At 36.4% G+C, this 144,179-nt stretch overlaps 2 protein-coding genes across 15 annotated transcripts; both read left to right on the top strand.

The window, feature by feature from the left end:
* The first annotated feature begins 49,833 nt into the window (after window positions 1-49,833).
* Window positions 49,834-99,301, top strand: SGPP1 (sphingosine-1-phosphate phosphatase 1). Its single transcript, XM_074235978.1, has 3 exons — window positions 49,834-50,692; window positions 85,381-85,470; window positions 92,276-99,301. Exons 1-3 carry the CDS (start codon window positions 50,012-50,014, stop codon window positions 92,825-92,827), a joined length of 1,323 nt encoding a protein of 440 aa, XP_074092079.1. The 5' UTR covers window positions 49,834-50,011; the 3' UTR covers window positions 92,828-99,301.
* A 13,952-nt stretch (window positions 99,302-113,253) lies between these two features.
* WDR89 (WD repeat domain 89) lies at window positions 113,254-136,530 on the top strand. Of its 14 annotated transcripts, none has more exons than XR_012478225.1 (4): window positions 114,833-115,173; window positions 115,615-115,708; window positions 116,063-116,131; window positions 130,646-130,665. XR_012478225.1 is itself a non-coding variant. In XM_074235972.1 (4 exons), the coding sequence occupies exon 4, from the start codon at window positions 130,677-130,679 to the stop codon at window positions 131,844-131,846; it is 1,170 nt and encodes a 389-aa protein (XP_074092073.1). In that variant the 5' UTR covers window positions 115,204-115,532; window positions 115,615-115,708; window positions 116,063-116,131; window positions 130,646-130,676; the 3' UTR covers window positions 131,847-136,530. The 14 variants fall into 14 exon arrangements, 11 of the variants coding, with proteins under 11 accessions (XP_074092074.1, XP_074092077.1, XP_074092078.1 ...); XR_012478223.1 differs by lacking the exon at window positions 130,646-130,665 and adding an exon at window positions 117,067-126,266; XR_012478224.1 differs by lacking the exon at window positions 130,646-130,665 and adding an exon at window positions 121,760-126,266 and having other exon boundaries at window positions 114,834-115,173.
* The last annotated feature ends 7,649 nt before the right edge of the window (window positions 136,531-144,179 follow it).

Genomic DNA, 144,179 nt, shown 5'->3' with positions numbered 1-144,179 from the left:
CGAAAAACTGAGAGTATATTTCAGAGATGTGGCTTAAGAATATGATTGATCCATGATTATCCCAATCAACACTAAAAAAAAAAAGCTATAACATGATACATCAGTGAGAACTTCTTTGCTATTATCATCATGTTAACATTTTCTACCAAATCACATGATGGCATATTCCAAATAGTTAACTTTAGGTTTTACTGACAGCAACAAGCTTCTGTGATACAATATCAGCAAAGTTGATCAAATACTGACCAGTTAACAATCTGGATAATTGGGGGGGGGGGGGGAATGACAAGGAGCAAAATTACTGGTTTATTTGTTTGTATTTATTTTGGACTTTTTTCTATTTTTTAAGAAATAAAAACTTGGGGCAGCTAGGTGGTGCAGTGGATAAAGCACTGGCCCTGGAGTCAGGAGTACCTGGGTTCAAATCTGGTCTCAGACACTTAATCATTACCTAGCTGTGTGGCCTCCGGCAAGCCACTTAACCCCATTTGCCTTGCAAAAACCTAAAAAAAAATAAAAATAAAATAAAAAAATAAAAACTCAAGTGCACATGAGAAAACACAGCAAACAAACTCCTTTCTTGTCTTCTTTTGTATGCTGTCTCCCCCTTTAGAATGTAAGTTCCTTAAGGACTTTCTTTTTATTAATTGTATAACACAGTGTCTGGCACTTAGTTGACATTTATTAATTATTGATTGGATTGAATTGGATTGGATTGAAACATCAACTCAGTTTTTCAGTTTTGTTTTGTTTTGTTTTGTTTTGTTTTTGCTCCTCAGTCGGGAGTTCCCTTTGTTTCTTACCTCTTTCTTCCTCTTCTCTGAAGTGTTTATTTTTTGGTTCCTTAGTCTTGTACCCAGTCTTTTCTCTAAATATTTTGAACAACTCCTTCCACAGCACCACTTCTTCCTCTTTCAAATGTCCTACACTAGGGCTTTCTGCCATTAGGTGATTGATTACTTGTTACCTTGGTGTGCTAAGTAAAATCCTTTTACCTTTATTTTCCTGAGTTTGTCTTATTGACCAACATGAGGTCTGAACCAGGATTTTCTCTTAATGGCACCTAGATTAGTTAGGTCCACGGCTGACCTTAAGGTCAGCCGTGGACCTAACTAGCCAAGACGATCATCTATTCAATTTAACAATGAAACATTTATTAAATACATTAATATGCATTAGATTATTTGCTGGGGATAGATACAAAGGAAGATAGTCCCTGTCATCTAGAGACTTTTTCTGGATGCACAAAACCCTGACCTCTATGAATTTACAATAGTTGCTATCATTTAATATTGAACCTTGAAAGAGGTTGATAAAAAGGAGAGCACTGTGTTAGTGAGAGTTCTATTTTATCTTAGGATTCTCCTAGGCAATTTCTCTTCTTAAGATTTTTCCTATTTGACTGTATCGAGTTTCACAAAGTTGGATGGTGCCCAACAAAGAAGGTTCTGTCAAACCAGGAAAAGAGCCATAAAGAATTAAAGAAGAAACTAAGCCAACAAAGTCAACAAGAATAGAAACAAGAAAATCTGAAGAAGGATATATAGAACAAAGAAGTGCTGTCTATTCATACCCACAGAAAGCCACATCAAACAGAATAAGCTGCTTTAGCCTTTAAAAAATTACAAAAGAGTAAACAATGAAAATCCTCAAGAAATAAAATCCTTCCTCAGTTCACCTTCTTTACACTGATTTTCTTTTTCTTCAGTCATTGGCCTTAAATTAACAAACCAAGTCTTTGATAAGAGTTAATCCCTCTGATTACCATGAGAAGGAAATGAAGCTAACATGTATATGTATAAACACATTTACACAGGTATATGTGTATCAATATATTTCATTATTAGTGTTTATAAGTTACATATCTATATATATGTTTTAATATACAAGTGTTTACTTTTGTGTAGATTTATCTGTATATTTGTAAGTATTTATATGTTGTTGTTCAATCATATGTGATTCTTTAAGACTCTGCTTGGGGTTTTCTTGGAAAAGATACTGGAGTGGTTTACCACTCTGTCTCCATTTCATGAGGAACTGAGGTAAACAGGTTTTATGACATGCTCAGAGTCACACAGTAAGTGTCTAAGCTCAGTTTTGAACTCAGAAAGATGAGTCTTCTTGACTTTAGGTCCAACACTCTATACTACACCATCATATATGTGTGCATGTATGTATATGGATATATGGATATGTATGTGTATATACATATATAATATATACACATTGAAAAGTCTAGCCCTTGACTTCAGTCTATATACTTAGGTCCAATTATTTTGGGATAATTTTCTGCTCTTCTATGTTATAACAAATTGTCTATTTTGAAGAAGAATAGACCATAAAACCCAAGCAGTTTCTCAATGTTGAGAGCCATTTAAATGGCAAATTCATCTAGCTAGGACATGATTGAGATTTATGTTCTTCCCAGTACTTCACTAATGTTTAATAAATGTTAAGTGCTAATAGGAACATTTCTGATTTATGAAAGTTTCTATGATCAAATTGCATTGCTGTGGGGCGGCTAGGTGGCACAGTGGATAAAGCACCAGCCCTGGAGTCAGGAGTACCTGGGTTCAAATCCTATCTCAGACACTTAATAATTACCTAGCTGTGTAGCCTTGGGCAAGCCACTTAACCCCATTGCCTTGCAAAAACCTAAAAACAAAAAGTTATTTCAAATTGCATTGCTGTGATATAGTAGAAAGCATACTTGAGTGTTAGGAGTCTAGGATTTGAATCCAGACTGTAACAATTAGTAATCCTCCTGTCTGAACCTCACTCTCTTCACACATAAAACAAAAGGTAAAATACCTGTATTACTTGTGTCATAGGGTTATTGTAAGGAAATTGTTTGCCAACTGTTAAGAACTTTAGTCACTTGTTAACAATGACAACAGCAAACCATGGTCTGAGTTAGCATTTTAGGCCCAAACCAATTCCAAGGTTCAAATCCCATCTCTGACAACAGATTTGTGACCCAGGGTCAGTCACTTAGGTACCCCAAGCCTCTATAATGCTCTGATTCATTATTAAATTCATTTTAAAAATTAACTAAGTTAATTTAACTAAAGTACCTAGTATGACCAAAGCTGGGAATACAAATTCAAAAATAAAGGAATCATTAACCTCAAAATATTCACATTCTATTGATTAGAGATAATATGTAGATAAGAAGTAAATACAAAAAGAAAGAAAAGCAGTTGGAGAGATAAGGAAAAATTTTACATAGAAGGTGGCACTTGTATAAAGTTATTTTGTCTTACTTTACTGTTTTACATGTAATAAATAAGATCTACACTTCCATTTTGAATTGAATTTTGAAGGAAACAAAGCATAAGTGAGGAAGGAGGATGCTTCAGGCATGGGCCACTGCCAGGTTCAGTTGAGAGATGGAGTGCCATGTCTGAAAGTACCATAGACAGGCAGAGAATGTACCAAGTGCTTTCTATGTTCCAGGTACTATGTAACACAAATACAAGAAAACAAGCTACAACTCTCAAGGAGCTTACATTCTAATAGGGGAACAATAAAGAAAAAAGGGAGCAAAGCAACACCTGGTATGTGAGTAAAGAAGGAAAATATTGTGGAAGGAGGTGAAAACAACAAGGTTGAACAGTTCATAAGATACATAGAGGGAGTGAGAGTGTGGAATTGAAGTTAATACAAAGGTTGCAAACTTTAATGATTGGGGAGGTGGTGCACTTGACAAAAAATAGGTAAGCTTGAATCTAAGGGTAAAGATAATGGATTTTGTATTTGATATGCTGAGTTTGGGATAGATATTGGACATATATTTTGAAATGTTCAGTAGGCAGTTGGAGATGCATGACAAGTTCAAGAGAAAGACTCCAACTGGATGTATAAACCTAGTTGTCATGTGCATAGAGATGATAATTAAACTCTATGGGAGATGAAGCAGTCATCAAGTGAGAATGCATAGAGAGAAGAAAGGGTCCAAGAAATAGCTTTGGAGTATGCCCAAATTTAGGGAGTGTGAGTTGATTGATGAGCCAACAGAGAAGACTGAGAAAGTTTGGTCAAACAGAAAGACAATCAAGGGAAAATATACAGTAGATGTTCATTCAGTCATATCTGACTCATTGTGACTCCATGAACCATACTGTTCATGAGAAATTCTTGGCAAAGGTACTGGAGTGGTTTGCCATTTTCAGGCCCAGTAGATTAAGATTAAAGAATAAATTATTTACCCAAGATCACATGGCTAGTACAAGTGACTAAGATTGGATCTGAACTCAAGTCTTCCTGATTCCAGGTCCAGTGAACCACTATACAGAAATAATATGAGTTAAATAATTTTAGCACCCTTAAAAAATCATCATCATGTAATGCATTGGACATAGGACTTTAAATTAGGAAATCCTGAGCTCCCTTCCCATCTCAGACTTAACTAAGGGAATCACCCATGACAAATCACTTAATGAGGCCCCAATTTTCTCATCTTTAAAATAAAGAATGACCTGAAAGATCTCTTATAGATCTAATTATATGATTTTAGAATAAACGAAATAAAATGGCTCAGAGAATTGTCAGAGAGGATATTAATATTCGGTTTAGAAAGAGTAGTTTCAATGATGGAGTGATGTCAGAAACCAAAAGATTATACAAAGGATTGAGAAATGGGCAGGTGAAACGAAGGCAACAAGTAGACATATTTTTCTGGGCATGACAGATTGCCATCTGTGTTGGTGGAATAATTTTACAATGAAAAAATCTTTCTGAGTTTGTATAAAATACCAAAAAGTGAGGGAGGAATTTAATTAGTTTGAGATTCTGACAAATTCCCTTTTCATACATTAAATTAAAAAGGTTTTGCACAGATAAAACCAATGTAACCAAGATCAAAAGAAATGTAAATTGGGAAACAATCTTTACAACTAATGATTCTGACAAAGGACTCATTTCTAAAATAGAGAACTGAGTCATATTTTTAAAACAAAAAGCCACTCCCCAATTGACAAATGGTCAAAGGATATGCAAAGGCAATTTACAGATGAGTAGTTCAAAGTAATCTATAGCCATATGAAAAAAATGCTCTAAATCATTAATTATTAGAGAAATGCAAATTAAAGCTTCTCTGAGGTACTACCTCACACCTCTCAGATTGGCCAGTATGACCAGGAAGGATAATAATCATTGTTGGAAGGGATGTGGGAAATCTGGGACACTATTACACTGTTGGTGGAGCTGTGAACTCATCCAACCCTTCTAGAGAGCTATTTGGAACTATGCCCAAAGGGCAACAAAAATGTGTGTACCCTTTGACCCAGCAAAACCACTACTGGGTCTATAACCTGAAGAGATGATGAAAAAGGGTAAAAACATTGCTTGTACAAAAATATTTATAGCAGCCCTGTTTGTGGTGGCAAAGAATTGGAAATCCAGTAAATGTCCTTCAATTGGGGAATGGCTTAGCAAACTGTGGTATATGTATGTCATGGAACACTATTGTTCTATTAGAAACCAGGAGGGATGGGATTTCAGGGAAACCTGGAGGGATTTGCATGAACTGATGCTGAGTGAGATGAGCAGAACCAGAAAAACACTGTACACCCTAACAGCAACATGGGAGTGATGTTAACCTTGAAGGACTTACTCATTCCATCAGTGCAACAATCAGGAACAATTTTGGGCTGTCTGCAAAGGAGAGTACCATCTGTATCCAGATAAGGAGCTGTGGAGTTTGAACAAAGTGCAAGGACTATTCCCTTTAATTTAGGAAAAAAAAACCAGATAGCTTATTGTCTGATCTTGTTACCTCTGAGACTTCTCTTCTCTTTAAGGATATGATTTCTCTCTCATCACACCCAATTTGGATCAAGGTACAACATGGAAACAAAGTAAAGACTGACAGAGTGCTCTCTGTGGGGGGGAGGGGGGAGGGAAGCAAGATTGGGGGAAAATGTAAAACTCAAATATCTTTAATAAAAATAAATTTAAATTAAAAAAAACAAATTCCCATTTCAAATGGTCTTTAAAATTTCAGATGACTCTCCTAATAATAGTTTCAGCACCTTGAGGATGTAACTATAATAGTAGGTTCCCACTGCTACTTATGTTTACTGGTGGAATATATTCAATCTTAATACAATGCTAAATTAGAGCACTATTTCAAAACCACATGATATATGCAGCCAGCCCATTTCTGAATCTTTATATCATGTATCACTTCCTTTCATATCCCAGTTACAAATAATATGTATTCTCCTATAGATAAAACACCTGTCTTTTTCATGGTGCCTCCCTTAGCAAATTATCCTCTTTCTCAAAAATATTATAGAAAACTCTACTAAAGAGAATAGCACACATAATTATGGGATCGAATTAGATCCTTTCTTTTTTTCCTAGTAGAAACATACCACGATTTTATCCTCAATACAAATTCATCACTACAGTCATAGAGATAATTCAGTACTCTCCTTAATATGAATTTTATTGCCACCTTCATTCAATACTGACATTTTGAAGCTACTTTTGTATGACATAGACCTCATACAATAATTTCCATTCCTTCAAAGATTCATTTTCCAAGCTGAAAACTGCTATGGCTTCAACTCTGTCTCTTGGAATCACTTTCTTCAAAGACCAGTTCATGTCTTACCTCCCACAAAAAGACATGTTCTCACTACTGTCATCACCACCACCATCACCACCTCCTCAAGTGGTTGATATCCTCTTGAAGTTTATTATTTTGTATTTATTTGTATAATATTCTCCCACCTGACCCCATCCTCACCTTTAGAATGTAAGGCAGCTAGGTATTAGAGTACTAAAGATGATTTTTGACTAGGCAGTTAGGTGGTGCAGTGGATAGAGCAAAAGCCTTGGAGTCAGGAGGACCTGAGTCCAAATCCCACCTCAGACATTTAATAATTACCTAACTGTATGACCTTGGGCAAGTCACTTAACCCCACTGCCTTGCAAAAAGTAAAAAAAAAAATTATTTTGAATCCTGACATGGGCATTTATATTCTGAGTGACCCTGGGCAAGTCACTAAAATGTCGTTATGTTTATTTAAGTTTCTTCTTCTCTAAAATGGGGATAATAACATCTACCTTATAGGGTTGTTGAGAGTACTAAATGAGTTAGTATCTATAAAGTGTTTTAAAAATCTTAAAGCATTATATAAATGTTAGCTATTATCATTGTAGACCCACTGACTGGTTCATAGTCAGTAATTAAGAAATGTTGATTGAATTTAATGAACTTCAATAACTAATTTCCTTACTAGAAAAAAATCAAGGGGTGGCTAGGTGGCCCAGTGGATAGAGCACCAGCCCTGGAGTCAGGAGTACCTGAGTTCAAATCTGACCTCAGACACTTAATAATTACCTTACTTTGTGACCGTGGGCAAGCCACTTAACCCCATTGCCTTGCAAAAATGTAAAAAAAAAAAAAATCAGGAACCAAGAAATAATACAGGTAGGTCTATTATCTATAAATTCAATATTTACAAATATGCAAGCAAATTATCATTAGAGTCTATCATTAAGGCTGTCTTATTTGATGCAATTTATTTACAAAAATAATTTTAAAAGGAATGAAGTAGGGAGGAAACAAGCATTTAATTATTATCAACAATGTGCCAAGTACTGTGCTAGTGTGTCTGTGTGTGTGTGTGTGTGTGTGTGTGTGTGTGTGTGTGTAAAGGAAGTTGAAGGACCTAGTAATGAACATTGGATTGGAGACTATTACCTGATTCTCTTCTTGGTTTTATTGATAATTGGTTTCTGAACAAGTTGCTTTAAACCACTTCATCTCAATTTTTCTATCTGTGTTAGGAAGAACATTTATTTTACATGACCTAGAAGACTTCCCTTTAGGGAGGCAAAAAGTTTAGTTTCAAAATTTGGTTGGTCCAGAGGACTAGGGGTATAAAAAGTCTAATATATATATAATAGTTCCTGAAGTCTGTCAAATTCCCACTTCCCTGTGGGTATTAATCCAGTCTGGTCAACCATAGCATCTATTTTTTAGTAATTGCATTTTATATCTTTTTCAATCCTATAATAACTTAAATAATTTTCATTGCATTTTTATTATCCATGTATCTTTCATTGAATTTTAATTCTGAACCTTAATTACCAGACTGGTCCCAAATATTTGCTGTTATTCAACAGAATTGTGCCTCAATTTTTTGTGGTTAAAGTTCGGAAATGGCCATGCAAAAGAAAGGAAGATCCTTGGGTGGATTGAAATTCTGTTGCTAGTCCTTTGTTCTCCAAGAGGACCAAAGACATTATGAGAGTGATATCTTGATTGGTGGGTAATTTTGATTTAAGTGAGTCAGAGCTTGTGTAAAGTCATTAACTTCACTCCCTCTTCCAGTATCGAAGTCCAATGGCAAAATAAAGATCAAGATGACTGTGATGGCCTAGGATGCAGTGGTTGACTTGGCCTTTCTAAATTAAGGTCTTTCCTCCATCTCTGTTGGATTGGGGCTGTTATTGGCCATTAAATGAGATAAAGGAAAACTAGAGGAAGAAGTACTGGGCAGGAGCAGGAGATAGAAGAGACTGATAATCTGCCTGTTTACCAGTGAGTGACCTCTCAATGAGGTATTGAGAGAGCTGTAGAGATTACACCACTAGCCATATAGGTGTTTAAGGGGCTTAACAAAACCAAAAATATTACATAAACCATGCCCACCCAGTCTGTTACTAAGAATTTTATAAAGGCTAAATTACCATCACACAGACAATTAAAGTTTATTGTCTTTGAGCATTTAGCAGTTAGAGACAGAGAGAAATGCATTCTTGTTTCACTTAAGAATCATACCTTGAAGGAAGGGGGTGGGGCAGTTTAACGGGATTAGTGAAATGCACCCCTATAAAGGGTAATTCTGATGGGAACTGGCTGCAGATATAAGGAAAAGGACTATAGATGGTCTCAATTCATTCTCTCAGGAAGGAACTCACCAACGGAAGAATGGAATTGACTTGGAGAAAGAGATATTTCTGGCTGAAAAAGCAAAATCAAGAAAATAGGAGATATAGCCAGAAGGGGAAACACCACTTGTTGGTGACTAGACACCTGAAAGGAACCATACTTCTGAAGCTATTGACATTCAGCACTGTTGTTCAATCATGTCCAGTTGTTGCTGTTCAATCCTGTCTGACTCTTTGAGAGGTTTTGGCTGATGTGTCTGGGAACAGTGAATAGGTTCCAGTATGGAACAAGTCTTTGTAACAACTCAGATCTCAAGACATATTGTATGCAATTGGCTTATGACTTTATAGCTACCTTTCTTACCTGTGGTGATTATTGATTGGTCAGAGGTTATTATTATTGGTACTGTGAGCTTGATGTCCTTGATGCTAATTTTATTACTGTTGCTACTTATGATACTTATTATGAATTTCCCTTGATACTATATTCCTATTTTTTTTTAGTTTGGTTTTTTTTTTTTTGCAAGACAAATGGGGTTAAGTGGCTTGCCCAAGGCCACACAGCTAGGTAATTATTAAGTGTCTGAGACCGGATTTGAACCCAGGTACTCCTGACTCCAGGGCCGGTGCTTTATCCACTGCGCCACCTAGCCGCCCCCTATGTTCCTATTTTTAAACTAATTTTATACTATATATATATATATATATATATATATATATATATATATATATTCAACTTTCATTTCTTTCTAGGTGGAAGGTACTCTGGAGGATCTTCATGCCTTTGCCAGAAAGGGGTGGGATGAAGTAGAAAGAGTATTTCTTTTATGTACAAATAGATGCTTTCATTTTAGAGAAACAAGGAAACTAGCCTCAGAATTTGGTTGAAAGGTGTAAAAGACTCATCCTAGGGAAGCTAATGTTTCTAAGATATGTTGAAACTCTCACTGACCTGTGAAACCTCTTTTTTATACTAATGAATTTGGAGCAGAGGGAAACATCTATTTTTAGTAATTTTAGCATATCTTTTTTAATTCATTAAGGGATTTGTATTATATTTTATTGTTCATGAGTCTTTCACTCCATTTTAATTCTGATTCTGAATCACTAGACTGGCTTTAGTTAGGTCTGGTCCAGGTCAGTGTCTATAAATAGTCATTTTGATATTTGTCATCTCTCTACTTCCTAGAAGCATCTTAAACATTAACTTGCTGATATTACTTTTTTCTTAAGTATTATTTAAGAGATATAGAACCATGTATAGAATTGCAGAAAATTTATATTACTATTTGGAACTGTGGACAATGAATATATACATAAATCAGTTACTATATGACAAAATAAAGTGTTTTTGATATAGAATTTTGTAAACAAAATTAAAGGACTGAAATTCTTTTATCTGATCATGATCTTTTGTCATTTTATCTTCCCTTTCCATGACTTTTAGCTCTGTTCATCATCCCCAACATGACCTCTAGCCACTCTAACCCTCAGTTCTTTCTAAAATTATCATTCTTGTATTAAATAAACTCTCTCTCTATTCTATATTGATCTCTTAATGAATCAGTTCAACTTTATAATCATATAGCTTGACCATTTGTTGTGTCTCTGAACAAGCATTGCCAGATCCAACCTCCTATCATTCATCTCCTTCACTCCTATTTGTGTACTGTTTAATAAAGTTGGAGAAGATCAGGTAACCATGCTGACTGGGTTCAAAACAAATTTATATAATATGATCCTAACTGGGCCTTGATAGCAGCAAGAAAATCATTTTACACTTAATCTACGTCATGCTCATTCACCATGTGTGTGCCCCAAGATTCCGCCCTGGATCCTTTTCTCTACTCCCTCAATTCTTGTGATTTCATTAACTCTCATTGGTTTGCAAATTATTCTCAGCTTTATTTATCTGATCATAATCTCTTTCCTGAGATTCAATCTAGCATCACTGTCTTTTGGATGCCACCAAATGGATATCCTAAAGGCATCAGAAACTCATCATGTCCAAAACAGAGCTTATTTTCCCTCCTAAATCTTTCCTTTTTATTGTTAAAGGTACTATCATCCTCCCAATCACTCAAGCTCAAAACCTTGGTGTTATTATCCTCCCCTCCTCATTCACCTTCCTCCCACATATCCAATCTGTTGTCAAGTTCAGTCATTTCTACCTTCACAATGTCTCTCATTTAAGATCCTTTCTCTCTCTACCCTCTCCACCCCACTACCTGATACAGATCCTTATCATCTCAATCTAGTCCTGCCTCAAATTTCTTTCCATTCCAGACTATACTCCATTCAATTGCCAAAATGATCTTCCTAAAGCATATTTTTAACTATTCCTCTACTTCATAAACTCTAGTGGCTACCAATTACTTTTGAAATCAAATATATAATCCCCTGTCTGAAATTTAAAGTCCTTCACAATCTGGCCCCTTCTCACCTTTCTAGTTTGCTTCCATTTTGTTCTCAGCAACATATTCTACAATCCATGGAGTTTGGCTTTCATCCTTGCATCCAATCTGACATTTTCTGACTTTGTGCCTATGTTGGTTCTTCCCATAACCAAAATGCTATATACTTCTTCACCATCATTTCTTGGCTTCCTCCAAGTCTCAACTCAAATTCCATTTTCTCCAGGAGGTCTTTCCCCAATGCCTCTGCTACTTATACCTTCTTTCTTCAATTATCTATCTTTTACACTGTATATATCTTTAATAGTTTGCATTAGAGCATGGGTGGTCAATCCTTTAACTCTTCTGGGCCACGTTGTTCAAGAAAAACTTGTCAAGGACCACGAATAGAATTAAGCATTTATTTATGACTATAATGTAACTCATATTGCCAATGAATATGATAACACAATGTAATATAAAGTATAATAATAAAAATAACAAATATATAATAAAACATTTACTTTTAAACAAAAATAAAACATGCTATTTTTAATGTGAACATTAAGCCTGCTTTTTCAATACTAGTACTTCTATATCTGGTTTGATAAAGGATATTGTGATGCAAAGAATATTTTCAAGATCTGAAATTTCTCAAGTCTGCAATTTTTGTTCTTTTTTTCATTTTTGTATGGGAAAAATTTTGCTCAAAAATATATATACTCCCCAAAAGAGATGTCATGAACAGGGCATGTTTATGAAATGCTGGATATTTGAATAAATTGATAAAATATTGAATAAATTTTTCTTTAAGTTGCATATCTGATTGCAACTCTATACATTATATTTACAAGTTTGCAGGAAACATGTGATGTCAACTGAGAATGGAGTAGCAAAAATACTGAAAAAAAAAATCTTAAAATCTGGTTTCAAAGTCCTGCATTCAATAAAGCCATAAGTTGCAATTATGAGTCATATAATATTTTAAAATAAAAACCCTAATTCATTTATGCACATCTTTTGTTTAAAAAAAACAAACTTGAGACTATACAATGTTAGTTATGTAAAAGAGTTGAACCATCTTAGTTAAGGGTTAAGCTAGTCTGTAATGTTGCAGTGTTGGCACATGCACTCACCTGCTATCACATGGGCTGCATGAATAGAATTTGAGGGTCACATGTAGCCTGAAGACTACAGATTAGACACAGCTGCATTAGAGTGGAAGCTCTTTAAGGTCAGGAACCATGTTTTTGTTTTTCTTATTTTTAGCTTTGTATTTTGTTTTTGATGCCTGGCACATAAAAACTTTAAAAAATGTTCATCAACTGACTGATTTTAAGCTCCGAAATATTTCTGCTCTGCTCATTTATGACAAACTTCGGGGAGATTTGAAGCAATGCAGCTTGAACTCCAGACTTTTCTTATCCTTCCTTCTTTTCTTCAAACATGCTGACTTGTAATACAAAGGTAGGATCTATCCCTTCATTTTACCTTTTATTTCCTCTAATCCTAAGACCACAGCTTTCATACTTAATAATTTTTAGTTGGGTGATTCCATTTTTTCTTAGGATTTATATTGAAATATCTGTCAAATTTTCATTACATTTAGTCCAATACTAAAGGAAGATTGCTGGTCCCTATTAAAATTTGAACTCCTTGAGAGTGGAGATTATGCTTTCTCAGAATTTAGGACAATACCCAGCACATAATAAATGATTAATAAATACTCATTGGCAACAACAACAGCAACAAATTGTTAATGATTTGTAACCCTACTACTCCCTTTTTCCCAGCTCCCCAAAGGTAAATTCCTTGAGTACAAAGTCTGGTGGTGCTTCTTTTCTTCTTTTTTTTGTTAAAGTTTGTGTTTGAATCTTTAGTCCAGTATTGAATTATATTAAAATGATATTTCAAGAAATATTTTAATGAATATGCTTAAACTATTTGATAAGAATTCATATATGGAGTTGATAATTTTATCAACATCCCTTCACCAAATTCATACTGAAGTTAAAGTGACAAAGACCATCTTGTAGTACATAACTACTCTTTCAATTGCTTAAATTGACTAGCTCAGTCTACCCTCTAGAATAACTTTTCTTTAATGGGACATCACAATCTTTTATGATCATCTATAGTTTGTGCAAAGGTCCAAAAAGCTAGCAAAGTATGGATAAGATAATAGGGTGAAATGACTGTAAATTCCTTGAGAGTAGGGCTATGCTTTATGTATTTCTGTGTTTAGCATGGTATTTGAACAAAATGGGTGCTTGATAAATGCAATACTCTTGGCTTTGCCACTAGCCTTCCCCTATTTAGAAAGACTCCTCAGGGCTTTAAGTTGGGGGCTGAAAGAGAGGAATTTATGTTATATTATAGTCAATGTTATGATGTTATGATCAAGGTCAGTATAAAAAAGATGGATTAACTTATCATGGCATAGCTTCTTCCTTGAGTTATCTGCTAAATCTATTCATTCTATGATGATTTATTTTTAGCTAGACAAGGTCAGAGATCCCTAATAATGAATAGACAGTTGAAACAAGGAAGTTCCAACATCTCTGAACTTTAATTTAACAATGGATCATGCATTTCAACTTGTCATGAGTGAACAAGATCCTGATTCCAGAGGTCCTATACATAAAACTGATTGCCAATCCTAAGGGAAATGTGAAGCATCACCTGGCAACTGTTCTATTGAATTCTTTTTGCCTTCTTAAGAGTATACACTCATGTTGGTTAGATTTCTTGAATTACTGGATTTGGGTTATGTCTAGGAAATTTTCAGGTTTATAAAAGCAAAAGGCTTATAGAACCTCAGTAGATATTTATTATTATTCATTGTGTTCTTGTTATTAAAAGCTATTTACTTATATAGTCTACACTATGTCAAATGCTTCCTGCAGAGTGGGAAAGCAACTATGGTGTGCTTGGATAGGTGATGGGACCTGGAATCAAGAAGATCTGAATTCAAATCTGGATCATATATTTATTAGCTGTAAGATCCTGACCAAATCACTAACCTTGTTTGCCTCATTTTCCTCACCTGGAAAATGAACTGGAAAAGGAAGTGGCAAATCACTCCAGTAACTTGCATAGAAAACCCTCAATGGGGCCATGAAGAATTGGACATGACTTAAAAAATGACTGAATATGTGGATCAGTGGAATAGAATAGGTGCTATAGCAAAAAATGATTATAGTAATCTGTTGTTTGATAAATCCAAAGAGTCCAGCTATTGGGATAAAAACTATTGGGAAAATTGGAAATTAGTATGGAAGAAAGATTAGACCAACAATTCACACCCAATACAAAGGTAAGATCCAAATGAACACAGGATGTAGACATAAAAAACAATATTATAAGCAAACTAGAAGATCAAGGAGTAGTTTACCTGTCAGATCTATGAAAAGGGAAACAGTTTATGACCAAGGAAGAGATAGAGATAGAGAACATCATTCAAAACAAACTAGATAATTTTATTAGACTACAAAACCACTGTAACCAAGATCAAAAGAAATGTAATAAAGTGGGAAACAATTTTTGCAACTAATATTTCTGACAAAGGACTCATTTCTAAAATATACAGAGAACTGAGTCGAATTTTCAAAAAAAAAACAAGATATTCCTCAATTGACAAATGGTCAAAGGATATGCAAAGGCAATTTACCACTGAGGAAATCAAAGCAATCCATAGTCATATGAAAAATTGCTCCAAGTCATTATTTATTAGAGAAATGCAAATTAAATCATCTCTGAGATACCACTTCATACCTCTCAGACTGGCCAATATGATCAGAAAGGAACAATGATCAATGTTGGAAGGGATGTTGGAAATCTGGGACACTAATACATTGTTGGTGGAGCTGTGAACTCTCCAACCTTTCTGGAGAGCAGTTTGGAACTATGCCCAAAGGGCAACAAAAATGTGCATATCCTTTGATTCAGAAATACCACTATTGGGTCTATACCCTGAAGAGATTATGAAAAAGGGTAAAACATTACTTGTACAAAATATTTACAGCAGTCCTGTTTGTGGTGGAAAACAATTGGAAATCAAGTGAATGTCCTTCAATTGGGAAATGTCTTAACAAACTGTAGTATATGTATGTCACGGAACACTATTGTTCTATTAGAAACCAGGAGGGATGGGGATTCAGGGAAGCCTGGAAAGATTTGCATGAACTGAGGCTGAATGAGATGAGCAGAACCAGAAAAACATTGTACATCCTAACAGCAAAATGGGGGGTGATGATCAACCTTGATGGACTTGCTCATCCCTTCAGTACAACAACCAGGGACAATTTTGGGCTATCTGCAATGAAGAATACCATCTGTATCCAAAGAAAGAATTATGGACTTTGAACAAAGACCAAAGACTATTACCATCAAATTAGAAAAAAAAGTTATATTATTATGTGATTTTACTATCTCATACTTTATTTTTCTTCTTTAAGGATATGATTTCTCTGTCGTCACATTCAACTGAGATCAATGTATAACATGGAACCAATATAAAAACTAAAAGAATGCCTTCTGTGGTGGGGGGAGGGAAGCAAGAATGGAGGAAAAATTGTAAAACTGAAAATAAATATTTCTTAAAAAATAACAATAATTAAAAAATCTATCAAATATAAATATATAAAAAATGTTCAGAAGGAGACAGGGTTGGTCAGTAAGTGGGGTCTCCCCATTCAGTATCAACAATTAGTGTGGCTTAGTGATGAAACATCTTTTGTATTGAAATATTGGACAGAAAGGAGCAAGAATTATAGTCCATTGAGAAAAGCAGAGGAAAATTTTGTCAACATGCAATGAAAGCTTAAATTCTGAGGAGGAGGAGATTTGAAATAAAAAAATTTAAAAATAAGGAGTGAATCAAAGAAAATAATTCCAAGCAGATTCTAAAATGCCAATGATGTATCTTTGGCACTTGCTAAGTTCCTTAGGTAGGGGACCTCTGATGTAGGCTAACAAGAAATGATTAGGTTGGGAGCAAGCAAAATCAAGAGAAATATTTCTTCATTGAATTGAAGTTATTTAATCATTCATCAGAAAAATTTATGATTCATTTTGGACAAATTATAAATTCTCGAATTAATTACTGCTGTAGAAGAATTTCCACTGGAGGAAGTTCTCTTAGCAGGGAAGATTCTTGGACTGTCAAAAAGCTGAGGTACCTGTTAAATCTATAAAAAGAAATGTTTTCCACATTAAGACAAATAAGTAGATTTGAAAACCATCAGCAAAAAAATGATCATTGAAATCATGAAACTAATTCCTTGGAAAACAAATGACTACAAGGTTGAACCATCTAAGGAAAGACAGTAAATTAGAACATGAGTTTAATTTTATAAAAAGCAAGTACAAAGCGTGGCTAGGTGGCACAGTGGATAGAGCACTGGCCCTGGAGTCAGTAGTACCTGAGTTCAAATCCGGCTTCAGACACTTAATAATTACCTAGCTGTGTGGCCTCGGGCAAGCCACTTAACCCCACTGCCTTGCAAAAAAAAAAAAGTAAAAAAAAAGCAAGTACAACATGTAGATTGCTACTAGTTCAATCAAATCTAATGAATGAGAACAACATTTTATTCTGTAATAATAATAAAACTACACTATCAAATATACACCAAAATTATCCAGCTATTTTAAAACCATAATCATGAATCATTTTCCTAAGCTACAGTCACACATCTCTGTCCTCTAGGCATCTCTACTTAAATATATTGGATACCTTTCATTGAACATTGAATGATTTTGATGTATGGATAAGAGAAACTTTTTGGACAAAGAACTTTTCAAAGTGGATTGCTTTGCCAAATCAAATACTCTATTATGATCAACAAACAATCAACGCTGTGGCAAATGAAATAATTCTCCATTTTTTTTCAGTTAATTCATTTGCAAAAATCTACTGATTCTGTAATAATAACCTCAGGATTGATGCTATACAGGATTGATGTAGATCAAGAGCTCCTGATAGCTCTCTGCTATCAGGAAGACAAATTTAAATTCCCCACAGACACTAGATGTGTGACTCTGGGCAAGTCATTAACCTCGTGTTTCCACCTTTAAAATAGTGATAACAGAATCACTGTGAAGATAAAAATGTTTATTCCTTTCATCTCTTTCCTCTTATTAAGGATGTCCTTGCTCTTGTTTAAGTGATTCTCATAAAAATTTTGCATAGATGAAAGATTAGGCATTGGTCAGTAGGTATTGATGTTTTCTCAGTTGTCTTTTGTTTGTTTTTTGTATGAATAAAGAATGATAAATTTCCCATGCCTTTAATATATTCTTTCTTTTGATACCTTGTTTATTAGTCCCTCAACACTCTCACACTTGGTTTGCCTCCAGCATAGATGTTCCATTGGTCCCATCTGGCTGCTTTTACTATGTTGATTCACTTTAGTGCTATGTCCCCTATAAGTACATTTGGGACTCTGATTTTAAGGTCTAAGTATGTGTCCTATTTATTGACTCTGATGGACAAAAATAGCTACACATCTTTTCTATTTTTCTTTAAGTCAGTAAGTCAATAAACATTTACTGAGTGTCCTAAAAATTGTCTTCTTACCCAACCCTGGCCTGATTTCAGTGGCTGGTTGGGATCCCACCTTACAGTCAAAACACAAGACTAGGTGACTAGAGGATGGTGGTATCCAATTTAGGTAGTTAGGAAGAGGGGAAGGTTTGGGGCTGGGGAGAAATCATGAGTTCAGTTTCAGATATGTAAAAATTCTGCTATTCAAAAGTCTATTATTGTGTTCAAGATGTCTAATATAGGCAGTTGGAGATGTAAGATTGGAGGTCATGAGAGATTAAGACAAAGAGATTTGAAAATTATCAGCAAAGAAATGATTACTGAAATCATGAAATCTGATGAGATCACCAAATGAAGCAGTAGAGAGGAAGAAGAGATCAGAGCCCTGTAGAATGCCCACAGTAGCAAATGTGACCTGGATAAAGATCCAACAAAGGAGACTAGGAAGGACCAGTTGGACAAGAGAAAAATCAGGAGAGAATAGTGTCACAAAACATTAAGGAGAGGGTTATCAACATTGTCAAAGGCTACAGAGAGGTCAAGAAGGATGAAGGCTGATTAGATTTAAAGACAGAAGTTTCAGTTGAATGATAAGGTTGGAAGTCAGATCTGAGAGTTAAGAATGGAGTAAATGGAAAGAAATTAAAAGCATTTGTGCAGATAGTCTTTTTCAAGGAGTTTAGACACAAAAAGGAGAGATACAGGATGATCTCTAGGGGAGAATGACTGGTCCAAATGAGGATATTTAAGATAGGGAAGTTGTAGGCAAGTTTGTAGGGAGTAGGGTAATAGCCAGTAGATTAAAAAAAAAAGAATGATGATAAATAAGAGAGTGGGAGTGATGAGAGGGACAATCTCTTGGAGAAAATGAAATGGAATAGGATCACTTGTGCATGTATTTAAGTTTTCCTTGAGAAGGAAAAGAGCTACTTTACTGTAAGAGGCACTGAAGAAAGATGAAATAGTAGCAGAAAGCAGCTGGGTGATGTGAGTTAAGTAGAAGATTAAATGGGATGTTCTCAGTAAATTACCTCACTGTAAAAAAATAATATATGATTTAAAGTTCTCAAGTAAGAGGTTGTGGGGAGAGAGATTCATGGAAAGTTAAAGAATGAAAAGTGAGTGGGATAGAGTTGATTAGGGAAGTTTAAAAGAATTCTTTTGAATCAGTAAGGACTCAGTTGAGGATATGTAATAGAAATTTGTAATCAACCCAGTCAACATAGTTTCATGATTATCTCCTGCTTCATTTATAATAAATGATTAATGATTAATTGGTTAATGTTTGTAGGAACAAAGACAGTGGATGAATGATTCAAGAGTGAAGCTTTGAAGGTCATGATAATTGGCACTATAAGAGAAGGTAAAGTAAAACTGGTTCCCCAAAGAGGTCAATATGATGAAAGGAGGAGAGTGTATCCAGTCAATGTCGATGGCCAGTGAGGTTGAAGACCTACAAAGGAATTGAGAGGTAGGAGAATTGAAGGTCAGAGTTGTGAACAATGAACAACAGGGTTTGGGGTTGAAAGGTAGAGGGAGAGGTAAAATGACAGAAGATTATGAGTAGATGAGGGAAATTTTTGGTGGTGGGGGAGGTTGTTGTCCTTCTTTTTCAACCTTAAATATCCTTGGGATGGATTTGCTTATTTCTGAAGCCTGACCAAGTAGTCATTTAATTTAAAAATGATTATACACTCCTTTCTCTAATTTATGAAGCAATATTACTCATTAACAACCATCATCCTTCTTTGTAAGATTTTTCAAATGAGTTTAGAGGATAGAATACTGGATTTGAAATAGAAAGATCAGGAATTTGGATTCTGTCTCAAATGCTTATTTGTTGTGTGACTTGACAAATCATTTAATTTGTAGACATTCTCAGTTTCAGTTTTAACTGAAAAATGGGTATAATAACAGTAACATCACAGGAGTGCTGTAAGAGTCAAATGAGCTAATGTGAAAAACAATTTGTAAACCTTAAAGCACTATATGCAGATAACTAATAGATTTGTAGGGGGAGAGAAAACAGGGGGGAGAGAGAGAGAGAGAGAGAGAGAGAGAGAGAGAGACCGACCATGAATGAATGAAATGGGGCCTATGCACCACAGAGAAAAATCTTATTTCCAGAGATATATAAAGCTAGAGATCTAGATGTGTCATAATTTTTCTCCTGAACATAAGTCCAACTTCATATTCCAAATTGAAAGTCCAGTTTGATGTACAGTTTAGCAAGAAATATTTTAAACTCTGTCTCCAAAACTGAAAAAAAAATTTATTTTCCTCCTAAACCTCTTTTAAAATTCTGAACATTTAGCCAGAGTTTGAACTCTCTGACTTAATTTACAGTCCTGCCCTATTTGCATTTGAGACAAAATCAACAAATCAACTTCCCCCTCTCCCTATCATTTCTGTTTATCCACAGATCTTTTCCTGGAATTTTCCTCAATCCTTGACTATGTGGGTAAACTGGCATGTACACTGATGTAACCAAGTACATCCAAGTCCTTTGTTTCAAGATGCCTTTAGGGATAATAGTTCTCTTAGGGATCTTTCTTCTCAGTATAGTTAAGTCCTACCTTTTCATTCTCTTCACTACTCACCCTTGAACTTCCCCTTGAGTCTCCTTTTTTTGTGGTTTTCAGTACCTGGTTCTAAGATAGCTCTTCATTTTTATACAAATCCCTTAGGGTGTGATCTGATCTCTCACACAACATTGGATTGATTTAAAGAAGTGCATAGGCTCCATTAACTCCCAGTTCTGATCTTACCTAATAATAATAATCAGTTTTAAGTGGGGGGGGTAATGAATAGATCAGAAGGTTGTTCACTAATAGTACCTCAGTTCAGTTCTATTCAGGGTTACTGTGAATGAAAATAGATTATCATTGCTCTATGGACTCAGGAACAAAAAAGGAAGAGTTTTACCTGGCAGAAGATCCATGAGAATCAGAAAGGGAAGAGTTCAACATAGTGTATTGTTCCTGAAGGGAGAAAGGACTTCAAGGACAACAGTTCAGAGTTATAAGTTGCCCCAGGTACATGATTTCCCTACTCAGGTGTCTTCCTGCTAGAAGTTTGTAATATTATGCCCAATTTCCTTTAAAGACACTGTGTGCTTTGGTAGGTGAATATGATCCAGGTTTATAGGTGTGCTGTATCATTACTTTAAGGATGAGGTCAAAACCATCCTATTCCATTCTAGCCTTGTTAGGTAAGAAATTGTCTCAATCAGGTACTCATGATCTTAGACTAAGTATTAAAGGATCTTTAAACTGTGATGATTATCTCATTCAGATAGGCCAAAAAATGTGCTCTTGTCCCAGGGAGCCTTTATATATAATCAACAAAATTGAGGTGATGTGGTTAAAGAGATGGCTGGCAAGATCAGGAAAGAAATGTGGGGATAACGATGGCGACATGAAGGGATCGAGTCTTAGGAGCTCTCTGATAAAAACTCATAAACTAAGGAATCTAAACTTTCGAGAGACAGAACCCACAAAGGGAACCAGTGAGGCAGTTCTACTCAAGGTAACCTGGAAAACAGCAGAAAGGCTCTGGTCCCCAGGATCAGAGGGGCGGCCCTCCAGAGAGGTGGCCCGCCAGAGCGAAAGAACTTCAGCCTCCCAGAGGCAGCCCCAGGGTGCTGGGAGCCGTGACTCACAGCAGTGGGGGAGTCTCCTGAGCTGCACCCTGGGGAGCACCGGCACAAAGTGGGGGAACAGCTGGGGACCTTTGCCAGAGTGAGCACGTGGAGCCCAGCACACAGCCAGCAGCTTGGTCTTTAGGCAGCCCAGACCAGGAAACAGAAGCAGGCGGAGCAGGTACTCAGGAGCCCCCAGGGCATGAGCCCATTGAGCTGAGGGAGGGGAGTGAAGAGAGAGAGACTGCCCAGCTCTGTCCTCTGCCCCTGGAACAGGACTCTGGGGCTCTGACCACATTCAGATCCTGATCCCAGTCTAGGCCCTAGGCCCACCCATAGAACAACAGGGCCCCCCCCACCTCAGCCCCGTGGCAGAGGGGGGCGCTTATGGTCATTCACAGACCAGGAGGGAGGACAGAACCTCACACACTGAGACCCTTGTGGGAGTGTCCCAAAAGCTCAGGAAGCACCCCCAAAAAACAGGCTTAGGCTGGGAAAATGAACAAAGAAACAAGAGGAAGACCATTGAGAAATATTTTGCAAATGAGCCCAAGAAGGATCAAAATACTCAGTCTGAAGATGAGGAAGCACAAGCTCCTGCATCTAAAGACTCCAAGAAAAACAGAAATTGGGTTCAGGCTCAAAAAAGACTTTGAAAGTCAAATGAGGGAGTTGGAAGAAAAACTGGGAAAAGAAAGGAGAGAGATGAAGGAAAAACATGAAAATGAAGTCAGCAGCTTAGTCAAGGAAATCCAAAAAAAGGCTGAAGAAAATAGCATGCTAAAAAACAGCTTAGGTCAAATGGATAAAACAGTTCAAAAAAGTTATTGAGGAGAAGACTGCTTTAAAAAGCAAAATTGGCCAGATGGAAAAAGAGATAAGAAAACTCTCTGAGGAGAATAAATCCTTCAGACAAAGAATAGAATTCAGAGAGATTGATGAATTTACCAGAAATCAGGAATCAATACTTCAAAACCAAAAAAATGAAAAATTAGAAGAAAATGTGAAATATCTCATTGAAAAAACAACTGATATGGAAAACAGACTTAGGAAAGATAATTTGAAAATTATTGGAATACCTGAAAGTCATGATCAGGAAAAGAGCCTTGACATCATTTTCAAAGAATTACTACAGGAAAATTGCCCTGATATTCTAGAAGCAGAGGGCAAAATAGAAATAGAGAGAATCCACTGATCCCGAGAAAGAGATCCCAAAAAACCAACCCCCAGGAATATTATAGCCAAGTTACAGAACTCCCAAGTCAAAGAGAAAATATTACAAGCAGCTAGAAGGACACAGTTCAAATATCATGGAGCTGCAGTCAGGATCACACAGGACTTAGCAGCAGCTACATTGGAAGCTCATAGGGCTTGGAATACAATATACCGGAAGGCAAAAGAGCTTAGAATGCAGCCAAGAATGAACTACCCAGCAAGGCTGAATGTCCTCTTCCAGGGAAAAAGATGGACTTTCAATGAACCAGGGGAATTTCAAAGGTTCCTTTTGGAATGGCCAGAGCTGAACAGAAGGTTTGATCTTCAGATACAGGACTCAGGTGAAGCATGGAGATTGGAGGAGAGGGGGGAAATAGGAGGGACTTAATGAGGATGAACTGCATGTATAGAAAAATGATACTGATAATATTCATATGAACCATCTCAGTTAATAGAGCAAGTAGAGGGAGCTTTTATAGTTGAAGCACAGGAGAAAGCTGAATTTGAAGATAAAATATGGTGTAAAAATGGAGTCAATAGGAAAAAAAGGGAAATGGAAAGGGAAAAAGAAAAAGGAGAGAGGGAATAGTCCAAGATATTTCACATAAGAAGATTTTTTTTTTATTACAATGAGCTATTGCAATGATATGGAAGGGGGGAGGCAAGGGGGAATGAGGGATCCTTTGCTCTCATCAGAGATGGCTAGGAGAGGAAACAGCAAATATACTCAATGGGGTATAGACAACTGGAGTAAGAAGGAGGGGGGAGCAGGGGGAAGGGGTGGGGATGTGAATAAAGGAGAGGATGGACCATGGGGGGACAGTGTTCAGATATAACACATTTTCTTTTTTACTTCTTGCAAGGGGCTGGGATTGGATGGCCTGCCCAGGACCATAGGGCCAGGTGGATGCTGGGCCTAAGGGGTGGTATGGGGGCTCAGGGCTTCTTGGTCCCAGGACCAGGGATCTGTCTGCTGAGCCACTCAGCGACCCTACAGCAGAGTCAGAGTGAAAGGAGAGAGAAAATATAGTACATGGTAGTGGAGAAATAAGAAAGGAGGGAGTTGCGATCAGCAATGGCAACGTTGGAAAAATATGGAAGTAACTTTTGTGATGGACTTATCATAAAGAATGTGATCCACTCACGACAGAGTTGATGGTGTTGGAACACAGACTGAAGCACATTTTTTGTTGTTATTATTTGGGGGAGGGTGCAGGGCAAGTGGGGCTGGGTGGCCTGCCTGGGGCCACATAGCAGGGTGATCTTTGGGTGTCTGGGGCCGGATTCGGACCCAGGTGCTCCTGGCTCAAGGGCCAATGCTCTGTCTGCCACCCAGCCACCCCTACTATTACTATTTTATTTTATTTTGGGTCTTTTTTTCCTTTCTTCTTTTTGGTTTTTGCAGGGCAGTGGGGATCGGGTGGCTTGCATATCACATGACTGGGTGATTATTGGGCTTACGAGGCTGGATATCGACTGGGGTGCTCGTGGCTCCAGAGCTGGTGCTTCGTCCATTGTGCCACCTGGCCATACCTACAATTATTACTATTATTTTTTTATTTTAATTTTTTTTCTCTCCCCTTTACTTTTTCACCCAAGCAAGTCTATCTATATTCATGGGGGGAGGGGTATTTTGTTCACTTGTAAACAAGTATATTTTATTAATGTAAAAAAAACATTTGTACAAAATGAGAATAAAAAATAAATTAAAAAAAAAACAAGAAATGTGGGGATAACAACAAGCCAGCATGGCTTCAAGACCCAGATTCACTTCCTTTTTTGCGAGGGTATTAACCTAATATATGAGGACAATACTATGGATATTGTGGATACTCAACCTTGTTGAGCTGTTTCAGTTGTGTCCCATTCTATGTGGTCCAATTTGGGATTTCCTTGACAAAGATACTTGAAGTGGTTTGCCATTTCCTTCTCTGGCTCATTTTATAGAAGAGGAATCTGAGGCAGATGGGGAAGTGTCTGAGGTAGATTTTGAACTCAGATCTTCCTGACTACAGGCCCAGTGCTCTCTCCACTGCACCAGCTAGTTGCCCAAGAAGAAATTACATTCCAGATATTGGAGCAAATATGACTCTCCAAGACATTCCAGAGGAGGAAGCATCTGTGGGGTGGGGATAGGGAAGTTGCTTCAGTTTTGGTCTTAGCTAGGATTTCTTCCTTTCTCCTTTTGGCTAAAGGAGGATCTCCCAGACTCTAGGGGGTCTAGAGGATGTTGGAAGACAAGGACAAATTGAACTATCAGCCCAAAAAAAGCTCAGCAGAGGAACTATGCCTAAGGGAGACTTTCTGAGTACCACATGAATGAGAGAAAAGGATTTCCACCCAGCAGGAGCTGTGTCACCCCTTTGTCACCTGAGATCTCTGACCTTATGCCTACTTTCCCTTGTACTCAGTATGTATTTGTGGAAGAGGATGTCACAGATATTTGGGGTAGCATTCTTATTTTACCTTCTTAGTACATCTTAAAGCTCACTGCCTAAATAATTTTTAACTGATAATCTTGGGAGAGGCTAGACAAAGAACCAAGCACTGAGGGGTAACCATAGTAGTGAGGGGTACAGCAACAATGAGGTAAGTTTTGCTTAGTGACAAAAAGTCTCTTCATAGCAGGGCTTCAAGACTAGAATGTGGTTCCTGCAGGTGCTTGTTTCTGCTCAGGTACCACCTGGGGCTAGTATAGACCTGTTCTGTGATTTAGCTGCAGGAGAGTTAATTCATAGGATGAATGCAAAAGATTGTTTTTATGACAAGCTCAGGGCACAGAACACTTGATGGGTCTTAGCTCTGGAAAAGTGTCTCCTCATAATGAAAAGAGAGGGGTGGTGTGCATTCTCCCAGCTGTGATGCTATGATTGTGGTTCCTTTCTAGGGATGTCAGACTGTCAGACTGGGCAAGCAAGCTAGCCCAAAAAATGAAAGATAGGGTTTGTGCCATACTAATACTGGGCCACATACTAAAACTGAGTTTAGCTCAAAGAGTTAATATAGACTATCACAGATAGCTTGTTCAGAAACAACTCCTATAGACCCACTAGTCCCAGAAATTCACAAGGACAAAAATCTAAGAAAGGAATCAATAGTAAAACCCATGGTCTCAAATAACTCAAAGAAGTAAATTTTAGGCAATCAAAAAAAAAAAGACATCCTGACAAAAGGGGAAAATTTAATCTCATTAAGTTATCACTGAGCACTGAGATATAACCACAATAGTGGTGGGATGAAATTCAGGAGGCTTAGTAAAGAGGGTGAGAGGGAGGATTATATACTAAGAAGGTATATGCTTGCAAGGAAATCTAGGAATCAGAGAAGGGAAGCACAAAATAAGGTATTTTGGTGAAGGTCAAATGAAGGGGGAAAAAAAGTAATTTTGCCATTGGAGTAGATTTCAGATGACCTGGATAGAAAAAGGAAATAGATATGGAGTTGGGTGAAAATATCACAAACCAGGCATAGAATCATGATATAATAGTGTTGGAATAGTTCAATAATCTAAACAATGTCTGGAACTATCTCTGGCAAAAGCAGAACAGCTAATAATTTCCTGACTTGAATAATTTCATTCTCTCCACAAAGGCAGAGCAATCAACAAGGGGAAATTTTATTTAAGACCTGATTTTCATTATCAGACAAGAATTCAAGAATTTGAGAACTGAAAGAGATCTTTTTAAGCCATTTAATTCACCCTATATATGAAGGGATCCCCATGTATTGGATGCAACACAAGATTATCCTGACTCTTTTTGAAAGTTTCCCAGGAGAGGGAACCTCCCATCTCTCCTGGCAAGTCAATCCACTTTTGGTCTAGTTGTTACAAATTTTTTCCTGACATCAAACCCACTTTTGCTTCTTTGTTACTTCCATCCTATAGCTCTGTAAGTCTGAATGAACCCTTCTCCAAATTACAATCCTTCAAATACTTGAATGCAGTTATCATGTCCCCCAGCCCCCAGTCTCTTTTCCTCTGTGTTGAACATTCTTAGTTCCTTCAATCCTCAACCAGTTACTGGGGTGAAAAGTCTAGGTTAGAGAAGGAGGAAATCTGGGCAAAATCTGACGTATATCCTAGACTGTGGAAAATAGATTTCAAAGGATTCAATGGAAAGATAGTAGGAAAGCACCAGCCTTGAAGTCAGGAATACCTGGGTTCAAATCCGACCTCAGACACTTAATAATTACCTAGCCGTGTGGCCTTGGGCAAACCACTTAACCCCATTGCCTTGAAAAATATTAAAAAAAAAAGAAGAAAGATAGTAGGATCTCATGGAGTACAATATTTCAGAGGAAGATGGTCCAAAAATCTGCAATTCACAAGAATAAAATTTTGAAGAAAGGAAAGCAAAAAGAAACATTTCCACTGAGAAGAAAAGGTGCAATTTATTTGAAGAGACTGATATGGATGCACAACTATCCAATCAAATTATTTTTATTGGAATACAGAAAATGGAAAGAAGGTCAAGTATCAGGAGATGAATTAGAGGATTTTTTTGGTTATATTTAGAGAAAGGGAAGATAAGGAGTAAGACCTTTATGGAAGATGGAATAATAATAATAACTGATAATAGAGAAGGCAAAGCTGTTCATTTTTTACTGTGTTTTTGTTTTCTCTGCACAGGAAAAGTAAGCTATTAACAGAATAAAACAACTTACAGGGAGTGGTTACTAAAATCACTAAGGAGATAGCAAGCTGCCCTTGATGAATACAAGTGACCTAATTCACATGAATGAAATCTTTGAGTCAGGTATGATTTGGCAAGCTGCTGTTAATGATATCTGAAGGATCACTAAAAATTTTCATAAAAAGAAAGAGAACAGAACCTGCAAACTCCTGGCTAGTCAACTTGATTTGAATGCTTGGAAAAAGTCTATAGCATCATTAAAGAGATGATTGGCAAGCAGCAGGGAAAAGATATGATGATTACAATAAAGCAGCATGATTTCAAGATCTGAGTTCATTTCTTTATTGAGAGATTATTAATCTAATATATGAAGGCAGTGCTGTAGTAGATTATTGTTTACTTTTTGTAGAGTTGTTTCAGTTGTGTCTCAGTCTTTGTGACCCCATTTGGGATTGGCATTATTATTAACATTTTTCTCCATCACTTTCTTAATTCTATAAATCAATAAAATAATACATTAAGCCCTGATTTGTAGCATTTCTTAATTTCTGAGATGTACATACTCAGTGAAAACAGAACAGTGAGTTCTCTTCTAGATGGAGCTGGTCCCTTATTTGATTATCAACAGGGCAAGAAGTCTCCAGAAAGGTACTTTAGGGATCATGCTGAGCTCCATGCTCTCAAAAAATGTAACCTTTCTTGTAGAGTAGACATGGTTTAAGGGTGATATAAAAGAAGAATAAAACATTGAAATTATTTTTTTTTAGATTTCTCAAGGCAATGGGGTTAAGTGGTTTGCCCAAGGCCACACGGCTAGGTAATTATTAAGTGTCTGAGGCCGGATTTGAACCCAGGTACTCCTGACTCCAAAGCCAGTGCTCTATTCACTGTGCCACCTAGCTGCACCCTAAACATTGAAATTATTTCCATTATTCTTCCCAGGAAATCACTTTGATCCATTTTGAAGGATGCTTGATTTCCTCACAGGGCAGCTAGGTAGCACAGTGGATGGAGCACTGATTCATAACTGGTCACTGGACCCAGATGACTCTGGGGGAGAAAGTGAGACTGAGCAAAGCCCCCTCACTCAAATCCAGTTCATGTGCTTGCCATGGCATCACTTCCCTGAAGTCATGTGGTCTTTGAAAATGAAGAACAACAGGGGCAGCTAGGTGGAGCAGTGGATAAAGCACCAGCCCTGGAGTCAGGAGTACCTGGGTTCAAATCCGGTCTCAGACACTTACTAATTACCTAGCTGTGTGGCCTTGGGCAAGCCATTTAACCCCGTTTGCCTTGCAAAAAAAAAGAACTAAAAAAAAAGAAAATGAAGGACAAACATTGATTTCCTCAGGGTGGATGATAGTCTTGGTAGTGCAGATCAAAATTCTTCTTTATAGTTTCTCATCCTGTGTAATTTTTGTCCTTTTAAAAATTCTTCATAGAGTATCTGTTCAACACATTGGAAGCCTCCTTTGGAGTTTTTAGTATTTCATTCATACTACTGCAAGATTCAAGCACACAAGATATCTGTTATACCTTCCACTAATTCAATGACCAGCTTACCTACTTTTTTTGGTCCTCTTTATTTTTGATGGTGTTTTGAGGAGGAGGGTTGATGGGAAGAAGAAATATTTTGTAATGAAAGTCATTGCTGCTAGTATACTGCAGCCAGTTTTTCCTCCTCACAAAAGATCTTGCACGGCCTTTTAAGTTGCCTGCAATTTCCATTCTTCTGAGATTGAAGTAGTCCATGACTCCATCTACATAGTATTATTAAACATATATAAATCTTTTGAAAAAGTCAGATTGAGTCACATGCAATGATCAGTATTGGAAGGGATATGGGAAATCTGGGAAACTAATGCTTTGTTGATGGAGCTGTGAACTGATCCAAACTTTTCAGAGAGCAATTTGGAATTATACCCAAAGGGCAATAAAAATGTGCATACCTTTTGACCCAGCAATACCACTACTGGTATATACCCTGAAGAGATGATGAAAATGGGTAAAACCATCACTGTACAAAAAATATTCATAGCAGCCATGTTTGTGGTAGTGAAGAATTGGAAATTGAGGGGTTGTCCATCAAGTGAAGAATGGCTGAATAAATTGTGGTATATGTATGTGATCGAACACTACTATTCTATTAGAAACCAGTAGGAATGGGAATTCAGAGAAGCCTGGAAGGATTTGCATGAACTGATGCTGAACAAGATGAGCAGAAGCAGAAGAACATTGTATACTGTAACAGCAACATGGGAGTGATGATCAACCTTAATGGACTTGCTCAGGGTTTCTGTGAGGGAGAATACCATCTGTATCCAAAGAAAGAACTGTGGAGTTTAAAAAAAGACTAAAGACTATTACCTTCAATGAAAAAAACTGTCTTATGTACTATATAATTTTGCTATCTCTAATATTTTATTTTTCCTCAATATATTTTTTCTCTCAGCACATTAAATTTTGATCAATGTATAGCATGGAAACAATGTAAAGATTATCACATTGCTTTCTGGGAGGGATGGGGAGGGAAAGGAGGATGCAAGAAAATTGTAAAATTCAAAACATTACCAAAAAAGTAGGTAGAAATTGCTATTATATATAACTGCAAAACAAATAAAATATTTATTTTAAAAAAGAAAAAAGAAGTAACCATATCAATGAATCACAGATATATCAAACTACTAATATTTATCAGAACTATTGAACTTGTAAAATCCTCTAGCAACTATGAAAATAAAGATTGAGTCACATGACAATAACAGCAAGAAGTCATTGTGTTTACTATCACTAGGCATCATTACATGAACTTTTAGAAATAGCCCTCATGTAAAAATCAGCATTCCATGACTTTGGCTCAAGCCAGTCAGTATTAGCATGATTAACTAATGGAATGACAGTACATCTTTGAAGTTTAATTCCATTAAAACATACGTCTCTGCCACTTGCATTCTTTTTTTTTTTTGCAAGGCAATGGGGTTAAGTGGCTTGTCCAAGGCTACACAGCTAGGTAATTATTACGTGTCTAAGGTTGGATTTGAACTCAGGTACTCCTGACTCCAGGGCTGGTGTTCTATCCACTGCACCACCTAGCCACCCCTTTGCCATTTGCATTCTTGTATAGCCTATATGATGCAGAGCTTTTCCCCCCCAGGGATTTCTGTTTATTACTCCCAAGAGTAGGAGATTTGGGCTGATCTGGAATCATCCTAGTAATCTATTCCAGATTCACCTCAGGATTCTAATTCACTTCAGAGGATCCTAGGAAATTAGGTATGCTGAAGGACAAGACCAGAGTCATACTAATGAGATGACTAACAATGGTCTAGATTCTTCCTTTAACCTGTTAATTATGAAACTTTTTAAGCACTGAAGCAGATGCTCTGAGTCCATCTCAGGCTAGTCAGAATTCCTCTATAATGTTCTGGAACACATTAATGCAGTTTCCAAGTGAAATGAAACCTCAGAATTTCAAAGGACTCCAGGACTCTAAGAAATATTAATTTTTACTTATGTATACAGAGAAAACATTGCATTCTGAATGCCTAGCATTTACATCACAGATACATGTCAAGTCATAGTTTGCCAAAGGAAAAAAACTAAAGAAATAGTTTCCAATCAACAAAAATTAGAAAAGGTTTTTGGGAAGAAAACCATTTTCTTGTAATTTTTTCTGTATGCTCACGCTAATTTTAAAATAATGTCAACATGATATATAATGACATCTGTATCCAAAGAAAGAACTGTGGAGTTTAAACAAAGACTAAAGACTATTACCTTCAATAAAAAAAATTTGTCTTATGTACTACATAATTTTCCTCAAGGATATGATTTTTCTCTCAACACATTCAATTTTGATCAATGTATAGCATGGAAACAATGTAAAGATTATCAGATTGCCTTCTGGGAGGGACGGGGAGGGAAAGGAGGATTCCTTAAATATATTTTATTCAGTCAAACACAATGTATATTTAACTACAAAATAATACTATTGTGTTTGTGTTTGTGTGTGTGTGTGTGTGTGTGTGTGTGTGTGTGTGTGTGTATGTGTATGAAGAGAGACATAAGCAGAGAGAGACTGTTCAGTAATGATCTGTTCTTTCTTGGCTTACTTTTCTGAATTAATTTTACCAACTCCCTGGATAATCAGACAATTACTACGAATGGTATAAATGATGAAATTTTACCCTAAAATCCCTCAGGGGTCATAGAAAGACATTAAGTGTTATATCTATAATAATAATAATCATAGTTTTCTATAAGAAATTAAAAGCTTTAGATTTTTAAGTTTAAGATCTATGTTTAAAGATATATATATATATATATATATGTCCCCATAATAAGGTGTATATATGTGTGTGTGTGTGTGTGTGTGTGTGTGTGTGTGTGTGTGTGAGACAATCTAACAGGGTAGATTACATTGCTCCACATAATCAATACCTAGCCCACACAGTTATCTATGCAAGTGAAATAATCAGAGTTAAGAAATTCTGGGAATCCCTGCATCATCATTAGTCACAAATATTCTGTATTATTTCACACCTTTAGTGGGCACAATTTCACATTTAATCATAGAAGGCTAGATTTCTATATTTTTTCTAGGAAATATTCTTATTGATATATCAATCCAATAAAACTAAAGCTGCAAAATCTCTATGGTCAGATTATTGTTAGATTTCTCAATTTTGAAAGACTGAAGAGAGATAGAGCCAATGTTGTCCTTAGATATTGATCTAGATTATAAACTTTTTGATTACAGGGACTATTTGTGAGGCTGATAACTTTGCACAACACCCCCCCCCATTTAAATCTGATTCAATTGCATGTCAAGAATGAAGCCCAAATATCATCTTGCATTTCCACAAGGATATTTTCTTAAAATTTTCTTAAAATTCTATACTATAAGCCTATTTCAATTAAAGCCTTTTAGAAAACTATCATTGCAACAAACTTAATCATTTTTTGTTAGGTTTTTGCAAGGCAAATGGGGTTAAGTGGCTTGCCCAAGGCCACACAGCTAGGTAATTATTAAGTGTCTGAGACCAGATTTGAACCCAGGTACTCCTGACTTCAGGGCCGGTGCTTTATCCACTGCACCACCTAGCCGCCCTTAAATAATCATTATTAAATTTTAAAATAAAAGTCTCAAATTTATATAAAACTTTACAATATTCAAAGTAATTTCTACATTTTCTTTTTTTTTCTCACAATAACCTTGTGAGGTAGAGAGTATATGGATAGTATAGCTGTGTGTGTGTGTGTGTGTGTGTGTGTGTGTGTGTGTGTGTGTGTGTGTGTGTTTAACAGATGAGGAAACTGAGGTTTAAAGAGAGAAAGTTACTTCCACATAGTCACACAGCAGTCAGAACTACAATGTAAACCTCAGCACTCCTTCCACTACCCCATATCAAAAGAATTTAAAGATTTTTGTCTGAACCTTACTTCTGTACTTATTCGCTTTGTAAATGTGGACAAGTCTCCATGCCACAGTTTAAGCATCTGAAAAATGAGAATAGAACTTATATTATCTACTTCATATGGACATGAAGAAAGCATTTTATAGACTTTGAAGTGCTCCATAAAAATAAATCATTATTTCATCACAGATGCCCTCCTTAAAAAGACATTAAAAGTGAAAAATGTGAAGTCAGTTTCATGGGTATATTAAGATACAAGAATATCGAATGATACATATCAAAGTAGAATTGAGGAATAATGGATAGAGTGCTAGACTTAGAACAAGGCTCAAATCTTGATTTTGGCAATTATCAGACAAAATATTCCTTTCTCCTTTTAGAGAATAAATTGTTAAAAATAAATATTTATTCCAAATCAACTATATACCGATCTATTAATTTTCAACATCTGAATACTTACATCAATGTCTTGTTGCTATTGCTGTTATATCTGTTTCTTAACTTCATAGTTATCATAATAGCTTCTTTCTCTATCTAATATAAGAAAATCTAATATTACTTCTCACCAATTACCTCACCCTGCTACTGAGTTAGGAACATTAACACAACAATATTTTAAATGACAGGTTGGAAGTACTCACATTTGGCATGATAATTCTAAGGACAGTTTACCTTTCAAGGACAACTTAAAAATATCCTGGAAGTCATTCAGTCATCATTTCTATCATATGATCAGACCTGGGCAATGAACTGCCATGAAAATGGTTTAAATGTCAATGGAATGATTATATTCTAAATAAATTTTAAAATTGTCACTTTGTATAGAAAGCCTCTTTGTGGATAAGATTAACATCCGAAGAACTTTTAGGCTACATACCATTACTGTTTGCTAGGAATCTCATATGGTCTAAAAGTATAAGTTTCTTTATTGTATTGTGCATCTAAACAAAAAATTTTTGAAGTTGTTTACACTTTTTGTTCTAAATGAAGAGCTCAGAAAAGAATATTTTCTTTTTATCTTCCCATAGTAACACTTGCAATGGATATCCTTTAATGTTCTTGACTTTCTAAGTAAATCTTGATGGACTAAAATATAAAAAATCCAGAATTAAGGTAAGATATTTATAAGAAGTCAAATGAATGTTTTGTACCATAAGACAGAAACGTCTCCAAGATATTTGATGAAGCAGGGAACAGGTAATGGTTGAGATATCATGACATAGTGGATAGAAAGCTGACCTCAGAACCAAGATCTAAGTTCAAGTTATGCCTCTAAAATATTCTAACTATGTAACCTTAGGCAGTTAAATGATACATAGGGAAATAGAACATTAGATCTGGAGTTGGAAAGATCTGAATTCAAATTTGACTTCAGCACTGACTATATGTGTGATCTTGGGAATGTCATTTAACTCTGCTTGCCTCAGTTTCCTTATCTGTAAAATGAGCTGGAGAAGAAAATATTAAACAACTCCAGTATCTTTGCCAAGAAAACCCTAAATGGGGTCACAAAGAGTTAGACACAACTGAAACAACCAAACAACCAAAACCCTCATATTCTAGGATTCTAGCAATTCTCTAAGTCTATAAGTTGCTGAGAGGGTGCCAACTAATATTGGTATTGGGAGTTTTGTAATCAGGAGCCCGTGATGAAACCATGGGTTCAGTCCCTGTTTCTTTCATTTACTGTTACCAATAATGATAATTCCCTCAAAAAGCAATCCATAGTCATAGGTCATAAAAATGAAGGTGGAGAGAGGAGGGAATTGAAAAGTTAGAGCTTGCCAGTCAGGGTAATTTACCACATAGAGACATTAGAGTATTTGTGAAGTCTGGCAGGAACCATGAGATACTGGTCCTTTGGGCTCTCACAGTATTTCTGATGGGAACAGTACTAAATAAGTGGTATGGCATAAGGCCATGGTCTAGCTTTTTTTCAGAACTGTCACCATGAAAAAGATGACATGGAAGAAAGAAGAACAAATGGCATTCCTTTTTGAGTCAGGACCACAAGAAAGCCAGACAGAGTAGAACAAATCAAAGATACCAATATTTCACTTACTGGAAATGCTTTGGTGAAATGTTCACTAAACCTGGGAAACCATGAGGGCCCATTAGGTGTACTGAAGATATAAATGCTTTTATAATGTTCCATAATAAATTAGAATCACTTTCCAAGCATCTCCAAGACATGATGCCAGCAATCCATCCTCTCTTTCTCAATAAAACTGAAGGTCCCAATCCTGGGATCCAAAAATTTAATATTTTACAAATATTTTTTAAAAAGATTTGTTATGAACACTTTTAAAATCAGTTGAAGTTTTGTTATAAAGCTGCTTTGTTCCTAACATTGTGCAGGACCAAATGGAAGATACAAAACAAACAAACAAGATCCAGTCCCTGGCTCCAAGAAACTTAAAATCTAGTTGGAGAAAGAGAAAAAAAATTGTGAAAGCAGATGACAATTTAGTTAATGAGTTAGTGCCTTAAATACTATGGGCATTCAAAGAAGAGAGATTAACTGGGGTAGTAGGAGAATATTTCTATGGAGGATTTTTGTGGGACTTGACCTGAATCTTGAGAGATGGCAAAATTTAGATAGAGGACAAAAAATAGAATATTTCATGCAAAGGGATGATGAAAGAGTTGCCTAAGCAAAGGCACTGAGTATGATGGGTATGGGTTATAAAGTTCATTGGACAAGAAGTCAGGAGACCTCTCCCATTTATTTATTTATTTTGTAAGGCAAACGGGGTTAAGTGGCTTGCCTAAGGCCACACGGCTAGGTAGTTATTGTCTGAGCCCGGATTTGAACCCAGGTACTCCTGACTCCAAGGCCGGTGCTTTATCTACTACACCACCTAGCCGCCCCTTCTCCCATTTATTAATGATGTAATCTGGGACATATTGTTGAACATCTCTGGGTCTCAGTGTCTGTAGAATATAGGGATTTGATTAGATAAACTTCTAAGTTTCTTTTAATGACACAATTCTATTATCTGTGATCTAGACCAGTCTGGTTGGATAAAGGATACGTGTTAGGTAATGGTTTGAAATAAGTTTAGATAGGGTGGGACTAAATTGTAGAGAGCCTTGAAAACCAGTTAGAGGAGTTTGCATTCTATGTAAGGAAAAGCAAGCTCTAGTCAATTTTTGTGTAGGAGGGTGAAATAATTAAAGATGATGCCAAGTCATTTAACCTAGGTTACAAAAAAAATAGTATTGTTATAACATTACATGATAGAATTATTATAACATTACAGAATACTTTGTAGTTATCACTGAAATATGATTTTTGGATTGACTGAAATGATTTCTAAGATTCCTTCAAGTTCCAAAATTCTGAGATGTTTTGTTCCCATTGCTGACACCGAGGAACTGAAAAGTTCTCAATTACAAAAGAAGGAATTCAGTTAGGTTTACCATGCAGTACTTAGTAACTAGAAAAGTTCACCAATGCACTTTAGAATTTTTTTCAACAAAAAGTATCATTTAGGAATTATATGTAGGTGTGAAAAGAATTAAGAATAATCTCTCAGAAATGTGAGAATGCTCAGAGTCCTTTAGTAAAATGTGTGGGTCATTTGTGGAAGATTATAAAGAGAAAACTGGGAGACATCCTGGGTAGAACTAAGATGGTGGTGAGAAGCTAGGAAGATTTCCCCAAAACAACTTTAAATGAAATCTGTGAACAGATTCCAAAGTAACAGTACTCACAAGAAAAACAGAGTGAAAAAACTTTTCAGCCTAAGATATCTTGGAGGAACTTCTGGAAAGGTCTGTCTTACATGGGTAGAAGGGAGGTACATCCCTGAGTGGTGGAGGAGCTGGGCAACCAGAGGGAGGCTCTTGGCCACAGCACAGCAAAATAACTAAAATATCTGAATCTCAGCTCAAACTCCCAGTGAAACAGCAGATCAGAAGTAAGACCCAACTGGAAGACAAATGTCGAGCCCCAGAATGCTGGTGCAACTGGGGAGGCTGGGCCATGCTATCCTAATGCAGGGAATAAGCCATGAGCAGCTAAGAGACCAGTTCAGAAAGTCAGGGACCAGATCCCCATCTCCCAAAATAAAAAACTTGGAACTGTAGCTCTTGTGCCCAGGAACAGGGCTCAACTTTCAAAATGAGCAAAAAACAAAAACAAAAACAAAAAACAAACCAAAAAGAATTCTTAACTATAGAAAGTTATTATGCTGACAAGGAAGAGCAAAACATTATTTCAGAAGAGAAAAAGTGACAAAATGCTTCCATGTGAAGTCTCAAAGAGGATTATGAATTGGTTTCAAATCCAATTTTAGCTCTTGGGAGAGCTGAAAAAAAAGAAAAATTGAGTAAAGAAATGAAAGTCATGCAGAACTATGAAAAATTGGGACAAAATTGACTAAAGAAAGCAATACCTTTAAAAGTGGTCAAACGGAAAAAGAAAACTCCTTCAAAAGTAAAATTAACTAACTGGAAAAGGAAAGACAAAAGCTAACTGAAGAAAAGAACCCTAAAAATTAGAATTGGGCAAATGGAAACTAATGACTCTGAGACATCAAGATCCTATCAAACAAAATCAAAAGATTGAAAAAAATTGAAGAAAATATAAAGTTGGTCTTTGGAAAAACAATAAACATGGAAAACAGATCCAGGAGAGAGAATTTATAAAATATGGGTCTACCACTACTGGGTCTATGCCCTGAAGAGATGATGGAAAGAGTAAAAACATCACTTGTGCAAAAATATTCATAGCAGCCCTGTTTGTGGTGGCAAAGACCTGGAAATCAAGTGAATGTCCTTCAGTTGGGGAATGGCTTAACAAACTGTGGTATATGTATATCATGGAACACTATTGCTCTATTAGAAACCAGGAGGGATGGGAATTCAGGGAAGCCTGGAGGGATTTGCATGAACTGATGCTGAGTGAGATGAGCAGAACCAGAAAAACATTGTACACACTAAAAAGCAACATGGGGGTGATGATCAACCTTGATGGACTTGCTCATTCCATCAGTGCAATAATCAGGGACAATTTGGGGCTGTCTGCAATGGAGAATACCATATGCATCCAGAGAAAGAATTGTGGAGTTTGAACAAAGACCAAGGACTATTACCTTTAATTTAGAAAAAAAAATTGATATCTTATTATGTAATCTTACTATCTCTTATACTTTATTTTTCTTCCTTAACAATATGATTTCTCTCCCATCACATTCAATTTGGAGCAATGTATACCATGGAAACTAGCAAATTGCCTTCTGGGGGGGGGGAGGGAAGTAAGATTAGGGAAAAAATTTTAAAACTCAAAATAAATAAAATCTTTAAAAGGGGAAAGAAAAAAGAAATTTGGGCCTAACTGAAAGCCACATTAAAAAAAAAAGCCAGGACAATATCTTTCAGGAAATTATCAAAGAAAACTGCCCTAATAACCTAGAACAGGAAGATTAAAATAGTCATTGAAAGAATCTACAGATCACCACCAAAAAGAGATCCCAAAATAAAAACTCCAAGGAGCTTATATTTATCTTATAGCCAATTTATATTATAACCAATTTTCAAAATTATCAGCTAAAGGAGAAAATGCTACACACAATCAAAAAAAGAAACAATTTAAATACCAGAGAGCCATAGTCAAAATAATACAGTACTATCAACAGGATTATCAACATTAAAAGATTGGAGAGCCTGGAATATGAGATTCTGGAGGTAAAGTAGCTTGGATTATGACCAAGAATCCACTACTCTGCAAAATTCAGCATAATCTTTCAGGAGAAAAGATGGATTTTCTTTTCTTTTTTTTCCCCCCAAATGACAAGTCTTTAATATAGCTCAAATCCCAATCAACAGAAATAGTGGTGTTACTATTAAATTATCTACTACTAAATAAAATTATCTTTAAAGAAATTATTTTTTTCTATTCAGATTTCAAGTGAATATTTACAAATGAAAAAATGAATTTTCAATGAAATGGAGGACTTTCAAACTTAACTTGATAAAAAGATCATACCTGATTAGAAAATTTGATCTTTAAATACAAGACTCAAGAGATGCATGAAAAGGTAATCAAAAAGAAAAAAACGTTAGTCAATGAGATTAAACTGTTTAAGCCTCTATATGGGAAGATAATATTTGTAACTCTTGAGAATTCTATTTCTATTGACTCAGTTGAAAGAAATATATATAGACAGAGTATGTGGGTATAAGATATTATTATATTATGATGCTTATAACCCTTGACAACTATATTTCTATTAGGACAATTGAAAGTATACTTAGGAGGCAGCTAGTGGTACAGTGGATAGAGCACCAACCCTGGAGTTAGGAGGACCTGAGTTCAAATCACTTAACCCCATTTCCCCCTAAATAAAAATTCTAAAAAAAGTGTACTTAGAGGGTATGGGTATAAGACAGGTATATAACAATTATGACATCAAAGAAGTAGTATACTGGGTGAAAAAGGTGGAGGCAGAAGAGTAAATAACAAAGGATCTATTATAATAGTGGGAAAGAAGGGAGGGTGTAAACATAGAGTAAATCTTACTCTCAACAGATATAACTCAAAGAGGAAATAACATACATTCCCAATTGGCTTAGAAATTTATCCTATCCTATAGAGGAATAAAAGGGGAAAGGGGAAAGAAACAGGAAACAAGGGTTTATGGAAGGGAGGGAGAAGGAATGGGAAAAGTAAGAGGGAAGAAAAGGAGGAATGATAGAAGAGAGGGTAAATTATAGGAGGCAACAGTCAGAAGTAAAACCCTGGTAAGGAGGAATAAGGTGAAAAGAGAGAGAAAAATACAAATGAAGGAAAGACAGGATACTAACATAGTTAGTAATCATAACAGTGAATGTGAATGGTTATGAATGCTCCCATAAAACAGAAGTAGATAGCAAACTGGATTAAAAACAAAAATTCTTCAATATGTTATTTATTAAGAAGCACATCTGAAGCAGACATATACACATAGGGTAAAGGCAAAAACCTAGAGCAGAATATATTTTGCTTCAGAAAAAAAAAAAGTAGTAATCCTGATCTTAGACAAAGCAAAAACAAAAGAGATCTAATTAAAAGGGATAAGGAGGGGCAGCTAGGTGGTGCAGTAGATAGAGCACCAGTCAGGAAGACCTGAGTTCAAATCCAAAATCAGATAATTACCTAGCTGTGTGATCTTGGGCAAGTCACTTAACCCCATTGCCTAGCAAAAAAAAAAAGGGGGGGGAACAAGGAAGGAAATTACATCCCCCTGAGAGGGACCAATAGACATTGAAGCAATATCATTATTAAACATATGTGCACCAAGTGATATAGCATCCAGATTCTTAGAGGAAAAACTAAATGAGCTACAGGAAAGACATAGACAACAACAAACCTCCCCCTCTCAGAATTAGCTGAAATCTAACCATAAAATAAACAAGAGGGAATTTAAGAAAGTGAACAGAAATTTAGAAAAATTAGATATGATAGATGTCTGAAGAAAATTGAATGGGGCTAGAAAAGAATACATATTTTTTCTGCAGTACATGGCAATTACATAAAAATTGACGATGTATTAATGCATTAAAAACCTCAAAATCAAATGTAGAAAGGTATAAATATTAAATGAGTCCTTTTCAAATCATGATGAATAAAAATTACATGGAATAAAGAGACATGGAATAATAGAATAAAAATTAATTGGAAACTAAATAACCTAATTTTTTTAAAAGACCAACAGTTTTATTGTTTTTTGAATTTTTACAATTTCCCCCCCAATTCCACTTCCCTCCCCCCCACAGAAGACAGTCTGATATTCTTTACATTGTTACCATGTATATACATTGATCTAAGTTGAATGTGATGAGAGAGAAATCCTATCCTTAAGGAAAAAATAAAATATAAGAGATTGTAAAATTACATAGTAAGTTACCTTTTTTTAAAAAAAAATTAAAGGTAATAGTCTTTAGTCTTTGCTTAAACTCCACAATTCTTTCTTTGGATACAGATGGAATTCTCCATTGCAGATACCCTAAAATTGTCCCTGATTGTTGCACTGATGAAATGAGCAAGTCTATTAAGGTTGATCATCACCCCCATGTTGCTGTTAGGGTGTACAATGTTTTGCTCATCTTGCTCAGCATCAGTTCATGAAAATCCTTCCAGGTTTCTCTGAATTCTCATACCTCCTGGTTTCTAATAGAACAATAGTGTTCCATAACATACATATACCACAATTTGTTCAGCCATTCCCCAACTAATGAACAATCACTCAAATTTCAAATCATTTCCACCACAAACAGAGCAGCTAATGAATAGTTTTGTACAAGTGATTTTTTTACCCTTTTTCATGATCTCTTCAGGGTATAGACCCTGTAGTGTAAATAATCTAATTTTAAAGAATGAGTGGATCAAACATCAAATCATAGAAATAATCATTAATTTTATCTGTGATAATGACAGTGATAAGACATCATATCAAAACTTGTGGGATACAGTCAAAAAAGTTAGTAGGGGAATTTTTAACTTTCTAAATGTTTATTTAAATAAAATCGAGTAGGAAGAGATCAATGAATTGGACATGTAACTAAAAAAGCTAGAAAAAGAACAAATTCAAAATCCTTAATTAAACACCAAATTAGAAATTCTAAAAATCAAAGGTGAATTAATAAAATTGAAAGTAAGAAAATTAGTGAACTAATAAATAAGACTAAAAGTTACTTTAACAGAAACTCTATCCGAACAATAAAATAGATAAACCTTTCCTTAATTTGATTAAAAGAAAGAAGAAAAACAATTTACCAGTATCAAAAAATGAAACAGGCAAACTCATCGTCAATGAGGAGGAAATTAAAGTAATAATTCAGAGCTATTTTGCCCAATTGTAGGACAATAAACCTGACAATATAAGTGAAATGGATGAATATTTACAAAAACATAAATTGCCCAGATTAACAGAAGAGGAAATAAAATACTTAACCCCATTTCAGAAAAAGGCAATTGAACAAGCCATCAATGAACTTCCTAAGAAAACATCTCCAAGGCAGATGGATGTACAAATGAATTCTACCAAATATTTAATGAAAAATTAATTCCAATTCTATTTAATCTATTTGAAAAAAAACAGATGAAGAAGTAGTAACATGGTGCTGATACCTAAATCAGGAAGCACCAAAAGAAATTAAGACCAATTTCCATAATGAATATGATGCAAAATTTTTAAATAAAATATTAGTAAAGCTATTACAGCAAATTATCACTAGGACTAGCTATAATCTCTTTACTAATATTTTATTTAAAATATGAGCACAAATACAAAAGAGGTTACACAAATAAAATCAAATCTAAACAATTGGAAAAATGTCAATTGCTAATGGGTAGGCCAAGCAACTATAAAAAAAATTGATAATTCTACCTAAATTAAATTAAGAAACAGGGCTGTGGATCAATGGAACAGATTAGGTACAAAAGAAACATTGTTAAATGAATATTTACTGTTTGATAAACCCAAAGACATAAACTTCTAAAATAAGAACTCAATTTGATAAAAACTTCAGGGAAAATTATAGAAAATAGAATAGCAGAAATTAGGTAGAGACCAACATTTCACATTCTATATCAAGATAAGATAAAACTGGGTACAAGATTTAGACAAGAAAAGATGATGCAATAAGCCAATTAGGAGAACAAGGAATAGTTTATCTCAACAAATCTAGGGAGGGAGGAGTTTGTGATGTAATTAGAGATAGAGAGCATTATTAATTGCAAAATCAATAATTTTGATTATATCAAATTAAAAAAGAGTTTTGCATGAATAAAGCAATGCAACCAAGATTAGAAGAAAACAGAAAGCTGGGAAACAGTATTCACAGTATTTCTGATAAAGGACACATTTCTAAAATATATATACAGAACTAAATCAAATTTATGAGTACAAGTCTTTCTACAACTGATAAGTGGTCAAAGAATATGAACAGTTTTCAGATGGAGAATTTAAAGCTATCTATAGTCATATAAAATGCTCTAAATAATTATTGATTAGAGAAATAAATTAGAGAAACAACTCTGAGGTACCCTCTCAGACCTATCAGATTGGCTAAAATGACAAAAAAAAGAAAAGAAAAATGATTCAAGTTGGAGAGTATGTGGGAAAATTAGTTTACTAATGCATTGCTGGTAGTGTTGTGAATTGATCTAACCATGTTTGAGACAATTTGGAACTACGCCCAAAGGGCGATTAAAATGTGTTTACCCTTTGTTCCAGTAATACTATTAGAGATCATAATAATAATGTTTGTCCCTCATTTTTGAAGACAACCAGGACATCAGGGAGGTGATTCCATGACAAGTACATGAATTGGATTTGAGTGAGGAGACTGTGCTAAGTCACTAGCCTCACTTTCTCCTCTACAGTCATCTGGGTCCAGTGGCCTGATATGAATCAGGATGAATGGAGACAGCATTGGATGTGGAGCAATCAAGGTTAAGTGACTTGCCCAAGGTCACATAGCTAGAAAGTAGCAATTGTCTGAAGCTGGATTTGAACTCCTGTCCTCCTGACTCCAAAGGCCAGTGCTCTATCCACTGGACCACCTAGCTGCCCACTAGAGATCATAAATACCAAAGAGATCATAAAAAGGGAAAATGACACACATGTACAAAAATATTCATACCATGTTTTCTAGTAAAAACCAAAAATTGAAGGAATACTTATTAGCTGAGGAATGACTGAACAAATTACGATATATGAATGTGATGGGGGTACTGGTATGCCATATGAAATCATGAACAGCTGGATTTCAGAAAAGCTTGGAAAGACTTGCATGAACTGATGCTGAGTGATGTGAGCAGAATCAGGGAAACATTGTACACACTAACAGTAACATTGTGTGATGATCAACTATGATGGACTTAGCTCCTCTCAGTAGCTCAGTGATCAAGGGCAATTCTAAAAAACTTGGGACAGAAAATGTCATCCACATCCAGAGAAAAAACTATGTACTCTGAATGCAGACCACTTTTAAAACTTCTTTAATGTTTTCTCATTATTTCTCATGGTATTCCCCTCTCCCCTCCTTTAGTTCTAATTCTTTTTCACAACATGATTACAACAGAAATATAGTAAACACTATTGCACATGTACAACCTATGTCAGATTGCTTGCTCCCATGGGGAGTGGGGGAGGGAAGGATGGTAGAAAATGTGGAACTCAAAAACTTACAAAAAGATGCTTATTGAAAACTATCTTTGCATGTAATTAAAAAAATAAAATAATTTTTTAAAGATAAAATTGAAGAGAATGGATAGAATGGGGAGCCCCTCAAGTTTCTCTTCAAATCTCTCTAGAAATTTGAAGTGTCCCAGAGTGCAGTACCTGGGTAGACTGTAATCTGTGCAGGTGCAGCGAATGCTACTTTGACAACAAAAACTTTAAGTATAGAAATATTTTAACAAGATTTAAAACTTTAAAAAAATGAATATTCCATTGTTGAGGGATTTCAGTTAATTCAAATTTTAGTGAACCATCATCATAAACCAAAGATTGGCAATAATTTGATTCCTAACCAGAATGAATAAATTAGATAAAAAAAATCAGAAAAATTATAATTATATATTTATATTATATATACTATATATTATAAAATAATAAATTGGAAAAATAAATTTAGCTCCATCAATTTATTATATATTGTGGATTTACCAAGCATTTACAGTGTACCAGACCACTGTGCTAGGCTCCCAAGACAGAGACCAAAAAAAATGAAAGTTCCTTCCCTCAAGGAATTTACATTCTATTGAGGGAAATAGCATGCACATATATAAATATACATAATACTTATACCAAATAAATAATCATTTGTGAAGGAAACATAAACAGATGAAGGGATCAGAAAAGGCCTCAAGTAGGTGGTGGGACTTGAGCTCAACTTTGCAGGAAGAGAGTTTATAAACAAAGGATGCTGCAGGTTTGGTTAACCATGGGTTCAAGTTTAAAGCATCATCTTGATAAGAAAAGCACTGCCTATGACTCTTCAAGTCTCTCTTCAAATCTCTCTAGAAATTTGAAATTTTAAGCAAACAAATGCACCAGAACTTAGGACACTTTAATATGCTCATTTTTTTTTAGGTTTCTGCAAGGCAAATGGGGTTAAGTGGCTTGCTCAAGGCCACACAGCTAGGTAATTATTAAGTGTCTGAGGCTGGATTTGAACTCAGGCACTCCTGACTCCAGGGCCAGTGCTCTATCTACTGCGCCACCTAGGATACTTTAATATGAAGGTTTGACAAGGATACATGGCTTTAAATCTATACAGTAATATACTAAATAAAATTTAAAGCAAAATAAGCATGTTTGTTTACTTTTTTTTATGAAGAATATTGCATGGCCAGAGTTTTAAAAGAGGAACAGTAATAAAAGATGATTTAAATAGTATTAGGCAATGAAGCAGATCCTTGGTTGTTTCTGTGTGGCACAGGATTGAGTCTTAAGTGAGGGGAACAGCTCATCAGTCAGTACATAGGTTTGACTATTTTCTTTATAGCATCTACCTCTGGAAGAAAACTGTTATAAGGATGGGGTTTAAGTAAGAAAACTGTATACTGAAAGGACAGAAATTTTATGAGGAAAATAAAACTTTGGGCTAAAGTTCATGAGCTTTAACATTTAGTCCCTTCCAATTAATTCTAAACTTATTAGCAAATTTCTTCTAATTTCATCTGTTTTGCATTAAGACAATTTAAAAATAACAGAAAATTAAAGGGTGAGCCTAAATCTTGACAAATAATATAAAAACATCATCAAAGGACTGGGATCAAAATGTTAAATTTTACTCACTAGATTTGTCGATATAATTAAGGTTCTCACACAATAAACTGATAAGGTATACAGAATAACTTTTTTGTCATGTGTTATGTAAATGCAATCTATTGTCTTTTAAAAAATTTTTTTCATGGAAATTTAATTCTCACAATACTTTAGGCATCGATAACTACCTTTTTTTTTAATCCTGGAAATAGAAGTGAATACTTTTCAAAGCAGGAAGTTCATGGACAGCTAGATGGAACAGTGGATAGAGTAGAGTGTTGGCTCAGGACTCAGGGAACCCTTAATTCTAATGGGACTTCAGATACTTTCTAGATGAGTGACCCTGAGCAGTTTCCTCATCTGTAAAATGAGAAGGAAATGGCAAATTACTCCAGTATCTTTGTCAAGAAAACCATAAATGGGGTCACAAAGAGTCGAACATGACTGAAAATGACAAAAGAAATGACAAAAGAAAGTTCATAGTTCAACTACCAGAGGATAGGTTTCCCTGTTGGGCAACAAGTAAGAGATTAATGCTAAACTTCACTTTCTGTTTAAAATGCCTAGGTATTTTTTTCTTTAGAATAATGTCTTTTTAAATTTCCTATGAATTTTCTTTAAAGGTAGTTTTCTAAATTTACTCCTTTAGCTCATTTTGCAAAAGTAGTTGTACCATAATAGTACAGATAGTGATCTTCAGAGGTCAAAAGAGATAAGTTGACATTTTAGTTTTTTAAAGTTTGTTCTTAAGAAAATGTTGGGGGCAGCTAGGTGGCGCAGTGGATGGAGCACCAGCTCTAGAGTCAGGAGGAACTGAGTTCAAGCTTGAACTCAGACACTTAAATTGCCTAGCTGTGTAACACTGGACAAGTCACTGAACCTCACTGCCTTAAATAAAATTTAAATTTAAAAAAATGTTCAAAGGAAAAAAGTGTTGCATTTTTTACACTTGTCTGTTGCTTTCAAATAATATCTAAGGAGAATTCAAAGTAATAACAACAAAAATGTTATTTTCTTGGTCTTTAGATTTCCCTTCAAGGGAATCAAAGTTCTATGGTTCAAAATCCCAAGCATCCTTTCAATATTCCAATTTTAAACTACAGCTTTCATTAGAACACAGCCCTTCTGATCAATATTCTTAAATCCATTAGGGTCTTTCACAAAGGATCTCTCCAAATCAAACATTGATTACTTAGAAAAAATTGCTTTAAAAAATTTCTCCTAGCAAAAAAAAAAAAATGCCTATTACAGAACCATATGTATTTGAATCCAATAATATATTTCAATTTCATTTAACTTTAAAATAAATTTGTAATGACAGGTCAATGTGAAAAATGTAAAATAGTCCTTGTTTCCCCAGGCTTCCTGCTATTTGTAGTTAAAAGTTTGTCATTATTTACAAATAGTACCAAAAGGACAATACAGGGCACTTCAAGCTTTATCAAGCAAATCAAAAGTACAGAGTTTGTAATTTTTCCTCTTCAATAAACTCATAGGTCTAGATACTGATTTCCCCTCATTTTCTGCTCCCATTAACTTTAAAGAGAACATTACATTCTGGAAAAAAAAAATCTGCTGACGCAAAAGAACTAGAATTTAGCCCTAAGAGACAGGTCAGCCTATTATGAATTAAGTCCTTCCCCATTTCTCTATCATCTTTGGTCTTTAAAAGTGCATGTGATGCAGAATTCCTTAGGCAAAATTTGAAAAGAAGGGCCTTGCCTAAGAATCCTTCCTTTGCTTACGACCAAATTAATTTTCTTTTCTTCTTGAAGTTGGTCCACAAGTTAATCTGCTTCTGGAAATCAGCCATAATTTGTCATGTCCAACTCTACATGATCCCATGCAGGGGATAATACTGGAGTGGTTATTTCCTTCTTCAGTTCATTTCACAGCTGAGGAAACTGAGGCACAGTAAATCATTCTCAAAGACCAAAGCATCAGGAGAGGTGATAGGGATGAGCACATGAACTGGATTGGGCAAGGGGGTGCTGTGCTAAGTCACCAGCCTCACCTTCTCCATCAGTGCCCTCTGGGTCCAGTGGCCGGATATGAATCAGGATGCCTGAAGATGGCCCTGTATGTGAGGCAGTCAGGGTTGAGTGACTTGCCTAAGATCACACAGCTAGTATGCGTGTGTCTGAGGCTGCATTTGAACTTTGATTCTCCTGACTCCAAGGCCAGAGCCTAACATAGTCTGTATCTGAAGTCACATTTTAATTCATTAAGTCTTCACTCCAGGCCCAGAACTCTATCCAAGTTTCCACCTAGCTGGCAGGCTACTTCCATTCATACATAGAGATCCTATTCTCTAACTGCATCATTTACAATTCCATAGCTTTTCCACCCATCTTTGTTTCTAGCTTTTATGTGTTTTCATATCTTTATCCTACCTTTTGTTAATTCCACTAAATCACAAAGACAATATTTTTTCACTGGAATCAGACTGTTCCTGTCTTTGTTGGGTGAGTTGAGAGTGGGAGAAGATAGTATCAGATTTTTATTTTTTTGGAATCTGTCCAAATGACCTATTAGAGCAGGGTCAAGAACCTCAGAGATCAGTTCCAATCTTTTTGTTTAGCAAGGCACTGGGGTTCAGTGACTTGCCCAAGGTCACATAGCAAGGTAATTATTAAATGTCCCAAATTTGAACCCAGGTCCTCCTGACTCCAGGGTTGGTGCTCTGTCCGCTGGACCACCTAGCTGCCCCCCCCCCCAACCTTTTTAAATTTTTAACAGACATGCTTTTTATATTTCTTCACCAAATAAAGTTTTTTCTCTGTGTGCTTCTTAGGCTGTTCACTCAAGTTTCCTCACAGTGATGAAACAGAGTCAGACTGTCTCTCCTTGTAACTTAAAATATTATTTTAATTTTGAATTTTCCATATTTTACAAATGATAAAACTGAGGCTCAGAAATGTTCAGTAACTTGTCAAGATAACATACATAGCCAGTTAAGAGCAAAGCTTGGACTAAAGACTGATTCTTCTTTCCAGGTAAACATTTTTCCCACTACTGGACTTTTAAAGCCAGAGAACTAATATTCTGGTATTTTTAGAAGATAGGGATTTTCAAGTAAAAATATATATATATATATATATATATATATATATATATATATATATATGTATTGTCTTTGAAAGAGGTTTAGCAAAACACAAAAATCAATTCAAAGGTTTCAGTCACACATTACATATCTTCATTGCAACTAGGTGGTCCAAAGGACAGGGTGGGGGAGCTTTAGATTCAAATACTGCCTCAGGTGTTTGACCTGAACAACCGTCCTAACCTCCCAGCCTCAGTTTCCTCATTTATAAAGCTTCAACTTCACAAGGCTGTTGGATCAAATGAGATCAAACGTGCCAGATAGGCTATTTCTATCACGGCTGAGCCTTTAACTATATGAATTTTTTGAATGGGAAATTGTACATTAAATATATATATATGTATATATATATATATATATATGTATATAGTTGGGGCTAATTGGCCATTTCCGGGGGAGGGGGAAATGCCTTGAATTTGTGGAATCAAAACCTCATCTGGTTAAAGGTAGTTAGCTATCTTTTTTTTGAAATGAACTTTTGTGAAACTGGGGGGGTCATTTCCCCCTCCCCCTCCCCGCCTGCAGCCCCGGCCCGGGAAGTCCGAGCTGCAGCCCCGGGCGGCCCATCCCGGTCCCGCTCTCCGTCTCCGGCCCTCCGCCGCCTGGTCTGGGAGGCCCGCGGGGCGCCGGGAGCAGGTGCACCTCGGCCGTCCTTAGCTCCGCGCAGCCTCGGGGGCTTCGTCGACGCCGGCCGGGAGGGCCCGGGAGGGCCGCTCCCCTCTTCTGCCGGCCTCCGGGTGCCTCCCACAGAGCGAAGCCGGGGAAGCCGCGGAGCCTGGGGAGGAGGGCCCGCGGAGGGGGCCGGGAGGGGCACCGGGGAGACAAGTTATTTTTCGAAACCCATGACCCCAGAACAATAGGGTCGGTTCCATGGCCGCCGGCCCCGCGTGGCCTTGTGGGCCTGGAAGGAAAACACAACACCCAAAGCCGGGCCGGCGGCCGCGGCGCCGCGAGCCTGTGCGCCCGGTGCTCCCCGCACCACGCAGCGCGGCGGGCCCTGCCCCCACTCGCGGCGGCGCGGAACGCCCTCCTCCCCCACCCCGCGCGCCGCTCTTCACCCGGGCCTTCCGCGCCCCCGCCCTTTGTGTGGGGGCGAGAAGCGGCGGGCGGCGCGCGAGCGCGTGCTGGCTTAGCCGCCCCGGCGCCGGCCCAATCGACGCGGGAAGGGAGGGGGGAAGGGGAGGCCGAGCAGGAGAGAAAAAAGGAGAGGGCGGGCGCGCGGGGCGGCCGCCGTTGGGGCCTGGGGTGCCGGAGCCAGCCGGCGGAACCGACCGGACGGAGGGAGGCACCGCGCTCGCTCGGGCTCGCGCCGCCGCCGCCGCTGCCTCCGCGGCGCCCGGACAGAGCCCCCCTCCGCGCCCCTGGGCAGGGCGGCCGCGGAGCCCGTTATCATGTCGCTGACGCGGCGCCTGGCCGCGCTGCTGCTCTCCCTGCGGGACCCGCGGAAAGTGGCCGGCTTCCAGCGGCTGTGCGGGGTGGAGGCGGCGCGGCCGGCCGGGGCGGACGCTCCGCCGCCGGGGGAGCCCGGCGCGGCCCCGGACGCCAGAGCGGACGGGCCGGGCCTCCCGCAGGGCAAGCTCGGGAGCTGCGGCGCCCGCAACGGCGTGAGCAACGGGCTGCCGGAGGCCGGCGGGGAGGCGGCCGCGGCCCGGGCGGCGCGGAGCCAGAGCCGGGCGAGCCTGCCGGGCCGGGCCGGCCGGGCGCAGAGGCTGCGGCGCAACTCCCTCACCGGGGAGGAAGGGGAAGTGTGCGGCGTGCGCAACTGGCCCCTCTTCTACTTGTTCTGCTTGGGCACCGAGCTGGGCAACGAGCTCTTCTACATCACCTTCTTCCCCTTCTGGATCTGGAACCTGGACGCCTGGGTGGGCCGGAGGCTCGTGATCATGTGGGTCCTGGTCATGTACCTGGGCCAGTGCGCCAAGGACGTCATCCGATGGCCCCGGCCCGCCTCGCCGCCCGTGATCAAGCTGGAGGTTTTGTATAACTCGGAGTACAGCATGCCCTCCACCCATGCCATGTCTGGCACGGCCATCCCCCTCTCCCTAGTCCTCCTCACCTACGGCCGCTGGCAGGTAAGCGCGCCTTGCCCACCGCTCCCGCCCACCGCTGCCCGCCGGGACCGGCTGGTGCTTGAGGCGGGTGGGGGGGGGGCAGTTCCCATAGATTATGAGGAGTGGGTCAGCTAAGCCCCTAGCAAGTGTCCGGGCAAGCGAGCTCGGGGCCGGGGAGACGGGAAGAAGCAGGAGACTGCTCCCCGGGGGCGCAGTCAGCTGGAGGTGCACAAAAACTAGGTGCCAGCGAGTCGGGATTTGGCCCTGGCTCCGAGATTGAAGACGGGCAGAGCTCGCTGGAGGTGGGACTTGAGCCCAAACTTGTAGGAATCTGGGAAACCTGGAGGCGCAAATGAGGAGGAGGGGCGGGACGGCCCGGGGGTCGGGGCTTAGTTGAAACCCGTAGCCTGGGTTTACTTTAAGCTTTGACAAGCCCCTTCCAGTGCTGTCCTCATAGATTTGGCAGGATTAGCAGCCGGCCCATATGCAATTGAGTCGAGGATCCCAAAACATCCGATCCAAGGCATTCTAGCCCATTCCTCAGTGATTAGGCTAGGAAGTATTCAGTTTACCTTGAAAGATTGTCAGTGTTCACCTACACAAGCACGAAGATATGGACGACGCTTGAATCTGAATCATCACTTAAAAATTGCCACCTCCGTAAGTAGAAATCTGTGGCCTCGTAGAGTGGACAGATCATGTTGTTATTATTGTAAGGTCCCAACTTCAAAAGAACAAATCTTCCCCTTGATCTCGGGGAAGCAAACTGTTCTTCTTAATGTGCCAGGGGACTGACTGTTTGTTGAGATGTTCTTAATAACATTTCTGGCTAAAGTTCAGGTAGGGAGAACTTAGACAAAGCACCCCAACCCTCAGGGTAACTGTGGTGTCCTTAAGACCCTAATGGTGGGCTCATAAAATGAATTAAGATGCAAAGTCTTCATTTTCTGTGATAACACAGAGCATAATTTCAAAATGTACTTTAATAAATCAGGAATGTTAATAACTGGTTACTGGTTCCTATGAAGAACTCTTTATTTTTTAGGTTTTTTTGCAAGGCAAATGGGGTTAAGTGGCTTGCTCAAGGCCACACAGCTAGGGAATTATTAAGTGTCTGAGATCGGATTTGAACCCAGGTACTTCTGACTCTAGGGCCGGTGCTTTATCCACTGCGCCCCCTAGCCGCCCCCTATGAAGAACTCTTACAAGACTAAAAATGCACATAGAGTTATTGAAATACAGCAGACTTGGGAACTTTATTTTAAAAGGGGTGTGGTTGTTTTTTGCTTATAGGCAGATCTTCTGGATCACTAATTAGTTTCATTTGCTGAACGATTTTTTTTTAACTCTTACAGAATCTGTAAAATACAGTGCTTTTAATGTATTTTGAGTAGGACGTGCTTTCTAGCCCCAAACTTGTTATGTTTTGATGGTAATTTTAAGGAATCCACACTTTGGAGAATAAAAATGTATCTAATTTCACTGGTTATTTTAAAAATATAGACAAACTCTTCTCCAAAGAGTGCATTTTTAAAATCTTGATCATTTCACTTGGCCTCCTATACTCCATTTTTCCTTCTTCATAAACACTTCCCTTTTAATAACCACAAGTTATTTTCCTCATAAAGTGTATTTGTAGAATTCTACATCAGCTTTATGTTTCCCAAACTTTAAAGAACTGCAGTTCAATTTACTTTACTTAATATAGTTTTTTAAATTTTATTTCTTCCAAAATACAAAAAATAGTTTCCTACATTTTTCTTTTTAAAAGCTTCTGAGGGGCAGCTAGGTGGCACAGTGGATAGAGCACCAACCAGTCCTGCAGTCAGGAAGACTTGAGTTCAAATGTGGACTCAGACACTTAATAATTACCTAGCTGGGTGGCCTTGGGCAAGCTACTTAACCCCATTGTCTTGCAAAACCAAAAAAACAGCTTTTGAGTGCCACATTTTTTTTTCAGGTTTTTGCTAGGCAATGGGGTTAAGTGGCTTGCCCAAGGCCACCCAGCTAGGTAATTATTAAGTGTCTGAGGTCAAATTTGAACTCAGGTACTCCTGACTCCAGGGCCAGTGCTCTATCCACTGCGCCACGAGTGCCACGTTCTTCTAATACCTTTCCTTCTCTTCTCCATTCCCAAGGCATAGAACAATCTTATATAAGTTGTATATGAACAATCTTATATAAGTTGTATATGTACAATCATGTTTAAATGGTCTAATGACTAATATAGTCATGTTGTGAGAAAGGAATTAGAAGGAAGGGAGAGAAACTATGAAAAAGAAAGAAAAAACATGAAAGACATTTCAAAAGAGTATTCTTAAAAGTCTTTCTAGGCTTTTCCAAAGTCTGGCCACTCATGATTTCTTTCTCCAAGCATTCATATACCATAACTTGTTCTTTCTTTCCCCAATTGATAGGCATCTCCCTCATATTCTAATTCTTTGCCACTACAAAAAGAGTTGCTATAAATATTTTTGTACATGTGGGCCTTTTCCCTTTTTTTAATGATCTCTTCAGGATAAGATCTGGATGAATGGATGTGCAAAGTTTTATTGCCCTTTAGGCATAGTTGCAAATTGCTCTCTAGAATTGATTGATTTACCTTAACTTTATTTCAATTAATTTTAATTTAATAGCGAAATGTATTATATCTTACTAGATTTTATTATTTCTAAGCATGAAAATTTTGGTTTTCCTTTGTCTCAAAAAACAAACCAACCACCTTAAATTGAGAAAGAATTAAAACTCCCATTAAAAGCTGTCACTATATCATGGATTTGGTTAATACTACTAAGATGAAATAATTTCTTCTATGTATTCTATAATGCATCTCTAATGATCTAAGAATATCTTATTTGCAGAATTTTAGATCTAGTTCAATCAACCTCGTTTTACAACTGGATCCTGAAGATCCACATATTTACAAAATTAATATTTGACAGAGCTGGAACTAGAACACTTAAGTCTGACTTTCCAGTACAGAGTTCAATTCACTATGATGGTTTCAGGATTATATTATAATAACATGTTCTATCACATGATCTATCACATGGCAACAGATTTCTACTGTAAGTGCCAGTTTTTAAGGGATAATTCAGATCTTTAAGTGAGACTCACTTTCTTTGTAAGTAAACACTGTAAATCTTTCAAGATAAAATTAACTGTCAGTAATTTAAGCTTAATATTGAAGAACCTGTTAATGGGATTTTACTTTTGGTTTTTGTCACTCAGATTTTTGCATCGCAAAATCCTATACACTCTGAGGTGGAAGGGACCTGAACAAGAATTCTATCTACTACATAGCCTTCAAGTGTTTTTTTTTTGTTAGGGTTTTTTTTTTGTTAGTTTTTGCAAGGCAATGGGGTTAAGTGGCTTGCCCAAGGCCACACAGCTAGGTAATCATTAAGTGTCTGAGACCGGATTTGAACTCAGGTACTCCTGACTCCAGGGCCTGTGCTCTATCCACTGCGCCACTTAGCTGTCCCGATAGCCTTCAAGTTAATACCTGGTCTTTGAAGGCCACCAGTGAGGAAAAACAAACGACTTCCTAAAATAGTCTATTCCTTGTTTGTGTAGCTCTCACCATTAAGAAGCTTTTTTCCTAGTATCAAGCCTAAATTTTTATCTTTATCTAATTGCAGTTGATACAAGTTCTGGCTTCTATCGAATCTAATCCTTCTTCATATTAATAACAGCCCTTTAGACACTTGAAGATAGGTCTCATGTCCACTTTTAAGTCTTTTCTTTTCCAGGCTACAGCACATCATCTCCAGATGTATAGTACTTCTATAAAGAACCTCTTCTTAATCACTTTTGTTCTGTAGTTCTATTTCGTTAAAACTGTTCTGTTTATGTTAACTGTTCTAGTTATGTTAAGTGTAGATAAGAAAGACTAGCTATATTTTTTCCACTTTGCAAAACAAGTGATCTTTACTGGTCTTTATAGAAGTATGAGTCATTTAAGGAGTGTAAATCTTGGTATTTTGACAGCAAGTTTATATGAAGCAAGATGCAACTTGGACAAAAAAGTCCAATCTTGTTTATTTTATTTGAAATTTTTGGGGGGAGTGGTTATAATGAAGACTTGTTGACTTTGAACTAAAAATGTCTTGTAAAATTAGTTTCAAAACATTTATATTTTTAAAACCTCTTTTTCAAAAAATAAAATGTTTTTTGTATTTGAAAAAATTTAATTCTTAGTTATTTTGAAAGTTTGTCTAATGAAAGTTATATCAGTACCAATTTGTGACTTTAGTAGAAAAAGTCTACTTGATAAGTTCTAGTCAATTCATACACACACACACACACACACACACACACACACACACACACACACACACACACACATATATGAAACCCTCTCATATAACATTACATCTAAGAAATTTTTCCGGAAAAGATAGCACAAATGAAAGTTTTTGCTTTCAGAAATTCATAACTTTACCCCATCATCAACTTCAACAGATTTTAAAAACAGAAAATTAAAATAACAAAACAAAAAGCCAAAGCTATATATAAAAGCCAGTCAGCATGTTAATTGACATAATACGGTGAATTCTTGGTAGCCATGTCTAGAAAGAAAAATGTAAGACATAGCAAAAATTGATCATTTGGGGCATTTTGGTAATAACTTCTACCTTAAAGTAATGATTATAAAAATAACATCTTCATAAGGTCAGTAAGATCAAGTGGGATTATGTGTGAAAGAGCACTTTGTAAATTGAAAGCAGTTCTACAATCTCATGAATATTACTGTTTCCTCCACATACTTAAGTATACTGCAATATATTAATGCTTTCTCATCCTATATGATTCTGGGTCATATTCTTCCATATTTTTTGTCACAGATGATCTGCCCAGTGTACTGAAAGTCTTCTTGTGGGTCTCAAATTGTCCATTTGTGGTATACATCTTCCTTTCCCAATCATATGGTTTCTCAAAAACATCTTTGGTGCTAGTCTTTGAATCCTTGAAAATATACTATAGGCTACTGTATCAACCTTTAATCCCTCAGTTGTCCACAGCTTGATTCTTGAAAAGATGTATTTCTTTCTTTCTATTTTTTTTGGAAAGATGTCCCAATTTTTCCACATACCAATAGTTGTTTTCCTTTTCTGTCATATTAGTCAGCATGATAAGTATGGGGTGGTACTTAAGAATTGTTTCAATTTGCATTTTTCTAATCAGTAACAATTTAGGGCATTTTTTTCTCATGATTATAAATAGTTCTAATTTCTTCTTCCGAAGAAAAGTGTCTGTTTATATTTTTTTTTCTTTTTAGGTTTTTGCAAGTCAAATGGGGTTAAGTGGCTTGCCCAAGACCACACAACTAGGCAATTATTAAGTGTCTGAGGCCAGATTTGAACTTAGGTACTCCTGACTCCAGGGCCGGTACTCTATCCACTGTGCCACCTATCCTGTTTATATCTTTTGATCATTTAATCAATGACTTGTTATTCTTATAAATTTAAGTAATTTCTCCATATATTTAAGAAACGATCCTTTTTTTTTAGATAAACTTGCTATAAAAAAAATTTTCCCCAAGTTTCTTACTTTCCTTCTAATCTCAACTGCATTGGTTTTGTTTGTGAAGAGGTTGCAATTGTTAAAAGCACTTTCCCGAAGGCAGTCCATAAAGGTTTTTTTTTTTCCTATTAACTCCTGGAACCATCTGCTGCTCTGTCAGAGATCCATGTGCTAATATTGGTACTAATGGTTATAATAATTCTGCTTGTCTCCCAAAGGGAAGATCTGATTTTGACAAATGGAAATTGTGAAAAAACACATTTATGCTTCATCTGAGGAAAAGTTTTCAAACTATTAGCTATTTTAAAAAATGGAATATACTGTCTGGGGAAGTAGTGGTTTTCCCCTACCTAGGGGTTTTCTAGCAAAGACTGCATGACTATCTAGTGTATTGTAAAGAAGATTCTTGCTCAGACATGGATTAGATTGAAATCCTACAGTCCTAAATAGGAAAGGAATCTCCAGTGTACATGGCAGAACCAAAGGAAGCAGACTAGAGACAGGAGAGTCAGGAATCAAACTGAAGTTTAAATTTCCAAGTGAGGAAAACAACTAGCAAGCAAGGAGGCAAACACATTGATGGAGCCCTTTCCTCCTTAGAGGGAGGATCAGAGGCAGTGAACCTGAACTTTAAGTTATATATTTGTTGCTAGAGTCAAACAGTGCAGTGTGGCAATAGCAGTGAGGGACACAACAGCACCAGTGAGGCAAGGTTGTCTAATGACAAAAAGTCTTTTCATAGTAAGGCTTCATGGTCTGTTGGTACTTACCCAAGTTAAGTAACCATCAGTTCCAGAAGGTGAGAAAAAGGATTGTTGTTATTCGAAGCTCGGGGCACAGCTTGCTCTGAAAAACACAGTATCTCTCAATATCTTGACAAAAAGCAAGTATGCATCTAGTCTCTATTTGAAAACTTCTGAGGAAAAGGACACCCCCCCCCCCCAGGGCATCCACTGCATTTTTTTTGGAAAGTTTTAATCTAATGTCTAGGGAAAAGGCACTTAGATGCTTAATGGTTAGAGAGTCAAGAAGACACTTGTCATTTTGTGACCTTGGGCAAGTCATTAACCCTCTTTTGCCTTAATTAACTGGAGAAGGAAATGGCAAAGCACTCCAGTAACTTTACCAAGAAAACTCTGTGGACAGTATTGGTGTGTTATAGTCCATGATCAAATAGAACTGAATGACAAAACAACCACAACAATGATTAGGAGGGTTTTCCAACTTAAATTTTCTTTTTTTTTTGTAATTTCTACCTGGTAATGTCTATTGAGGCCAAATTAAACAGGTCTAATCCTTCTTTTATGTAATAGTTCTTCAACTACTTGAACATCATTATCATGGACCTTCTTCGTTATCTCTTTTCTAGGCTAAATAATAGTTCTTTTATCTGATCCTAATAATATGCTGCAGAAAAAGAACACAGACCCCTCCGAAAGCAAGAAATTCAAGGGTAAAAAAGAGCTCCAGGAAATCTCTGTGCAATGAAGTCTCCTGTCATTTTTATACTTTACCTCCAAGTAAGATTTGTAGTCTGTTACTAAACTCTGCATCTTCTTTTTCTGCTCAAGTGGTCTGTAGTGTGTGTCTGTGTGTGTGTGTGTGTGTGTGTATAAAATGAAGAAAATTTTTTTTCTTTACCCAAGTGACCTTCTTTACTAGGAATTAGTCATCTCTATATTTTAAACCAGTTAAAGCTTCTGGAATAATGGGAACTAAAATGAATCTACCAGATAGATATAATCACAGGTATTGCAGGTATATGAATTTCAGTAAAATATCTATATGCCTGTGTATAGCTTATATATGTATATATGTGTTTATGTATAATTTTTATCATGTGGCTTTAATTATACAAGACCAGTTCTTTTATTACCTAATAAAAGACAGGTACAACATTAAGCATGTTCTAGGACCATAAAGGCTAGAGCTGGAAGTGACTTCAGAGATCATTTATTTAAATATTTTTGTTTTATAGATGAAAGCATTGAGACTCAGAACAGTAAAGTACAAATTTAAGAAAATATAATAGGTTATAATAAGATAGTTTTAGGTAAATGGACTGTTCACAAACTTTTATGTAATGTGATTTTTATGTTATGTAACTTTGCCTGTTGAGTTAGGAAAGAAAGGGAGGGAGGGGACCCAAAAACTAGTGGAGGGAGTAGGTATGCGGGGACCAGGAAAGAAGAGTCAGAGGAGGAACAGGTATTATGCAAATTTATATAAATCAAGGACTGTCTATACTCTTCATATATTAATATAATAACAGCATTCAGATATTAAAGAGTAGTTCTAAGATCTCTCCTGATTTGAGCACCATTCAAATCTTTCCAAATTAGAAGGACATGAGGCTAGGCAGTCATGTACAACCAGGAAGAAAGATTTAAAAGTTTAAAAGAATGTTGAAGTTACTGGAAGAATCTTCCAGTGATAAATAAAATAACATTAATATGGTTTTAAAAAGTTTATAAAGCCTTTTACAGATATGCTCATTTCATTCTCATAATAATAAAAACTAGTGTTCATATAGCATGATAAAGTTTGCAAAGGGTTTAAAATATCTTGTTTATTTTCACTTACCTGTTAAGTGGGTGCTATCCATTATCTCCACTGTAAAAATGAAGAAATTGAGAGAGGCTGTTACTTGCCTGGGGTCATACAGCTAGTAAGTGTCTGAGCAGAATTAAACTTCTTCCCCAGGTCTGGTACTCTGTTGCTATTCTGTCACTTAATAGAACTGGAAAGAATGTGATAAATTTTTAAAAAATTTAAATTTATCACAAAATGAAAATAAAGTTTTGAGACAATATGGTATGGATGATACTTTTAGGCTTCTAGTTATGAATATTAAGGTTTAGTTTCTTCTTCTGACACTTAACTAGGTTACATGGGCAAAGGATCAGTCTTTCACCCTCAGGCCATTCTCCAAGTATAAAAATAATTGGCAAGTTTCTACTGGCAGTTGTCAAGAAAGTTCCTATTCTATAGAAGTTTCTGATACATAAAAAATTCTGAAATTTTGCTATGTTTACTTGTTAACTTTATTCAAGGAAAAAGAGAGAAAAGAGAGATCATCCGTCTACATTCTATGAAGTAAAACCCTACAAAAAAGAGAATCATTAAGCTATGTAATAAACTGTATGAGAGTCAGCTACACTATAGTGGTATTTTGATTAACGAATTCCCTGAGAACAAAACTCCTTTATTTGAAGTGATAAGAGAAAGGTATAAACCTCATAAATCATGTGAAACTACAAAAAGTACCTTATTTCAGTTTGTTTCCCCCCCATGCCAAATGGAAGGTTAAAGGCTGACCTTAGGCCAAGTTGCTTTCTGAGATATTTTGCCTTGTTTTCCTCAGGTCTTGGGAACCTCTCTTTCCAAGTAGCCTGTAACCAAGTTTATACTTATATCATCTTCTCCCTCTGTCAAAAAAAAAAGGGAAGGGGACAACATAAGGATATTTTTTTAATCTGTTCTCAAACTTCAGTAAAATTATCGTTCATTCAGATTCATATTAAACTCAAACATACATTTATATTTTAAGTCTTTTATCTTGAAGTAGATAATGAAAAAATGTTTCCCCCATGAAAAGATTTTCTGGCATCAGCATAAAGTGTGGAAGACTTATGGTTTTGGGGCCCCAGAATTCATAATGGACCTATTCAAATCCTAAAATCAATCTGATTTTGGTCTTTAAAGTTTACTTACTGGTAAGGGATGTGGAAAAACTGTCCCAAGATTTCCTTCCCCCTAAATCTGTCCAAGAAATTTTTCCATTCAATTTTCCCATTTTTCTCTAAATGGTCTTCTGAGGTTTTCAAGTTCTTAGTACCCTATTCTATGATTCCTTGCAGGCATCTTCTTTCTTTATAGGTCTCCTTCCCCCACTCAGTTTCTTCCTGATCTTAAATCCCAGCCCACACCCAATCTTTGGCTCTAGAGTCTAGATCCATATTTTATTTTAGAATTTAATGAGCTTCTCTCTTAGTTGACAAATTCAAGACCTTTTCTCTGTCTTAAGCCTTCTTACGCTTTGCATGGATTTTCTTTACCCCTTCCTCCTATATGTTTTCTCCTTCCTTTAATTTTGTGATACTATTTTTGGGAGGCAGCTAAACAGGATAAAGTGTTGGATTTGGAATCAGGAAGACCTGAATTCAACTCAGATTTTAGACACTTAATAGCTGTGTGCAAATTGTCACCTACTTCCTATATATCCTCTATAAGTCTTGGACTTAATTGTATGTTGTCTTCCTATTTAGAAGATGAACTTGAAGGCAGGGACTGTTTTTTTCTCTTTCTTTGTATTCTTAAATACAGTATATGGCACCTTCAAGATGCTTAGTAAATGCTTGTTGACTTAGTGACTTAACTAATATGTTCTTTAGTTTACTCTGTGAAAAAGAGGAAGTTTGACTCATGACTTAGAAGTTTTCAAGCAACTCTAAATCTATGATCCTATGATCCCAGTTCTTCTATTTGTCTAACCACTTCTCAGGTTCTTTTGTGTGGGGTCATTAGCCATGTCCTATTGCTCAGCATTCTGTCCTGGGCACTCTTTGTTTTATCTTCCCTTTCCTTTTCCTTTTCTCTCTCTCCCCCAACAGTGCAAATGACTCCCAAATGTAGATTTCTATCCCTGTCCAGCTCCTACTCTGCCCAGCACTTGAAATGTTTTCTTACCTTATCTCTACCTCTTGAAATTCCCAATTTCCTTCAGGGCTCAGTTCTCCCTAGAGAGTACTTTGCTATAACACTTGCTCCCCAATTAAGTTTCTTTTTTTCCCCTTAATTTTATTTAAGGCAATGAGGTTGTGACTTGCCCAAGGTTACACAGCTAGGTAATTATTAAGTACTAAGATTGAATTTGAATTCAGGTCCTCCTAACTCCAGGACCTGTGCTCTATCCACTGTGCTCCCTAGCTGCCCCCCCCATTAAGTTTCTTGAAGCGCAGTTTCACACTGCACTTAATGTATATGGATTGAATTGAATCAGAAATTGAAAATTTGGTTTAGCTTTTCCATCAGAATGTAAAAGTTCCATGTTTTTAATACCATTATTTTAGGTGTTAATATAGAATATGGTAGAGTCATGGAATCCTACAGTCTCTGAAGTGTTCCAAAAATTTAGTGATTATATTTCAGCAACAAAAAACAAATGAGACTTTTAGAAGAAACACTAAAATAAAGAATGTCATTAATAATGTAATGGATGATCAAAAAAAGATGATCTTTGGCAAGAGCTGGGAGTGACAGGTGGTTAGGTCAAGTACTTCACTGTTTTGCTTCTGTTAGGAAAAAGTGAGGAATTTCTCTGCCTCCCAAAGTCAAAGGACCTGCATTAAAATCCCAGTTCTTAGTACCTTTGTAGTAACTCTCTGTTTAAATTCTCTGATCTTCATTTCCTTTTCGCACAATGGGGGAGGGGGTAGATTAGATAATTGCCAGGGTCTCTTTAAGCTCTAAATCTGTGATCCTAAGAAGACTATGTTGAGTGGACCTCTTGAGGTTATTTCATGGAAGGACATAGATAAGATGGACAGGCATAGATGAACTGCAACTTTCATAAATGGAGAGAACACCTACTTTGATAACATCATACAACCATGTGTATATTTTTGGATATATTAATGTTTGAAGGTAATTTCAGAGTTAAATCATTCACAGTTGTCCATATTTTTATTATATAAAAATGTATTTCTTGCCAGATTTACATTACTGTTTATAATTATTATTAAATTCGTATTTACTATCCATAATTGTGATTTAGTTTGCTATAGTAATGGGAAGTCAATGTAATCTTGATTTAAATTTGTATGCATAGGTTTTTTTTAAAGAAGTCACAAAACAGAGCAAATCACCAAAATTAAGCAAGGTAACTTCTATTGGGAAATATAGTTGGTGTAATATTTGTAATAGACCTAGACAGTCCCTCCCCCACCCATGGACTCTCATGAATGGTGTTTCTAATCCTGGAAGCCTGACTTCAACGAAAAATGTTCTTTCTTTAGTTTGTTGTCCTAGCACCAGAGTTGTGTTTTGGGTAAATCTCCAAAACAAAGTTTAGTTTAGACTTTTGCAGATGTGGGTAAAAGATTCTCCTCATCCCATACAACACTCAGTATACTAAATGGACTTTGACTTTGGGACTTTCTTTATTTCATGTAATATAGGCATCTGTGAATACATACAGAAACATAAAGCATTTAGCACAATTAGGTTTCTTCTGAAACATAAAAACAGTTTGAAATCAACTAATAATCCTTCCCTGTTGTTCCCCTCTACCTCTCCAATTCACCTTGGACCTGTTTTGTTTGAGTAACATTGCAGTCACAAGGAAAGATTGTCAAGGCCTATTTGACTTAAGTCCTCCAGCCCCATGGCCCACATTTGGCATTCCTTTTCCTTCTTCAAGAATACCATTGAGGAAATCTCTTTGGTACCCGAATTCTCTAATGTGAGGGTTTACTATGAAATAAATCCAATTCGTTTGCAAATAATGTCAAGGTCCTCTTCTAGAATGAAGGACAAACAATTCCTAAGGCATGGGAAACCCATCCTTAGAAACTCAATTTTTTGACCTCTTCTTGGGAAAGATAACAAAAGCAGAAATTGGCCAGGCAGTTGAGATTCTGGAGCCTCAGACCAATTAAGCAACACATACTGCTGACCATATGCTTCTTCTACAAATCACCATTTTCTTTTGGGTTAGGGAGGAAGAACTTCCCCCAATATTGTTGAGAGCATAAGGAAAGAGAGCCAAATAATTTCACAAATCACTTTTATAGAGCAATTGGAGGGTCAACATTTTTGAAATGCTGTACTTGTCAGTCATCTTGGAAAGTGGTAACAGACACTAGAAACTAATTGGAGGCATTCTCTGTTTATCCTCAATTTATAATATTATTATTCATGGGCTCTTTAATTACAGTGTTCCAAAAGTTTAAAATTAAAATTAAAGCTTAAATAGACATTTCAGACAACTTATATTTTGTGAATTAGCCAAAAAAACTCCTTATTTTTTCTTATTTATCCTTCACCTTTTTTTTGCCTTTTAGTCTTTCCTTGGTAGTTCTGCTAAAAGGTGAATGAGAGACATTCAAGAAATAAACCTCCACTAAATGTTTAAATTTATTTTGTTTTGTGGTTTACAGTGTGCTCATTTTTAAAGTAACATGATTTCTTATATTTAGTTGTTCATATTACCTCTTCCCTGTAATACATAAATAAAATGGTACACTAAAAAATAGAATGAGAATGGATAAGTTAATTGAGCAATAGGGTTTTTTTTAAACTTTTATAGGCACTGTTCTAGGTCCTAGAAATAAATAGAAAGTGAAATTATCTTTATTCTTAAGAAATTTACATTCTAAGCTATTATAATATTAGCATCAATACAGATTCAAGAAATTCATTCTAAAAGGCCTCTGTAGTTATGGGCAAAAGTTTCCCATGTGCCAAACAGCACTCAGTATGCAATATAGGCAGGCTTTGGTACAATAAGAGCCGAGTTACAAAGTACTTCTCCTTAAATGAACCTATTTATCCTAATTGTTTAAATTTGTTAGAATTTTTTTTTATTATGATGCTAGATAGCTAATTAGAAATTAAGAAGGGTTTTTAATTAACTTTAAACTTAAAATGAATTCTAAATAGGTATGGCAAATATTTGTAGAAAGCATAGTATACTTTGGAATGCATGGGGATAAGAAAACTGTAGTTCAATAACTGAAGGAAATGTTTTGATAAGTTGATCCCCACTCTAATAGGATGTGCTCTGTGCAGATTAGATAGTGATTAAAAAACAGAAAATATCAAACTTGTTGCATTTAGGTTTAACTGGTTTTAATTGGCAGGGGAAAGATGCTGACAGTTTTGGTTTTATTGTACAAAATTTGAATTAGTAAAATAGTTATTATCCAATATGCTATGAATTAATAAAAAAAATTTTACAGGTACGCAAATGATTTGCTTAATTTTTGTTGGGGAAAATGTAAACGCCATTGAAAAGTGATCTGTCATAGTAGATAGAAAGCAAACCCCAAAGTCAGGAAGTCCTGGATTCAAGTTTTTACATATGCTGACTGACTCTGGGCAAGACCTTAGCAGTTCATGCATTCTATTCAACTTTGTAAATTGCAAAGCAGTTATTTATATGCACTGGTTTTGGTTACCTTATTGGGAATTCTCTATGCCATTGAAAATTATAGGTCCTAAATCTCTACCCCCGCCCCCATCTCCTCAAAATCTCATTATACAAAAACTTAGGAGTATATATACATAAATTTAGCAGGCTAAAGAAGTCAATTCTCTGAGCAAAAGGATAATTAAAGAACATCTGTCAAATGAGAAAATTTTTACTTTAAAAACTAGAAAATTATTTTTGAAATTTTGATAAATTGTTTCATTTTGGTTCATATGAGAGAAACAAGATTTTATTGTTCAGTTTTCCTCTCTTTTAAACCAACGTATGATTGATAGTTTACCATTTTCTATCATTTCTTCACCTCCATATTTTCCTTACTTATTTTTCATTGTTGAATTTTTGCTTTCTTTTAAAGAACTTTCCACTTTCCTTCTCCACCCTGCTTTTCTTCATTAATCTCCTAATTTTGCTCTCTAATAACCTACTCTCTCCTTACTCCCATTTTTTCCCATCTCTTCCATTCAGTAGCTAAAAATATAACTAGCATTTACATAGAACTTTCAGGTTTACAAAATGCTTTACAAAATTAAATCATCTTTACAACAATTCTTTGTAGTAAACTTTATTATTATCCACATTTTATAGATAGTGAAACTGAAGCAGGCAGGTCCCACAATTAATAAGTGATTTGGGGGTTTTTTGGTGGGGGTAGGTGGTTGTTTTTCTGGGACAGTGAGGTTAGGTGACTTGCCCAAGGTCACACAGCTAGCAAGTATTAAGTACTTGTGACTACACTACCTAGCTGCCCCACTAATAAGTGTTGGAGGCAGGATTTGAACTCAGGTCTGCTGGATTCTAGGTCCTGTGCTCTATTGACTTCCCTGCTTAGCTGTGTCTGGACTGTCTTCTCTGCTTGACAGGTCCGATGAACTTAAACAATTCTCACCACCCACTTGGGAATGTGGAACTGTAGAAGTTGAGAAGAAACTCAGTGGATCAGTTTTTCTCTCCTTGCATTTTTGTCTTTTATGCTTCCTTTTAAATATGGCAATCCATCTGTTAACTGTATGACTCAACACACAATTCCTTTTCACTAAAAATAGAAGTCAATTTTTTTCTTCTACTGGGACTATTTCCACATTGGTGCAATTAAGGTTACATTTTAAAAAATCCCAATTCAGATTTTTATTTTATTGCATTTTTTCTGAAAATTGGCAGCCCTGGAAAAAAAAAGAAGGAAACTTTAGAGATTAAAAAAACTTTTAGGGAAAGTACAGTAATTCTAATTTACCAACTACTAACTACTAAGCAACAATAAGGTTGCCAGAGTGAGTAGGAGGTAGATTAGTTTAGGTGCAGTAGGGTGTTATTTATATGGAGTGACAGTTCAGACTAGATGAGGTGCTTGGTGTGATTTGCAGGTGTGATTTGCAGGATTGATTTGCTAGAATGGGAGGGATTCAGACTGTTTTGGATTCTTGGTAGTAATTGCTGAATAAGCATATCAACCAGTTGGGGAAGTATGAGTTGAGTGTTTAGGGGATAAGGCATGGCTTATTTACTGTCCATAAAGATTATTTACTGTCCATTAGAATGAATGAGGCATTTAAAAACTAGCCTACTTAGTTTTTAACTCTGTACTCTTCTCTATCATTTTTTTTTCTTTCACAGGAGATCCCTTAAAACTAAAATATATATTTTCTTCCTCCCTTCTGTTTTAATTTCCTTCCTTCTAGTAGTGCCTTCTGATATGGAAAGCCTTTCCTGGTCTTCCTAGTTCTTTCTCTTCCTCAGATTAACATGTATATGACTTTTTTTACTTGTGTCCCTATCCTCTCCTTCATCCTGGATAGAATTTAAGTTCCTTTGGCTCAATATATATAATATTTTGCTTCCCTTTCCATGGTATTTATTTATTTATTTGGTTTTTTGCAAGGCCACACAGCTAGGTAGTTTATTAAGTGTCTGATGCAGGATTTGAACTCAGGTGCTCCTGACTCCAAGGCTGGTGCTCTATCCACTGTGCCACCTAGCTGCCCCCTTACCATGGTACTTTGAGCTACATTAACCATTGTAAGTACTGTGGATACTGATTTATACTTCTCCAGACCATATAATTTTAACATCATGTTTTTCTCTCAAGCTCCCAGTATTTCATAGTGATGCAGAGGTGATCCTGGGTTCAAGAAGGCCATGCCTATGGGCAGTGATCTCTCTCACTTGCTACCACATGGTAAAAACTTTGGGCAAAGTTCCAGTAATGGATTGTATGTGGTTTGTCTGAGAACCAATCTAGTTAATCCCCAAGTTGGCCACTATTGTAATGATTTTTTTCTACCCTAACAATTCTTGCTGTTTTTTTTTTCTAAATTAAAAGGAATAGTCCTTGCACTTTGTTCAAACTCCACAGCTCCTTATCTGGATACAGATGGTACTCTCCTTTGCAGACAGCCCAAAATTGTTCCCGATTGTTGCACTGATGGAATGAGCAAGTCCTTCAAGGTTGAACATCACTCCCATGTTGCTGTTAGGGTGTACAGTGTTTTTCTGGTTCTGCTCATCTCACTCAGCATCAGTTCATGCAAATCCCTCCAGGTTTCCCTGAAATCCCGTCCCTCCTGGTTTCTAATAGAACAATAGTGTTCCATGACATACATATGCCACAGTTTGCTAAGCCATTCCCCAATTGAAGGACATTTACTGGATTTCCAATTCTTTGCCCCACAAACAGGGCTGCTATAAATATTTTTGTACAAGTAATGTTTTTACCCTTTTTCCTCATCTCTTCAGGGTATAGACCCAGTAGTGGTATTGCTGGGTCAAAGGGTATGCACATTTTTGTTGCCCTTTTGGGCATACTTCCAAATAGCTCTCCAGAAGGGTTGGATGAGTTCACAGCTCCACCAACAGTGTAATAGTGTCCCAGATTTCCCACATCCCTTCCAACAGTGATCATTATCCTTCCTGGTCATACTGGCCAATCTGAGAGGTGTGAGGTGGTACCTCAGAGAAGCTTTAATTTGCATTTCTCTAATAATTAATGATTTAGAGCATTTTTTCATATGGCTATGGATTACTTTGATCTCCTCATCTGTAAATTGCCTTTGCATATCCTTTGACCATTTGTCAATTGGGGAGTGGCTTTTTGTTTTAAAAATATGACTCAGTTCTCTGTATATTTTAGAAATGAGTCCTTTGTCAGAATCATTAGTTGTAAAGATTGTTTCCCAATTTACTACATTTCTTTTGATCTTGGTTACATTGGTTTTATCTGTGCAAAAGCTTTTTAATTTAATGTAATCGAAATCATCTAATTGGTTTTTGGTGATGTTCTCCAACCCTTCCTTAGTCATAAACTGTTCCCCTTTCCATACATCTGACAGGTAGACTAGTCCTTGATCTTCTAATTTGCTTATAGTATTGTTTTTTATGTCTATGTCCTGTAACCATTTGGATCTTATCTTGGTAAAGGGTGTGAGGTGTTGGTCTAATCTAATCTAAGTTTCTTCCATATAACTTCCAATTATCCGAGCAATTTTTATCAAAGAGAGAGTTTTTATCCCAATGGCCAGACTCTTTGGGTTTATCAAACAGCAGATTACTATAATCATCTCCTGCTTTTACACCTAGTCTATTCTACTGGTCCACCAACTCTATTTCTTAGCCAATACCAGACAGTTTTGATGACTGATGCTTTATAATATAATTTTAGATCAGGTAGGCTAAGCCACCTTCTTTTGCACTTTTTTTCATTAAGCTCCTGGCAATTCTTGACTTTTTATTTCTCCATATGAATTTACTTACAATTTTTTCTAACTCATTAAAGTAATTTTTTGGAATTTTGATTGGTAGGGCACTAAAGAGATAGTTTAGTTTTCGTAGAATTGTCATTTTTATTATATTAGCTCTACCTATCCATGAGCAGTTGATATTTGCCCAGTTATTTAAATCTAATTTAATTTGTGTGAGAATGTTTTATAATTGTTTTCAAAAAGATTCTGAGTCTGTCTTGGCAAATAGACTCCTAAATATTTTATATTGTCTGAGGTTACTTTGAATGGGATTTCTCTTTCTAGCTCTTCCTGCTGTTTCTTGCTTACCCTAACAATTCTTGAAAACAGACCAACTATTACATCAGTAGAGGGTTACCATTTGAATGGTAGAATACTTGTGCCAATGAAACAAGAGATCTCTGAAGAAATTTATTGAGAAGCAGTATACTTTAATGAGTAATGTATATATTTTTCTTTCAATAATAACAGCATAATTAGGTTGGATGTATAGTTTCTAAAATATTCATGGTACATTGTTGTTGTTTGTCCTTTGTTTTCATAGAAGACCATAACATCAGTGATGTGATGCCATGACATGCAAGTGATTGGATTTAAGTGGAAGGAGGGTGAAAGGCTATGCAAAGTCACCAGCCTCACTTTCTCCTCTGGAGCCATATGAGTTTCATATCTTTCTATAGTTTACTCCCTCTCCTTCTTACTTTCTGATCCAGTAGCACAGACTTTGCAGTTTCAGGGACAGGACACTCAATCTCTTGCCTGTATACTTTTTCTTTGACTGTCCCTTGTGCCTGGAATTCCCTTTGTCTTCATCTCTGTTTCCAAACTTCCCTGACTTCCTTCAAAAGTCAAAAATTCCACTTTTCTCACTCCCTTTTAATTCTAATGACTTTCTTCAGTTAATTATTTGTAATTTATCCTGTATAACTTGTTTGCACATATGTATTGTGCAGTTTCTCAGAAGCAGGGACCATCTTTTTTTTCTTTTTTTCTATCTCCAGCACAGAATGTCTGACACATCATAGTAGGCTAAATAGTATTGTTTGTCCTTCATTCTCGAAGAAGACCATGACATCAGGGAGGTGATGCTTGTCATGAAAAGCACATGAATTGGATTTGAGCTTAATTAACTGACTTTTTAACTGACTGAAGACCAAGGTGTGTCTTGTTCATGGAAATCTAAACTCTCAAATGAGTCTCTAAATAGGGGATAGAATTTTTTCTTCTGAAGTTACTCTCTAGTATCAACTATTGGCATTTCATTTGTCTTCTATAGCTACATTTACATGATGTAGTTTTTCTTGACATCACCTCTCCTCCCCCTCCAATTTTCACCTTATATAAATACTCTAGTTTCTTACTGATGTGGGTGGGATAGGGCTTCAAATGAGATAGATGGGTTGTTTTATTTAAAACATTTCCCCCTCTTACCTCTAGCCTTGTTGAGTGTATAATAATAATAATAATAATAATAATAATAATAATATAATACTAATACTAATCATAATACTAAAGAATCAAATTTGGTAGGTAAGCATCAGAACCCAGATCTGATCTACTGTGATCTACTGTATATATTATATATATATATATATATATATATATATATATATATATATATAACTGATACAAACAAAAGACATTAATAAAATGTGTTTTTAAAACACATAAACAAAAGCAAATATGAATAATAATCTACACTTGTTATGATTTGTTAATAGAGAATTAACCCAGAGCTGAACATAGAAACATTTAAAAACTTCCAGTGTGGATACTAACTTTGTTTGAAAGCAAAGACTATATTTTAGCCTGAGTGTCATGTTTAGTTATTGGCTCAACATTGCAGGTAAGAACATTGATAACTGGAGAACACCAGAAGAAAGTTAATGGGATGATGAAGGACCTTGAGATCATACCTTCTGAAGCCTGGTTAATAAAACTAAAGAATGTTTACTCAGGGGAGAAGACTAATGAAATGACACAATAAACATTTTCAAATATTTTAAGGGCTTTTTTGTAGAAAAGGAATTTGATGTGTTCATGGCTCTGGAGGGCAGAATCAGGAGCAATATTATTGTAGTTTGTCTTTTGTTTTTCAAAGAGGACCGTTGACATCATGAGACAATGTCTTGACTTGCAAGTGAATTAGATTTAAGTGAGGCAGTTACACAAAGTCATCAGCCTATTTCTTCCCAAAGTCACTGAAGTTCATTGGCAAGACAGAAGTCAAGATGATGGTGATGCCCTGAGATTCAGTGGGTGACCTTGATGTCTGACCTAGCTCTAAACTCTCACAGAGCCTACTTCAACTGCCTTTATGACAGTTGAAGGAAATTGTTCTCATCTGCCCATTCCTCCAGGATTAGACATCCACCTAATACAGAGTTAGGTAAATTGAGACCTATTGTTTATCCTCACACTCGTTTAGCCTGTCTGCCAAAACAGTTTATTGGAGTGTGGCAGCTGTATATACTTCTTGGGGTATATGAAGTGTCCAGAGAGGACAAGGATCTCTGGTGTGAGGGCTTGTCAAGCCCTTTTCAGGGCTTCTTAACCATCTTTAGTGTCACCCAACTCTCACCTATGGCTCTAATAAAGTATTTGAATAAGCTACAAAAAAGGCAAATTTGGGATTGTGATAAGTTTTCTTAATAATGAGCTCTACAAAAGTGTAATAGTTGCTTTGGGAGTTAATGGGTTCCTCATCATTGATAGTCTTGGTCAAAAGATTAAATGACCACTTGTTTAGTTGAACATTGGATGTCTTGTTATATCCCTATTAGTTCTACAGTAGAAAGAATACTGGCTGGGGATGACCAGGGTTGTCATCCTGGGTTCAAATCCTGCCTCTAACCATTACTTCTTGTGATTTTTTTTTTTTTTTTTTTTTTGGTTTTTGCAGTGGGGTTACAGTGGCTTACAGCTAGGTAATTAAGTGTCTGAGGCCGGATTTGAACTCAGGTACGCCTGACTCTAGGGCTGGTTTTCTATCTACTGCGCCACCTAGCTGCCCCTACTTCTTGTGATTTGAGGGCAAGTCATTTAACCTCCTTGAGCCTCAATTTCCTTATCTATAAAATGAAGGGGTAGACAAGATGACTTTCTAGTTCTGGAGTTTTATTTTTATAGTCCTCTTAACACGAGGAATTTAATCAGTTATAGATGAACAAATGAATGAATGAATGATTTTATATTCCACTTCTTGAAGGAATACAAGATCTCATTTATATGATTAGTCCTTCCAGTGATGGCAGGTCATAAGCCTGAATCACAAAATTGAGAGGTAGAAGAGGGACCTCTCTAGCCAGTTATATCTGAAAGGAATCCCCACTTTTTAGCATATCGAACAAGTTGTCATTAACCCCAGGGGACCCACCATCTCTAAGTCAACTTTGAGATGGGTTTGTGTTCATAAGAACATTTCTACCTTTTGGACAGCTCTAATTGTGAGAAGACCCCCCCACACATTGAGCCTAAATTTGTTCTTTTTTTTTGGTGGGGAAGGGGACAAAGAAAAGTAACAAGCAATTTTGTCTTTACTCCTGTAGGAGCTACATTAATAAGCCCATTGTTAAATACAAATAGAATAAAGCATTGTTAGCCTGAAGAGGAAAAAAAACTGAAGGAACATATTTCCAAGTGACAGAAAAGAAATGAGAATAGCCAACAAAGATGGTACCACAGAGTAGGAAAGGGGATTGAAAAGGACTCACCCCATATTAACCCAACTCTGCTTCTTCCAAAAAACAAATTCTTTCCCTTAGCATCTGTCTCTTGGAAAATCGAAACTTGCTATTCTAGAAAAAACTAGATTTGTTCTATAGTGCTATAGTCCCATTTCCTTCTGCAAACACCCCAAGACCAAGAGTACAACTCTGAGCTTCAGATTAGAATTGTTCCCACTGTACTGGGAGTGGAGTTATGTAGTGTCCTATAAGACAAGTAAAACAGTGATCTGTGGGATAGTCTTTATCTTTTTGGGTACTCCAAGGAGGGTAGATAGAGAATGAAAGTTTGTTTCAGAAAATTACCCAGTAATTTTACAGCCAGGAAATCTGCCAGAGTTCTTTTGTGGAAATAATCAGTGCTAACTGGGAAAAAGCATTTCTAGACTGAGATGGGACTTTTGGAAGATGATTACAAGATATGGAATATGGAATTCCCTCCCTGTACTCCTCCCCCTTCCTCTAGGTAATTTTTTTTTTATTAAAGAAGACCTTATGATATATAACAAAAAGTAGACTAATACTTATCAATCTGTAATGATACATTGTAGAATTCATATAAAATTATATTGTATATTCCTGCTAAATCTAATCTACTACTTGACTGATGGTTTGGATTATTTTTTTAACTTGTTTAAAAGGAAGCAAAGCTGTAATTTTTCAGAAATGGAGTTTTAATCTTATGTTATACTGATTAACTTTTTCATTCCAAACTTTCTCAGTAAATTTACTATTTGATTTTCTAGTTTCATCAGCTTAAATGTTCCCATCTATTATAAAAAGTTCCTTTCCTGTAGATGCTTACATTCCAATAGGAACCTGTACATTTCCATAAACTGGAAAGTATTTACTCTAAATGTTCAAGGAACTTCTGTTTTCACTAAAATACAGCAGCTAGAATTATTTTTTTCTTAAATATTTAAAATGAATGTTTTTAAATTGGTGTAAAATCTGAATACTAAGAAATGTTCATGCTAAAAATCATTTGCTAATATCTAATATAATAATTAGATTTTTTTCCAAATTTGTTGGAAGTTACTTCAACTATAATTAGTTTGGTTAATGCCAAAGATCTTATAAGATTCCTTTCAGTAATGTCATTCTGTGGTGTTATGTTTCTGTATTACTGGAAATAAAACATAACAAGTTTGAGCCAAGGTATCAAAGATCCCGAAAGGCTTTTGTCTCCCAAGTTAGCATATGAGGGACTGTGGCCCCCTAGTGTCTAAAAGTGTCATTGGTTTAACTTTTATTTCAAGGATTAGACCTAACTGGAAGTCCCAGGCTTTGGCCTTCTTATCCTGAAGCTATAAGAGCATTCATTGAATATCTGGGAAACCCAGGCTGCATTATGCAATCTTAGAAGTTTGGCTTTTTTTCCTTTGGACCTTTTAGCTCCAACACAGGACTGATATATTCAGTAGAATTATTTCAAATACAGAAATTAACTAACAAACCATATCAGAAATTCTCATAACTACTCCAAATACAAGATCCTACTCTTGTTTTTCCTGTACCATAAGCATACCAAGTATTACTCCTAGATGTTGGGAAGTATTAGAATAACCTAGAAACCAAAATTTATTCAGCAACTTAAAAGCTTGAAAGTACTGGATTTGAAATCAAAGTACTATTTAGAATCACAAACTCTGAACCTCTGCCTCTTGTGTATTTGGGGGGGGGGAGTCATTGAACCTCGGTTTCTTCTATAAACTACTTTTTTCATTTTATAAAATGAGCAAATTAGACTAGATGATCTCTAACATAATTTTCAACTGTAAAATTATTATATTAAAAACCAGGTCTTGCTATGTAATTTCATTATTTATAAATCCTGAAAATAATTTTCATTTACTTTTGAGTACAATTCTCTAGATGTTGATTGGGGGGAGGGTTAATTGTCATTTAGTTATTCCCAGATTGTGAAAACGCAAAGAAAGTTTTGAAAAGTGGGTCAGATACTGAAAGTGAATAAGCTACTTAAAGCAGAGAGTTGGCTAAAAATGATCTTGTGTTTTGGCAACTTTGCAATCATGGCCCAAAGACTGCAATTACTGTGGTGTAATAGACTTTGTTTTATTCATGAATTCTACTTTTTTTCCTCTTTATCTTAGTACTTTTAAAATAAATTTACAAATACGTATTTGAATAAACTATGGTATAAAATTGTGTTTTCAAATGGATGTATGATTACAGCCCATCAATGTCTGACCATCCTGTACTGTATATTCTTGCCTACTTCTTGTTCAGTCATTTTTCAGTTGTGTCTGACTTTTTGTGACCCCATAATGGAATTTTCTTGGCAAAGATACTGAAGTGGTTTGCTATTTCCCTCTCCAATTCTTGTTCATTTCCTCCCATAAATTCATCCCAGGAGATATCCCCAACATGCTCGAGTCATATTCATTTTCTCCTGAAATTGAAAGATTACAGGTGGAGCATTCCACCCATTGTGACCCACCCACCTTCTGTATCAACCATACATTTCTCTGATGACATCCTTTAATAGTCTGTTTTTAATTAAATTTCTTTATTTGTAATATATTTTTCTTGTTCCCACCCATCATACTCTCCTTTTCCTTTATGTAGTAGGGCAGCTAGGTGGTGCAGTGATAGAGCACTGGCCTTGGAGTCAAGAAGACAAGAGTTTGACTCAGCCACAGACACTTGACAATAATTGACTTTGTGATCCTGGGAAAGTTGCTTAACTCTGATTGCCTTGTATTGAGAGTTATCTCCAGTCATCCTCATATCTGGCCACTGAACTCAGAGGACTCTGGAGGAGTAAATGAGGCTGGTGACTTAGCATAGCACTCCCTCATTCAAATCCAATTCATATGCTTGTCATGGCAACACCTCCCTGATGTCATGGTCTTCTTTGAGAATGAAGGATAAATATTATTTAGTAATAATGTTTAATAGAGTACTCTGTAATTATAGTTTCAGTTCTTAAAACGATTATGTTCCAATTGTTCAACCATCTATGAATAGTACTAGAATATTGGTATTAAAAATATGACTCTTTGTTTCTGGGAGAAGTTTGGATTTAATACAAGAGTTTTGCAATTTCTAGTGATTATGGTTACCTTTCCCATGAGGTTCTGAAGATTTCCAGCACTTAATGAGATCAAATAGATGTCATCTACAAATAAGAGGATCACAATTAGTGAAGGCTTTTTGACAAACTTGTCTGTTTTATGCCTCACTTGGTGCTTATAATCAGAGTTTATGAATAAAGTTCTTTTTATCTTTCAAGGAATTTTGAATGACCTTGATATCTGGCTGAAGAAATATCTTGTTAGAAGTAAATTTTTAAGATGGCATTTTTGATCTACTAAATCTAAAGCTTTTTTAAAAAATTAATAAATAATTACAGTGGGATCTGTATTATTTATATCTTACAATGAGTTGTGTGTTGGCAATAAAGTGCTCTATTGTGGAATATTGCTGTGGCAATCCTGCAAGTTAACCAGATTTTAAATTTTGATATAGAAAATAGCTCACACATCTCCATTATATGTATAAGAGCACTACATAGATATACAAATAAGAACAAATTGATGAGATTAAGTACTTCAAGTTTTTTTTAGAGTACCTTCAGTTTGACAAAAACAAACAGGTATAAATTTATTCTTGTTAGTTTCATAGATTTCATGAGTTCATAGGACTTATACATTTTTTAAATAAATTCTTTCAAAAAATCTATATCATGCTAGTTAATCTTTTTAGAATCTATGTATTTAAATACTTGATTTTCTTAATTAAGCAAATATTTTGCATACCATGCATGGAATATGATTAGAGTTAGACTGGATTTAGGATTAGATTGAAGTGTGGCACATGTTGGCTGTAGGACCTTATGTCAGTCATTGAAACTATATCTCTGTATATAAATTAACTTTGTAACTCTAATAACTTTTTAAGTGTTGAAATCTTTGCAGATCTGTACTTTGTTTAAAAAAGTTTCCTCACCAGGAATTCTCAACAAAAATGAAATCATAGATCTGAACTTTAGGGGTTTTTTTTGTTTTTTTGCAAGGCAAATGGGGTTGTGTCTTGTCTGAGGCTGGATTTGAACTCAAGGACTCCTGACTCCAGGGCCAGTGCTCTATCCACTGCATCACCTAGCTGCTTCTAGATCTGAACTTTAAAAAAATTTTGAATAAAACTAAAAAGAACAATAAGTAATAATTGTTCATTTTTATCTATTAGGTAAAATCTTAATAAATATATCATAACTCTTATAGCAAAGGCTACCTGGGACTTTGTAATGTACTTATAGGATAAATGAAAAATCTTTTTAAAGATGTGATCTAAAAGAATCTTCACTGATTAAACTCTTGGCATTTACTTAATTTCCCCTTAAAAATAAAGGAATAAAAATGATGTTACTTGAAACATGAATCAAATTGTACTCCAGTTTTCCTAATATTAAGCATTTCTTTAAAATAATAGCTTAGGTTTGTATTTTTTATTGTACATTTGAAGACTTAAAAGAATATAAGATGCAAATTAGATCTCCTTTATTCTAATTTCCTCAGATTTATGGAAATTCATTCTAAGAATGCATGTAAGAATGCAGCTTGTTTTGTTTTAATTTCTATGTCACTAGTTAAACTTGGAACACAGTTTTTAAAATGTTATGATTGCAGTTTTTGAGAATTTTAAAAAGATTTTTCTTTAATATTTTAAAATTAATCTTGATGTAGAAAATCAAAACATCTTTCCTTCATAAAGATATAATTTAATGAACAAGCAATATATATCTTAAAACCTTTGTTTTCTTGTTTGGGGAGGGGTTCTGTAATGGATCTGAGATTCCATTGGCATGGAAAATATGCTTCACTAATGGTACTCAACAAGGCATCTCTAGTAGTTAGAACTCTTTTAAAATCACTCTGAACACTGAAGTTAAGTGTTTTGTCCATAATCAGAGGTAGGGACTTGATCCAGGTTTCCTGATTCCATGACCAGCCCTCCATTGTACCTTCCTCTGTGTAAGTATATGTGTGTGTGTGTGTTTGTGCATATGTGCACATAAACACACCTGCATAGGTTATAGTTAAAAAATAATTATGCTAGAGAAGACATAAAAGACTTGAAAAGATGGACTACTAAATGAAAGCAAGATATCTCTAGCAGAAGATCCCTAGAACATTTTGGGCTTTCTATATGGATACATTATGTGTTCTGCATTGTTGTAAGAAGCACCTCTCCTTGATGAGATCACAGTCCATGAAAATATTGAAGAAATTTGGTGTGCTTGTTTTCTTTCTGCTCTCTTCTCTCACTCTCGCTCTTGCACTTTCATTTACATTTTCTCTGCCCTTGGTTTTGTGTATGGCAACATTGAGATATATTTTTTTTCTCCTACTTTTTGATCTCCTCTTTAAGTTACACTACCTTGAGAAGTGATCCCACAACATCTTCACAATGATCCTGTTACTAGGAGGATCTTCGGGATATAGTTTGTTTCATTCTGCTGTTTTTCCAGTCTTATTTTTCTTCAATGCCATTTTTTCTTCCTCATACAGAATATTAGAGACAGTGATATTAGAAATTCCTCCATTGCCATTGGTAGAGAAACTATTAGTTTGTGTTTGAAATATCTTGAAGTCTCTGCCATTTTTTTTTTTGTTTGTTCATTGCCTTCCTTCTAGCTTCATTTTTGCAGTGATTTAGAACTGTTTGGCATAGTTGAGTTTCTCATCAAGCTTTCTTTGGACTTATTTTTTCATCCTTTGCTTCTTGCTTTATTCATGAGGTAACTAACTGCCCAAATTTCTTCTTTATTCTAAACTAATATTGCTCTTGGATATAGATCACCCTGGAAGATTAAGTGTCTACTAGATGAAGACTAACTCATCAATGCTGTGTTTGTTGTGGCAGTTGACTTATATAGGCTAAATTTCTTTAGAAAATGGTGAGGTGACTCAAGTCACTTAACCCCATTGCTTTGCAAAAACCAAAAAAGAAAAGAAAAAAAATGGTGAGGTGATCATTTGCATCTTTAAGTTATATTAACAATTTACAATTTTTCAGCTTCAGTAGTTAGTTAAAATAGGTAATATTGGAGTTGCCTCAGTTTTATACCATAGCTTATTTTTATTCTTTCCTCTGATTGTGGTTTTGCTCTTAACAGCTCATGTTGCCACTGGGATTTTGGGGGTAACCAAATAAAGATAGACATCTAAGGCCACTGAAAAAAGAAGGTATTAGCTAGCTCTCTCTGAGATTTTAAAACTGCTCAGGATTTTATTACAAATAGAGCAAAGTAAACAGGTTAAAAACCTCCTAGAAAAGCAGTAAGCACTTTGCTTGAGAGCAGGTTAGGTGAAGTTAGAGAGAGAGAGAGAGAGAGAGAGAGAGAGAGCAAGCAAGCCCTGGCCACATAGCATGGGAGCCCATAGTGAATCATCAGGGCCTACTATAGGAGCACATGGCCTAGGAAGGAAAGTGAAATTCAGAGGTCCTGGAGGATCAAAGAAGCCAAGAAGCAGCAAGAAGGGGTGGCACTTCCTTACATTTCTGTAATAGGTTGGACAAGGGGTGACACTTGGGTAGTGGTCTAGCACCTGGGCCAGGTATTCTCCAATGGGAAGAACGTACCTGAGTTCAAATTCTAACTCAAAAGTGACAGTCTCAGCCTGCCTCATTTCCTCATTTGTAAAACGGGGGTGATAATAGTATTTTCTTCACAGGGTTGGTGTGAGTATCAAATGAGAGAACATATTTAAAGCTCTTTGCAAACTTTAAAGTACTACATAAATGATAACTATTCTGTTTTGCTTTCCACCCCCTACACCAAATGTTCCTCGAAATATCAAGAATTGAAATATTGGTTCATTTCATTTGGAAGATCTTATCTAATTCTTCATGGTATTTCTCTGTCTCTTCATCCTCTGCCATAGATGCTAGTAATTATCTTTCTGTTACAGTAAAATTCAAAGTGATCTTTTATGCAAATATTTCTCAAAAAGAAGCATCACAATATGAGACAACCAAGTGCCCAAAGAAATTCTTGTTATTTTTGAAGATGTGAAAAAAAATCTTATCAAGTCCTTTTTATTTACCTCTCTAAATAGAATCTGTGAGTGAACTTTCTGATTATCTGTTAAGTTCTGTACAAGGCCTGGCACCTAGTAAGCACTAATATTTATCAACTGATTGCTTTCATTTATACTGAGAATGCCAAATTTGATAAGATTGCAAAGCTCTTTTATGTCTGTCATTGGTCATTAGACAAAAATCTCACTCTTATGAGTTGTTGTTTGCCCTTTATTCTCAGAGAGGACCATGAAAATCAGGGAAGTGACTGGGAAGTGAGTGACAGCTGTGCAGTCACCAACATCACTTTCTTCTCCCAAGCCATCTGGGTCTATTGTGGAAGAAATTGGTACTGCCAATAAAGATTGAGAACTCTTGTGAAAGTGAAGGAATTCACTACTAGCCCTGGAATTGAACTAGCTCAGGATTTATTTCATAAGCCTGCAAAATTCACAGATTAAAACCTTTTTACTGAAGAGACAGCAAGCTGCTTGTAAGGGACTTGAGGACAGGGGGAATAACAAAAGTTTTTAGGCAAAATGCCTGAGGGAAAGCGTGAAAGGAAAAGCAGCCAGGAGACTTCTGTAGAGGACAGGCTGAACAACAAAGTTTTAGGTGAGACTGCCAGAGGATAAGGAAGAAGGGGAAAACAGCCATAAGAGCTGTCTTAGACTCAAGCAAGTTTGGCTGCATGGAATAGAGGCCATAGTTCTTCAGTGGCCTAGACAGGAACATGTTGTTCTAACTTAAAGAAAGTGTCCATCCTGCAGAGTTGGGGAAAGAAGGAGAAATAGAGTTCTCTTCTGGGACTCATGACTTAAATACATTTCCACAGTTTGTTGGACAAGGGGTGACGCTTAGAGAGTAGTTTAGCACCTGGCTCCAGGTACTCTCCAATACACAGGCCACAGGTGTGGCCCTCCAAAGAGTGGCCAAGACAGTACTCATTGGCACATGGGTGACAGTCAACACACCATTCCTTCCTGTCCCAAAGGAAATGACCAACATGCCATTTCCTGTCTCTTGCATGTAGACCAATGGCCAGATATAGATCAGGACGACTGGAGATGACCCTGGATGAAGTGGGAGACCTTGACCTTTTTAACTTAAAGTCTTTCATGAGTCTCAGTTTGACTGAGGAAATACCCAGTCAATGAGTAAGTATAGATAACAAATGAAGCAGAGAATGGTCTCTTTTACCTAATAAAAAAAATAAATAAAGTCAAGCCATGTTAAAGTTGCTCCCAAATTGATATTAGATTATAAAGTAATAGGTTTTTTTAAGGTGATATAATAGAACAAAAATATTCCTTATCCATTTCATTTTCTAGTTTAACTGTCTTGGACTAGGAATAGCAAAATCTTCTCAGACAAAGCACTGAACACGATTATTTAGTATTTAGGCCATTTCAAATCTTTTAAGAATCAAAAGTTCTGGGGCACTGGTGGCGCAGTGGATAGAGCACCAGCCCCGTAGTCAGGATTACCTGGGTTCAAATCCAGCCCCAGACACTTAATAATTACCTAGTTGTGTGACCTTAGGCAAGTCACTCAACCCCGTTGCCTTAAATTAAAAAAAAAATCAAAAGTTGCTTCTTAAATGACAGTTATTGAAACCATCTCTTATTTGATAATTTTTTTAAAGTGTGTGTGTGTGTGTGTGTGTGTGTGTGTGTGTGTGTGTGTGTGTATGTGTTTAGGTATATTAGGTTTTATCCTAACTCTGTCTAAAATAATAATACATGTTACTTTAGGGTTTACAAAGTACATTATTTCTGTTAACTTATTTGATCCTCACAGCAACCCTGAGAGGTTAGATGCTAATTTTTCACCTTTTTTTCAAAGCTGAGGAAACTGAGGCAGTCAGTAGTTAAATGATTTGCCCAGGGTCTGACAGCTAGTATGTGCAGGATTTTAATGCAGGATGTAAATTCAAGTCTTCCTGACTCCAAGTTTTGAAATCCACACTATACTACCCACTTCTATAAAAGTGCAGAAGCAGTCATTTGTCTAAAACTCACATAACTGCTTTGATCCAAGTTTTCATCCACTAGACCACATAGCCTCTATCATATGGTAAGGTTTCTTAGAACCTGATTTACCTTTAGAGAGCAATTAGTGTGTATATATAAGCATGTATATAAATAACTTGTTTAATGATTTCATTAGCCTAACTTCATTCTCCCCAAGTGTACCTCATAATCTATTCATTTCCTCTTGTTCTATTTAAATTCTTATCCATGTCTTTCTTTATAATATTCATAAAAGAGCTTCTGAATTCATTGCTCAGACTAATTTTCTCAAAATGTGGATATAAAGGACTTCTAGCTCCCACACAGTCAGTCAAGAAAGATATTGGGTATGGCATAGCCTTTATTTTATCCCATAGAAAATGCATAGGAAAAATCCCCCCAGGAACCCATGGAAAACACATACAGTATGCAATCCATTAGCTCCCTCAAGAAAGGAATTGAATTTGAAGTTGCTAAATATTGGGATACTTCCCTGACACCAATTAATTAATCAACATTTCCCAAGCTCCTTTTGTACTAGGCATTGTGCTAAGCATTGAAAATTTAAAAAAGAGACAAAAGAATATCCCTGTCTTCAGGAAGCTTACAGTCTAAAGGGGAGTATAACTTACAAAAAAAAAATTCAAATAAGCTAAAAATAGCCTAAATAAGAAATAATTGGAAAGTACTAAAATTAAGAAGAGTTGAAAAAAGATACTGGAACTTACAGGCAGCCAGGAATAATTAAATGGAGTTGAAGGGGAGAGCATTTGAGGCATAGGGGAGGCCATTGAAAAATACTTGGAGCTAAGAATGTCTTAGCCAGGAGGCCAGAGTCACTGGAGTAAATAAGAACCCTGGAGAGGTAGATGAGGTTAGGTTATAAAGGACCTTGAATATCAAATGCAGGATTTTTTTTTTTTTTTGTATTTGATCCTAAAGACAATAAGGAGCCACTGCAATTTATGAATGGAGGCAGGGGACATGATTGGACCTGAGCTTAAGGAAGATTACTTTGGTGGCCAGATGTAGAATGGATTAGAAAGCTTCAAGAATCCAAGTGTAAGGTTGTGAGTTGATGAGGGCCTACAAGAGTGGTGCTTGTGTCTTAGTTGAGAAGGGAGTATATTTGAAAGATGTTACAAAGGAGAAATTGTTTTTTTTTGTTTTGTTTTTTGCAAGGCAATGGGTTTAGGTGACCTGTCCAGGGTCACACAGCTAGGTAATTATTATGTGTCTGAGAGTGGATTTGAACTCAGGTCCTCCTGACTCCAGTGCTCTGTCCACTGTGAGAAATGAGAAATTGACTGGCCTTGGGAACAGATTGGATTTTGGGAGGTGGGGGAGAGATAGTGAGGCATCCCAGGATGATGTGGAGCTGGTGACTTTAAGGACCTAGGAGGATGGCTGGTTGTTGCCTTTGTAATAAAAAGTTAGGTGTAGCTAGGTAGCACAATGAATAGAACACTGGCCCTGGAGTCAGGAGGTCCTGAGTTCAAATGCAGCCTTGGATAGTTACTAATTACCTAGCTGTGTGACACTGAGCAAGTCACTTAACCCCATTGCCTTGCAAAAACCTTAAAAAAGAAGTTAGGAGGAGGGGAGGGTTGGGGGGGGGGACATAATGAATTGTGTTTTGTACACATTGAGTTTAATAAGTTTACTGGATACTCAGTTTGAGATGTAAGATTGAAAGTCAGAAGAGATAGGTAGATTTAAACCCATTGGAGCTGTTGAGATCACCAGGTGAAGAAGTATAAAAGAAGAAGAAAAGAGGATCCAGGACAAAATTCTGTGGGACATCTACGATTGTAAGAGAATGTATTCTGGAGGCAGATACACAGGAGAGAGTGGTGTCCTGAAAATCTAGAGGGAGAAGAAAGGTATAAAGCCCTTATTCCCACAAAGTCTTCAACTCTCACCAGATATTGTACCACACTTGTTTATATTTTGAGGCTAAATAATTCCCTTCTTCTCATGGGACTTCATTGTCAGAGTAACACATGGACTTTGCTACCCAAATTGGATGTAATGGTGTAATTTTGGATGTTTCCCTTTTTTTTTTCTGAGGTGCATAGTCTTTTTTGCTCTTGAATATAAGATCCTCTAACTTTTGAACTCAGGGTTGCCCACAACAAAATTACCAAAACTAGTACTAATCAAAAAATTTCCCTCCTCTGCTAAAGTGCTTGCTTCTAGAATCATATTGGCTAGGGAATCTAAAAGTCTCCATCTCCACATAGGAATTGGTTGCTTACAAACATTGTTAATGAACCTTCTTCTCATGCTAAAAGACCACACATCTATTTGCCTCTGCCATGTGCTTTTTTAGGAAATCCATGCTTCTCATTTGCAACCAGGTATTGAACTGACAAAGTCTTTGTCAGGATATTTCCTCTCAGACATGTACTTCTGATGCAAGGCACCATTTTGGCATAAATCCTAAACTACTTCTTCCTGATTTTCCTAATCCCACCAAAGAGGCCTTGAGAAGGGAAAGTTTTTTAGTGCCCAGGAGAGATGGTTCCTGTGATGAGAAGTCATCCTCCTAACCCTCAGGTATCTCATTATTTCTAAGGCAGTCCTAATCATTGAAAACTAATCATTAAAAATGCCAAGACTCATACTCCTTGATAAGGTCTCTGCTGCCTAACAAAGGGCCATATCACTTAATCTCATGAGGTAGGTTGGGAAACTCATCAAATTGAACAGGACTTGCCTTCACTGATTAAAATCCCTTTCCCACTACACTTCTGCTTTTCCAGAAAAATCAAAGTTTGATGCTTTTAGGTACATTGGTCCATGGGGAGGCAATATGGAATAACTCTCTTGTACCTTAGGAAGCAGGGTTGGATAAGTGGGTTTTTTCCTTTTTTTTTTTTTTAAGATTTTTGCAAGGCAATGGGGTTAAGTGGCTTGCCCAGGGCCACACAGCTGGGTAATTATTAAGTATCTGAGGCCACATTTGAACTCAGGTACTCCTGACTCCAGGGCCGGTGCTCTATCCACTATTTCACCTAGCTGCCCTGGATAAGTGTTTGAAATGGAACCAGGAAGACTTGAGTTCAAATCAGGCCTCAAACTTAATAGCTTTGTGATCCTGAGCAAATCCCTTAACTTCTGTTGACTCAGTTTCTGTATCTGTAAATGAGGATAATACAAGCACCTACTTCCAGGGTTGCTGTGAAGACAAAATGAGAAAATATAGGGCTTTAGAAATGCCAGCTATCATCATCATCATTATTGTTAATATGGAGAGACTTCAAATATTTGTGGGGTTTTTTTTTTAGGTTTTTACAAGGCAAATGGAGTTAAGTGGATTGCCCAAGGCCACACAGCTGGGTAATTATTAAGTGTCTGAGACCGGATTTGAACCCAGGTACTCCTGATTCCAAGGCCGGTGCTTTATCCACTACGCCACCTAGCTGCCCCTCAAATATTTGTTAAGACTAACTTTGTTGGGGATGTCTAGATGGCAAAGTGGATAGAGCACCGGTCCTGGAGTCAGGAGTACCTGAGTTCAAATCCGGCCTCAGACACTTAATAATTACCCAGCTGTGTGGTCTTGGGCAAGCCACTTAATCCCATTGCCTTGCAAAAAAAAAAAACTTTTAAAAAAAGACTAACTTTGTTAACTGAATTTGTTTATCAGATGGATTGGGAAACTAATCTTGAACATGAATTGGTCTTATCACTCCCTCTGTACACCTCTATGTCTTTAAATGATGTTTTTTATGATTCTTCTGCCATGCAAGTAATCATGGGAAATATCTATGGTTTACTTCTGTCATATCTCACCTGAGTCATTATAGACCAGTGCTTGTTATTAGACAAATTCCAGAGGTAAGAGGAGGGCCCATCTGTGCCTGGAATCACGGAGATACCTGTTAAAAGAAGAGAAAGTATAACCTGAGAAGCCAGGCAGAGAGCACGAGGTTCCAAAGACTAAATGAGTTGGACACATACAAATTGTTAGTGGGTAAAAATCCAGACCTGGGGGGCAGCTCAGTGACATGGTGGATAGAGCACTGGCCCTGGAGTCAGGAGGACCTGAGTTCAAATTTGGCCTCAGACACTTAATAATTACCCAGCTTTGTGGCCTTGGGCAAGCCATTTAACCCCACTGCCTTGCAAAAAACAAAAAATAAAAAATAAATTTAGATCTGTGAAATCAAAGTTACAAAGCCAAAGATGCCATGAGTACCAAGAAACTGAGCCTTTTAATCTCATATTCCCTACAAGATTCCCCAAAGTTCAGTCTTGTTATTGTTATTATGCCTATTTTCCCCATCCCCTCCTAAGACTGATGAGCTATAGCATGCTCTGGAGTCCTTTCTAGGAATGAATGTTTAAAAAAGAATTGTTTCTAAGTTTATTTACATCTTAGAATACCAGAGCATTTTTTATATTAAACTCAGTTCATATATAAATGTTTTCTCTTTTTTCTCTCCTTTAGTATCCTCTTATATGTGGACTGGTTATTGCTGCCTGCTGGTGTTCTCTGGTTTGCCTAAGTAGAATTTACTTGGGAATGCACTCCATTCTGGTAAGGAAAAAGTTGCTCTTCATACCTCTTATGTCTTGTAAAGTTAACAAGTAATTTTATCACCCTGATAAACTCACATAAAATCTAAATGGGAAAATAATTTGTAATTCTTTTAAATTTGTTTTCCAAAAATACCAACATGTAGTAGAGCAGCTTGCCAAGATTTATGTACAGTAATTAAAATCTTTTCCCTTCACTAAATAGGCTTTCAAATCAGTATTGGAAATAAGTCAATTAGTAGTTAAACTCTAACCTTGCCAAAGTTTTAAAGAAAATTTGACTTAAATAATGTAAAAATAAATCTAATGGGAACATATCCTTGGATATCCAAATTTTTTTGTAGGTTAAAGCAACTGAATGAAAAATTAAAGTGAAAAGAAAAAATAGGAACAGAAGAAAAAGCTCTTTATTGATATTTGTCTCATTTAGAATATAAACTTCTCAAAGGTAAATAAAGACTTTCACATTTCCCGGCTTTCTAGCCTTTCAGATTTTAATTCTCTTCTTTATTCAAGTCTCACCCTGGCCCAGTTGACTAACAGTTGCAATGCAAGGGAAGCCCTGAGCTCAATGACTACTGAAAAAGTGAACCAAAGTATCAGGTACTTTAAAAAAATCCCATTTCAGACACTGCTAATTGACAATAGCTCAGTACTTTCTCTGGTAGATGTGACTGTGCTACTGCACATTCTCTGTCAGGCAGAGCATCAGGTGATTAGTGAGCACATGCTTCTCAGCTTGTTTAGCAGCAATCACAAAAAGGGTTCAGGCTTTATGGCCGTGCTTTGTATCATAAAGCATTAGAAGTGAAATGGACTTTAGATTCAGTCCAGCTTCCTCATTCTGCAGATGAAGAGATTGTGGTCCAAGGTGTCCTAGTATCCTAAACTATATTATCCTTTTTTATTTTTTATTTCCCAAATCAGTGTCTCTTTACTTTAACAGTCTATTACTCTTCTCTTTTCTCCCCCATAAAAATATCCCTTTCAATCACTAATTCTCAATCAGATTATTCCTAAGTCACATTTATTATCACTTTGGGATCATTAGAAGGCATCAAACCCTTTGATGATAGTTTTTTCTTTTAATAAAAGTTATTTATAAATCTTCTAAATTGCTATTTTATTTCAAATATACCTTTTTTTCCCTGATCCTTTTTTCCTAAGTTCATGGTCAGAATAATTTTATCATGTATTTATGTAGTAGGTGCTTAATAAAGATTTGTGGATTGAGTTGTTGTGGTATTTCTTTAAATTAAACACATTTATTAAGCACCTATTATGTTCTAGATCCTATTTTGGAAAGTGGGAATATAAAAATGAAATGATTTCTATCTTTAATGAGTTTGTGATCTTTAAATTTTGAATCAAAAAGTAGTGATTATAATAATCAGTTTTTATGTAGCATATTGAAATTTACACTTTGAGTTTACAAAGAAATTTCCTAACAACTGTGTGAAGTCGGTCATGTGAATCTCATCCCCAATTTACAAGTGGTAAAACGAGACTCAGATATGGTCAACATTTAGTGGAAAGGAAATAAACATTGCCATTGCCATAGCCCCCTGAGATTGTCCTTAGTTTATATTATCTAGTGAAGTAATGAAGGCGTTTCTGATCCTATGATCTGAGATAAATTTTCCCCTGTTTTGTTTTATATCTTTAATGATGCTGTCTTTGAACAAGTTGAAAAAGATATGTATGAATGAAGTGGCATGTATGATAGCATCATCCGTGGTCTGATCATTTTTCTTCTTTGACTGCCCAAGATCAGTTCTACATAACAACGAATCAGTCAGAGCAGCTACTGTTTCTTTAGCCCTTTGTATGTTATCAACCATGGAACATGCCCTTTACTTTCTTGACTTGAAAAAAAAAGTTCAGATCAAGGATAAGTTGAAAGTGTTATCAATAATAGTTATGCACATATGACCATGCAAAGTCAGTAATGTTCTGTATCTTATCACTTTTATACCTGGATATTCGTGTTATTACTGATAAGTCCTTTTATTTACATTATGACACTTGACAGCCATAAATGATGCCTTTTCCCAATTTGCTAATACTTTAAATTTTGCTAATTCAAGCCAATTTCTTTGACACTTTCCTCAGTGTTTAACTCATAAGAGCAAAAAGCCAGGGGGTTTCCTTGAAATGTATTGATAAATAACTACATAACTTTTTAGAGCAGTCATCTAAATTCAAAGGTTAAAGGAAATATAATCTACTTCAAATTCTAAATAGCAACTTTATTCAGCATTTATTTTGTATTCTATTTTATTAAAATGTAATCAAGTATTTACTGAACTCTTACTAAATAGTACTGCTGGTAACAGCAAAAGACAAAAATGAAGAAATTCTTATCTTTAAGAACACTTTAGGGGCAGCTAGGTGGCGTAGTGGATAAAGCACCAGCCCTGGAGTCAGGAATACCTGGGTTCAAATCCGGTCTCAGACACTTAATAATTACCTAGCCGTGTGGCCTTGGGCAAGCCACTTAACCCCATTTGCCTTGAAAAAAAAAACAAAAAAAAACTAAAAAAAAAAGAACACTTTATTGAAGGGAAACATCATCAAATCATTTATTATATTTCATCAGTGTTGCTGATGGTTGTTTACTGTTTCCAGAGTCTCCAGAAAAATAGTAAAAGAACTTAAAGTGCAATTTTTTTAAAGCAAGCTTTCAAATTTTAATTTTCAAAAAAAGAAAAATCAACCTTATTTTTAAATTATTTGAATCAAATAATTTCCAAAGTATCATTTTTTTACTTCCACATTTGTGACATTAATACTACATATTAGTTAATGTATTATACATTGGACCTATAATTAAAATTTATTAAAAGTTTTTTATATAGTTATACAAAAGAAAAATGTTTAAGAGCAATGAATATTGCAATTGTCAAGCCATGATAGTAAACCTATTATCAGACATTTCATTCCCAGAGACAGGAAAAAAGAAACATATTAAACTTATTGGATCTCACTTTCCTTATCTGTAAAATAAGATGATTTTTTTTGAGTTTCCCTGCCCTAACATTCCATGAATCTTGTTATAAGTTTTATAGTGATCAGTAGTATTCTGAAGGTATTTGAAGAGAGGTTGGATGAATAATTTGTCACGGATATCATACAGTTTGGACAAATAAATTATAAAACTTACCAGGTCATTCATCTTGTGACTCCTCTCTCAATAATTTTTAGAACTTAAAAGCTTTTTCACAACACAACTATATACAATATATTTCACTTTTTTATCATAAATTTAATTGTTGGAGTGTTTATTTGCAGAAATCTTATTAAATTTAATAATAAAATTAAAATAGCTTATATTTTCATGCCAATTTTTTTGGTGTTTTTTTTTTTTGCAAGGGCAAATGGGGTTAAGTGGCTTTCCAAGGCCACATGGCTAGGTAATTACTAAATGTCTGAGACCGGATTTGAACCCAGGTACTCCTGACTCCAGGGCCGGTGCTTTATCCACTACGCCACCTAGCCACCCCCATGCTAATTTTTTATGTCAGACTTTTCACTGACTCAAATACAAGGTCCCTCATAGTCATAATATGATCTTTATTTTTTCTTGGTTTTAGGCCAATTTTATCAAAGTTTACTTTTCTCTCACAGGCAAGGACTTGTCTTAAATGATTAAATGATTTAACCAGTATAGCTACCAAATAATATTTTTATGTAAAGTGCTTTTATAACATACTGAATATCACATTTAATTGTGAAAATTTCTCATGGAATAAAGTAAGCAAAAGAAATAAATAAGGTTTTTTTGTCATTGAAAAATTAAATTATAAAAGTACAAATTGACTCAGCTGACTTTCAGTTTTGAAAGTTTCTAATGGTAAAGTTAATGATTAACTAAATTTTTAAAGACAATTTCAATGAATCCAGGTTTTGTTTGTTGGTTTGTTTTTTAATTTTACTAAGGGTAATATGAAACAAACCTATGTAGAAATACATACTACCTAAGATAGGCATTTACTTTTTAAAAATTCTTAATATGGGTTAATTCATTTGTATTAAACTTACAAAACACATTTTATAATAGTTTAGTTTCATGGAAGTATAAATCTTTGAGATAATGAACATGTGAAGAATGATTTAGGTGGTATCTATTTCTCAGACCCCCATATGCTATATAAATCTTCAATAAGGCAGTCCCCACTCTGGGGTACAATTGCTTTGCACCTTTGAGTCTTTAGAGAGATGCTTGGAACTCTTTGTGCTTCTTGCAGAGTGCCAGCAAACTAAGCAAGGATCACAAAGTTGAATGTATCTGTCAGGACAGACTCAGGTTTTCCTGATTTGGAGACCACAATCACATCATGTTTCTCAGTATAAAATTAGGTCACTAAATATTTCAACTCGGGACATAGTCATTAAAGGTAAAAAGAAAAATGAATCAGCTGTCTATCGTTATAACCAAATATTCAGATACATTTGCCTGTCTCTGTGGCTCTCTTTCTTCCACAGAAAATCGCATAGTGGGTAGGAGAGACACAGTGGTAAGCAAAGGGCAGTCACTTGGGTTTGTGAAAGAGTAAACTTAGGGGGTTTTGATTGTGTGTTTCTTTTTAGTATCTAGAGCCTGAGGTTTAAAGAATAGAGTTAGAACCTCATGTTACCAGTATTTCTTTCCTCAGACCCCTATAGCAGTCTCATAAAGTTGTATTTGAAGCAACACAGATAGCATAGTGTAGTGGAAACCAGCCCATTGAACTTGGAAGCTCAGAAGTTGCAGTTATAATATAGGTTAGCTGTATGGTCTTGGGACTTCATTTCTCTGAGCCCCAGTATCCTCATTTACAAAACAGATATAATTTGATAACATTGACCACTAGTCTTATTTAATACTTTCCTTACAGAGTTATCATTAGAAACAAATGAGATAATGTAGGTAAAGCACTTTGTAAGATGAAAGTGTTATAAGTTTTTGCAATTATTATAACAGTGGAATCTTTCTGGAATTTAATCATAAAATTCTTAGTCAATTTAAGGATGTAAACATCTGTGAATTTTTCTTTTACAATTTTAATAATTAAAAAGTATTTTTAAAGAACCAGTCTTAAAAATTGGCTGATAATTTGCTGTTCCCTTTCATGGTGTTAACCATAGAAATTCCTATAATCATTGATCAAAAATTTTAGTGTCCATTAGCTGTCAAGATACCCTGAAAATGTCAACTAATTTTGTTCTTTATTAATTTCTGAATATTGATCTTGATTATTTTGTGGTTGTTCTTTCCACTTACATTGTTATTGTGGAGATTGTTTTCTTATCTCTACCCCATGTTTTATCAGTTCATGTAAATCTTTATATTTCTCTGTATTTATCACATTTGTTGTTTCTTAAACTTTGTTATTATTGTTCAGTCCTATCCAACTCTTCATGATGTCATGGACCCTGGCATGCTAGTGTATAGTTTTCTTGGCAAAAGATACTATAGTGGTTTGCCATTTCCTTCTCCAGTGGATTAAGGCAAACAACCTTGCCTAGGATCACACAGCCAGAGAAAGTGTTTGAGGTTCAGATATGAACTCAGTTCTTTCTGACTCCAGGCCCAGTTCTTTATCCACTTAGCCACCTCGCTACCTTAAGCTTTGGGGGTATATAGTAGCCCTAATGGTGGTATTGTTAGATCAGGGTATGTACAGTTTTAGTAGCTTTTGGACCTGTTTCTAAATTGCTTTCCAAGTGGTCAGACAAATTCATAACTCCATTAGCAGTAAGTTATTGGCTCTATTCTCCCACATCCCCAATAGTATTTTTTTTCCATTACCTTTACCAATCTGGTAGTAAGCTTTTTGAGGGCAGGGATTGTCTCTCAGTTCAGTGCCTAGCACATAATAGACACTTAATAAATGTTCATTGAATGAATGAAAGGTATGTAATGAAATCTCAAAATTTTTAATTTTCATTTCTCTGATTATTAGTGACTTAAAGTATTTTTTCTTAATGCTATTGATAACTTGGATTTCTTCCTCTGAAAACTGCAGTTCATATTCCTTAATTATTTATCATTTGGAGAATTATGAGCCCTATGTTTGATTTGTTTTATTCTATTATATGAGGGGCAGTTGTTAATATTAGTAGGGCAGAGGAGGATCACTGGGAATTGAGAGTGAGGTTTTTTTTTTTAAAGAAATTGATAGATGTGTAATCAAGTAATTATGGCGGAAATCGTCACTCTCATGTAAGAATATGAATTACTATTGAAATTATTCCCTCTTCCTCTTACTTCTAATTGTGAGTTTGTCTGTCCATATTCATACTTGGACTGAACTCTTAGACCAGATCTGATAAAGAAGATACCATATCCCTCCTTCAGTCAGTCCATAATTCAGAGATTCAGTCCTTCATTTGTTACTTCATTAGTCAGACTAATAAATTTTATGGGGATATATGCTATGTAAACATCATCCCCCTCAATAATAGCAAAAAAATTTAACTTGATTTTACTATGCTTATAATTTTTTATTTGAAACATGAAAATGAAATTTTTTTGAAATGTTTTAACAGTTCCTATTTCTGACTTTTCTTTTGACTACTTATACCTCAAATTTTAGACATAATTTCATTTATTTGAGAATGAATCTGTTAAGCTTTAGTTAAATACAAAATGGCAGGATTTTTTTTAATTTTTCTTCTTTAAACCCATTATGTAGATTTTGTTTTGTTCACTATATTGTTTTCTTAAAATTAATAGTCCTTCAGTTCTCTGAATTTTATAAAGTCTTAACTTTAAAAGAGAAGAATTACACTTGACTAAAAGTATTTTTTCTTTCTATCTTTAGGACATTATTGCTGGATTCCTGTATGCTATTTTTATCTCAGCTGTCTTCTATCCATATGTGGAACTGATTGATAACTTCAACCAAACTTATAAATATTCTCCACTAATTATCATCAGTTTGCATTTAGCCCTGGGGATCTTTTCCTTCACCCTTGACACTTGGAGTACATCGCGAGGAGATACAGCTCAGATCCTGGGCAGTGGTGCAGGAATTGCATGTGGATCTCATATTGCTTACCGCATTGGTCTGATGTCAGATCTTCCTCTTGATACATTACCTTTACCTATTCCCTCCATCACTGTGACTCGTTTTGGAAAAGTCATATTACGGATTCTAATAGGAATGGTATTTTTGCTACTAATTAGAATTGTAATGAAAAAGATCACCATCCCATTGGCCTGTAAAATGTTTGGAGTAAAAAGTGATGATATTCGACAAGCAAGACAATGCATGGAAATTGAACTTACTTATCGTTATATAACCTATGGAATGGTTGGCTTATCTATCACATTTCTGGTTCCTTGGTTGTTTTTCTTTATTGGCCTTTCTTGATGGCTTATCATTTATGAGAAAGAATGTCAGTATGTGAGAATAATTCTGAGACAAAAGTCAGATCATGCTTTTGCCAGAATTTTACTTAAATAAATATTTAAGTGAATGTAAAGCAGACAGCGCTTTTTTACCACTGCATCTGGATCTTGTTTTGGAGAATGCTGAACAATTTCAACACAGAAATAGATATGGATATCCCTTAAGTATGATGTTTTGGAGTGTTTTATTGCTATTGTATAATTTGGGTTATAGATACATACATAATATATATTTAGGTATATAATGTATATTTATGTACCTAATAATATATATGTGTCTTAAACTCTGAGATTGTATAAATAAACATAAATAATATAGTTATGCCTTTGTATTTGGACTTAACGCAGGTATGTTATGACATCCTGATAAAAAATGTCCTTTATCCAGAATGTGAGCCATTTCTTAATTACATATTTAATGAAAACAAAATTAGTGTGCAAAACATTTATCTGTCTATTGCCTCCTTCTACCACCTTTCTTACTATACTTGTTGATCCACATAGGAGGCATTGAATGGACCAAATTTGAAGTAAAATTAGATGTTGCACTCAAAATGTTCTGGTTTTTCTTTCATTTAGTTCGGTGTACAGTGTAAAATACATTGGTTTGCATTTATTCTAGATATTTCTATAATGATTCAGGTACTGTATTTTACTGCTTATTAATTGTGCCTTTCTGTTGCTGAATTAAAAAATGCCATATATACTGTGATGTAAAAATAGAACTGATAACTTTAATGACATATAATTAGGGAAATATTTTTTTAAAACTTAAATTGAGAAAATTCCGAGTTTAGAAGTAAACTGTTCTTTACACAGTTGCTTGTATATTAAATAGAATGAACTAAACTTTCTCAGTGACTTAATAACTAATGGAGTGTGTGGTCTATTGGTTGTTGCATTATAAGTTACAGGAAGATTACTTTTCTGCACATTGTCTTGATTGTATTGCAGGTTGGTATTTCTAGCAAGTGAAAATGTAATTGAAATTTAGATGGGCAATTGAACTTTAGCTTAGTTTCAAATATAACATTTTTTAAATTATTTCCAAAGTTGACAGTGTTAATCTTTCTGCTTTAACCCATTTACCAGGGACTAAAGTCAGAATAAATGTTTTTTTAAAAAAGTAGTTAACAGTATCTCCAGATTTTTCAGTTTTATTTTTTTCTCTTTATAAAATTTGAAGGCATTATTAGGCTTTATTATTTACTTTTTATATTTTGAGATTTAATTTCCTTTGAAATTAGGTTAACACTATTTCCTAGAATTAAACATCATGACAATATATTGGTTATTTTAATGCAGTATCTGTGCTGTATATCCAGAAATGATCTTAAAAATAGTTTTGTTTTGATAAATAATAGCTACTGCAGCTAATGGTTAATGGTCTTCTAATTGAGAACTTGGGTTTATGACTACTGGTCTGAATTCAATGTTAACTATAATTCAAGGATTTAAAATTTATAGACACTGATTAATAACTGTTCTTTAAAGATGAGAAATTTTCTTTTCCAAATTGGAGTTCAGAAGAATGAATTTAGGGGAATATTTTCCATGAGTCAGTTCTGTACTATGCTGTGCATTTATATTAAGTTTAAAACAGTATTGACTTGAACATATTTCTTGTGGATTTTTTTCCTATCTTATGCTAAATGTATATAAAAATTAAAACCAAATTTAAGATGTTCTTCCTTCTATAGATCTGTTTCTGCACTGTTTGGTAGACATCTTGAACAGATTGCTGGACTTTTCATTTAAAAAGACTTTTACCCTTAGCAGTCTATATGTAGCTCATTCAAGATTAGACCATTAGTCTTTGTCTTTGTTGGATCTTAGTTTAGAGCTAGTAGGGACCCTGGTGATCTAGTTCAATTTCTTATTCATAAGGAAATCAAGTTAGTTAATTAGCTTTTATGTGGCAATGCTTTGGTTCTAAGCTCTAGAGGGCCTGGGCCCTATTAGGGTGAAGGAATTTGTTCCCAGTTCACTGATAACCATATATTTTGGTTATTCTTTTATAATAGCCTTGCTTTGTAGTGAAATGTATTGTTTCAAAGGCACCCTTTAAAAAAAATTGTTAGAGCCATGGCTAACAGTTATTTCCAAATATTGGATTTATTTCCAAAATTGTGATTTTGGCATTTATAGTTGATATCACTAACATTCTGTGAATGCCCCAAATTAATCAACATACTGAGAAAAGATAATTTTTGGAAATAGAATGAAGCCATAATGAGATTCATTTTTAGGAGTTAAAAAATTTTTAGTTCCTTTCATCATTGAAAAATGTAACTCAATGCAGAGTAGGCTTATATGGTTTACAAAATACTTTCTTCACAAAAACTCTGTGAAAGTAGATAGTATATGTAAATTATATTATCCCCATTTACTCTAATAGAAAAACCTCACAAAGGCTGTGTGACTCACTTAAGTGTATCTGTAAGCATGTGGCAAAGCTGAAATTCAAACTCATATCTTATGACTCTAGAATTGGTGTTTTTTGAAGCAATACAGAAATTGTGATCTTATGTAAATTCTTAATATTGTCTACTTCATAACAAGCAAAATTATACCATTTTTTAAATTATAAAAGATAATATGTATATTTTAAGGGCGATTGCCATCCAAAATCTTCAACAAAATATTTGACAAATGAACCTAATTCAAATACAACCAAACATCATAAATTACTTCACACAGACTGAACATAATTGGTGCTTGTCACTAGAAATACTTTGAGTTGTTTTTTAATTACTCAGAGCCCTTTTAATCCTATTAGGAATTTTATATATATATATATATATATATATATATATATATACACACACACACACACACACACACACACATGTTGGTCAGCTTATACCAAAAATGGTTTAAATGTAGCTTTAAAGATGAAGTAGTGCTGTAGGCTTTCTTGCTGATGAAGATTTTTGAACTGTTACAATTCCATTCAGAGTAAAATGGGTTGTTTCCAGTTTTTTCAACAAAAATGTGTTTTTGCACCTAATTTTTAGTGATTACATAAGATGTAAATAATTTAACACAACAAAAAAGAAAAAGCATTAATGGGCTATTTGCTATTTTAAGGGGCACTTTTGGAAAGGGCTATAGAACCCTGTCTAGCAAACGCTCTTGTGTTTCACATAATCTCATATGTTGTATTCTTTTCCTATTCAGTATAATGAAACTTTAATACTTTTACATTCAGTAGACTCTACTGTATATTGCATTGTTACATTACTTTTTATAACATACTAAAAATGGAATTGTTTTTTGTACCCTGGAACTACAATCTAAAATGCCTTGCCTGCTCTTCCTTCCTTTTCCCTCTTCAAAACTGCCTGTGCATAGACCTTCTGAATATTAAAGTCACCATTTGAAGGCTCTTCTGGCTAGAGACATGTCTGCTGTTACTTTTGTATCCTAAGAAACCCTAGGACCAGTTTCCTCATGACTACTACCTATATTTTTCTTCTATAGGGACCAAACAGCTAGTAGCTAAAGGATACAGACAGGCAGAAGTTTAATTTTGCTACTAAAACAACTACCATTTTATTTCTTCGATTCATTTTTGAATCTCCTTGCTGGAAAGTTATTTTTGTTCAAAGTTTCCTACTAAGTAGACTAGAAGCTTTCTGCTTTTTCTAAACTTTCTTAAGGGGTTTTAGCCATTTCCCCTTGAAGAATTCTGTTCAGTACTATATTCTCAGGAATCTCTAGAACATATCCTTTGGGAATTGTGAGGGAATTCCATTACTATTTTTTCCCTGCCTCTTTCCTCATGGGAAAAAAGATTTTTTTTCCAAAAATGAATTCTGATAACTAGTTTCATATTATTTATAATCTCATTGTTTCTTCTTAAGTTATACAAATGCATCTTAAACTTTTTTGAGAAATTTTTTTAAATGTATAAGGTAATTCATCATTCACATTTTAACAAAGAAAGAAATTCAAGGTAATTATATTTACCTTGTTTTTATACTCTAATATTTTTCCATTGAGGATCTGAGTTCTTTTCCTATATTAGAGAGATAACTATAGTAGTATTTATTTTCAGATTTGATTTTCTTTATTCATTAGTCTAAATAGTTCAAATTCAGTTATCTGTAAGATTTTTGTCACTTTGGAATGTAAATATTAAGGGCTGACAGTGATTCAGCTACTAAAAGTAAGCATTACATGCAATAAGTACAATACACCTATTATACAAAATGTGGTTTGTATCCAAATCAGTTTTAAAATATGGCTTATTTCCTTCAATGTTTAAATCAGTTATTTAAAAGAAAAATACATTCAATTCATATGAGAATATAGCTGTACAACTTCCACTAACCATAAAATAAATCTTCTAATCTACTAATATGCAATAAACTTAGCTATTTAATGTAAATTAAAAATTTGGCAAGTGTGTCATTTTAAAACTATGCTAAACCTGTAGAATTCAAATTTAAATTTCTAGTGAAGAACAAAACTGTACAGAAAATACAAGAGCGATTGACAATAACAATTCAAAACATGGATGCCAGCATGGGCTTTTTTCCCTGGTCCCATGAAAGGCAAACTTCTAGGGCCCTAAAGCAAAACATTAGTCATTTTCAGATGCTACTTTTGGAACTTGGTTTAGATTTTTTGAGTTTAAAAGATAATAGAGGGGCAGCTAGGTGGCGTAGTGGATAAAGCACCGGCCTTGGAGTCAGGAGTAGGGTTCAAATCCAGTCTCAGACACTTAATAATTACCTAGCTGTGTGGCCTTGGGCAAGCCACTTAACCCCATTTGCCTTGAAAAAACCTAAAAAAAAAAATAATAGAGCAGGATCCATAGATGGGACCTATCCTTTGTAGGCAACAGTTTCCCTTAATATTATAAAGACTAGTGATTTCCTTAATGTGTCATAAGGAGGCTAATAAAAAGTAAACCTAATGTAGATGATTCACAGGGGGAAAGATCATCTAATTCAACCCCCCCCCATTTTAAAGAACCTTGAGAAGGTAAGCAACATTCCCAAGATTTCATTATGATCTGTTGATAGAACCAGTAATAGAACCCATGCCTCCTGATCTAATTCAGTCTTCTTTCTAATACATTACATTTAAGTAAATGGAGACAAAATGCCAAATCCCAAATAGTTTCAAATTTTTATCTTCTTTATAAATGTAGTTATGAGGTTTCCTTAAACCACATTCTATATTTTTCTTTAATTTTAAAAATGACATCTCACATCCATAGAAAATATAATCAAGCAAATGTGTCATGAAAATCCAGCTTATTTAGTATTCTAGTTTTTAGTAGAAATGTGGTAAAACCTAAATAAGACATGAAAAACTATGCTTCTAATCAGTTACTACTTAATTATTTTTTATTTATTCTATTCTAATCCTATACTTTTTATAACTAAGAAATACACATTTCCAAAAACTAATCTTTCTGGCAATACAGAGAATACAGTTATTAAAATTCTATGGGGATATCTATATTACAATTTTAAAAATACAAATTAAATTTTCATCTTTTATACTTGTGTGATTGTTGTTGGTCCTGAGTGATCACAGAATTTTAAGTATTGGAAAGGAATTAGTGTCACTGTGGCAGATAGCAAGTCATATGGCTTTTTGGAGCATACTTCCAGTAGCAGGGCACTCAGTTTTGAAGGGAACCTGTTCCTCAGAGATTTCTATAAGCTATCTAGGGTCTAAATATGGACTAGTTTTCCATATAGGGAAGGTGAAACTGCACCTTACTGCAGAGCAAAAGGTGCTGTGAAGTTTAATTGGAAGAAATAGAAGCAAGTCTTCAATGGGGAGGAGTGGGATGGATCAGTACTAGTCCTAGGGAAAATATTTGTCAACCTGTCCAAGAATGGACGAATGTTAGAGTAAGAAGGAAAATAAAAGTGCTACTATATAATTGGAATTTTTTTTTAAAAACAAAATTTGAGGCTCTTGAAAAAGAGGAAGCTGGATGCTCTAAGGAAGAAGCAATTGCTTGTTTAAGAAATGAGAGTAGAACTGTAAGTCTCAATAAGGATCAAAGAAAGAAGAGAGGAGTAGGTATTTGTTGGAGTCTCTGCTCTGAGGAATGGAGGCAATTGTCAGTTTGATAATGGCTTATATCAAAGACATAATCCAAGAATTTTCAAAATATTTACGACCAACTTCCATAATTCACATTGGCACAGATGATACTGTTCAAAGAAAATTTTTAAAATCACCAGATTTGTGAAGTTGTAGGCAAGAAACTGACAGAGGCCTATGTTTTGTTTTCCTTCAAAGGTGAACACCTGATGGAGAAAGTAGGATCCTGTGAAAGAAATTTGGTAAAATAGACAAACCATTTGTTAATTTGAAATTAAAAAGAAAATTACCAGTATCAGAAATGTAAGAAAAAAGTGAATTCACCCTAATGATGATGGAAATAAATTTTTTTTAAACTAAATCTTTTTTTATTTTATTTTTTTATTCTCATTTTGTACAAATGTTTTTCTTACATTAATAAAATATTCTTGTTTAAGAGTAAACAAAATACCCCTCCCCCATGAATATAGACTTGATTGGGCGATAAAGTAAAGGGGAGAGAAAAACATTAAAATTAAAAAAAAATAATAGTAATAATTGTAGGTATGGCCAGGTGGCGCAATGGACAAAGCACCAGCCCTGGAGCCATGAGCACCCGAGCCCACATCCAGCCCATAGACCCAACAATCACCCAGCCGTGTGATATGCAATACATCCGATCCCCACTACCCTGCAAAAACCAAAAAGAAGGGGAAAAAAAAGACCCAAAATAAAATAAAATAGTAATCATAGGGTGGCTGGGTAGCAGAGCATTGGCCCCTGAGCCAGGAGCACCCGGGTCCAAATCTGGCCTCAGACACCCAAAGATCACCCTGCTATGTGGCCCCAGGCAGGCCACCCAGCCCCATTTGCCCTGCACCCTCCCCCAAATAACAATAATAATAATAATAGTAAAAAATGTGCTTCAGTCTTTGTTCCAACTCCAACAACTTTGTCGTGGGTGGATCGCATTCTTTATGCTAAGTCCATCACAAAAGTTACTTCCATATTTTTCCAACGTTGCCATTGCTGATCGCAACTCCCTCCTTTCTTATTTCTCCACTATCATGTACTATATTTTCTCTCTCCTTTCACTCTGACTCTGCTGTAGGGTCGCTGAGTGGTGCAGCAGACAGATCCCTGGTCCTGGGGCCAAGAAGCCCTGAGGCCCCATACCACCCCTTAGGCCCAGAATCCATCTGGCCCTATGGTCCTGGGCAGGCCTTCCAATCCCCAGCCCCTTGCAAGAAGTAAAAAAGAAAATGTGTTATATCTGACCACTGTCCCCCCATGGTCCATCCTCTCCTCCTTTATTCACATCCCCACCCCTTCCCCCTGCTCCCCCCTCCTTCTTACTCCAGTTGTCTATACCCCATTTGAGTATATTTGCTGTTTCCTCTCCTAGCCATCTCTGATGAGAGCAAAGGTTCCCTCATTCCCCCTTGCCTCCCCCCTTCCATATCATTGCAATAATTCATTGGAATAAAAAAAATCTTATTATATGAAAGGTCTTTGCCTATTCCCCCCTCTCCTTTTTCTTTCTCCCATTACATTTCCCTTTTTTTCCTATTGACTCCATTTTTACACCATATTTTATCTTCGAATTCAGCTTTCTCCTGTGCTTCAACTATAAAAGCTCTCTCTACCTGCTCTATTAACTGAGAAGGTTCATATGAGTATTATCAGTGTCATTTTTCTATGCAGGAATACATGCAGTTCATCCTCATTAAGTCCCTCATATTTCCCCCCTCTCCTCCAATCTCCATGCTTCACCTGGGTCCTGTATCTGAAGATCAAACCTTCTGTTCAGCTCTGGCCATTCCAAAAGGAACCTTTGAAATTCCCCTGGTTCATTGAAAGTCCATCTTTTTCCCTGGAAGAGGACATTCAGCCTTGCTGGGTAGTTCATTCTTGGCTGCATTCTAAGCTCTTTTGCCTTCCGGTATATTATATTCCAAGCCCTATGAGCTTCCAATGTAGCTGCTGCTAAGTCCTGTGTGATCCTGACTGCAGCTCCACGATATTTGAACTGTGTCCTTCTGGCTGCTTGTAATATTTTCTCTTTGACTTGGGAGTTCTGTAACTTGGCTATAATATTCCTGGGGTTTGGTTTTTTGGGGGGGATCGGTGGATTCTCTCCATTTCTATTTTGCCCTCTGCTTCTAGAATATCAAGGCAATTTTCCTGTAGTAATTCTTTGAAAATGATGTCAAGGCTCTTTTCCTGATCATGACATTCAGGTATTCCAATAATTTTCAAATTATCTTTCCTAAGTCTGTTTTCCACATCAGTTTTTTTTTCAATGAGATATTTCACATTTTCTTCTAATTTTTCATTTTTTTGGTTTTGAAGTATTGATTCCTGATTTCTGTTAAATTCATCAATCTCCCTGAATTCTATTCTTTGAAGGATTTGTTCTCCTCAGAGAGTTTTCTTATCTCTTTTTCCATCTGGCCAGTTTTCCTTTTTAAAGCATTCTTCTCCTCAATAACTTTTTGAACTGTTTTATCCATTTGACCTAAGCTGTTTTTTAGCATGCTATTTTCTTCAGCATTTTTTTGGATTTCCTTGACTAAGTGGCTGACTTCATTTTCATGTTTTTCCTGCATCTCTCTCCTTTCTTTTCCCAGTTTTTCTTCCAACTCCCTCATTTGATTTTCAAAGTCTTTTTTGAGCTCTATCATAGCCTGAGCCCAATTTCTGTTTTTCTTGGAGTCTTTAGATGCAGGAGCTTGTGCTTCCTCATCTTCAGACTGAGTATTTTGATCCTTCTTGGGCTCATTTGCAAAATATTTCTCAATGGTCTTCCTCTTGTTTCTTTGTTCATTTTCCCAGCCTAAGCCTGTTTTTTGGGGGTGCTTCCTGAGCTTTTGGGACACTCCCACAAGGGTGTCAGTGTGTGAGGCTCTGTCCTCCCTCCTGGTCTGTGAATGACCATAAGCGCCCCACTCTGCCACGGGGCTGAGGTGGGGGGGGGGGGCCTAGACTGGGATCAGGATCTGAATGTGGTCAGAACCCCAGAGTCCTGTTCCAGGGGCAGAGGACTGAGCTCTGCAGTCTTTCTCTCTTCACTCCCCTCCCTCAGCTCAATGGGCTCATGCCCTGGGGGCTCCTGCTTACCGGCTCCACCTGCTTCTGTTTCCGAGTCTAGGCTGCTGAAAGACCAAGTTGCTCCCTGTGTGCCCTGAGGGCTGGGCTCCACGTGCTCCCTCTGGCAGAGGTCCCCAGCTGTTCCCCCATTTTGTGCCGGTGCTCCCCGGGGTGCAGCCCAGGAGGCTCCCCCGCTGCTGTGAGCCACGGCTCCCAGCGCCCTGGGGCTGCCTCCAGGAGGCTGAAGTTCTTTGGCTCTGGCAGGCCGCCCCTCCAGCCCTGGGGAGCAGAGCCTTTCTGCTCTTTTCCAGGTTACCTTGAGTAGGAGAACTGCCTCATTGGGTCCCTTTGTGGGTTCTGTCTCTCAAAAGTTTAGTTAGAGTCCTTAGCTGATGAGTTTTATCAGAGAGCTCCTAAGAATCGATCCCTTCATGTCTCCATCTTGGCTCCGCCCCCCAATTCATCACAATATTAAAGTATTTGGAAGAATAAGTGAAAAAAGAGTCCTTCCAAATTCCTTTTTACAACACAAATATGGCACTGATTCCTTAACCAGGAAGAGCACAAACTTCTCTAATATTTTTGCAAAAAATAAAAATACTAGTAACGAGATTACAGCTATATATTACATTGATCATACACTATGATCAGGTGGAATTAATACCAGGAATGTAAGGCTATTTCAATATTAAGAAAACTTATCAGCCATAATTGACCATAACAATGACAAAATGAACAGAAATCATGTGATTATTTCATTAGATAGAAAAAAAGCTTTTGACAAAAGACCACCAACTTATTAAAAAACACTAGAAGAATAAGAATAAATAGGGACAGCTAGGTGACACAGTGGATAGAGCACTGACCCTGGAGTCAGGAGTACTTGAGTTCAAATCCGGCCTCAGACACTTAATAATTACCTAGCTGTGTGGCCTTGGGCAAGCCACTTAACCCCATTGCCTTGCAAAAACTAAAAAAAAAAAAAAAAAAGAATAAATAGAGCTTTCCTTAAAATGATATTTATCTATAACTATCAGTAAGCATTATTTGTATTGGGGAAAGCTAGGAGCCTTCCCAATAAGATCAAGATTGAAGCAAGGATGCCCAATTATTGCTGTTATTTAATACCGTACTAGAAATATTAGCCATACAAAAATAGAACATTGTACATAGTAAAAGCAATACTGCTCAACTTTGAATGACTTAGCTTTTCTCAGCAATTCAGTGATCCAAGACAATTTCAAAGGACTTAAGAAAAAATGTTACCCACCTCCAAAGAATTGATGGGAGTCTGAAGGTGCATCAAAGAATACTATTTTTCATTTTCCATATTTTTTGGTGTGGTTTATTTTCCTTTGGGTCTGTGTTTTCTACGTTTTCATGATTGAATATATATAACCTATATACAGTCTCAGGGAGTAAGGAAGGGAGAGAGAAAATTTGGAACTCAAAATTTTAAAATGAACATTAAAAATTGTCTATAGCTATGGAAAAATAAAATTATTTTAAAAATCTTTTGTTAAAAAGAAATCCTAACTATAGCAGTAAGAAAAAGGAACTGAAAAACTAAAATAGGCAATGAGGAAACAGTGCAGCTAGATAGATCGTTCAGTCAATAGAGTGCAGGACCTAAAAACAGAAAAAACATCTAAATGAGTTCAAATCTGATGTCAGACACTAGCTGTATGTGTGGACAAGTCATTTAACCCTGTTTGTCTTAGTTTTCTTACCTGAAAAATGAGCCGTATGAGGAAATGGTAAACCAGTATCTTTGCCAAGAAAACCCTGAAAGGAGTCACTAAACATCAGATATGACTATAACAATTCAACAACAACAAATGAGGAAACAAAACCATCACATTTTGCAGATAATATGATGGTATACTAAGAGAATCAATTTTTTAAAAAATATAGTTGAAATAATTAACGTTAGTAAAGTTGAGGAATGTAAAATAAATTATCATAATAAAAATATAATAAATTATCTTCAGCATTTCTCTATATTAACAACAAAGTACAGCAGCAATGGAGACAATATAAAATACTAGGGTATCTACCTGCCAAGACAAACCAAAGAATTATATGAACAAAATATTTTTCTCACAGTCAGATCTAAACAACTGGAAAAATATTAATTGCTTATAGGTAAACCAAACCAATATTATAAAAATGATAATTCTACCTAAATTAATTTACTTATTCAATGCTATTGATAAAGTACCTAAAATTATTTGATAGAACCAGAAAAAAAACAACAAAATTAGCCTGGAAGAATAAAAGGTCAAGAATATCAAGGGAATTAATGGGGGGGGGGAGTGAAGGTACCCTAGCCATATCAGTTCTCAAACTATATAGTGGTGATCATCAAAACAATCTAGTACTGGCTTAGAAACAGAGTGGTGGCTTAGAATAGATTGAGTACACAATACATAGTAGATAATGACCTTTGTAATGTAATGTAATATCAAAAGATTCAAATTTTTGGGACAAGAACTCACTATTTGACAAAAATTGGGGAAAACTGGAAAATAGTTTGGCAGAAACTAAGTACAGACTAACACCTCATACTTTGTTCCAAAAAAGGGGTACATGATTTAGATATAAAGGGTGGTATCATAAGCAAATTAGCACAGAATAGTTTACCATATCAGATATATAGATATGGGAAGAATTTATGAGTAAACAGGATATGGAGAACATTATGGGTTATATAAATAAAAAAAATTTTGCATTCACAAAAAAAAAGCAAACAAGATTAGAAAGAAAGCAGAAAGTTGGGAATTTTTTTTTTAAGTGTATGGGGATCTTGGGTTGGCTAGGTGGTGCAGTGGATAAAGCACTGGCCCTGGAGTTAGGAGTACCTGGGTTCAAATCTGGTCTCAGACATTTAATAATTACCTAGCTGTGTGGCCTTGGGCAAGCCACTTAACCCCGTTTGCTTTGAAAAAACGTAAAAACAAAAAACAAAACAAAAGTGTATCTGACAATGGGACTTGCCTCTCAAATATACAGAGAACTGATCAAATTTATAAGAATACAAGGAATTCCCTAGTTGACAATTGATCAGAGAATATGAATAGGAAGTTTTCAGATGAAGAAATCAAAGCTATCATCATATGAAAAAATGTTATTTAGAGAAATGCAAATTAAAACAGCTCTAAGGGTACTCTTCATACTTATCGATTTGGCTAATATAACAGAAGAAGAAAAGATAAATGTGTCAAAATGGGAAAATTGGGATACTAATGCATTGTTGGTAGAGTTGTGAATTGATTCAACAATCCTGGAGAACATTTTAAAACTAGACCCAAATGGGAGATGATAGCTAATTTGTAGACCTAGCAATACCACTGCTAGATCTGTATCCCATTAATTTAAAAAAAAAAAAGGAAGAACCTATTTGTACAAAACTATAGTAGCTCTTTCTGTAGTGGTAAAGAGAAACTGAGGGGATACCCAGCAATTGTAGAATAGCTGAACAAGTGCTATATGCTTGTAATGGAATATTATTGTGCTATAAGAAGTGAAGAGCAGAATTCTTTCAGGAAAAACCTGGAAAGAATGAATTTTTGCAAAGAAAAGTGAGCAAAATCAGGGGAACATTATATACAATGATAACAATATTTTATCATGATTCTTTTCCCCTTTAGTTCTAATTCTTTCACAATATGACTAAAATGGAAATGTTAAATATGATTGTACATATACTGCCTATATTAAATCACTCACTGCCATGGAGAGAGGGGAGGGAAGGAAAAGAGGAAGAAAAATGTGGAACTCAAGCTTACAAAAAGATGAATGTTGAAAACTTTCTTTGCATGTATTTGGAAAAAAAATAACAAAAAAAATTTGTACTATGATCAACAGTGAATGGCTTAACTATTCTTAGCAGTACAATGATCCAAGACAATTCTAAAGGACTCATGATGAAAAATGCTATCCATCTCCAGAGAAAGAATTGATGGAGTTTGAATGCAGATTGAAGCTTACTATTTTTTACTTTATTTGTGGGGGATGGGAGGCAAGGGGATAGTTACTGTTCTCTTTTACAACATAAAAATATGAAAATATGCCTTGCATGATTGCAAAATGTTTAACATCAAATTTCTTGTTATCCTAGGGAGGGGGGGGAGAGAGGGAGAAAACTGGAAACTCAAAATTTGAAAACACAAATGTTAAAAATTATTTTGCATATAATTAAAAAAATAAAAATTTAAAATAAAAAAAGGAATTTGGACTTATAAAATGACAGATTTCTGACAAAGGATGGAGCACACCTAACTAGGACTGGTAAGAAATAAATCTTTGCAGCAACTTTTTCTCATAAATGCCACATTTCTAAGATGCATAGGAAACTTTAATTGATAATGGTCAAAGGATATGAGTAGGCAGTATTCAACTGAAGAAATCCTAGTTATCAATAGTCATGTGAAAAATGCTTTAAATCATTAATAGAGAAATACAGATTAAAACAGTTCTGAGATTCTACTTCATACTTTTCAGATTGGCAAAGTTGACAAAAAATGTCATAATGCTGAAGGAACTATAGGAAAACATAATGCACTATTGGTGGAGCTATGAAATGGTCTAGGCATTCTGGAAATCAATTTGGAATTGGCCCATAAAGCTATTAAACTGTGTATATTTTTGATCCTTTAAAACTACTATCAGCTGGGGCACCTAGGGCGCCTAGGTGGCGGGTGTAGTGGATAAAGCACTGGCCCTGGGGTCAGGAGTACCTGGGTTCATATCCGGTCTCAGACACTTAATAATCACCTAGCTGTGTGGCCTTGGGCAAGCCACTTAACCCCGTTTGCCTTGCAAAAAAACTAAAAAACAAAAAAAAACAACTACTATTGGTCTATATCTCAAAGAATTCAAAGAAAGAGGAAAAGGGTACATAATATACAAAATATTTATAGCATTTCTTTTTGTGATGGCTTAGGGAAAGGTAAAAAGATAGATACTCTCTCCTTCCCCTTCCCTTGACCAGAAAATGACCTTGTGAATTTGGAAGGTCAAATATTTTAGACTTTCTATAAAGTGTTTTTTTAGGTTTTTTTTTTTGTAAGGCAAACGGGGTTAAGTGGCTTGCCCAAGGCCACACAGCTAGGTGATTATTAAGTGTCTGAGACCGGATTTGAACCCAGGTACTCCTGACCCCAGGGCCAGTGCTTTATCCACTATGCCACCTAGCAGCCCCTATAAAGTGTTATATAGAGCTCAGCACCATACCAAATGGCAGGTTCATCAGGAAGGGGAGAAAAAAACTTCAGGAACTTAGAATAATCAGTTATTCCTTTGGCACTTATGAGCTTGTGTTCTTTAAATTGACCCCACTTTCTCCTTAATTCTGTATGGACTTTTGAAAGATTATAGTGGAGATTCATTTTGGAATCTGGGTTGGACTTAAGGATGCTGAGGTCTTGTTTAATTCTGAGTTCTTTTAGAATTCTTCCTTATATTAAACTAAAATCTGCCTTAGTTACTTCCAGTTACTGCTCTTAGTTGTATCCTCTAAAAAAAAACTGAGTTGTTTCTTTTCACATGACCATTCTTTAGATATTTAAAGGCATTGTTCAATGCTTCAGATTGAAATTGATCCCTCTCTATCCAAACTTCCATTGGAAGAAAGGATTTTAATTGCCATTAGACTCTTCCCTTGTGGCAAAAATGCCTTGTACTGATTATATCCCATTTGACATTTACAAGACAGAGAGTCCACTGCTAATACTAAAACTGAACAAAATTTTCCAGGTTATATGGCAAGAGGGGGTTATCCCCCCAGAATATTTAGGAAGCCCATTGTCCAATCTCTAAAAAGATAAAGGAAATATATTGTCCTGTGAAAATCCCAAAGAGGAAATGGTCTCTCTCAGAACTGGTAAGTTGTTTTTTTTAATTTTTATTTTAAAGCAATGGAGTTAAGTGACTTGCCCAAGGTCACACAGCTACGCAATTATTAAGTGTCTGAGGCTGAATTTGAACTCGGGTACTCCTGACTCCAGGGCTGGTGCTCTATCCAATATGCCACCTAGCTAGTTGCCCTATTGGCAAGTTTCTTGTCAGAGTCCTTCTTAATATTGATTGATCCTTCACCTGGAAGATGATCATCTACCTGAGAGCTAAGGTGACTTCAAAAAGGGTCAAGGAATAGCCAATATAGTGTTTGCTGCCTAACAGCCCTAAGGAGAAATACCAGGAGCATAACAGAAGTATGTACAATATTCATTGATCTGACCAAGGTCTTTGATTACTGTCAGTCAGTCATCAGTATTGTACATCAATTTGGAGGTAGCAAGCTTGCCCAGGTTCTGAATAATGGAGTGAAGAAGTACAGCTGTGTGCTTGTTCCCATACTTTTTAGCATGATGTTTTAAGTTATATTGTCAGAAGCCTTCAACAAAGATGAAAATGGCATCAAGGCCAGCCACTACACTGATTTAATAAACTATTTCATTTGAAAAGGCTACAAGCTAAGACTGAAGTGAAGGGGAGAGTCAGAGCATGATTTTTCATTTGTACATGACTGTGCATGCTATACGGTCTCTGAAGCTGAGATGCCACAAAATATGGATCTATTCTCTGCTACCTGTGCTAATTTTGACCTATAATTAACACCAAGAAAACATAAGTCCTCTACCAGTCAGTACTTCATCATCTGCATGTAGGGCCATCAGTTACAGCAAACAGACAAATTTTGAGTTATAAATATGTTCACTTGCTTTGGCAGTAGGATTACTTTCCTGGGGTGTGCTCATAGATGATAAGGTTGATGCATGCATGACAAGAGTTAGCTCAGTGTTTGAGAGGCTCTAAAAGTATGAAAGCATAGAACTATCAGGCTGCTTACCAAACTTAAGATCTACAGAGCCATTGTGCTGACCTCATTATTGTATGCCTGGACAGTCTACCACCTCTATACTAGGAAACTGAACTGCTTCCATTTGAATTGTCTTAGGAAATTCTGATAAGGTACCTGACCCTGAGGTCCCTTCTTGAATTAAATTACCAAGCATTCTTACGCTACTACAGAGTGCAGCTCTGATAGACTGGCCATGTTGTCTGCATACTAAATGTATATTTGCCTAAAAGACTATTTTATGAAGAACTCTTGCAGGGTAGGTGCTCATATGGTGGCCAGAAGCAGTAACACAAGGACGTACTTAAAGTCACTCTGAAAAACTCTGGAACTGACATGGGAGAAACAGCAACATATCATGCCTCCATCACTCTATGAGTGAATTGGAATTTAAAAAAAAATACTGCAAAAGAAATGTGAATTGCACAAATTTAGAGATCTCTCCACTTCAAATTATCTCCCCTGTAACTCATTAGCTGATGGTCAAACTTCTTTTGATAAATATTTCTAAATTTAGGCTGATCCTTTTGAGGGTAAAAGGGAAGTTTAGGTAGCACAGTGAATTGGGCTTGGAATCAGGAAGACTCATCTTTCTGAGTTCAAATCTGGCCACAGACACTTAGAATTTATGTGACCCTGGGCAAGTCATTTAAACCTGTTTGCCCCAGGTAAGCCAGGACAAGCTGACATTTAGTGGTCTGAACTATAAGACTGCAACAAGCCAGCATAAGCTCCTATGGTAACTGGCAATCTAAAGCTAGATTCTGTCTCTGACCTGTCAGAAAGGAATTGGAGAAGAAAGCTAACCTCCAAAGGCCATTGCTCAAGGAGACAGGACCTAGTTGAGGACTTGGAGTACTGAGAGCCACATCAGGAGACAAGGATTACTCCATATATATAGGTGCTAGTACAGTAGGTTGGGAGGGGGCAAGGAGATGGAGGGTCATAGCAGGATATCAATGCAACTTTTACTGGGGATCATGTGAAAAGAAGGAAATAGGGAGAGACCAGTAGTCTGAAATAGATGGTAGGATTTGAGGCTCAGGATGGGGTTAACTACTGTGAGAAATATAGGGTGATGGTCTTCACAGGGTGTGGAAGGGAGCCCTTAGGGAATCCATTACAAAGCAGGAATGGCCCAGCCAATCACAAGACTGGAAGAGTCTTCCTAATCCCATTCCAGGGATACCAAACCCCAATGGTAAAGAGTAACCTAGAGATCTTGACCTAATGCTACTGAGTTTGTGCAATTAGGTAATTGAATATTAACCCACATACCCCCTGTGATGATTGGGGTTCTTTAGCATATTATGTGTTGTATGATGTGGGGGGGGGGATCAAATTAGGGTCATGCCATGGAATGGGTGGACCTCTTAGATTGTAACTCAAACTCTGAGAGCCTATGAACATCCAAGAGGGAGGGCAGAGAGTTTCTAAAGACCATAAATTACCTGACTTTGAAGACTAATTTGTGCCTCACGCTTAGGAGTGAAGTACTCGTATCTTGTAAGGTGTATCTTGCAAGGTTCATGGATAAAATGTATAATTTTCTCTCACTCTAGCAGGTTTTTCTTTTCATTCATCTATAACATTACCAATCACGCCATCTAAATCTGTAGTAGCATCAGCATACAAAATATAGAGGGGGTAGAACCAAAAAAAGCTACCTAACAGCCTTCAAGAGTACCAATTCAATTTAATTTAATAAACATTTATTAGGCACTTACTATAGTAGTTTTAAATTATAGGGATACAAATAAAGAAAAGAGATAATACCTATTCTCAAGGAATTTACAGTATAATGGAGAAAGACAACATACCAAAGAAAGCAGGAGGGGAAGTAGAGATGCAGATAGAAAATGGAGTACTAGACAGAACTGACCAAAATTATAAAATGCCAATCCAAGAACTGAGACTGAAAATATGATTAAATAGAAGAAACTGCTAAATACGATGAAGAAATATTATTGGTTAAGAGACCTTCATGAGGGCAGTTCAGAAGAGGAAATCATAAGAGTCTCTGACTTAGCCAGAAGGACTACAAGAGTAATAAGAGAAATAAAGTAATGAAAGAAATAAAACAATACATTAAAATGAAATCATAAAAAAAAATTAGTGCTTAGAGGAAAAAGAAGATTGAATAATTAAGAACCTAAGGTAGAAATAATAAAAAAAATTCAACTCTTTGAAAAAAGAATAAAACTATCAGAACTCAGTTATTCCATAAGACAACCAGAAATATTAGAACAAAGTCAAAATTTTTTAGTAACGAAATATGCAGTGTCTACCATTAAAAAAGAAAGATCTGGAAAACAGGGTGAGGAGAACTAAGAATCATTAGACACTTTGAAAACTTTGACCAAACAAAAAAACCTAGATCACACTATTTCAATATATATGAAAATAAAATAACCCAAATAGATCTAATTAAAACTAGAGGACAAAATGAAGACAGAATGACTCCAACAGTCATTTTCTTAATGAATATCATAGCCCAAATCCAGATCTTCCAAATCAAAAGAAAAATTTCACTGTCAGAAAGAATTCAAGTAGCAAGGCGTTGGTCTTAAATATAAAAGGCCAGATAGACAAATTAGAGGAGAAAAAGATATAGCTTTTTAAACTATGGATAGGAAGAGTTCTTGACAAAATCTGATCATAAAAGATAAATTAGATAATTCAGATAAAATTGAAGAGTTTTATATGAATGAAATAAATGTAGTAAGAAAATAGTAAGGGAAACAGTTAAATGAGGATTTTTATTTGACAGCAAATTTCTCTGATGAGGGTCCGATATCCAGGCTATGTATGGAATTGCTTTAAATATATTAGGAATGCTATTTCTTAGTAAATAAATGATCAGAAATATTATAAGCAAACTACAAGATCAAGGACTAGTTTACCTGTCAGATCTATGGAAAGAGAAGCAGTTTATGACTAAGGAAGAGGTAGATAACATCACTAAAAACAAACTAGATGATTTTGATTACATTAAATTAAAAAGTTTTTGCATAGACAAAAACACTGCAACCAAGATCTAAAGAAATGTAGTAAACTGGGAAACAATCTTTACAACTAATGTTTCTGAGGAAAGACTCATTTCTAAAATATACAGAGAACTGAGTCAAATTTTTTAAAAAAGCCATTCCGCAATTGACAAAAGGTCAAAGTATATGCAGATGAGGAGATCAAAGCAATCCATAGTTATTTGAAAAATTGCTCTAAATCATTACTAATTAGAGGAATGCAAATTAAAGCTTCTCTGAGGTACCACCTCACACCTCTCAGACTGGCCCAATATGACCAGAAAGGCTAACAATCAGTCAGAAGGGTTGTGGGAAATCTGGGACACTAGTACATTGCTGGTGGACCTCTGAACTCATCCAACCTTTCTGGAGAGTAATTTGGAACTATGCCCAAAGGGCAACAAAAATGTGCATACCCTTTGACCCAGCAATACCACTACTAGGTCTATACTCTGAAGAGATGATGAAAAGGGGTAAAAACATCACTTTTACAAAAATATTCATAGCAGCCCTGTTTGTGGTGGCAAAGAATTGGAAATCAAGTAAATGTCCTTCAATTGGTATATGTATGTCATGGAACACTATTGTTCTATTAGAAACCAGGAAGGATGGGAATTCAGGGAAACAAGGAGGGATTTGCATGAACTGATGCTGAGTGAGATGAGCAGAACCAGAAAAACTGTACAAACTAACAGCAACATGAGGGTGATGATCAACCTTTTTTTTTTAAGATTTTGCAAGGCAATGGGGTTAAGTGGATTGCCCAAGGCCACAGAGCTAGGTAATTATTAAGAGTCTGAGGTGGGATTTGAACCCAGGTACTCCTGACTCCAAGGCCAGAGCTCGATCCACTGTGCCATCTAGCTGCCCCTTGTGATGATCAACCTTGATGGACTTGCTCATTCCATCAATTCAACAATCAGGGACAATTTGGGGCTGTCTGTGATGGAGACTACCATCTGTATCCAGATGAGGAACTGTGGAGTTTGAACAAAGACCAAGGTCTATTACCTTTAATTTAAAGAAAAAAAAACTGATTATCTTATTGTCTTATCTTACTATCTCTTCTGCTCTGTGTTTCTTTCTTAAGGATATGCTTTCTCTCTGGTCACATTCAATTTGGATCAATGTTTACCATGGAAACAAAGTAAAGACCGGCAAATTGACTTCTGTAGGGGGGGGGGGGGAAGTAAGATTAGGGGAAAATTGTAAAACTCAAAATAAATAAAATCTTTAAGTAGTCACGATGTGAAAGAGGAATTAGAACAAAAAAGGGAAAACCACAAGAAGGAAGAAGCAAAAAACAAATTTTTAAATGAAAATCGTATGCTTTGATGGATATTCAGATTCCACATTCTTTCTCTGGATATAGCTGGCATTTTCCATCCCAAGTCCTTTAGAACTGTCTTTGCTGTATTGCTGAGAAGAGGTAAGTCTATCATAGTTGAACAACCTAATTTTTAAGTGCTCTAAATCACTCATAAAGAAAAATGCAAATTTCAGGCAGCCCTAAGGTTGTCACATCTGCCAAATTGCCAGATTAAAAAAAAAGAAAATGGTAATTGTTGGAAAAATTATGTGAGTGCATATATATCATATAATATATATATGTATATTTATAAGTGTGTATGTATCTATATGGGAGGGGAGAAGGGGAAGTATGGAAACAAGCACACATTGTTGGAGGAGCTGTGAATTGATCCCCACATTCTGGACAGCAATTTAGAAATATACAATGATAGCACTACTAGACAATTACAAAAAAGACCGCACCATTGTAAAACAAAACTACTTTCAAAGGCTTCGAAATTGCCTCTCTTCAAGGCAATCTGCAGAGACTGATGAGAAATCCTGCTTCTCACTCTGGTGGACTGTCTACAAGATGGGATTTTTCACCTACAATCAATGGGAGAATTTGTTTTGTTCAACTAAGCCTATCATTGAGAAGGAGAAATGTATTGGCATAGGGTGGAAGTGGTGATAACTCTCTTCAGTGGTTAAAAAGAAAAGATAATGAAAAGGGCAGCATCAAGGAAACATTTAAAGATATATAGAAAAGGGGCGGCTAGGTGGTGCAGTGGATAGAGCACCGGCCTTAGAGTCAGGAGTACCTAGGTTCAAATCTGACCTTAGACTGGCTGTGTGACCTCAACCCCATTTGCCTGCAAAAAAAACCCTAAAAAAAATACATAGGAAGGAGAAAAATTTCAGAAGTGTCACGAGACCGGGGCTCTTTTTGGCCCTGTTTTGGGGATCCCAGCTCTCACAATAAATGCTTGTTGACACGGAGACAAAGCAGAAGCGGGGAGCATGGTTTGCTGCTCAGTCTTGTCCTCTCTTTGCGACTCCGCTTCATCCACGTATGAGGAGCTGGGGTGTCCAGGGCCACGCAGCGAGGACATGCCGCCCCGGGCGCTGGTAGACTACTGCATTTAAAATATACTTCTTAAAAAAGGGACGTGCTCGTGGTTCGTGCTTTCTTCTTTCTCTTTTGTAAGGAAACTTTCCTGTTTGTTAAATTCATGACTTTTGTGAGATGCTATGTAATTTTTTTATTTAAAAAAAAGGCAAAAAAAGGCTCGTGCTGCGGCTGGGATCTCCTTCCTCTGCGCGCCAGCCTCGCGGGAGCCGGTCCGCCCACGGGGGGAAGCTCTCCAGCGAGGACGGCCAGAGGCCGCCAGGCGACACCCACCGTTTCGTGGCTCCCAGCCACCCAGCCACCGAGCCTTCCTCGTCGATGTTTGCGTGACGTGTGGACGTGGGGAGGAGGGACGGTCGGTCGGAGCGACGCAAGCGGCCGCGGGACCCCGGCCCAGCTTCGGCGCTCACCCGCCCCTCTCTTCCTCCGCTTCCTCTCTCCTTGACCAATCGCCTTTGGCTTTCCTTTTTTTGATCTAGCCAATAGAAGAAAGGGAACCTTAGCACGGTCGGGGCTAATGAGGGGGAAGGGGCGGAGCCTCTGGTCCCCGGATGGATAGCTCTTCGCTTCCCGCTCTTGTGCCTGAACCGGCCGCGAGGGCCCGCGGGGGCGGCCGGCCTGCGGAAGCGCAGAGGCTTCTGGGAGCGGCCCTGCTCTCTGGGACCCGACGAGACGGCCGCATGCGTCCCCGGAGGAGGGCGGAGCTCGAGGGAGGAAGCTGCCGGCGGAGGAAGGAAGTGCGCCCGGCGGTGGAACGAGACCGCGGCTCTGGGGGGCGAATGCTTAAGATTGCTCCCCCGCGCTCGCTGCTGCGGCCGCCCGAGGAACTCCCGGAAGCGCGGTGGGGTCGTGGCGAGGTGGCGTATCCACGTGGACCGTCAGTGCCTTTGAATGCGTCATTCCCAGCTCGGGGCAGCTGCGCTCCGCCTGCCTCGGGTCGCCGTGGCAGTACGCGCCGGCGCCTAGTGTGCCGCCACCCCTCCGCCCGGGAAGGCCCGTGCAGTCACCCGGCCCATGTGCCCGAGCAGGATTCGAACTCTGACTCGGAAGTCAGTGCGTCTCCCGGCTGCCTTCTAACCGTGGCTTTTTTTTTTTTAAGATTTTATTTATTTTGAGTTTTACAATTTTCCCTCATCTTGCTTCCCCTCCCCCACCCCACCCCCGCAGAAGGCAATTTGCCAGTCGCTACATTGTTTCCTTGGCCTCTTAACCTGGGGTTTGTGAGTTTCAATTCTTTAATATTTAAATAACCAGTGTAATTGACCCCGCTTGTAATTCTCTTATTTTATACCTTTCAGGAGAAGGAGCACATAGGCTTCCCCCGACTGCCAAACGGAATCAAGGCAAATCAGCTGGCATGTATGAAATCACTTACTCTCTGTCGGCTACTAGGTAAGCGTTGAGTTACAAGTCCGGACTGCCGAAGGGCACCGACACAAAAAGAAAGGTTTAAGACTGTACCCCAGGGACTAGGGTTATAACTCAAACCCACATTGTGAATCACACCTCGTACCCCCATTTCGGTGGATGAGGCGTCTCGTATGCTTTTTTTAAATTTTAGGCAGTGGGGTTAAGTGGCTTGCCCAAGACCACAGAGCTAGGTAATTAAGTGCCTGAGACCGGATTTGAACCCAGGTACTCCTGACTCCAGGACACTGCGCCACCTAGCTGACCCCTCTCATATGCTTTTAAAGGCCTAAACTTCTTTTTTAATATTTTGAAAGTGATGTTTTTAAATCTTAACAGGGTTGGACATAATTTAGACTTAATGACTCACAGCTATGAACTTCAATTTTGAGTTGAGATGCCCTAAAGGTCAGTTTGTCCTACATTAAATTAGTCTCAGAATGGTGTGCATGTGTCTGTGTTTTGTGTTTTTTGTGTGTGTACACGCTTTGCTTTTAAGGACTTTATTATCTAGCTGTTAATTTTTGTTTGTAGCCTTACCAGAATTGAGTGCGGTGGAATAATTTCTGACCTCAATCGAAATGCCATACTTAAAAAAGAAAGTTAAAAAAATTTTTAATTTGAACTTAACCTCCCAAAAGTAGTAGTGCCATATACAGAGTGAAACACCTGCAAAAAGAATGTAAATAAAACCATTATTTTCTATTTAATCTTGTTTGGTTTTTTAGGTATGTGATACAGACACATAAAGTTCACTTATTACTTTAAAAACTGTCCTGTTTGTGCTTTTATGAACTCCCTTCTGTTTTTTAAAACGTCTGTGTGTGTGTGTGTGTGTGTGTGTATACATACATACATTTCTATATATTGCTTTAGTGATACTCATTTTGGCTTATTTTCTTGTTTACCACTGTCTGACTCCCATCTTCAAAATTTACTACAACCTGAGAAAACTGGTTACTAGAATTCTGTAAAATATAAATAAATAGTCTTTAGCCTAGGGCATGAACACTCTTTAAAGTGTTCTATACAATGAATTTAAGGACTTTGCTTTTCAGAATTGTTTTGCAACTTTTGTTGTTTTCTGATTCTTAGTTGTAATATGGATTATTATTTTCTGGATATGTGAGGTATATTGTGATATTGTATATATTTAGTTTTATCATGGACAAAAGAGTGTATTGTAGACGAAGTAAGCAAATGTGTACATGTTGCATCTTTTTTATTTTATTTTATTTTTTTTAAAGATTTTATTTGGAGTTTTACAATTTTCCCTCATTCTTGCTTCCTTCTCCCCACCCCCCACAGAAGGCATTCTGTTGGTCTTTTTTTTTCTTTTTTAGGTTTTTGCAAGGCAATGGGGTTAAGTGACTCTCCCAAGGCCACACAGCTAGGTAATTATTAAGTGTCTGAGGCCACATTTGAACCCAGATACTCCTGACTCCAGGGCTGGTGCTCTATCCACTGCGCCACCTAGCTGCCCCTCATTCTGTTAGTCTTTACATTGGTTCCATGTTATACATTAATCTCAGTTGAATGTGATGACAGAGAAATCATATCCTTAAGCAAGAAAAATAAAACAATGAGATTCTTTTTCCCCTAATTTGACAATAATAGTCTTTGGTCTTTGTTCAAAGTCCATAATTCTTTCTCTGATTACAGATAGTATTCTCCATTACAGATAGCCCAGAATTGTTCCTGGTTGTTGCACTGAAGGAATGAGCAAGTCCATCAAGGTTGACCATCACCCCCATGTTGCTATTAAGATAAGCAATGTTTTTTCTGGTTCTGCTCATCTCACTCTGCATCAGTTTATGCAAATTCTTCCAGGCTTCCCTGAATTCCCATCCCTCCTGGTTTCTAATAGGGAACAATAGTGTTCCATGATATACTTATAGCACAGTTTGTTAAACCATGCCACAATTGAAGGACATTCACTTACTTTCCAATTTTTTGCCACCACAAACAGGACTGCTATACATATTTTTGTACAAGTGATGTTTTTATACATGGCACATCTTAAGAGAAGATACCTTTCTCTTTCCCCTCAAGTTATACTCCAAAAGTTTTTTTGAGATATCTTGAGTTATTTCTTTGGATTCACAAGATGAATTTTGCTTCTCAGCAGTTTTGAACTCAACAATAGAATTTCAGTTTTGATTGGAATGGCTTCCAAACTTCTAGATCATACTTTTTAACTAGAAGAACTGGGAGAATGTCATTCATAGTCATTTAATGAAAACAATAAAATTTTATATTTTTCTCATCCTAACAGAAGCATTGATTTTTATTTTAAATTATGAATGTAGGGTTTTTGGAAGAACCATGTAGCTGGTCATTTAGTCACTAGACATTTGTTTAAGGGTTTACCTTGTGTAGGAATTTGCAGTGTCTCGGGGAAATAAAAACAAAGAGATAAACAGATCCTGCCTTCAGGGAGCTTCTATTTTTGGGTAATGGGAAAGCACTGATAGCTGAAGGGTAAGGAAAGGCTCCTTGTAGAAAAAGTGGATCTTTTGAGGTGAATCTTAATGGAAATAAGGAATTTGGTGAAGTCATTTGGGAGTGTATTCCATGTATGTGCAAAGATGAAGATGGGAGGACCAGTTTGGCTGTACAAAAGTAGGAAGGGGAGAAGGATATGGTATGAAAAAGAGAGGTAGCCAGATTATGAAGGTTAAATAACAAACAGGAGTTTGTATTTGATTCTGGAGGTAATAGGGAGGCATTGGTGGTTACTGACTAAGGAATGAAATAGTGATTTTGGGGGGCACTATTCTGGCCATTGTGTGGAGGATAGATTGGAGTGGAGAGAACTTTGAGGCTTTGACATCAAATGCAACTGTTGTATAGGAGATCTTGAAGTGAGTAGAGAGAAAGGGTCAGATACAAGACTTTCCTAGGGTAACATAGCTAATCCATATCCAAGGCCAGATTTGAAGTAACCAAGGATCTCTCTGTTTAGTAAGGTAATTTGCCTATAGTGTTAGAGATTGAACCTGGTTTGCCTGAATCCACTACAGCTCCCTATCTGCTTCTCTGAACTTTCTCTATTTTGAGTAAATTCATTTAAAAGAAAAAAGTTGTTTCTATACCTATAAAAGTTGATTACTATCAATCAAGTTGTTTAAATGAATTTCTGCCGCCTCAATGCTGTCAGTAATTCTACAATGCTTATAATACTTATAATGCCTGTATTATCTGCTAGTCCTTGTGCCTTCAGGGAACTTAATAGTCCACTAGGGAGAATATAGCATATCCACAAATATATGTGTTATATGAAAATAAATATAAAGACTGGGGGAGGGGGAGCGGGAGCCTGGAAGAGGCCTTCTGTTTAGCAGCAACTTGTTGATATGATTCAGCTTGTCCAACAGTATTACTTTGTTGATCAGGGAACAAAGGTTACATATTTAGAGTACAAATAGACAAAGTAGGGTGGCTAGGTGGCCCAGTGGATGGAGCACTGGCCTTAGAGTCGGGAGTACCTGAGTTCAAATCTGGCCTTAGACACTTAATAATTACCTAGCTGTGTGGCCTTGGACAAGCCACTTAACCCCATTGCCTTGAAAAATGTTAAAAAAAAAAAAAACAAATCGACACAGTGTTGATGGTTTAAAAATTGAGATTCTTAGCATTCTGCTTTCTTTCCTGTCCTACTGTTAGCAATGCAGAAGAGGAAGGGGCCCACACACGTCTGAGGCCATTTTAAAGTTTTTCTTTGTTCATGGGTGGCCAGAGTCAAGAAATTCAGCACCAGGTAGCCAACCTAATGACAGTGCACTTCTCTAGTTATTAACTGTCTTTGCAAAACAGATTCAGTTGTCAGAGCCTTCCTAGCTTGGGAGAAATAGCTTAAAAATTACAATAGCTGTTAAAAACTTGGGGGAAAAAGGAAATTACCTTAGAAAAATTAAAAGACTAAACATGTAATACTTGATCCCAAATAATTTGTCAGAGCAGCAACACTGCAAGTCTACCCTTGGTCTTCACCTTTGAGTTGAATCTTTGAGGCCATTCCAAAGTCAGAGTGATCCCTCTGACATGTCAACCCCTATTCTTCAGTTTCTATCCAGGTCACTTGCCATTAGGCTGAATTCATGTATTTGGCTAGAAAAATAACTTATTTGTTTTTTTCTTGGGTTTCCCAAGAAATTCCCAATGACTCCTGGGCTTGATATTCTTCCTAGATCTTGTTGGAGGAGTTGTGTGAGAGAGGTAAACTTGTGCTATTTCTTTCTAGTCCATCCTTTTCACTAGGCTCAGCCAACAAAGAAAAACACATCTGGTTATTTAACATGTCTAATTTAATTATGATTATTAATTTAATATAATTATTTGAGTTGAGAAGGCAGCTTATAGTAGTAGATGTGACAGGTAAACTTTAAGTCCTGTTGCTGACATCTTCTGGCTTTGAGATCCTAGGCAAATGTCCAGTGCAGCTTTAGGTGAAGTTTCCTCACTGGGAACCGCCTACCCCAGTGAAACCACTGGCCTAGACCACTACTAGGTATTAAAAGTTTATTGGTTCGGATATTGAAAATTTCTTACTGTGTGAAAGGGTAGAAAGCAGATATCTGCTTCCTTGTAACTTAAATGAATAGGATCATAAGTTTAGAATGGGAAGGACCATTATAATAACAATAATAATAATTGTATTTACATAGCACTTTAAGGCTTATAAAGAACTTTATAAATACTATTTTATTTTGTCCTCACAACAATTCAAAGAGGTGTTGTTTTCCCCGTTTTACAGATGAGGAAACTGAGGTGGCTGGTAGGTTAAATGACTTGACCAAGTCATGATGCTAGTAACCTCACAGTCCATCTAATTGAACCCCCTCATTTTACAAATAAGTAAACTGATGTTCAGAATGATTAACTGACTGGCCCAAAGTCAAAAAACTAGTAAGTAGTGGGTTTGAATTTTAAGGCTTGCTGATTTCAGGTTCAGGCTGCCAGAAACTAGGTCTTCTAATACAACAACCCCATTTTCTAAAAAAAAAAAAAAAAAAAGCTGAATCTTGGAGAAGTTGCAAATAGCCCAAGTTCACACATGTTGTAATAAATACAATACTGAGCCAGAATTCAAACTTCTCAGTCCTCATTTTGCTCTCTTGAGCAACTTAGAAAATACCCATTCACCTTTCCATACATCAGTATTTCAAATGACTAAAAATGGCTCATATACCAAACTCTTATCCCTTCTTATGTCTTCTGATCTCTAGATGAAATAGCCCTATTTATATACCTCTTCTACACATGTAATTCTGGTCAGTTACCTCTAGTATGCTTAGAAAGTCATAGATCTTAGGGCCCAGAAGAGACCTAGAAGTTATTTTTTCCTACTTCACCCCCTTTTTTTAAACAGATGAGGAAACTGAGGACCAAAGACATTGTGACTTAGCTAAGATGACTGATGCCAAATCCAGAATTTTCTCTAACAATCAAATCTGAATCTGGAATCCTAGTTGTATTGTTTACTTATCCGCAGATAGTACAGTAAGCCTATTCTATCCTGGGATATAAATACCACAGTACATTATTTCAATCTGAGTTTGCATTAGCTTGTTAGTGTCACATTTTGGATTCATACTGAATTTGCCAACTTCAACTTTGATTTACCAATAGAATTGACTCTTGTGGAAATTTGGAACTGCGCCCAAAGGGCAACAAAAATGTGCATGCCCTTTGATCCAGCAATACCACTACTGGATCTGTACCCTGAAGAGATGATGAAAAAGGGTAAAAACATCACTTGCACAAAAATATTTGTAGCAGCCCTGTTTGTGTTGGCAAAGAATTGGAAATCAAGTAAATGTCCTTCAGTTGGGGAATGCTTAGCAAACTGGTATATGTATGTCATGGAACACTATCGTTCTGTTAGAAACCAGGAAGGATGGGGATTCAGGGAAACCTGGAAGAATTTGCATGACCTGATGCTGAGTGAGATGAGCAGAAACAGAAAAGCACTGTATACTCTAACAGCAACATGGGGGTGATGATCAACCTTGATACATTCTCTCATTCCATCAGTGTGCAACAATCAGGGACAATTTGGGGCTGTCTGCAATGGAGAGTGCCATCTGTGTCCAGAGAAAGAGCTGTGGAGTTTGAACAAAGACCAAGGACTATTAACCTTTAATTTTGAAAAAAAAAGTGGCATCTATTGTCTGATCTTGCTATCTCTTATACTTTGTTTCTTCCTTAAGGATATGATTTCTCTCTTATCACATTCAATTTGGATCAATGTATACCATGGAAACAGTGGAAAGACTGGCAAATTGCCTTCTGTGGGGTGGGGGAGAGAGAAGTAAGATTAGGGGGAAAATTGTAAAACTCAAATAAAATCTTTAAAAAAAAAGAATTGACTCTTGTGATGTAGGACTTTTACATTTTTTACTGTTGAACTTTGTTGGTTTGAATCCCCTTTCTAGTTTATTAAAACCCTTTTTAAGTCCTGATTTTGTCATCTCATAATATTTCATTTGAAAAAATTATGAGCATATATTTATAAAAAGTATTGATAAAATTCACATATAATTTCAGTTGGATCAGAGATTTAGAGCTGGAAGGATCTCAAAGACCATCTAGTTCATTTTGCAAATAAATAAACTGATGTTCAAAATGATTGACTGACCCATGTCCAAAAAACTAGTAAGTGGTAAGGTTTGAGAACTGAAGATCTGGAGAGAATAATGGGTGGCAACACAATGCGCATTAAAAGTCACTGGTAGATCTGAATAGCACACTTCACATTGAAGATGTAGCTGTGCTGGGCATTTAGGAAATTTTAAAAAAAAAAAGTAAGCCATCTTTTGAGTCCAAATGACAAAAGACATTTCTTGTTATGTTTCTCTGTGTGCCTTTAGAATTATGACAGAAACAACCAAAGTGAACCAGGCAGAACTGACCTCACCTCTCACCCGCTTTTCCTCTTAGAATGTAAACTTGAGAAACTGCCCAGGCCTACCTGCCTTGCTTTTCTCCCTCTCTTCCTCCCTTTACTCCTTCCCTGCCCCCTCCCTCCCCTTCCCCCTCCCTCCCCCTTCCCCAGTTATGCTCCTGACTCTTCAGGTGCCTTCTCCCTCCACCTCCCCTGCTTTTCAGCTCCTTTCTGTGTGTTGTCTTTGAAGTTAGATTTTATCTTTTTGGTTCCTCTTTGTCTTTCTGGTCCTTGCCACAGCACCTAGAGCATAGTTAAGTGCTTAATCAAGAGTGTTTGATGGAGGAAGAGGCTGACAGAAATGCAGCCTCTTTGGTACTGCTTTGAAGAGGCAACATGATAACCTCAGTGAAAGGGGACATTCAACCTCTCAACCAGGCAATTCTATTTTTTGGATGACTTTAATTGTTAGAAAGGCTGCTGGATGGCAAGGGGATAAAGCACCTGGCCCGGGGCAGAAAGACTCATCTTCTGGAACTCAAATCCAACTTCCAACACTTAGTAGCTGTGTGAACCTGAGCAAATCACTTTACCTTATTTGCCTCAATTTCTTCATCTGTAAAATGAACTGTAGAATGGCAAACCACTACAGTATCTCTGCTAAGAAAACCCCAAATGAGTTCATGAAGAATTAGATACAACTGAAAAAATGACTAAACGAGGATTATAAGAAATCATTACTTGACATCAAACCTTAAATTGGTCTGTATTTGCCCACATTGCTCCTAGTTCTGGCATCTAGGACCATACAAGTTTAATCTCTCTCTTCCTGAACACAGCTATCATTTCCTGTTTCCTCCCCATTCTCCAAGTCAAACATCCACTTTCTTTAACTGATCTTCACGTGACATGAATTCTTGGTTGCTTTCTTCTCAGTGCTTTCCATCTTATCAGTGTTGTTCTTAAATTGTAATGCCCAGAACTAAAAGTGGCTCAGCTATCCCCTGTCTAGGGGAGAGTTCAGAGGGAAGATCACCTATTTTCTGGGAGCCCTTATCTTAATGCAGCCCAGATGACATTAGTTATTTTTGGCTGCTATAGTATCCTGTTGACTCGTGATTGCAGGCTACTTGGACTCCTAGATCTTTTTCAGGCAAAGTGCTCTTATTAGGGGTCTCCCCCCTTCCTATATTTGTGATATTGACTTTGAACTCAAGGCTTTTGATTTTATCTTAAAATTAGCACAAAGCTCTAATCTGGTCAATATTCTTTTCTGGATCCTGTTTGTCATTCTATGTAGTAACTTTTTTTTTTTGCATCAATTAATGTTCCTGGTTCTTCTAGTGTTAATGATCTGTTCAAACTAAGTGGTACAGTGCATAGAATGCCAGGCCAGGAGTCAGGAGACTCAGCTTCCTCTATTGTAAAATGATCTGGAAAAGGAAATGGCAAACCACTCCAGTGGTCAGAAACAACAGAACACTGACTGAAAGTAGAGCATATATTCTATGAATAAAATTTCAAGAATACAAAGTGGGAGTGCTAAGTGCCACATCTATAATTGGAGAATGGTATTTTTTCAACCTCTCTAATCCCCTTCCCCATCTTCTACTTAAGTAAAATAGGATTCAGACAGTAGGAAGCCCTAGTTATAAAATTAGTCACTTTTGCCCTAATTAAAATCTAAGTTATAGATAGGAAAAAACCTGGGAGATAATATTAGGGATTCTTAGAGATAGAGATGAGAGAACATTCCAGGCACAGAGAAGACCCAGCACAGAATCACAGAGATGGAAAATGAGAGTATCATGGATGAAAAAAAAACAAGTAGACTGACACAGGCATAAATTGTGTGATGTAATAAAGATCTGATATCTAAAAATATAAAGGGAATTAGAACAATTATTTAAGACCAAGAGCTATTTTCCAAAGGACAAGTGTTTTAAAGGATATGAACAAACTATTCCAAGAATTACAAACTATTTACCATGTGGAATGTCATTCCAAATCATTAATAATAGGATATATCTAAATCAAAACCACTCAAATTTTATCTCATACCCAACAAATTGGCAATGATGACAGAAGGCAAATAATAGTCAACATTGGAGAAGCTGTAGAAAGAATCTTCACTCCTAGAAGAACTTTGAATTGATCCAGCCATCCTGGAAAATAAATTGATTTTTTTTTTAAACTAGACTTGTAATTTCAATGTTATAGAGAGCTCATATGAGTGAATTCCTTTTGCCAAATCAGACCTGTAACTTAATAGACTTAGTGAGCTGCCCAGTGTGTCATAGGCAGGACTTGAATCCAACTTTTGAATGTCCCCATTTTGAACTTAGGTTCTGTTTAAAGGGGGTAGGGGGGTATCCTAAAATACCCATATCTTTTGGGTATCCTAGAACATACATAGGCTTTATAGAAATAAAAAGGAATTGAGAGAATGTGCGTAGACAAAAAAGAAATAAAATGATTCTTTGCAGATAGATAGCTAGGTGGCACAGTGGTTAGAGTGCTGAACCTGAAATCAAGAAAACTCATCTTCCTGAGTTCAAATTTGGCCTTAGACACTTAGTAGCTCTGTGACTCTGGACAAGACAATACTGTTTGCCTTAATTTCTTCATCTATAAAATGAACTGAAGAAGGAAATGCAAACCACTCTAGAATCTTTGCCAAGAAAACTCCAACTGTCAAATATTTGACACAGATGATTATAGGAGGTAAAATGGACAATAACATTTTGATAACATAAGTTGCAAACCTGTACAAACAAAATCAGTGCAATTGTAATTAGAAAGGAGATGGTTAACTGTAGAAAAATGTTTATAGCAAATTTCTCTGCTCTCAAAGTATATATCCGAGATATATATAGCTAATTAAAAAAAATCAACACAAACCAGTAGATAAATGGTCAAAAGCAGTTCTCAAAAGAAAAGCTAAGCTAACAATAAACTTAAAATAATATTTCAAATTACTAATAGAGAAAAGCAAATTAAGTCAACTCTTAAATTCTATCTCAGATCTATCAGATTGGCAAAGGTAACAAAAATGGAAAATGGTATTTGACAGAAGGGCTAATCAAGGACAGGTATACTAATATACTTGTTGGTTGAACTCTTGAAATTAATTTTAAAGGTAAAAACATCAAGTACAGAAATTCATAGCATCTCTGTGGTAGCAAAGAATAGGAAATCGAGTGAATGTCCCATCAATTGGGAAATGGCTGAACAAATTGTGGCCTACGTACATTATGGAACACTATTGTTCTGTCAGAAACCAGGAGGGGATGGGAATTCAGAGAAGCCAGGAAAGATTTGCATGAACTGATGCTGAGTGAGTTGAGCAGAACCAAAAGAACATTGTACACCCTAACAGCAACATGGAGGTAATAACCTTAATGAACTTGTTCATTCCATTAGTGCAATAATGGACAATTTTTGAGTATCTGTGACAATATCATCTGTTTCTAGAGAAAGAATTGTGGAGTTAAAAGAAAGACTAAAGACTACTACCTTAAATTTAAAAAAAAAAGTTGTCTTATGTAACACATAATCTTGGTAGCTCTAATATTTTATTTTTTCCCAAGGATATGTTTTTTTCTCTCAACATTCAATTTTGATTAATATATAGCATGGAAATAATGTAAAAGATTATCAGACTGCCTTCTTCTGTAGGGGGGTGGGGGGGAGGGAAGGGAGAGTCAGGGGAATTGTAAAATTCATAACTTTACCAAAAACTGATAGGTAGAAACTATTATTGTATAAAACTATTCTATGCATACTATTACTTCTGGAGGGATAGCATTTTCAAAGGTCTTTTGTAGATTTTGAGTATTTATAATCAAAATAACTTGGTCATTCACAATTATTCTTTGAACAGTATAGCTGTTCTCTTGGTTCTGCTCATTTCGCTTTTTCATTATTTCTTGCAAATCTTCCTTGTTTTTCTAAAATCAGCCAGCTTATCATAAACAGCACAGTAGTATTCCATTATAACCTTTAGCCATTCCCAAATTGGTGGCTATCCTCTCGATTTCCAGTTCTTTGCCATCACAAAGAGAACTGCTATAAATATTTTATAACATACAGGTTTTTTTTTCCTTTTTCCCTAATAACCTTAAAATTTATGGTAGAACTCTTAAAAGGAGTTTAAAAGTAAACCCCCCAAAGGCACTAAATCCTGCTAGCCTTTGATTCAGTCACAACTACTTGACATGTACCCCAAAGAGATTACCTTGGCTACAATTATCTAAATTAAAATTATGAATACAATGAATAAAATGGAATGAGTGTGCAAAGATCATTGAAAGAGCTTTAAAAAGCAGAAGTAATAGTGAAATTGTTAAGGCTACTTGTTGAAAGTCAAAATTAGTTTTTAATATTTGAAACTTTTTAAAAGAGAATAATAGGAATACAGAGTATTACCCAAGTTCACACTGTGAGATGTAGGTAGTAGAAAGGCAGAATCCAGTTTTGATTGTTAATGCACTGGTGGGTTTGGTTTTTCTTTTAGTTTTTTTGCAAGGCATTGGGGTTAAGTGGCTTGCCCAAGGCCACACAGCTAAGTAATTATTAATTGTCTGAGGTCGGATTTGAACCCAGGTACTCCTGACTCCAGGGCCGGTGCTCTATCCACTGCACCACCTAGCATGCACTGGTGTTTTTTTAATTTTGTTTTACTTGGCTTTTTTTTAAATGTTAAACACCATTGCCTTCCTAATATGATTGGAAGTACTTAATACTTACTTGGTTTGTCTTTGACTTTTCAGGAAATTCCTTTTTTTTCTTCTCATGATTATTTCCATTTGGACTTTGAAAAAAATTCCACCATCTCCTCATTGAACACAGTGCTTCCTCTTTATGCTTGGTCCTTATTTTGATTACTCCAGTACAAAATGCAAATAATATTCATTATTATTTAAAATCAGAGCTGCTGGCAGATAAAGACATCTGATGTTATGAAAAGAAAAAAGGAATTTGTGAATTATAAGGTTATTTTTTGAAACTCTTTAAAGATTGCCTTTAGTTAAGGAGTCAAGAATGTTTATCTATATGTGTGTATTTCATACGTAATATGGTGTCCTCTAAAATAACTTTTTTATTTTTTATTAAGCACTTAACTACATACTTTGGGTTTTTTTTTTTTAATTTTTTTTTTGCAAGGCAAACGGGGTTAAGTGGCTTGCCCAAAGCCACACAGCTAGGTAATTATTAAATGTCTGAGACTAGATTTGAACCGAGGTACTCCTGACTCCAAGGCTGGGGCTTTATCCACTACGCCACCTAGCTGCCCCAATAATAGACAGGTTTTTTTTTGTTGTTTTTTTTTTTTTTTAAGGATTCTGCAAGGCAATGGGGTTAAGTGGCTTGCCCAAGGCCACACAGCTAGGTAATGATTAAATGTCTGAGACCGGATTTGAACTCAGGTACTCCTGACTCCTAGGCCGGTGCTTTATCCACCTAGCTACCTAGCCACCCTCCATACTTTGTTTTTATAGACCTTATTGGAGACTCAAAAGAAATTTCCAAAATTTCTCAGATGAAAAGATACACAGTTAATAACAGTAAAGAGGTAACATTCCAGTATGAAGTTTCACAAGATAGTGTCTGATTAATTGCTAAAATGAATGGCATGGATTGTAGTTGCTCTAGGATTGCAGAGGCTCTTGGTTCAAGTTGCAGTGTTTGGTGAGGGCTTTTAAGATGGACAACACAGTTTCACTGGAAGAATACTAAACTAGAAGTCCAGACACTATCCCACTAGTTTGTGCACTTTTTAATATTAAAATTATTAGGTGAAAAGTGCAACACATTTTTGGTAACTTGCCTCTCTGATAGTCATGAACTTTCAGGATTTAATCCTGAATGTGTCTTTAATTGTCAGTGTAACCTCTGTCCTTCTGGGCCTTAATTAGACTAGATTATCTCAAAGCCTCTTTCCAGTTCTAAAATTATATTTTCCTGAATTGGTACAGTTGGAATTGAATAAAAAAAAAAACAGAGAGAGGGAGGCATGCCACAGTGCAATTGCAGTCATTTGTAGTTACAATCAATCCTAAATTTTTATGGGGGTAACATTCCTAGGAAAAGGCACAAAAATAAAAAAAAAAACAAATGTACTAAACACATTGAATGTTAGGTTCCTCTGACCACCAAAAACTAATCTTTTGCTAGAGATTGCTGAAAAAACACTTTTTTTTGGATACAATTCTTTAATAACAAAACATTAGTTCTGATAATGTGAACTTTTCCTAACAAAGTAACCATGAAATAACCCATAAAATGCTGTACACAAAATTAAATTGGTAACATAAATTTTTTTCTTAGTAGTACTACCCTGGAATTGACCTTTTGTTATAACATCTCAATTTTTAAAAACACTAACTTCAGACAATATTTAACTTTTTGTAGTATATGAAATCTGTTGTACTGTAAGGATGGTATAACAAATGAAAAATTTTATAACTAAAACTTTTTAACCTGGATTTTAACCTGTGTCAGATGGCAGTTTGTGAGAATTGTATTGTATACTATACAGCTGTGTAAATCTCTCTACCTTTGCTGTCCTCTGAAAACTAAGGAAGAGGTTGCTGGAACTTCAGTTATAGCTGTCAGTAGATGCTAGTGAGATCTCAGTATCATCTTAGAGCCAAGAGGACTTAACTATAGTTTGGGGACAGAACTGCAAGACAAAACTTGAATTTTAAAGACAAACAATGAAATATGCAATAAATGCACAGGAGCTCTTTACAATGGTAGATGAACTCTACAAATTTGCACTCATTGTGCCTCTTTATTTTTCTCTACTACGCATAGCCATGAAATGTGTGTATGTCAATGAGATGCTTAAAGTTGTTAAAATTCAATATGTGAATGTTGAGGATTGACTATATTCTTAAAACGTTTGTGGGAAAAAGTCAGAAGGGGGACATAGGAAATTCTGTTACTGCTTTGTTAGGTTTAATATATATTTTAAAAATGTACATGGCCATAATTCATGGGTTCATATATTTATATCTTTTTAATTATATAATTTTTGCCAATAATTTAATAGTAGTTATTGACTAAGAGTAAAGCAGTCTTCCTAGATGTGGACAGTCATTGATATTATTTATTTCTTATTGACAGGCAGTAGTAACTACAACAAAGTGTTAACAAATTTAGAGCAAACTAGAGGCTGGGACAGATACATTTACATGTGTCAACATTGGTACCTTCCACAGTTTATAGTCTTAAAGAGCTGCTGAGGGCACTGAGACATTGAAAAATTGACCAGAGATGCCATCCACAGTATGTGTTAGAGGCCAGACTACCTAGACTGACTGACTATCTCATGATTCCAGGCTGCCTTTTTAAATCAGAATTATTAGGTGAAAATAAGCATTTTTTTTACTTTATTTCTGAGGATAGATTTTAAATTAGGCCTTCCTGACTCCAGGTCCACTGCTCTATCTACTTTAATAATGAACCCCTCCTTATCCACATTATCATCTGAAAACATGAAAAAGGTAGACAGGATCTGTGGGAGTAATATATGACCAGTGTGATGTGGGTGATGTGATGTAATGTGACCAAAGTGGAATGGGAACCAAGTAAGTAAGGGCCACAATTGAGCTAGAATTTAATGTTTCTTATTGAAGGGGGAAGATAAGAGAGGTGCACCAACTGGAATAATTTATTTTACCTATCTACCTCTTTTGGAATGCTGTGAAGGTCACAGAAGAGAATGAATATGAACAAAATATTCATGGGATATAGCCAGTGTGAAGTTTTTTTTATTTTTTATTTGTAACCTCTGCTTGCTTAGACTTCATAAACCATTGAGGAATCACTTCTCTTTCTGATTTAGTTAAATATTTATGATCCCATTCATCATGATGGAATGGCAGTTGATTTAAGATTTAATATAATTTAATACAGGAATAGTTTTTTTTATTCCTTGCCTTTTATATACCAGCCCCCAATTCTTTTGTTTTTTCTTGCAGTTTTTGGAGGAGCTTTGAATTTAACTTACATTTTGGTTCTTGTTACAGATATTAACTGCCTTTGAATGTTACTGTAGCCATGGAGAAGACTGAAGAATATTTTGCAGATCTCTCCATCGCTAGACGTTCTGCAGTGACTGAAGAGCCTACTTATCTCCTCGACATAAACACTTCAAAAAATGTCCAGGAAGACAATGGATGCATAGTTGCTGTTTCATGTTCCAATGGATCAGTTAGACTATATAATAAAGAGACATTAAGTTTGCTAAGGGAATTTAATGGAAATCCTGGACTCCTTAAAGGAGTCAAATTTGCACATTCCTGTTCTCATATATTTTCAGCATGCACAGATGGCACTATAAAATGTTGGGATATGCGTTTATCTGGCAAAACACCAATACAGGTGTTCAAAGGTTATCCTTCCAATGTTTTCATCAGTTTTGATATTAATTGTAATGATCACATAATTTGTGCTGGCACTGAAAAAGTTGATGATGATACTTTGATGGTATTCTGGGATGTGAGAAATAGTTCTCAAAGTACATGCCCTGTTAAAGCCCCATTAGGTGTTTATTCAGAGACACACAGTGATGATATAACCCAGGTATGTTTTCATCCTGACAACCCTAACATGATACTCTCAGGATCAACTGATGGACTTGTGAATGTTTTTGATATAAGCATTGACAATGAAGAAGATGCCCTGATTGCAACTTGTAACTCTGGTTCATCAATAAGTTATGTTGGTTGGTCTGGGAAGGAATACAAACAGATTTACTGTATGACACATGATGAAGGATTTTGTTGGTGGGATCTTGCCAATTTGGACACTGATCAATCAGTTACATGTTTGAATATTCAGGATGTCAGAGAAGTAATTAATGTGCAAAATGGAAATCTGGATTATTTGATTGGTGGCTTATACCATGAAAAAGCAGACCAACTGTTGGTTGTTGGGGGTACAAATACAGGAACTATTCACTTAATAAACTGTGAGTCTTCAGGATTGACATATGTGAGAAGCCTTGAGGGAGGGCATTCTGCCACAGTTCGTTCCTTCTGTTGGAGTATGCAGGATGATTCTTTGCTAACTGGTGGAGAAGATGCACAACTGTTACTTTGGAAACCTGGAGCTACTGAAAGGACTTTAGCAAAGAAGGATAAAATGAAAATAGCTTCCTCTGTGCAAAAACGTGTTAGAGTTCACAGTAATGATTCTTACAAAAGTAAGAAGAAGCATAGTAGTTAAAATTGCTTGTGATCTTGCTTGGTCTTATTTCAGTAAATTATTTTTGCAATTATTATTTCTACTATATATTATAACCTTTATGCAGAAATAGGCTGATTTGTAAATAAGCTTTTTGAAGTACAGAGAAAACTTGGATTTAGAGCTTAAATGACATATAATGAAACACTTCTGAATTCAAAAGAGCATTCTGAATACCATTAATTTTTAAAACTTATCACTGTTAAATTGATGGATGGTGTATTTTTAAATTAAATTAATTTTTAAAGCAAGTCTATTCTTGAGTTAAGAAACTAGTGACACTTTTATTGACCTGTTTCTATATTCAGGATTTTTTCAGAGCTAAGGTTTTGAGTTTTTTTAACATATTTTTTTTAGCCCTGAATTAAATTATGCATTTGACTGTTGCTTAATATGCATATTTTGTTCTATATTATTTACATGGACAGCTATATATAACAATCCAAATAGAATTGAATTTTTTTAAAATGGTGGATGTATATTTTTCAAAATGAGTCTAAAATAATTATTTGAATTTTCTATATTTTAAATGAAAAAAATAACATCAAGGTAGATGGCAAGAAGATGATTGGAGTAAGGGGGATAGAAGACTAGTATGAAGCATATATAATTGCTAGAGGGGAGCTACCCAGGTACAGTGGGCTAAGTGAGTTTGCATTACCAGTGAGGATGGTTCAGTCCCAGACCTGAATTCCAAGGCTGAGTATAAAATTCTTGTAAACTTTCATTAAAAGTGTCATTTAATAATAATAATCTTAGGGTGGAAATTTATTAGAATTAAAGTAGAAGGTGACCTTAAAGATCCTCTAGAACAACTTCCTTTATTTTTCATATTAGGAAACTGAAACAGGGAAGCTTAGAGATGTAACCTTAGGTTAGGTATTAATCTAAGTGGAGCAAGGATTTGAACCTTCATCTGACTCCAAACTTAGCCCTCTACCATTGTGTCATATTATTTTTCTCCTCTAAAAAGGCTTAATAAGATGATTTAGCTAAATAAAAATGGCATTATTTTCTCATACTTCACTAAAAATAAATAATCCTAATATCTTTAGTCTTCTTAAGAGAAACCATGTCATCCATCCTATGTATGCCTGAAAAATAATCCTTTCTGCAATATGAAGGGAAACTTACCTCTGCAGAGAGTTCACTCTACTTCTTAGCTTTGTTAGGAAGGGTTTTTATTCCCTTACATAAAGGAAATTTACTTTTTGCAATTTGAATCCATTGCCCCTAGGTTCTGGCCTCTAGAACCACTTGTTCAGGGTTTCAGTCATGTCTGACTCCAGGATCCCATTTGGGGTTTTCTTGGCAGAGATGGAGTGGTTTGCCATTTTCTTTACTAGCTCATTTTACAAATGAGGAAACTGAGGCAAATAAGGTTAAGTGACTTGCCCAAGGTCACATAGGAAGTGTTTAAAGTCAGATTTGAACTTGGAAAGATGAGTCTTCCAAGAAAGGAATGTACTGGGAGAGAGAGAAGTTACTTCATGTAAGAGGCAAGAAAAAGCTTTTGCAATGTTGAAGGGAAGGTGAGAGGGAATAAGTGAGCCTTCACTCTCATCGGAAGTGGCTCAGAGGGAATAACCTACACACTGAAATTTCTCTTTGCCTAGAGGAAAGGGATGGAGAAAGGAGACGGGAGGGGAGAGAGGGCCTAAGTGATAGAAGAGAGGGAAGATTGTAGGAGAGGGGAGTCAGATACTACCCATTTGAGGAGGAACAGGGTGAAGAGAGAGAGAAAATGGAATAAATGGGTGTGGGGAGGAATAGAATGGAGGGAAATATAGCCAGGAGTAGCAACTATGAGGAAAAACAATACTGAAGCAGTTTTTCTGAAGGACTTAATACTATCCATCCCAAAGACAGAGTTGATGGTACATGGAAGCACACTTCCCCCCCACCTTCACCTTATTTTTCTTAAGGTTTCTCTTAATTTGTAGGGGAAGGGAATTATGTTTACTACAATAATGTAAAAAAATTAAAATATAACCAAAAAAAGAAAGGTGACTTCAGACCTAGTGTTCTATCCACTGAACCACCTAGCTGCCATCTAGGGCCACACAGAATGTCTGTTTTTCCCTCTTTCACATGAAAGTGCAAGAGACATTTCTATTGTTCATGTTCAGCCATTTTCAATCATGTCCAATTCATATCCTTATTTGAAGTTTTCTTGGCAAAGATACTGGAGTGGTTTGCTATTTCCTTTTCCTGTTCATTTTACAGATGAGGAACTGAGGCAAACAGGATAAAGTGGCTTGCCCAGGGTCACACAGCTACTAAGTGTCTAAAGGCAGATTTGAACTCACAAAGATCAGTCTTCCTGACTTCAGGCCTGACACTCTTATCCATTGCGTCACCTAGGTGTTATTGAACCATACCTCTTCTCTATATTTCTGGATAATAGTAATGTTTGTCCTTCATTTTCAAAGAAGACCAAGACATCAGGGAAGTGATGCTGTGACAAGCACATGAATTGGATTTGAGTGAAGGGATGCAGTGTAGGTCACCAGCCTCACTTTCTCTGCCAGAGTTATCTGGAAGGACAAACATCTTCAATTGACACAGATAAGTTAGTTAATCCTTAGAGTCTGTATTTCTGAAATTGACTTTTTGAACTTCTGAGAGTAAGACTTTGTATTCCCTCCATTAAACTGTACCTTGAGAGCCTACCCTAATTACAATCATAGAAGAATGTACTAAAATAAGCATAGAGTCATCAGAACCTCTAAGTCCTCTCTTCCTTAATGAAGGACCAAAGAGGGTCAGAAGGATTTGTCCAAGAATAGCAAGTTGAGTTTACAAGGCAGAATTTAAATCCAGGTCATCTTTTTACTCTACTAAGCTGTTTTCTTAAAAACTGAAAAGTTTTTGAGTTCTCCTTATTAGATTTTTTTGCCCAAGATACTTACATTTTGATTTGTTCAAATCATGATTCTGTTGTCTAGCATATCTACTATTTCTCTCAGATTCACATCTACCTGTAAATTTTTAAAAGCACAACATCCAAATTATTAATAAAAGTATTGAAAACCTTGGCACTTTTTTAGTGTGCCAAGCTGATGCTGAACCACTAGTGACTATTCTTTGGAATAGAATTAGATTTTTGGATTTGGAAGTTTTGGATTAAATATTTGGATAGGGGTGGATTGGGATAGAAGTTATTTTTAAGAAGGAATTAAGATGTGGAGTTCAGAGATGCCTGAGTTGAAATTCTACCTATGACAATTAGCATTTGTTTGCCTATAGGGGTCAGAAGTTGTATTATAAAACATTTTAACTACTCTTATGATAGTCACTCTGGTACCTTGAGTTTTACTTGAGCACTTAAATTTCTTTTTTTTTTGCCAAAAATTAACTTCTTGACTTCAGAATCCATGTCTCAGAGAAGTCATGTCCCTCATTTTTTGCTTCCCTACTGAAGTGGTTTGGATAAGACTACCTCAGGAGATAAGGCATGAGGCTATTACTAGTATTTTTCCATCCTGCTCTTCTCTGGTACATAAAAGCCTCTCCTTTGAATGGGCTTAGCACTGGGGCAATGTTCTCCTTGTCCCTTTGATTAATAGGGCCCACAGTACACTTCCAGAGTGCAGGAAGCTTCTAGGCTGAGATGGGCTGCTGTTTCAGATTTGAGTGAAGGGCCTACTGAGCTTATGATTTTCCCCTAATCCTATGCTATTTTACAGTAAATGTCAATCAATAAACATATATTAAACAAGTACTATGTGTCTGGTACTGTATTAAGGCAACAGAAGCAAAAGTCAAGTCCTGCCTTCGAGGGACCCACAGTCACTTTCAGCAACTCAGTTAAGTGCCTTAACTTCTTTGAACCTCAGTCTCCTCTCATCTATAAAACAGGAATAATGAATGGTAAATATCAAATGAGAATGTTTATAAAAACCCTTTGAAGCTTTAAATGTTGATTTTGCATTCAGTTTTTGAAGTAAAATCTTTCAATTTATGTTATAGGTTATTAAAAATATTAACTAGCAAATTGAAACCTGAGAAGCTACTTTCCTACGAGTACTAGCTGTACTAATATGGCTTCAGATAGTTAACTCTACTTAATTTCTTATTTAAATCCTCCACAGGTAAGTTACACTTAGCATGCAAAATCCAAAATACTTGTTAGATAGGGGTAGCGGGTGAAATTTTTTCATTTCAAATCTTTAAAAAATGTCATTTTGGTGGGGTAGCTAGGTGGCACGGTGGATAAAGTACTGGCCTTGGAGTCAGGAGTACCTGGGTTCAAATCTGGTCTCAGACACTTAATAATTACCTAGCTGTGTGGCCTTGGGCAAGCCACTTAACCCCATTTGCCTTGCAAAAACCTAAACAAAAAAAAATGTCATTTTGGGGGCAGCTAGGTGGTATAGTGGATAGAGCACTCCCTGGAGAGTCAGGAGGACCTGAGTTCAAATCCACCCTCAGATACTTACTAAATGCTTAGTTGTGTGACCTTGGGCAAGTTACTTAACCCATCTGCCTTAAATAAAAATTTTTAAAATGTCATTTTGTTTAAAAGTCTGGACTTTTTCCAACTACTATTTCAAAAGTTATCCAGATAACATTTTTATTTGTTTGACCTTTCATGATCTTAAGCTTTCTCCACTTAAAGCCTCACTCCAGTGCCTTATGTAGGTAATACTAGATTCTCAAAGGCTATGCCAATGAAGTGCAAGTTGGCATGTCCTAGCAAGTTGGAAAGGCTTCAAGTAGAAACTCAGAAATGAACTGGATCTGTTATTGAAAATATAGTCTAGGCTTTCTTTCCAAACAAGACTCATTTCCTGAATGTTGGATGACCACTAAGAGATAGGATTTGGGGGGGGGGGGTGTGATTACAGCAAATGATGAAGAACATATGCTAGGGCATGGCAAGTTTGTAGTAATTTGTATTGAAGGTGCTGGTCAAATATTCATTTTTGAAATTTTAAAGATTTTTGTCCCTGTTCTATTTTCTTGTGTTTTTTTTTACAATCTAGTCTAATTGTCACTTTCCCTAGAATTATTTAGTTGGAAAATTCATTCCTTAATAAATGTCTCTTAAAAGGATGGTGATGCTGTTCAAACTTCATAATTGAAGAAAACCATATTGTCATATACATGATGATATGACTTGGAGAGTCATTTATTATCACAAGAGGAGCGTTGTGCAGAGACATACCTTCCACTTGCCTTTTTGAGACCATTCCTCCCCATGGCCTGGATGCCACAGGAGTCTCTTGGCTTTTCAATTGGTTTCTCTTCCTCCCCTATATAAGCAAGGCACATTGGCATGCCATCAACTTCAGCATGTGATTTCTGGCAACAGGATGAGACAACCCTTTATATCCAAGCTTTTCTCTCTATGGATTAATTGAGAACTCAAAGGAATAGAGATAATTTTGAGGGTGGGGCATGGAGGAGGGTGAAGAAATAGTTCATTTTTTAAGAAATAGGAAAGGAGCAAGAAATATGTATTCCATTAATACTCAAAAGCTAATATGTACATACTATTATACTATAAGGGAAACACTGCAAAACAACTTGCTTTTTATTGAAATTTTGAAAATCACTTATCACTTCCAAGTTTCCTTGTCCAGAACATCATGCTAATTGAGCAACTACAATATATTTTTCAAAATCACTGAATTTTTATGTTGTTTGATTCAAATTGTGGTTAGAAAAATTCATGAAAAAATTTTAAAACAAGTAATATGATTTTCACATGAATCCAACTTTGTCATTAGCTTTAGCAAGTAAAATTAGCACAGAACTATTTCTTACTAGTGTTGCTATGGGAAAAGATAGTAGTTTCTCAGCTAAGATGGCAACATAGGAAAGGTCTAAGGAGCCTTTTCTCACACAAGCATTCTAACAATGTTCTAGAAATGTATTAAATAGCAAGATCCAAGGATTAACACTAGAAAATTCAGAGACCAAGAACATTCTGTGTAGAAATGATGTTTGTTCTTCATTCTGGAAGAGGACAGGACATTAGGGAGGTGATGCCATGACAAACAAGGGAATTGGATTCGAGTGGGGGGTGCTGTGCTAAGTCACCAGCTTCACTGTCTCCTCCAGAGCCATCTGGGTCCAGTGGCCAGCTATGAACCAGGATGACTGGAGATGGCCCTGGATGCAAGACAGTCAGGGTTAAGTGACTTTCCCAAGTTAAGTGTCAAGTGTCTGAGGCCAGATTCAACCAACTGTCCTGTCCCCAAGGTCAGTACTCTAAACACTGGGCACCCAGCTGCCCTGAGTAAAGATAAGCCAAAGGAGGAAGAGGTCAGTGGGACCTTGGTTCTGACCTATTAGAACAGTAAAGGATATAGAACAATAGACTATTGCATCGAGGAAACAGGACCAGGCAAGCATACATACACCTGAGGCCTTGCAAGAGTTCAGAATACAGTGCCCTGACAGCCCCTATCACAGCCATAACAGGCGTTGCATCTGGCACCATGATTGGGCAGCTCCTGTACCAGTAGTCACTGCTCTTGTTGGAGCCACCAGAAAATACTGGGTCAGGACAGTGCTTGGATAACCCCAGAGTAAGGACGTTGCAGGGGGATCTGAGGTCAGCAAAACCTATACTGTCTGTTTGAGACCCACCAGGGCTGTAGCAGAGGGCAGCCAACTCAGTGGATGTACAGTGAGAAAACAGGGAAAGTCCAAACCATAATGGGCAACCAAGATGTAGATCCAAAAACTAGGCATGCCAGCAAAGAGTGAAAACCTAGTCTTTGCCACCCAATCCAAAATTTCAGTGGCATCCAGACTACAGAGGGGATGGAATCAAGCAAGACCCTAGCAATCCATTGGAGTCTAGGAGGGTGTAGAAAGTGTCTCACACAAAGTCCCAATTTAGAAAAAGCTATGCATGTAAGTAAAACAAGAAATAAATGAAGCCTGATTCACCTCCCAAACCCTTCTAAAAAGTGCCAAAGATAAAGCAACTTTAGCTGTCTCTATGGTATAGGACCCCCACATTCAAAAAGGATTTAAAAAAAAAACAACCCATGAATTGATGCTCATTCCTCCTTGCCTCTTATGCTTCCTTGTATTACCAGACTCAAAAACCTGACCCAGAGGGACTTGCAACATAACCCAGTCCCATACCTCAGAGCTGATCCCCTTTTCTAATGCTGTGGAGACCTCCATTCTAGGCAGAGGAAGTTTGCTGAGACAGTGGCAACCAGTCAGCATGGCAGGTGGCAGTCATGGTGAAGTTCTGAACTAATGAGGCTGCAGCGGCAACCCCCACAGCACTCTGACCTGCCCAGAGGACTGGCACAGGGTGGTGATGTTGGGGGTGGGGGCAGAGCTGGGCAGCACTCCACTAAGCCTAAGAGAGCATCCCTCCCCCAAAAGACATTTGGAACAGAGACCTTGGTTGGTAGACCAAAAATTCCACAGGGTGGGAACAGGCTGAGAAGCTATGAGAACTATCCTCAGGAAAACTGTCTTCAGAGGGGATGGTCAAAAAGTGAATAGGAAAATCAGGTAAAATAAAAAGGACTGAAATTACTAAATATCTCAGGAAGAAGATAACTCAAAGAACTTGAATATAGGCAGGTAAATGGATTCATCAAAGGGAGAGGAATAAGAAAGTGAGAAATAGGAATATAAAGAAAAAAGACTAAACTCCATAAAAGATCTCAAGAGGAAGAGAATTTAGTTAAAAACTTAGATCATGGGGTGGCTAGGTGGCGCAGTGGATAGAGCACCGGCCCTGTCTGGGTTCAAATCTGGCCTCAGACACTTTCTAATTACCTAGCTGTGTGGCCTTGGGCAAGCCACTTAACCCCATTGCCTTACAAAAAAAATCTAAAAAACAATTTAGATCACAAGAAGATAAATCAGCAGAAGACAAAACTAGAAGGAAAGATGTATACCAAAAGCTACCCAAAATTACACATATAATTTGGCAAATGTATTCAAGTACATATTATAAAGTTACAGATTTATATTTACATATGTTGCAATATTTATATTATTTATATTAATTAAACCAAAGTCTGCTGAAAACATTGTATTCCCAAGGAAAACATGAAATTGCAGCAGGATGTTACTTTATGCTTAAGAGAAGTCAGTCTTGAGAGAAGGAAACAAAAGAGAAAAATTTTGACCTGCATAGTTAAAATAATTTTCATAATAATAATTTTTTAAAAAATACCTCTGAATCCAAGAAACAAATATCAATATATATTGAAAAGTAACTAACAAATAAAAGAACATCTGATCTCAAAAATAATATGTAACAATAGTTCTCCCAGAATATGATAAATAAAAAAATTCTTAATACCATAATATTAAAAAAGCACAAGAAAACTGCCCCAAACTTTTTGCAGATGGAAAGCAAAACATCAATCAAAAGAATCCACACATCAACTCTAGGGAAAAAACCTTATGTTCAAACTCCAGGATACATAGTAGTTAATTTAAAATTCCAATGATAAACAAGCTCTGCAAGTGATTAGAAAGACCTTAAATTTAAAAGAAATAGGATCCAAATAACACAAAAGTATTCAGCTCCAATTAAAAAAGCAATATTCTGAAAAGCAAAAGGATTTAATATTCAACCCATAATGACATACCCTGTAAACCTGAGCCTAATCCATGAAAATGGACACTCACTGATCTACTATGAACTTGCAGTTCTTCTCAACAGTTCAGTGAACAAGGTCAATCCTCAGAGACCTGTTATGGAAAATGTCATCCACATCCAGAGAAAAAATTGTATTCTGATTGTAGAATAAAGTATACTATTTTCACTTTTTAAAATTTGTTTTATGCTATTTCTTTTTTTCTCATGGGATCCCCCACCCCCATCCCTGAGTTTCTCTTTCACAACAGGAGAAAAATATGGAAATATATTAACCATGATTGTACATGTACAACTTTTACCAGATTGTTCACCAGCATGGGAGGAGGCATAGAAAGGAGGATGACAAAAAAATGTGGAACTTATAAACTTGCAAATGGATGAATGTTGAAAACCACCCTTGCATGTAATTGGAAAAAACAACAACAAAAAAAATAAGGGAATTAATGAACATTCAATAAAAATAAAGGCATTTGAAGCATTTCCAGGACAAAAAAAAAAAAAGTGAGAAGATTCAACTTGAGAAAACCTCAATAGATACACACAAGAAAAGTAAATGGACAATCACCAAGAAAAGAATAATGAAATGACTCCAACCCTAGACTAATAAAAGAAAAAACTAGAAAGTAAAAGACATTTATTAATTTACAAAAACATCTACAACAGGGGTAGCTAGGGTGGCACAATGGATAGAGCACCAGCCCTGGAGTCAGGAGGACCTGAGTTCAAATGTGTCCTCAGACTCTTAATAATTGCCTGTGTGACCTTGGGTAAGTCACTCTTAACCCCATTGCTTTAAATAAAAAAGAAAAAGATCTACAACAGGACCATTAGGAGATTCTTTCCAGTAGTATTGTTTGGTTAATGATGAAAGCCGAATTTAAAGAAATAGAAAATGTAACAGAAGAGCAGGCCTAAAACAACATTGACTAAACCCTGCAAAATTCTTCCCTCCCCTAGATGAATTGTACTATGAGAAATTAAATTCCAAAATGGGGGTGTATAAGAGGAGAGAGAAGGGTAGAAAAGAATTTATATTTTATTGTAGTTGAGTCACTGTGTATACATGTATATGCATTAAGAAGAGGAGCTTCAGGAGAATGGATGAGGTGACAAAGAGATGGATTAAAATGGGGAAAAGAAAATGGAAGATCTTGATTCCATGAGTGGAAACAGTCCCACTGAAGTGCAATTCCATGAGAGGAGATATTCTGTAATGGCAATCAGGGATCTTACAATGGGTTTATCTGCAGTGAGTTGGTATAGAGGGAGACCCATTTTTTTGAGTATTGTGCCTCCATGTCTACCTCAAGAGAAGGGAAATCAGCTCTTGGAGTCAATTGGTATCAAAGAGGAGGAGGGTAGGAGGGCATGAGCCCAGAGAGAGTGTGAGAGAGAGAGAGGGAGGGAGGAAGGGAGAGAGAAAGAGAGAGAGAGAGAGAGAGAGAGAGAGAGAGAGAGAGAGAGAGAGGAGAATTTTGTGGCATGTGGGAAAGTAAGTGATCTTGATCAAGGCAGGGAGTAGAATTGGGGCATGGAAATATTTCTATCATGGGGAAATAATTCTAACATCTCCCATATAAATATAAATATACATTTATATATAGATATAGCTATTGTGTGTGTGTGTGTGTGTGTGTGTGTGAGAGAGAGAGAAAGAGAGAGAGAGAGAGAGAGAGAGAGAGAGAGAAAGAGAGAGAGAGACAAAGAGTTGAGATCCATAAAAAAGACATTTATAAATTGGCTATATGAGTATAATCAAAATTGATACTTCATAATTTTTCACTCCAAGAGGAACACAAATAGGCTAAAGAAGGAATAAATAAATATAAAGGCCATGAATTAGACTAGAAAGAGAAGAGAATCAATGCAAAGAACAAGGTTTTTAAAAATCCATTGGAAAAGGCAGAAATTTAAAAAAAAAACTAGCAAAGAAGTTGGAGGGTAGGCAGAGGGGGAATTTTGAATTGGCCACCTGCCTGGAAGATTAAAAAAGGGAAAGAATTCTATAGCTAAATAAAAGGAAGGGGGGAAAAGGTAAAACTTCAAAACTAGGAGAGCATTGACAAAAGGATGGTAAAGAGTTTTTTTTTTTTGGCAAGGCAGTAGGATTATGTGACTTGCCCAAGGCCACACAGCTAGGTAATTATTAAATGTTTGAGGCTGCATTTGAACTCAGGTCCTCCTGACTCCAGAGCTGGTGCTCTATCAACTGTGCCACCTAGCTGCCCCAGGATGGATAGGAGTATTGAGAGTAAGGGGAAGAGAACCTGTTGGACTAAGCAAAAAATTACTGGAGAAATAAAGAACTGACTTCAAAGAGACAGGTAGACAAAAAAAAAATCCTAGTTCAAGAAAAAATACTAGAGACAAAAATGAAGAAAAATTAAAAACCCAACTCATAACTTTAAATATGAATGTAAATAAACAATTCCATTTTTAAAGTGACAAATTGGATAAGAAGATAAAAGTCAACAAGCACTATTTTTTTATTAGGCACTGTGCTGGAGATACAGTAGTCCCTTTTATAAAGATACTCATAATCTAATAGTGGAGACAGTATACAAATAATTGTATACAAACTATACTTAAGATAAATTGAGGAGAACCTCCAAAGAAAGGCATTAATGTCAAGGGGAACCTGAAAAGACTTCTTGCAGAGGCAGATGTAGTTGAGGCTTGAAGGAAAACAGAAGGAGGAGATAACTTATTTCGATCCCTACTTTTTTATAACAGTGGAGGATGAACAGGGGTGGGGAAAGATTTGGAGGAGGGAGACCAATGAGAAGACTGCTGCAATAAGTCCAGGAATGAGATGATGAGAATCTGAATCAATGAGAGGTGCCATGGGTCCAAGAAATCATATAGGAGAGCTGCTGCAAAGGTGGAGGTGACCAGATTTTACAACTATTTGGGTAGTAGGAGAGGGAATAAAATTGAGGATAAAACTTAGATTTTGCACCTGGGTAACTGGTACTGCCCTCAACAGAATCAGGGAAGTTAAGAAGAGAAGAGAATTTGGAGGAAAAGATGAGTTCAATTTTTAGACTTGTCAGTTTGTGGGGTTAAAGAGATAGATGAAGACTGAAAATTGGCAAAAAGACTAAGGATGGATAACTATATCTGAGAATCAACTGCATCAAGATAATAACTGAATTCTTGGTAGTTAATGAGATCACCAAGTGAAATAGTATAGAAAGAAAAGGCATATACACTGTCACTTAATAGAAAACTATTTAAAAAGCAAAGATATAAGTAGACCAAAAATGTGAGACTGGAACAAAATTTAGTCTACACTGAGTGAATCCAAGAAGCTTTCAGTCAAAACAAAGATAAAAATTCAAAATATAAACATAATCAAGGATAATACATTTTGCTTAAAGGAACTATAGACAAGGAAGCAATATCACTAACAAACTTGTATGTTCCAAATCCATAGCTTCTAAATTCATAAAGAAAATCTGATAAAATAACAATAAGACAAGAAAACAGTAATAGTAGTTGAGGCAGCTAGGTGGCACTAGTGGATAGAGCACCAGTCCTGGAGTCAGGAGGACCTGAGTTCAAATCCAGCCTCAGACACTTAATAATTGCAAGTCACTTAACCCCAATTGCCTTAAAAAATAATTTTTTTAAAAAAAGAAAACAATAATAATAGAAAACTTTCATGCTTGTTTCTTGAAGTTGAATTAAATCTAACAAAGATCAACAAAAGGAAAAAT

The sequence above is a fragment of the Macrotis lagotis genome, chromosome 4 (assembly GCF_037893015.1).
Source record: "Macrotis lagotis isolate mMagLag1 chromosome 4, bilby.v1.9.chrom.fasta, whole genome shotgun sequence".
Classification (NCBI taxonomy): domain Eukaryota; kingdom Metazoa; phylum Chordata; class Mammalia; order Peramelemorphia; family Peramelidae; genus Macrotis; species Macrotis lagotis.
The sequence above is the reverse complement of the archived record's forward strand: the minus strand, read 5'-3'. Positions and strand labels throughout refer to the sequence as shown.

Coding starts and splice junctions, on each gene's coding strand:
- SGPP1 (XM_074235978.1), top strand. CDS start 50,012: ATGTCGCTGACGCGGCGCCTGGCCGCGCTGCTGCTCTCCCTGCGGGAC. Junction 50,693..85,380: donor TCACCTACGGCCGCTGGCAG/GTAAGCGCGCCT, acceptor TCTCTCCTTTAG/TATCCTCTTATATGTGGACT. Junction 85,471..92,275: donor TGGGAATGCACTCCATTCTG/GTAAGGAAAAAG, acceptor TTCTATCTTTAG/GACATTATTGCTGGATTCCT.
- WDR89 (XM_074235972.1), top strand. CDS start 130,677: ATGGAGAAGACTGAAGAATATTTTGCAGATCTCTCCATCGCTAGACGT.